The sequence below is a fragment of the Mirounga angustirostris genome, unplaced genomic scaffold (genome assembly GCF_029215605.1).
Source record: "Mirounga angustirostris isolate CCGP_5_RB_7025 unplaced genomic scaffold, mMirAng1.0.hap1 SCAF_11, whole genome shotgun sequence".
In the NCBI taxonomy this organism is placed as follows: Eukaryota; Metazoa; Chordata; class Mammalia; order Carnivora; family Phocidae; genus Mirounga; species Mirounga angustirostris.
In genome coordinates this window covers 67,800,391-67,944,569 of record NW_026991719.1, presented here as the reverse complement: position 1 = coordinate 67,944,569, position 144,179 = coordinate 67,800,391, and the positions used below count along the sequence as shown (strand labels likewise).

At 35.9% G+C, this 144,179-nt stretch overlaps 1 protein-coding gene across 1 annotated transcript; it reads right to left on the bottom strand.

The window, feature by feature from the left end:
- Positions 1-63,722: 63,722 nt before the first annotated feature.
- Positions 63,723-106,064, bottom strand: LOC123838638 (small ribosomal subunit protein uS14m-like). The gene is made up of 2 exons (XM_064573596.1): positions 105,969-106,064; positions 63,723-64,280 (listed from the first exon to the last, which is right to left on the bottom strand). The coding sequence occupies exons 1-2, from the start codon at positions 106,062-106,064 to the stop codon at positions 64,005-64,007; spliced, it is 372 nt and encodes a 123-aa protein (XP_064429666.1). The 3' UTR covers positions 63,723-64,004.
- Between the last annotated feature and the right edge of the window lie 38,115 nt (positions 106,065-144,179).

The window sequence follows — 144,179 nt, the reverse complement described above, 5'->3', positions numbered from 1 at the left end:
GTTGGATAGACCCTTTCAGTATGATATAGTGTCTCTCTTCATCTCTTACTACAGTCTTTGGTTTAATATCTAATTTGTGTGGTATGAGGATTGCCATCCCAGATTTTTTTTTTTTTTTATGTCCACTAGCATGGTAATTTGTTCTTCACCAACTCACTTTCAATCTTCATGTATCTTTATGTCTAAAATGAGTCTCTTGTAGACGGCATATGTTTGGGTCTTGCTTTGTTATCCAATCTAATACCCTGTGCCTTTTGATTGGAGCATTTAACCCATTTACTTTCAGAGTAATTATTGAATGATATGATTTTATTGCCTTTATATTACCTGTAACTTCTCTGTCCTTTCTGGTCTATGTAACTTTTGGGTTCTCTTTTCACATGTAGTATCCCCTTTAATATTTCATGCAGGGCTGGCTCAGTGATTAAAAATTCTTTTAGTTTCTTTTTGTTCTGGAAACTCTTTATTTCTCCTTCCATTCTGAATGTAGCCTTGCTGGATAATAGTTTTTTGTTTTTTTTTGTTTTTTTTTGGCTGCATGTTTTTCTCATTTAGTACCCTGAATGTATCATGATAGCCATTTATGGCCTACCATGTCTCTGTGGATATGTCTGCTGCCAGTCTTATGTTTCAACCCTTTTAGTTTAAGGACCTTTTGTCCTGAGCTGCTTTCAGAATTTTCTCTTTATCTCTGAATTTTGTAAGCTTCATTATTTCAGTGTGTTGATCTATTTTCATTGATTTTGATGGGGGTTCTCTCTACCTCTTGGACTTGAATACCTGTTTCCTTCACCAGATTAGGGAAGTTGTCAACTATGATTTGCTCAAATATACCTCTGTCCTTCTCTCTTTCTTTTTCCTCTGGGACCCCAACAATTTTAATATTGTTTTGCTTTATATTATCACTGACTTCTTGAAGCCACCCCTCATGTTCCATTACTTGTTTTTCTGTCTTTTCCTCAGCTTCCTTCCTTTCCATCATTTTGTCTTCCATGTCATTGACTCTCTCTTCTGCCTCATTTGCCTTAGCTGTTAGAGCATCCATTTTAGACTTCATCTCAGAGCATTTTAATTTTGGCTTTATTAGTTTTTATTTCTGTATTAAGGAATTCTCTAGTGTCTTTTATGCTTTTTTTAAACCCACATAGTAACTTTATAAACATTATCCTGAATTCAAGCTCCGACATTTTACTTATATCCACATCAATTAGATCTGTAGCAGAGAGTATTATTTCTGGTTCTTTCCTTTGTTGTGAATTCCTCTTTCTAGTCATTTTTCCAGAGAACCATGGATGAAGGAGAGAACAAAATCAAAAGTATCAACCACGACCCAAGCAAAATACACACTAGACAAATCCATAGAGATCAGAAACCAAAAAAGAAAAGAAAAAAAATGAAAAGTGTGAAAAAGAGAGAATATTATCTCCCAGGTGGACAAAGCAGAGTGATCAAGTTGGTCCTGGTTGTATTTTGGTCTATTTCTTAGAAGACACTAAATCTCAAAATTGTAAAGAAAGCAAAACTTATATATACATATATACACACACACATATATGTTGTATATATGTTTGTGTATATACATATATATATATATATTTGTATATATATATACAAAACCAAAACTGAATAAAGTGAAAGGAAGCCAAAAATGAAGAATATTTCTAAAAACTCTAAAAGTAAAAATGGAAGTTAAAAACAAATATTTGATAAAATAAGAAACCAGTTGAAAAGGAAAAAAAAGAGAAGGAAATTTTGAACTTTTTTTCATGTGAAAAAAACTCAAATTCTGTATACTATTTTCCCCCATTGCTGTAGATTTTAGTTCTGTGTGCTCCTTAAACTTAGTATTCCCCTGATGTTACAGATGGTCTTCTAGGGGAGGGGACTGTTGTGTTGATTCTCAGGTGTTTTTGCCTGGGTGGAGTTGCTCCACCCCTTTCCAGGGGACCAGGCTCAGTATAAGATGCTTCTGGTTGTTCTATGTGGCTTTTGTTCCCTGAACGTGTTCTGTGCTGCTTTAGAAGATGAAAATAAAAATGGCCATGCTGAAATTCCAGTCCTGGAGCTGAAAGATTGCAGCCCTCTTTCTTCAGTAAGCCCTCAAGGAAAAGCAGTCTTCACTTTTGTGTGCACCAAACTCTGCAGACTCCTGTGGTACCTGCCCCCACTGATCTTCCAGGGGGAGGGAGGATGATCAGTCTGGGCCTGCCACTTGCAAGGCCCCTGCATGCAGAACTGTCACCTGATCATGTGTATACCTGTGCCACCCTTCTGGGGGAAGGAAGAGAGGGTTGCTGCATTTCACACCTTTGCAGGGTCTCACATGAAGAGTGGTCACCAGATCCTGCTGAGGTTCACAGTTTATGGCAAACCAAGCTCAGAGCCCACTCTCGGGCTCACTGACCTTAGATGGTTTCCCCACTCCAATGTTTGAGAACTCTGCCAGCTAAGGCACCCTCATTCTTTCTGTGACCCCGGGAATCCTGAGACCACAGTGTCCTACCTAGCATTCTGCCCTGCTTTGCCACCTGAGTACCTTTCAGGTAGGGAAGTCTCTCATTGGAGCAGACTTCTAAAAGTTCTGATTTTGCACTCTAGGGCTATACCACTTTCTAGTAGCTGGCTTATGGAAGGTCCCTCCCCCTGCCATTTATCTTCTTACATAATCCCTTGGATTCACTTCTCTGCACCTCTGATCTTGCAAAAATGATTGCTTTTCTATTTGTAGAATTCTAACAATTTTTTCTTACATCTCAGTTTTAATTCATAGGTATTCAGAATGATTTGATAATTATCTGGCTAAATTCAGAGTACAAGATGAAACAACATCCCCTAGTCTTCTGCCATCTTGCCTCCCTCTTCTGCCAAACATTTAAAGAATAGTTAATACTTATTCATCTAGAACTATTCCAAAAAATAGAAGAGGATGAAATGATTCCAAATTCCTTCCACAAGGCTGGCATTACTCTGATGTACCAAGCTGAGATTCAAACACTACAGATGAAGAAAAGAAAAAGAAAAAGAAAAAGAAAATTACAGGCCAATATCTCTGCTGAGCATAGATGCAAAAATACTCAACAAAATATTAGCAAATTAAATCCAAAACTATATTTAAAAAATCATTTACCATGTTCAAGTGGGATTTACTAATGGGATACAAGGGTGTTTCAATATTCACAAATCAATCAACATGATTCATTAGCTTAACAAGAGAAATGATAAAAAAATATGATCATTACAATTGATGCAAAATACATCCATTTATGATAAAAACTCTAAACAACTTAGGTTTAGAGCGAATATACCTCAACATAATAATGGCCGTATATGTGGGGTGCCTGGGTGGCTCAATCAGTTAAGTATCTGCCTTGAGCTCAGGTCATGATCCCAGGGTCCTGGGATCGAGCCTTGCATCAGACAGCCTGCTCCACAGGGAGCCTGCTTCTCCCTCTCTCTCTACCTGCCACTGCCCCTATTTGTGCATGTTCTCACTCTGTCAAATAAATAAATAAAATATTTAATAAAAATAATGGCCATATATGAAAAACCCACAGCCAACATTATACTCAATGTTAGAAAACTGAAAACATTTCCTCTAAGACTAGGAAGAGAATAAAAATGTCCAGTCTTACTGCTTTTATTCAACATACTACTGGAAGAACTAGCAAAAGCAGTCAGACAATAAAAAGAAGTAAAATGTCTCCAAATTGGTAAGGAAGAACTAAAGCATTAACTATTTGCAAATGACATAATACTATACATAGAAAACCCTAAAGCTGACTGCAAAAAAAAAAAAAAAAAGCAAGAACTGATATATGAATTCAGTAAAGTCACAAGATATAAAATCAGTATACAGGAATCTGTTGCATTTCTATACACTAGTAATGAAATAGAGAAAAAGAAACTAAGAAAACAATCCAACTTAAAATTCACAAAAAATAATAAAGTACCTGGGAATAAAATTAACCAAGACGGTGAAATACCTGCATACAAAAAGGTATAAAACAATGATGAAAGAAATTTGAGATGACACAAATAAATGGAAAGATATTCCATGCTCACAGACTGAGAAAACAAATATTGTTAAAATGTCCATAATACCTAAATTGAACTACAGATTTAATGCATTCTTTATTAAAATACCAATCAATTTACAGAACTAGAATAAATCATCATAATATTTGTATGAAATCACAAAGCATCTTGAATAGCCAAAGCAAGCTTGAAAGAGAAAAAAAATTAAATTAAAGGTATTACAATACTAGCTTTCAAGATATACTACAAAGTGCTGTGGCTATCATAAATGTTTGGAACTGACACAAATATAAACACATAGATCAATGAAACAAAATAATGCACCCAGAAATAAACCCATGAACACACTGCTTTTTAATATATGACAAAGGAGGCAAGAATATACAATGGGAAAAAGACAGTCTACTCAACAAATGGTGTTGGGCAAACTTTCACAACTATATCAAAAGAATAAAAAATGGTCTTCTTTATTACATCATACACAAAAATAAATTGAAATGGAAAAATCCCTAAAAGGGAACCTGACACCACAAAATTTTAGAATAAAATAGAGGCAGTAATCTCTTTGACATCAGCCACAGAAATATTTTTCAAGATATGTCTCCTTTGGGAAGGCAAACAAAAGCAAATTTAAACTATTGGGACCACACCAAAATAAAAAGCTTTTGAACAGTGAAGGAAAACATTAACAAAACAAAAAGGTACTCACTGCATTGGAGAATATGTTGCAAATGATATATTGAATAAGGGGTTGATATCCAAAATGTAAAAATAGCTTATACAAATAAAAACCAAAACCAAAACCAAAACCAAAACAAGCAAACAAACAACAACAAAAGCAACCCACATGATCCAATTTAAAAAATGGGCAGGGAAATTAAAAGGATAATTACAGAACAATATCCTTGATGAACATGGGTGCAAAAATTCTCAACAGCTTACTGGCTAATTAGATACAACAGTACATTAAAAGGATTATTCACCACAACCAAGTGGGATTTTATTCCTGTGCTACAAGGGTGGTTCAACATCTACAAATCAATCAACATGATACACCATATTAATAATAAAAAAAGATAGGAAACATATGACCCTCTCAATAGATGCAGAAAAATCATTTGACAAAATAAAGTGTCCTTTCTTGATAAAAACTCTCAAGAAGTAGGAATAGAAGGTACATATCTCAAATCAAAAAGGCCATATATGAAAGAACCACAGTTAATTTCATCCTCAATGGGGAAAAACAGGAAGCTTTTCTCCTATGGTTATAACACAACAGAGATGTCCACTCTCACCACTGTTGTTCAACGTAGTACTTAGCAATCAGAAAACAAAAGGAAGTAAAAAACATCCAGATTGGCAAGGAAGAAGTCAAACTTTCACTTATCACAAGCAACATGATACTTTAAGTAGAAAATCCAAAAGACTCTACCAAAAAATTTCTAGAACTGATAAAGAAATTCAGCAAAGTCGCAGGACATAAAATCAATGTACAGAAGTGTGTTGCATTTCTATATACCAATAATGAAGCAGAAGAAAAAATAATCAAGGAATAAATCAAATTTACAATTGCACCAAAAACTGTAAAATATCAAGGAATAAACCTAACCAAAGAGGTAAAAGATCTGTACTCTGAAAACTGTAGAATCCTTATGAATGAAATTGAAGAAGACAGAAAGAGGTGGAAAAATATTCCATGCTCATGGATTGGAAGAAAAAATATTGTTAAAAGGTCTATACTACCCAAAGGAATCTGCACATTCAATGCAATGCTTCTCAAAAGAACACCAGCATTTTTCATAAGGCTAGAATAAACAATGCTAAAATTTTTATGGAACCAGGAAAGACCCAGGATAGCCAAAGTATGTTGAAAAAGAAAAGCAAAGATGGAGGCATCACAATTCCGGACTTCAAGCTGTATTACAAGGCTGTAATCATCAAGATAGTATGGTACTGGCACAAAAGCAGACACATAGATCAATGGAACAGAAAAGAGAACCCAGAAATGGACAAACAACTCTATGGTCAACTAATCTTTGACAATGGCAGGAAAGAATATCCAATAGAAACAAGACAGTCTCTTCAACAAATGGTGTTGGGAAAACTGGACAGCAACATGCAAAAGAATGAAACTAGACCACATTCTTACACCATACACAAAAATACAAAAGGGATGAAAGACCTACATGTGAGGCAGGAATCCATCAAAATCCTGGAAGAGAACACAGACAGCAAACTCTTTGGCTTCAGCCACAGCAACTTTTTACTAGGCATGTCTCTGAAGGAAATCAGAAGCAAAAATTAACTATTTGGAATTCTATACATCAGAGGAAACAATCATCAAAACTAAAAGGGAAACCACAGAATGGGAGAACATATTTGCAAATGACATACCAGATAATGGGCTAGTATCCAAAATCTGTAAAAACTTATCAAACTGACCCTCCCCCCCCAAAAAAAAAATCTAGTCAAGAATTGGGCAGAAGACATGAACAGACATTTCTCTGAAGAAAACATACAAATGGCTAACAGGCACATGAAAAAATACTCAACATTACTCATCATTAGGGAAATACAAATCAAAACCACAATGAGATATCACCTCACACTTGCTAGAATGGCTAAAATTAACTAAGGAAACAATAGATATTGGCACAATAGATATTGGAACTCTCTTACACTGTTGATGGGAATGCAAACTGGTACAGCCACTCTGGAAAATAGTATGGAGTTTCCTCAAGAAGTCAAAAATAGAGCTACCCTACAACCCAACAATCGCACTACTAGGTATTTATGCAAAGGATACACAAATAGTGATACAGGGGCACATGCATCCCAATGTTCATAGCAGTAATGTCCACAATAGCTAAAATATGGAAAAAGCCCAGATGTCCATTGACAGATGAGTGGATAAAGAAGAAGTCATTTATATACAATGGAATATTGCTCAGTCATCAAAAAGAATGAAATCTTGCCATTTGCAATGATGTGGTTGGAACTAGAGAGTATTATGCTAAGCAAAATAAGTCAGTCAGAGAAAGACAAATGCCATATGATTTCACTCATATGTGGAATTTAAGAAACAAAACAGATGAACATAGGGGAAGGGAAGGAAAAATAAAACAAGATAAAAACAGAGAGGGAGGCAAGCCATAAGTCACTCTTAACTATAGGGAAAAAACTGAGGGTTGCGGGACGGGTGATGGATGGGTGAATAGGGTAAATGGGTGGTGGGCATTAAGGAAGGCACTGTTTGGGATGAGCACTGGGTGTTATATGCAACTAATGAATCACTAAATTTTATCCCTGAAACAATTAATGCAACTTTGTTAACTATTTTGGGTTTAAATAAAATCTAAAAAAAAAAAATGGGCAGAGGATGTATGTAGACATTCTCCCAAAGAAGACACATGACAAGATGCTTAACATCATCATCAGGGAAATGTAAATCACAATGAGATATCACCTCACTCTTGTCAGAATAGCTAAAATCAAAAACACAAGAATAGGTGTTGGTAAGAATGTGGAAAAAAAGCAAAACAAAACACCTTAAGCACTTTTTGTGGGAATGCAAGCTGGAGCAGCCACTGTGGAAAACGGTATGGGTATTCCTGAAAAAACATTTTTAAAATTTTGTTTATACATTTATTTGTCGGTGGGGGGGAGAGGAGGTGCAAGTACAGGGAGCTGCATGCAGAAGGAGATGCAGGCTCCCGTTAAGCAAGGACCCTGACGTGGGACTCAGACCCAGGACCCTGGGATCATGACCTGAGCCAAAGGCAGACGCTTAACCAACTGAGCCACCCAGACGTCCCTCCTGAAATATCGAAACTTAGAATTAACATGTGATCCAGAAATTCCACTACTAGGTATTTATCCAATGGAATTGAAAATATTAACTCAAAAAATATGTACACCCTTATGTTTATTTTCAAAATTATTTACAATATCAAAGATATGGAAGCACCCCAAGTGTCCACTCATAGATAAATTTGTAAAGAGGATGTTGTGTATATATATATATATATAATGGAGTATTAGCCATAAAAAATGAGTGAATTCTTGCCAATTGCAACAACATGGATGGATCTAGAGGGTATAATGCTAAACTGAATAAATCAGCCAGAGAAAGACAAATACCATATGATTTCATTCATATGTGGAATTTACAAAAGAAAACATATGAACAAGTAAAAAAAAAGAGACTCTTAAATACAGAGAACAAAATTCTGATTTCAGAGGGTAAATGAGTGGGCATGTAGATGGATAAAATAAGTAAAATGGATTATGAGTACACTTTTCATGATAAGCACTGAGTAATGTATAGAATTGTTGAATCATATTGTACACCTGAAAATAATACAAGCCTGTAGGTTGATTATACTGGAATTAATAAATAAAAGCAAATTTTAAAAATTCTTTGAAAATAACTCTATTTCTGAACTCTCTATTCTTTCCAGTTGAACTAAACCTTTATACTTACACTATTACCTTAATGTCTTGATTATGTAGCTTTGTGGTAAAATTTGAAATCAGGAAGTGAGAGTCCCCTGGTTGTATTCATATTCTCAAGATTCTTTTTCTTGATCCTCTGCATTGAAATATAAATTTTAGGATCACTTTGTCAATTTCTGCAAGGAAACCACCTGGGATGAAGATAAAGAAAACTGAATAATCCTTAGCTAGACTCATCAGGATAAAAAAAAAGGAAAACTCAAATAAATAAAATCAGAAACAAATGAGGAGAGTTACAATGGATGCTACAGAAATACAAAGGATTATAAGAGTTTATACAAAATATATATTAGCAAATTGGACAACCTAGAAGAAACGGATAAATCCTTAGACACATATATCTCCCAAAATTAAATCAGGAAGAAATGGAAAATCTGAACAGACTATTTACTACTAACAAAATTGAATTGGTAATAAAAAAAACTACAAAAAAATAAATAAATAAAGTCCAGGACCAGATGGATTCATAGGTGATTTCTTCCATTTTTACAAGTTTTAATATGTATTTTTCTCAAACTTTTCCAAAAATAAAAGAGGAAGGACAGCGTCCAAACACATTCTACAAAACCATCATTATCCTGATACCAGAACCAGACAAAGACACCACAAAAAAGAAAAAAAAAAAATGCTACAGGCCAATATCCCTGATGAACATAGATGCAAAAATCCTCATTAAAGTATTAACAAGCCACCGTTCAATAAATTAAAAAGAGTATTCACCATGATTAAATGAGATTTATTTCAGGGTTGAAAGGATAGTCCAAAATTGCAAATCAATCAACATGATACATCACATTAATAAAATGAATAGTTCTGGACTAAGATGAGACTTGCTTTGTGAATGTATTCTGAAGAATGTTCCATGTGCACTTGTAAAGAATGTGTAATCTGCTGGGGTTTTTTGTTTGTTTTAGTCTCAATTTCAAAACTTTATTTTTATCTATCCATCAAGGGCATAGGATACCTTCATCAGCTCCAACTTTTGCTTTTCTCTTTACAGAATATGTTCTATCACCTAAACCCAGGGTTATCCTGTGTAAGCAGCTTCCTAGAACAAAATTACTTTTGCCTTCTGGGTTAAGTATCCTCAAGCAATGTGTGGAAACACAAGCTGTCCTATTTAAAGCAGCAGGTTCCAAGCTCTGTTGTTGTTGTTGTTGTTTAATGGAATGTTCTGAATATATCTGTTTGAATCACGTGGTATAATGTGTCATTCAAAGCCACTGTTTCCTTGTTGATTTTTGGTCTGGATGATCAGCCCATTGATGTAAATGGGTTGTTAAAGTCCCCTACTATTATTGTATTACTGTCAATCCCTTTTTAAAACATTTGTCAATACTTGCTTTATGCAGTTGGGTGCTTCCATGTTTGGTGCATAAATATTTAAAATTGTTTTATCTTCTTGTTGGAGTGTTCCCTTTATGACTGTGTAGTGTCCTTCTTTGATCCTTGTTACAGTCTTTGTTTTAAAGTCTATTTTGACCAATATAACTATTGCAATTCCAGATTTATTTTCATTTCCATTTCTGTAATAAATGTTTTTTCCATCCATTCGCTTTCAATCTGTATGTATCTATAGATGTGAGGTGAGTCTCTTCTAGGCAGCATATCAATGGATCTTGTGGTTTTTTCTTTTTAAGATTTATTTATTTATTTGAGGGGAGAGTGTTAGAGGGAGACAGAAAGGGAGAGAGAATCCCCAGCCGTGTCCCCACTGAGTACAAAGCCTGATGCAGGGCTTTATGCCAGGACCCAGAGATCATGACTTGAGCCAAAACTAAGAGTTGGATCTTAAACAACTGAGCCCACAGGTGCCCCTCAATGGGTATTGTTTTTTATTCATTATGTCACACTATGTGCTTAGATTGGATAATTTAACCCATTTACATTGAAAGTAATTGTTTTTTTTTTTGAGGTAGTGATCCATGATTCATTGTTTTCATATAACACCCAGTGCTCCATGCAGTACGTGCCCTCCTTAATACCCATTACCAGGTTAACCCATTCCCCACCCCCCTCCCCTCTAAAACCCTCAGTTTGTGTCTCAGAGTCCTTAGTTTCTCATGGTTCATCTCCCCATCCGATTTCACCCCTTCCTTTTTTCCCTTCCTTCTCCTAATGTCCTCCATGCTATTCCTTATGTTCCACAAATAAGTGACACTATATGATACTTGACTTTCTCCGTTTGACTTATTTCACTTAGCATAATCTCCACCAGTCCCTTCCATGTTGATGTAAAAGTTGGGTATTCATCCTTTCTGATGGCTGAGTAATATTCCATTGTATATATGGACCATATCTTCTTTATCCATTCATCTGTTGAAGGGCATCTCAGCTCTTTCCACAGTTTCACTATTGTGGACATTGCTGCTACGAACATTGGGGTGCATATGGCCCTTCTTTTCACTGTATCTGTGTCTTTGGGGTAAATACCCAGTATTGCAACTGTTGGGTCATAGGGTAGCTCTATTTTTAATTTTTGAGGAAACTCCACACTGTTTTCCAAAGTGGCTGTAACAACACCAACAGTGTAAGAGGGTTCCCCTTTCTCCACAACCTCTCCAAAATTTGTTTCCTGCCTTATCAATTTTTGCCATTCTAACTGAAGTAAGGTGGTATCTCAATGTGGTTTTGATTTGAATATCCCTGATGGCTAATGATGATGAACATTTTTTCATGTGTCTGTTAGCCATTTGTATGTCTTCCTCAGGGAAGTGTCTTTTCATGTCTTCTGCCCATTTTTTGACTTGATTATTTGTTTTTTGGGTGTTGAGTTTGAGAAGCTCTTTATAGAACTTGGAAATCAGACCTTTGTCTGTAGTGTCCTTTGCAAATATCTTCTCCTATTCTGAGGGTTACCTCTTTGTTTTGTTGACTGTTTCCTTTGCTGTGCAGAAGCTTTTTATCTTGATGAAGTCCCAAAAGTTAGTTTTTGCTTTTGCTTCACTGGTTTTCGGAGATGTATCTTGAAAGAAATTGCTGTGGCCGATGTCGAAGAGGTTACTGCCTATGTTCTCCTCTAGGATTTTGATTGATTCCTGTCTCATATTGAGGTCTTTCATCCATTTTGAGTTTATCTTTGTGTATGTTTTAAGAGAATGGTCGAGTTTCATTCTTCTGTACATAGCTGTCCAATTTTCCCAGCACCATTTATTGAAGAGACTATCTTTTTTTCATTGTATATTTTTTCCTGCTTTGTCGAAGATTATTTGACCACAGAGTTGAGGATCCATATCTGCGCTCTCTATTCTGTTCCATTGATCTATGTGTTTTTGTGCCAATACCATGCTATCTTGGTGATCACAGGTTTGTAATATAGCTTGAAATCAGGCAACGTGATGCCCCCAGCTTTGTTTTTCTTTTTCAACATTTCCTTGGCAATTGGGTGTCTTTACTGGTTCCATACAAATTTCAGGATTGTTTGTCCCAGCACTTTGCAAAATGCCATTGGTATTTTGATCATGATGGTGTTGAAAGTATAGATTGCTCTGGGTAGCATAGACATTTTAACAATGTTTATTCTTCCCATCCACGAGCATGGAATATTTTTCCTTTTTGTGCCTTCTTCAGTTTCTTTCCTGAGTGTTCTGTAGTTCCTAGAGTATAGATCCTTTCCCTCTTTGGTTAGGTTTATTCCGAGGTATCTTATTGTTTTTGGTGCTATTATAAATGGAATCATTTATCTAATTGCTCTTTCTACAGTTGCATTGGTAGTGTATAAGAAAGCAACTGATTTCTGTGCATTGATTTTTGTATCCTGCCACATTAATGAACTGCTGTATGAGTTCTAGTAATTTGGGGGTGGAGTCTTTGGATGTTCCACATAAAGTATCATGTCATCTTCGAAGAGAGAGAGTTTGACTTCTTCTTTGCCAATTTGAATACCTTTTATTTCTTTTTGTTGTCTGATTGCTGTTGCTAAGACTTGTAGAACTATAAGAGAGTGGGCATCGTTGTTCTGTTCCTGATCTTAAGAGAAAGGCTCTCAGCTTTTCCCCATTGAGGATGATATTCGCTATGGGTTTTTCATAGATGGATTTTATGAACTTGAATAATGTTCCCTCTATCCCTATACTCTAAAGAGTTTTAATCAGGAAAGAATGCTCTATTTTGTCAAATGCTGTTTCTGCATCAATTGAGAGGACCATGTGGTTCTTCTTTCTCCTCTTATTAATGTGTTCTATCACACTGATTGATTGGCAAAAGTTGAACCACGCTTGCATCCCAGGGATAAATCCCACTTGGTCGTGGGGGATGATCCTTTTAATGTATTCTTGGATCCTATTAGCTAGGATTTTGTTGAGGATTTTGGAGTCCATATTCATCAGGGAAATTGGTCTGAAATGAAAACCCTTTTTTGATGGGGTCTTTGCCTGGTTTGGGGATTAAGGTAATTTTGGCCTCATAGAATGGGTCTGGAAGCTCTCCTGTTTCTATTTTTTGAAACAGCTTCAGGAGAATAGGTATTATTTCTTCTTTGAATATTTGGTAGAATTCCCCATGGAATCCATCAGGCCCTGGACTCTTGTTTTTTGGGAGGTTTTTGATCACTGCTTCAATCTTGTTACTGGTTATTGGCCTATTCAGGTTGTCAATTTCTTCCTGTTTCAGTCTTGGCAGGGTATAGGTTTACAGGAAGGCATCCATTTCTTCCAGGTTGCTTTAATTATTGGCATAAAGTTGTTGATAATAATTTCTAATAATTGTTTCTATTTCCTCAGTGTTAGTCGTGATCTCTCCTCTTTCATTCATAATTTTATTAACTTGGGTCCTTTCTCTTTTCTTTTGGATAAGTCTGGCCAGTGTTTTATCCATCTTATTAATTCTTTCAAAGAACCAGCTTCTAGGTTCGTTGATCTGATCTACCGTGTTTCTGGTTTCTAATTCATTGATCTCTGCTCTAATCTTAACTGTTTGTCTTCTACTGCATGACTTAGGCATCATTTGTTGCTTTTTCTCTAGTTTTTTAAGGTGTAAAGTTAGTTGGTGAATTTGGGATTTTTCTATTTTTTTGAATGAGGCTTGGATGACTATGTATTTCCCCCTTAGGACCGCCTTGGCAGTATCCCATAGGTTTTGGACTGATATGTTTTTGTTCTCATTGATTTCCATGAAATGTTTAAGTTCTTCTTTGATTTCCTGGTTGACCCAAACGTTCTTGAGCAGAGTGGTCTTTAGCTTCCAAATGTTTGAATTTCTTCCAAATATTTTCTTGTGATTGAATTCCAGTTTTGAAGCATTAAGGTTTGAGAATATGCAGGGAATAATCTCAAGCTTTTGGTATCGGTGGAGATCTGATTTGTGACCCGGTATGTGGTCTATTCTGGAGAAAGTTCCATGTGTGCTCTAGAAGAATGAGTATTCTGTTATTTTAGGGTGGAATGTTCTGTACATATCTATGAGGTCCATCTGGTCCAGTGTGTTATTCAAAGCTCTTGTTTCCTTGTTGATTTTCTGCTTACATGATCTGTCTATTGCTGAGAGTGGAGTATTAAGTTCTCCTACAATTAATGTGCTGTTATCAATATGACTATTTTAGTTAACACTTGTAGATCCTGCTCCCATGTTGGGGGTGTAGATATTTACAATTGTTAGATTTTTTTTTTATAGACCCTTTAAGAATGATATAGTGTCCTTCTGTGTCTCTAACTACAGTCTTCAGCTTAAAATCTAATTTGTCTGATATAAGAATTACTAACCCAGCTTTCTTTTAAAGTCCTTTGGTATGGAAGATGGATCTCCATCCCTTCACTTTCAGTCTGGATGTATCTTTAGGTTCCAAATGAGTCTCTTGTAGACAGTCCTGTCTTTTTATACAATCTGCAACCCTGTGCCATTTTATGGGACCCTTTAGGCCATTCATGTTGAGAGTGATCATTGAAAGATTTGAATTTATTGTCATCATGTTGCCTGTGAAGTCCTTGTTTCCATAGATTGTCTCTGTAAAATTCTGTTCTATATCACTCTTGGTGTCTTTCTCCTTTTATAGAACCCCCCCTTAATATTTCTTGCAGGGCTGGTTTAGTGGTCGTATATTCTTTCAGTTTCTGCTGGTCTTTGAAGCTCTGCATCTCTCTATCCATTCTGAATGACAGCCTTACTGGATAAAGTATTCTTGACTGCAGGTTCCTCTCATTTAGTACCCTGAATATGTCTTGCCAGCCCTTTCTGGCTTGTCAGGTCTCTGTGGATAGGTCTAACATTATTCTGGTGTTCTTCCCTCTGTAGGTGAGGAATTTCTTCCCCCTAACTGCCCTTAAGATGGTTTCCTTGGTTCTAAGATTTGCGAATTTTATTATTACATGCCGGGGCATTGGCCTGTTTTCCTTGATCTTGGGAGGGGTCCTCTCTGCCTCTAAGACAAGAATGTTTGTGTCCTTCCACCGATTAGGGAAGTTCTCAGCTATGATTTGCTCAAATATATCTTCTAGTCCTCTCTCTCTCTCTCCACCCCTTCAGTGATCCCAATAATTCCAACATTGGAATGTTTCATTGTGTCACTTGTATTTTTCTGATTCTATTTTCATGGATTTTGAGTTGTTTTTCCCTGGCCTCCTCTGTCTCCTCCTTTTCTATCAATTGGTCTTCTAGATCACTAATTCATTCTTCTGCCTCACTTACCCTAGCTGTTAGATTATATATTTAGATTGGATCTCATTGATAGCATTTTATGTTCTGCCAGTTCAGCTTTCATTTCTGCCCTTAGAGACTCTATGTTGCCATTAATCGATTTCTCCATTCTAGCTATTGTCTTCACAACTGCTACCCTGAATTCCATCTCTGACATCTTGGTTATATCTGTATCCATTTGTAAATCTCTGGCAGAACTCACAGTCTCTGAGTCTTTCCTATTTTGGGGGTTCCTCCTGCTAGTCATTCTGTTGAGGGGTGGTTGAGGGAATGTATAGAGTACAAATTATTGACCACAACCCAAGCAAGATGGTACTCTTTTCTAGGGACCTTAGGGTTGTTGGCCTCTTGTTCTCCCAGCCTGTCTCTTGGGGGAGGGGCTTGCTGCCCTGCTACTCAGGCAACCCTGTTTGGGCAGAGTTGCCCTGCCCTCTGTGTGTGTGGGGGGATGGGCTCAGTGAAAACCAGTTTTGGGAGGCTTTGGTTCTCTGGCGCCTTTCCTTGGTGGCCTGCTGCATCTCTTCCGAGAGTCAGAGCAGAAGAAATCTTTTCCAACCTTCTGCCTTAGAGAAGAGAGATTGCAGTCTGTTCTTCAATGAGCTCTCCAGGCCACACTATGTCCATTTCTGTCTGTGCTGCTATAAACTGCAGCGTCCTGGGTTGTGCGCCCCTGAGCAGCACTCCCATTCCTCACCTTCTGGTCAGGGCACATCTCTGCCCTTTGTGCTTCTAAAACGGCCAGCCGCCCCCAGTTTGCATGTGTGGCCATGCTGCTCCAAGTTTCAGTCTGGGGGACTGCCCTGAAGTCCTTTCCCCATTGTTACCACTGTGCGACTCTGTGACCGGTCCCCAGCACAGGAGGCTTTCACTCTCTTGTGTTATTTCACCTTCTGGGCACCAGCGCTTATGGCAGCTCCCTCCCCTTTCTGTTTATCTTCGGATATGTGCCCACAGAATCATGGCTGCCCACTTCATATCTCGAAACCAACTGCCTGTGGTATTCTATTTGTAGGGATTCGGATCTATCTTCTTACATCTCAGGCTGATTTTGTGGTTGTTTAGAGTGGTCTGGTAGATATGCAGCTAATTCCAGGGACCGGTTGTAATACAGTCCCTACTCCTCTGTCATCTTTTTCCCCCTTTCACATTCAAAGGAAGTATTGATACGTATGTACCTTTTCACATTTTGTTACTTGTTTTGTGGTCATTTTTATAGTTTTCTGTTCCCTCCTTCTCTTGCTCTCTTCTATTATAGTGTGATGGATTTCTTCAGTGAACTGCTTGGATTCCTTTCTCTTTATTTTTTATGTATCTATTACAGGTTTTTATTTTAAGTTACCATTAGGTACATATATATCATCTTATGCATAAAACAGTCTATATTATTTTGATAGTCACTTAAGTTTGAACCCATTCTAAAAGGACTAAATTTTTATTCCTGCACCATGTTTTATGTATATGATGTCATATTTTACATCTTTTTATTTTGTGAATCCCTTGATTGATTTTTCCCTTGACTGATTTCATAGATATAATTAATTTTCCTACACTTATGCTTTAACCTCCATACTGTTTTTATAAGTGATTAATCTACTGCTTTTATTTTTTTATTATTATTTTTTAAGATTTTATTTATTTGACAGAGAGAGACACAGCGAGAGAGGGAACACAGGCAAGGGGAGTGGGAGAGGGAGAAGCAGGCTTCCCGCTGAGCAGGGAACCCAACATGGGGCTCGATCCCAGGAGTCTGGGATCATGACCTGAGCCGAAGGCAGATGCTTAACAACTGAGCCACCCAGGCACCCCTAATCTACTGCTTTTATTATATGTTTGCATTTACCTGTGATTTTTTTTTTCCTTTCCTAATTTTCTTACTCTCAATTATGTCCTTTTCTTTCCATTCAAAAAAATTCCCTTTAACAATTATTGTAAGTTTGATTTAGTAGTGATAAATCCTTTTAACTTTGGTTTGGGAAATTTTTAGCTCTCCTTCAATTCTGAATGATAACCTTGCAGTGTAGAGTATTCTTGTTTGCCACATTTTCCTTTCAGTACTTTGAACATATTATGCCACTTTCTTCTAGCCTGCAATATTTCTGCTTAAAAATTAGCTGATAGCTTTGTGGGGATTCAGTTTTATGTAACTCTTATTTTTTTCTTCCTGCTTTTAAAATTCTCTCTTTATCATTACTTTTTTTTTTCATTTTAATTATTATGTGTCTTGTTATGGATCGTCTTGGGTTGATTTAGTTGGAGACTCTGCCTCCTGGATCCTGATGTCTGTGTCCTTCCCCCAGATTAGGGAAGTTTTCAGCTATTGTTTCTTCAAATAAATATTCTGGCCCCTTCTCTCTCTCTTCTCCTTTTGTAATATTCTGGCCCCTTCTCTCTCTCTTCTCCTTTTGTAATCTCTATAATGCAAATGTTATTATGCTTGATCATGTCTCTGAGTTCCTGTAACCTATTCTTGTTTATTTTATATATATATATATATATTTCTTTTTGTTGTTCATCTTGGTTGCTCTCCATCACCTATTTTACAGATTGCTGATCTGTTCTGTCTTCTGTAGTCTGCTGTTGATTTTACCAAGTGTTATTTTAGGTTCTTCATCTCTGACAGATTTTTTTTTTTAATATTTTCTATCTCTTTATTGAAGGTCACACTGAGATCCTCCACTCTTTTCTGAAGTCCAGTGAATATCTTTATAACCATTACTTGGAATTCTTTATCAGGCTTGTTGCTTATCTATGTTTTATCTAACTCTTTTGCTGTGGTTTTGTCCTGTTCTTTCATATAGGATATATTCCTCCCTCTTTCCTCATTTTATCTAAATCTCTGTGTTATTTTTCAAGTTTTTATTTAAATTCCAGTTAGTAAACATACAGTGAAATATTAGTTTCAGGTGTATAATTTAGTAATTCATCACCCAATTACAACACCCAGTGCTCAAAACAGCAAGTGACCTCCTTGATACCCATGACCTATTTTTTCCTCCCAGGTTTTTATTTAAATTCCACTTAGTTAACATACAGTGTAATATTAGTTTCAGGTGTTGGATTTAGTGATTCATCACTACCATACAACACCCAGTGCTCATCATAACAAATGCAATCCTTAATCCCCATCACCCATTTAACCCATCCCCCTGCCCACCTTCCTTCCAGTAACCCTCAGTTTTTTTTCTATAGTTAAGATTCTGTTTTATGTTTTGCCTTTCTCTTTTTTCTCCTATGTTCATCTGTTACATTTCTTAAATTCTGCATATGAGTGAAATCATATGGTATTTATCTCTCTCTGACTAACTTATTTTGCTTAGCACAGTACTCTCTAGTTCCACTCACATCATTTTAAATAGCAAGATTTCATTATTTTTATGGTTTAGTAATATTACATTATATTCATATACTACAACTTCTTTAACTATTCATCAATCAATGGACATTTGGGCTCTTTCCATAATTTGGCTATTGTTGATAAAGTTGCTATAAACATTGAGGTGCATGTATCCCTTTGAATCAGTATTTTTTTATCCTTCCAGTAAATACCTAGTAGTGCAATTGTTGGGTCTACTATAGTTCTATTTTTAACCTTTTGAGGAGCCTCCATACTGTTTTCCCAAGTGTCTGTACCAATGTGCATTTCCACCAACAGTGTAAGAGTGTTCCTTTTTCTCCACATCCTTGCCAACACCTGTTGCTTCCTGTGTTGCTAATTTTAGCCATTCTGACTGGTGTGAAGTGATATTGTAGTTTTGATTTGTATTTCCCTAATGATGAGTGATGTTGAGCATCTTTTCATGTGTCTGTTAGTCATCTGTATGTCTTGTCTTCTTTGGAAAAATGTTTATTCATGTCTTCTGTCCATTTTTAAACTGGATTAATTTGGGGGGGTTATATCTCTATATTAAGAAAGTCATCTACATCTAATCTTGAAAGTAGTGGTCTTATGAAGAAGATGTCTTGTGTTGTGATGTAACTTAATGCCCCCTGTTAACCAGAACTGGGAGCTTCAGTGGTGTTACATATGTGGGCTGTATGCAGCCTTCTCTTGTGACTTAGCCACATTTGCCTTTAGTCCAGTTTACTTCAATGGCCCATTTTGCCTGTTGTGGATGCTTTTGGTAGGGTTTGTTCTTTTTGCTATTATGGGTCTTATCTGGGGAGGCTGCTGGCTTGTAGTCAGGCAATGTCAGCAGTCATACTAGATACCTTTCATGTCCATCTACAGCTGCTTCAGTTGCATTGAACTAGCACCTTGTGATACTCCCTGAGAGGTTTCAATTGGTGGGCTGGGTTGGCAGTCAGACCTGATACCTGCCCTCAATCTCTCTGTTGGGGCTGCAATTGCACTGAATTGAGGGTTGCTTTCTGTTCTGTCCACTGAGATGCTTTTATGGGGGAGTGGGGCAGTCAGTCACACCAGCTACCTACTCCTAGTCCATCTAATTAGCAGAGTGCTCTCTCTGCACTGCCAGATATGAGGTTCAGCTTCTGGAACTGTGTGCACACTGGTATGTGTGGTTATCTCCCCCTCTACATAGGGCAGGAGTCGTTTTGGAAGGGTGCCAGTCCCTGCTGGGTTTGCTTGCAAGTCTGTCAGGGCAGGAGCTGTTTTTGAGGGATCCTTGATGCATGGGATAGGTTGGGTTGGGTGGGATCCACAGAAGAAGATGCGGGCAGGGCACTGGATGCAAGCAAGATAGAGTGTTTTCACTGGTTCTGGTAAGTATTTGTCTATCTAAGCTGGGCAGTGGGAGTGGTGGGGAGAGAAATTGTGCTTACCAGCTACTTTGTTCTTGGAGAAGTCTTCTAAAGATCCCTGCCTCTATAGCACATATTCTGAGATTAGTAAATAAATTTCTTTCATGTATTCCTCAGGTGCTTTTCAAACTGCTGCTTCTATGCTGTGTCCCTGCTCTGTCTCTGCAGGACTATTTGTTCTACTGGTTCTTTAAGGGTGGGGACTCATTTTCCTATTGCCCCCTGGCTTTCCTGGAGATAAGTCCACTGATGTTTTTTATGATTTTATTTATTTATTTGACAGAGGGAGAGACAGCAAGAGAGAGAACACAAGCAGGGGGAGCAGAAGAGGGAGAAGCAGGCTTCCCGCCTAGCAGAGAGCCCAATGTGGGGCTCGATTCCAGGACCCCGGGACCATGACCTGAGCCAAAGGCAGATGCTTAATGACTAAGCCACCCAGGTGCCCCAAATCCACTGATTTTTAAAGTATTAAAGTTAAGCCCCACTGGTTTTCAAAGTTAATGTTTTGGAGACTTGCCTTCCCCATGCAGGTTTCCCATGCCTGGGGTGCCTGGTGTGGGGTTTAATCCTTTGGCTGCTTCGTTCTTGTGGTGTCCATCCCATTTACAATTAGTCTTGCTGGGATTTGGTTCCTAACTGTGTCTCCACCCCTCTTGCTACTTTCAGCCTGGCCTTCTCACTACATTTAATTGTGGAAAGTCTATTCTGCCAATCTTGGGATCATTTTAAGAGTTAGTTTTTCTAATGTGTCTGTTTTCTCGGTGTGACAGGGGAAGGAGGTGAGCTCAGGATCCTCCTACACTGTCATTTTCCCAGAAGTGGCCTGCCCTTTCATTCTTCAGCAAGACACTTGCCCTTTCTCTGAGTCTGATTGTCAGCCTGGAAAATGAAGAGTGTTAATTACACTACCCATTGTAAGTGACTACAGAAAGTTTTATCAGAGAAAGAAGTGCAGATTTGAAAATAAGACATTTAGTTTTACACAGGAAAGACATTTGTTATTAACTTTGTATTATCCAAGATCTTATTCTATTCATCTTTATTTCTTTGATTATAGACATGTCTTTCTTCTTCCTTCCTTCCTTCCTTCCTTCCTTCCTTCCTTCCTTCCTTCCTTCCTTCCTTCCTTCCTTCCTTCCTTCTTTCTTTCTTTCTTTCTTTCTTTCTTTCTTTCTTTCTTTCTTTCTTTCTTTCTTTCTTTCTTTCTTTCTTTCTTTCTTTCTTTCTTTCTTTCTAGTTTTCCTTTGTTACCTCATCACCTGTACAGGCCAAAATAACAATGAGCGCTTTTTCCTGAAACACTGAAGAAATAGAAACATTGTAAAAATATACCTTCCTTTTTTTTACCTTAAAAAAAGCTTTAAAACTCATTTTCAATTCTTTTCTTCTCACTGTGTGGTTCAGGTTGATTAAATTTTTTAAGTTAAAAATAATGTTATCATTCTCAGGTTCCACTTAAGACATCATAGTCATACACCACCATTTCTCCCATTTAATGCCACTATGGGCCTGGAGGGAATAGGAGAGCAGCTATATAAGACTTAGAAAAGTAAATCATAGAAATACAATTGGGAGAGACACCAGCACTTGAGGTATCATCAAGCCAATAGTGAGTTTCCTATTTTTCCTTCAATTTTTCACTCAAGGCAGTTGGGATCCTTGAAGGGACACCTGCATGAGACAGAAAGAGCTCCAGGAAAATTCCCTTGTTCTGGCTAAAAATGTGATAAAGTGACCCCTAAAGCTCAGAGGAAGATTTCATATTCACATTTAATTTTCATTAATTTTTATATTTTTTCTTATATTCCTTATTCCAGTCTCCAAGAAATAGTACTGTAGTGACAAGAATAATATTGGAGGTTGTGGGGACTTTTTCATTTTAGGCAGTGTTTTCCTAAGAGGGTGGCAATCAATCTCTCTATTTTCTTAATAAACACATTTATCTCTATAAACTTCTCTTTCAGAACTGCTTTTTCCCCTTGAGGTAAAAGTGAGCTTGTTTATTTGAGTTCTTTCTTATTAGTGTAAGCTTTTATCACAAATTTCCTATCTGCTTTTGCAGCTTCCAGTATGTTTTGATATGTTTTGTTTCCATTTTAATTTGTTTCAATGTATTTCTTGAACTTCCTTTTACTTTATTCTTGATCCACTGGTGGTTGAGGAGTGTGTTATTTTCCACATACTTGAGAATTTGCCAGCTTTCCTCTTGATTTCTAGTTTCATACCATTTTGGTCAGAAAAGATATTTGGTATGGTTTCAATCTTTTTAAATTTGCTAAGTCTTGTTTTGTGGCCTATCATAAGATCTATCCTGGAGAAATTTTCAAGTGCACTTGAAGATAATGTGTATTTTAATGCTTTTGAATGGAATGCTCTGTATATATCTATCATGTCAATTTGGTCTAATGTGTTGTTCAAGCCCAATATTCCCTTGTCAATTTTTTTTCTGGATGATCTATCCGTTGCTGAAAGTGGGGCATTGAATTCCCTTATTATTATTGTATGGTTGTATATTTCTCCCTTAAGATCTATTAGTATTTGCTTAATATATTTAGGTACTTCAAATTTGGTTATATATATATATATATATATACATAATTTATTTATTTATATATTTATTATGTCTTCCTGATGAATTAAAACCTTCATCATTATGTAATGACTTTCTTTGTCTCATGTTACTGATTTTGGCTTCATGACTATTTTGTCTGATAGAAGTATAGTTGCCCAAATTTCCTTTTGCTGTCCATTTGCACAGAATATCTTTTTTCATCCCTTCACTTTGAACATATTTGAGTCTTTTGTAGACAGCATATACTTAGATCTTGATTTTTTAAAACATTTTATTTATTTATTTTGACAGATAGAGAGACCACAACCAGAGTGAGTAGCAGGCAGGGGGAGAGGGAGAAGCAGTCTCCCCACTGAGCAAGGAGCCCGATGTGTGGCTCAATCCCATGGTCCCAGGATTATGACCTGAGCTGAAGGCAGATACTTAACCAACTGAGCCAACCAGGTGCCACATGTCTTGATTTGTTTTTAATCTATTCAGACACTCTGTACCTTTTGATTGGTTAATTTAATCCATATCCATTGGGTAATTATTTTTTATTTTTCTTAATTTTTAAAATATATATTTATTTGAGAGAGAGAGTGAAAGCATGGGGGAGAGGCAGAGGGAGACAGGGAGAGTGAATCTCAAGAAGACTCCTCATTGAGTGCAGAGCCTGATGTGGGGCTTGATTTCATGACGCTGAGATCGTGACCTGAGCTGAAATCAAGAGTCCGACGCTTAACTAATTGAGCCACCCAGATGCCCCATTTGAATAATTATTGATACGTAAGGTTTTACTAATGTCATCTTATTAATTGTTTTCTGTTTGTTTTGTAGTTCCATTGCTTCTTTTTTCCTTTGTTTCTGCCTACCTTTGTGAATTGGTCATTTTCCTTGATGATATGATCTGATTCCCCTTTTCACTGTAGGTTTTTGCTTTTTGGTTATCATGGGGCTTAAATAAAACATTTTATACCTAAACCAATTCATTTTTTTTTAAAGATTTTATGTATTTATTTGACAGAGACACAGTGAGAGAGGGATCACAAGCAGGGGGAGAGGGAGAGGGAGAAGGAGGCTTCCCATGGAGCAGGGAGCCCAATGTGGGGCTCGACCCCAGGACCCTGGGACCATGACCTGAGCTGAAGGCAGACGCTTAATGACTGAGCCACCAGGTGCCCCTAAACCAATTCATTTTAAACTGAAAGCAACTTGACTTTGATTACATTCAAAACTCTACAATTTTATTTTCTCTTCTTTTACATTTTTGATATCAAACTTTTTTTTATATTTTGTATTTGCTAACAAATTATAGTATCTGTAGTTATTTATAATACTCTCTACCCTTAAACATCATAGTATAGTTAATTGTTTCACATTGCATCTTATTTTGGATCTAATGTTTTCTATGTGTGTATTTACGTTTACCAGTGTGTTGTATACTTTTGTATGTTTTCATGTTCTTATTTAGCATCTTTCCTTTTCAAGTATGAAGAACTCACTTCAGCATTTATTGCAAGGCGAGTCTTGTGGTGATAAATTTCCTCAATTTTTGTTTGTCTAAGAAAGTCTTTCACCTTCATATATGAAAGATAACTTTAGCAGATAGAGTACTCTTTGCTGACAATTTGTTTTTTCTTTCAACACCGATTATGTCATCTCATTATCTCCTGGCCTGTGGAGTTTCTGCTGAGAAATCTGCTGATATCTTAATGAAGGTTTCTTTGTATGTTACAACGTTTTGTTTTGTTTTTCTCTGGCTGCTTTTGGGATTCTCTATCTTTTAAATTTTTTTGACAGTTTCATTATAGTGTATCTTGGAGAAAGTTTTTTTAGCATTGAGATAATAGGGTAATCAATTAGCCACATAAACTTGGATGTCTAAATTTTTCCCCAGGTTTGGAAAATTCTCAAGTATTACTTATTTAAAAAAATTATTTCCCCTTCTCCTTCTGGAACCCCAATTATTCTATTTGTAAGTTTGATGGTGTCATATATATCATTAGGATATCTTCATTCTTTTTCATTCTTTTTTTCTTTGTTCTCCTATCCTTATTTCAAAGTTCCTATCCTTAAGATAATGTGATCTATTTTCTGTTTGGTCTATCTGTTGTAGATGCTCATTATTGCATTTTCTTTTTCATTTAACTCTGAATTCTTCAGCTCCAGAATTTCTGCTTTTTTTATTATTATTTCTATCTCTTTATTAATTTTCTCATTTTGTTAATCTATGGTTTTCCTGATTTCTTTGAATCATCTTTTTTTGTGTTTCCTTGTAGCTCTTTTATTTTTTAAAGAAAACTCTTTTGAATACTTTACCAGCTAGATAGCTGAATTCTGTGTCTTTGTTTGCTTACTGGAGGATTATTGTTCCTTTTGATGATGACATGTTTCCTTGATTCTTTATGTTTTTTTAGTTTTGCTGTTTCTGTTTTTGCATTTAAAGATGCAGACATCTCTTCAAATATTGGCTAGTTGTTTTGGGGTGGGAAATGTTTTTCAATGATACTACTTACATCTGGGTTGTTCTCCAATCTTGTATGATTCTCCCTACTCCACACTTCTTGTTCTTTCTTCTGGCTGAATTCTTAAGCTTGTATGTCTTCTTTGGTTCTTACAACTCACCAGACTGGCTGCAGAAAATTGCACTTTTGTTTTCCAGAAGGTAGTGCTACAACACAAGTTGGTGATTTCTCCCTTGTGCATAGACCCAGGCCTGATTTATAAGGCCAGTCTCTTTCTTTCTTTTTTTTTTTTAATATTTTATTTATTTGACAGAGAGAGAGATAGCGAGAGCAGGAACACAAGTAGGGGGAGTGGGAGAGAGAGAAGCAGGCTTCCCGCCGAGCAGGGAGCCCGATGTGGGACTCGATCCCGGAACTCCAGGATCATGACCTGAGCCGAAGGCAGACACTTAACGACTGAGCCACCCAGGCGCCCAGGCCAGTCTCTTTCTGATGGAACTTTCTCTCACTGTCACACTTGGAAGCATTCAGAAGGAGCTATAATGTGGGGAGAGTGTGGGTTTAGCACTCAGGGATTTGAGGTTGCCTATGGGCCAGCCAAAGGAATCCTCAGGTGGGATTATCCCAGTGTCTTATGGGTGTCATTCCTGCAGGTATCCTAAACACAGTCAAAGAGGAATCACATCCTTTTATGACTTTTTGATATTCTTATTTTCCTCTATCCCAATATCTTCCCTCCCCTTGGGTCCTGCCTCAATACTTGTGGTGGTGTGGGTGAGAAACGTTTTTTCCAGCAGCATCCCACAGAGCTGGAGAAGCCAGGAACTCACCCAACATTCCCTATTTACCTATAAAGAAACTGGCATTGTCTAGTTCAGCCCTGTGCTGTGTCACCTAGAAGGAGAGGAGATGCTGGTAAAGTTCAACTTACCTTTTCAAAAGCATCCAAACACATGTTTTTGCTCCAGTGGGGTGCTACAATCTCTCCTCAGGAAGGATGGACTCCTAAAAAGTCTCTTTTGTCTGTGGTTGTCTAGCAAAGCCTGAACTCTCCACACTTTTCCCAACCACTGCCAAGAGGGGTTGTGATCAGTTTACTGGCTCATCCTAATTCCACAGCATATACCAAAATATGCCTAGTAGCCAATGCACAGGTGGTTAAGACTCCTTCTGGGTACATTAGCATATGCCGCTGGTTCCCACAACTTCTATAGGGGTACTTTTGTTTGTGGACAGATGTCAACTTTTAGTTGTTAAGGATAGGGGATGTAAAAAGGAGAGATGTGTTACACCTCCATGATACTGACATTACTCTCTTTTCATAAATCTTTAAGTGTACAGTCAGTATTGTTAACCACAAGCACAATGTTGTACAGCTGATCTCTGGAATTTCCCTATCTTAAATGACTTAAACTTTAAACCCATTGAAGAACAATTCACCCTCATACCATTTGCCCCAGCCTGTGACATCCACTTTGCTTTCTGTTTCAATGATTTCAACTGTATTAGATTCCACATGTAAGTGATGCATAACCTATTTGTCTCTCTTTGGTGTATTTCACTTAAGGCAATGCCCTACAGATACATCCTTGTTGTCCCAAATGGCAGGGTTTCTTTCTTTTTTATGGATGAATGATATTCTTTGGTATGTATATATATTTTCTTTATATGTTTATTCATTAACAGATTGTTTCCACCAATTGGCTGTGGTAAATAATGTTGTAATGAACATGGAAGTTTAAATTTTATTTTGAGAAACTGATTTCACTTTTTTAAAATAAATACCCAGAAGTAAGATGTATGCTGTATCATAGCATGGTCTATTTTTTTTTAGTTTTAAAGGAACCTCCATACTGTTTTCCATTATAACTGAATCATTTTACATTTCAACCAAGAGTACACAAAAGTTTTAATTTCTCAACATGCTGCCCAATACTTGTTATTTTCTTTCATTTTTTTAATGTACAATCTCCATCTTAACTGATGTTATGTGATACCTAATTGTGGATTTGACTCTATTTCCTTGATGATTACTAATATTGAACAATTTTCTTTTACCTGTTGGTAAAAGGCGAAAGATTTATGCGATCTGAAGAGAAACCAGAGCGTTCTTTTACCTGTTGGTTATTTGCATGTCTTTTTTTTTTTTTTTTGAGAAATGTCTATTCAATCCATTTGCCCATATTTAAAATATTTTTTTTCTTTCCTAATGACCTGTAGAAGTTCCTTCTATATATTGGAAATTAACCTTTTACCACATGTATGTTTTATATATATTTATCCCATTCTGTAGATTTTCTATTCATTCTGTTATTTTATTTGCTGTGCAGAAGGTTTGTAGTTTGATGTAGTCACACTTGTTTATTTGTGCTTTTGTTTTCTGTGTTATTGGTGTTATACCTAAGAAATCATTGTCAAGAAAAAAAAATGTTATGAATATTTTCCCCTCTGTTTTTGTATAGGAGTTTTATACTTTCAGGTCCTATGTTTAAGTCTCTACTCCATTTTGAGTCAATTTAAAAAATATTCATTGCATTATTTATTATTTATTTCTGTATTCCACAAATATTTATTGATCTGTGCTGTGTACTGCAAATACAATAGTGAACCAGACACAGTAAACTTTCATGAAATGTGAAATTACCTGGAGAGTTGAAAAGTAAGCATAATGCTTAGATAGGTTTCATTTTATTACATTCATGTAATAATTTTAGATTTTTTTAATTTTAATTTTAATTTTTTTAATTTTATTTATTTATTTGACAGAGAGAGAGAGACAGCGAGAGAGGGAACACAAGCAGAGGGAGCGGTAGAAGGAGAAACAGGCTTCCAGCTGAGTAGGGAGTCCCATGCGGGGCTCGATCCCAGGACCCTGGGATCATGACCTGAGCCAAAGGCAGACACTTAACGACTGAGCCACCCAGGTGCCCCTAGAATTTTTTTTTTAAACTTACCCTTTCATACAGAATAGTTGGATTAATTAAAAAAAACAAAAACAAAAACAAAAACAAAAAAACTTTTGTATACCCTGTATTTAGATTCACCAATTTTTAACATTTGGCTACATATGCTTTATATCTATGTTTTTTTCTGAAACATTTGAGAGTGGATTGCAGATGTTACACCCCTTTAAATCTGAATATTTTAGCATGGATCTAGGGGATATAGTGCAAAGTCAGTAAAAGAAAAATAGATACCATATGATTTTATTTATATGTGGAATTTAAGAAACAAAACAAAAGAACAAAGAAAAAATAGAAAAACAAAACCACAACAGACTCTTAAATATAGAGAACAATCTGGTGGTTGCCACAGAGGAGATGAGTGGGCAGATGGATGAGATAGGTGAAGGGGATAAAAGTAAACGCATTGTGATTAGCAGTGAGTGATGTATAGAAGTTTTGAATCATTATATTGTACACCTGAAACTAATATTCACTGTATGTTAATTATACTTGAATTTAAAAATTGTTAGAACAATTGGAAGACTTTCTTTAGTTTTTATCTTAAATTGGCAGACTTTGAATATAGACTGTGTATTAGATGATAGCATTGTATCAAAATTTTCTTGAATTTGATCATTGCATTGTAGTTATATGAGAATGAGAATGTCCTTTTTTTAATACATGCTGTTTTGAGTGGATTTTTGTATATAGTGAATATAAAGGGTCCAGTTTTATTCTTTTTCATGTAGCTGTCTAGTTTTCCCAGCATCATATGTTGAATAGACTACTCATTCCTTATTGTGTAGTCTTAGTACTTTTTTTTGTGAAAATCATTTAGCTATATAAGTATGAGTTAATTTCTGGGCTGCCTCTTTTGTTATATAGGTCTATATGTCTGTCTTTATACCAATATAATACTGTTAAAATTACTGTAGCTTTGTAATGTGTTTTGAAGTCAGGAAGTGTGAGGCCTCTAGTTTTGCTCTTCTTTCTCATGGTTGTTTTGGTTATTCAGGGCCCATTGTGGTTCTGTATGAATTTTGCTGAAAAAATGGTCTCTATAAAACAGCATAGGTGATTTTATGATTTTGGTAGAGATTGCATTGATTGCTTTGTGTATTATCAATATTAAAAAAATATATTTTCTTCTAATCCATTAACATGGACCATCTTTCCATTTATTTGTGTCTTTAATTTCTTTGAGCAATGTTTTTCAGTTTTCACTGTTTAAATCATTCTCCTCCTTTATTAAGTTTTTTCCTAAGTATTTTATTATTTTTACTGCCATTAAAATTTTTCTTAATTTCTTTTTTGGAATTTTCATTGTTAGTTTATTGAAATTCAGATGACTTTATGTTGATTTTTATCCTGAAACGTTATTGCATTTCTTTAATAGTTCTAATAGTTTTTCATTTCATTTTTGAACAGAGGTAGTTTTACTTCTTGTTTTTGATTTGGATGCTTTTTATTTATTTTTCTTGACTAATTTCTCTGGCTAAGACTTCCAGTACTGTATTGAATAAAAGTGAGAGTGTGGGCATCCTTTTCTTGTTCTTGATCTTAGAGTAAATCCTTCAAATTTTCACCATTTAGCTGTAGCCTTCTCCTGTACGGCCTTTATTATGTTGGGGTAATTTCATTCCATTCTTAGTTTGTTAAGTGTGTTTCCTTCATCATGCAAAAAGTGTTGAATTTTGTCAAATGCTTTATTTACATCCATTTAGATCATCTCATGATTTTTTTTATCAATCTATTAATGTTGTGTATCATATTAATTGATTTTTATATTTTGAAACATTTTTGCATCCCATAAATAAACCCCAGTTGTTCATAGCATATAGTCCTTTTAGTGCACTATTGAATTTGATTTGCTAGAATTTGTTGATAATATTTGCATCAATATGCAACAGAAATATGTCCTGTCTTTTTTTTTTTTCTCATAGTATCTTTTTCTTGTTTTAGTTATCAGGCTAGTGTTGTCCTTATAACATGAGTTTGGAAATGTTCTCTTCAATTTTTCACAAGAGTTGAGAAAAATTCATGCAAATTCCTCTTTAAATATTTATTATAATTCACTGGTGATGTCATATGGTTTGGGGCTCTTCCTTGATGCAAGTTTTCTAATTACTATTTTAATCTCCTTGTTAGTGATAAATCTGTTCAGATTTCTATTTCTTCATGATTCAGTCTATTGTTTTAAAGATTTTATTTATTTATTTGACATAGAGAGACACAGCAAGAGAGGGAACACAAGCAGGGGGAGTGGGAGAGTGAGAGGCAGGCTTCCCACTGAGCAGGAAGCTTGATCGCAGGACTCTGGGATTATGACCTGAGTCAACGCAGATGCTTAATGACTGAGCCACCTGGGTGTCCTAATCTCTCTCTCTCTTTTTTTAAAGAATTTATTTTTCATGATTCAGTCTTGGTAGGTTGTGTGTTTTTAGGAATTTATCCATTTTTTCTATGTTATGCAAAATGTTGTCATATAGTTATCCATAGTAGTATTTCATGATCCTTTTTATTTCAGTGGTATTCTTAGTAATATTTCTTCTTTCATTTCTGATTTTATTTTTTTAGTCTCCTTTTTTTCTTAGTTCACCAAGGTGAGCTTTGTAAATTTTGTCAATATTTGCAAAAGACTATCTCCTACTTTTGCTGAGCTTTTCTATTCTCTATTTCATTTGTTTCTGCCACAATCTTTATCATTTTGTTTCTTCTGCTAGTTTTGTGTTTAATTTTTTTTCTTTTTAAAGATTTTATTTATTTATTTGAGAGAGAGAGAATGAGAGAGAGCACATGAGAAGGGGGAGGGTCAGAGGGAGAAGCAGACTCCCTGCCGAGCAGGGAGCCCGATGCGGGACTCGATCCAGGGACTCCAGGATCATGACCTGAGCCGAAGGCAGTCGCTTAACCAACTGAGCCACCCAGGCGCCCCTAATTTTTTTCTTTTTTAATCTAGTCCCGTTAGGTTTAAATTTAGTGTTTATTTTTAATGTGAAATTTAAAAGAAATATTTCAAGTAGATGTTTATTGCTATAAATGTCTCCCTTGGTCCTGCTTTTTCTGTAGACTTTAAATGTTCATATATTTTATATTTCTCTCTGTCTCAAGGAATTTTGTAATTTCCCTCTTGATTATTTGACAAATTGGTTTTTCAGATATATGTTGTTTATTTTCCTCTTATTAGTGAATTTTCCAGTTTTATTCTTGCTATTAATTTTTAGTTCCATTCCATTTTTTTGAAAAATATACTTGGTGTGATTTCAATCTTAAATTTATTAGTATTTGTTTTGTGACCTAGCCTGTGGGGTATAACCATATACACAGTATTAAGTATTCTTATCCATCAAAATCCTGGAGGAGAACATAGGCAGTAACCTCTTTGACATCACCCACAGCAACTTCTTTCAAGATACATCTCCAAAAGCTAGGGAAACAAAAGCAAAAATGAACTTTTGGGACTTCATCAAGATAAAAAGCTTCTGCACAGCAAAGGAAACAGTCAACAAAACAGAGAGGCAAACCCCAGAATGGGAGAAGATATTTGCAAACGACACTACAGATAAAGGGCTGGTATCCAAGATCTATAAAGAACTTCTCAAACTCAACACCCAAAAAACAAATAATCAAGTCCAAAAATGGGCAGAAGATATGAAAAGACACTTCTCCAAAGAAGACATACAAATGACTAACAGACACATGAAAAAATATTCATCATCATTAGCTATCAGGGAAATTCAAATCAAAACCACATTGAGATACCACCTTTCACCAGTTAGAATGGCAAAAATGGACAGGGAAAGAAACAACAAATGTTGAGAGGTTGTGGAGAAAGGGGAACCCTCTTACACTGTTGGTGGGAATGCAAGTTGGTACAGCCACTTTGGAAAACAGTGTGGAGGTGCCTCAAAAAATTAAAAATAGAGCTACCCTATGACCCAGCAATTGCACTCCTGGGTATTTACCCCAAAGACACAGATGTAGTGAAAAGAAGTGCCATATGCACCCCAATGTTCATAGCAGCAATTTCTGCAATAACCAAACTGGAAAGAGCCGAGATGCCCTTCAACAGATGAATGGATAAAGAAGATATGGTCCATATATACAATGGATTATTACTCAGCCATCAGAAAGGATGAATACCCAACTTTTACATCAACATGGATGGAACTGGAGGAGATTATGCTAAGTGAAATAAGTCAAGCAGAGAAAGTCAATTATCATATGGTTTCACTTATTTGTAGAACATAAGGAATAGCATGGAGGACATTAGGAGAAGGAAGGGAAAAATGAAGGGAGGGGAATCAGAGGGAGAGATGAACCATGAGAGACTACAGACTCTAAGAAACAAACAGGGTTTTAGAGGGGAGTGGGGTGGGGGGATGGGTTGGCCCAGTGATGGGTATTAAGGAGGGCACATATTGCATGCACCAGTGGGTGTTATACGAGAACAATGGATCATGGATCACTACATCAAAAGCTAGTGATGTATGGTGACTAACATAACATAATAAAAATTTTTTAAAAATATTCTCATCTATTAACATGTGATATTGTTCCATATTATTTAGGTCCATTTCATTTATTTAGATCTGTTTTATTTTTTTCAACCATATATTGTAGTTTAATTTTGTAAGTTTTGTACTTTTGCTAAATGTATTCAAGTATTTTATTCTTTTTATACTATTTTAAGTTGGATAGTTTTCTTAACTTCATTTATAGATTGTATTGCAAGCATATATATAGAAATACAAATTCTTATTTTGTATTGATAATATATTCTGCAACCTTGTTAAACTCATTTATCTATTCTAATAGCTTTTAGCTGGAAATCTTAAAATTATCTATATATAGAAGCATGTTTTATGGGAATAAATGTAACTTTCTTTTCAACATGGATAGCTTTAATTTCTTCTCCCTAATATCCCTGACAAGAACTTCCAGTGTCATGTTAAATAGAGGTGATGTTGGTGGACTTCTTTGTTTTTTGTTTATTTGTTTGTTTTTTCCTGTTCTTATGAAGAAAGCCTTCACCATTTCACGTTTAGATTCTATATATAAATTTTTCATTGATGTACTATATATGTGGATTCAAGTTATCTTCTATAGTACCATTATTGTTTTTATCATGAGATGGTATTGGAATTTGTTCTGTTTCTGAATCTATTGTGAAGATTATGTGTTCTTTATTCCATTAAATGGCATATTATATTTACTGATTATTATATGTTGAATCAAACTTGCTTTACTGAAATAAATCCATTTGATCATGTTGTATTATCTTTGTTTATATGTTGTTGAATTTAGTTTGCTAATGTTTTGTTGAATTTTACATCTGCATTCAAAAAAGTTATTGGTTTGCATTTTCATTTTCTTGTAAAATGTTAGAAAGTGGTCTCTTATTCTTTTTCTTTCTTTCTTTCTTTCTTTCTTTCTTTCTTTCTTTCTTTCTTTCTTTCTTTCTATCTTTCTTTCTTTCTTTTTTTTCCCCTAAAATGTTGTGAAGTATTGTTGTTAATTTTTCTTTAAATATTTGGCAGAATTTACCAGTGAATCATTTGGGCCTGGGATTTTATATGTGAGAAATTTCTGATTAATCATCATCTATAGATGTCTTTTAAGATTTTTGTTTTCTTCTTGAGTCAGTTTTATTTATGTCTTTCTTAGCATTTGTCCATTTTATGTAGGTTATCTAATTTTTTGGCATAGAATTGTACATACTATTACCTCATAATCTTTTGGCTATATTCTTTCCTATTCCTGATTAAATATTTTGTATCTTACATTTTTCCTTGGCCAGTCTAGTTAAATATTTTTAACTTTTGTGGTTACATTGATATAACTAACTTTTGGTTTTGCTGATTTTCTCTATTGTTCTATTGTTCTCTATTTAATTTACTTTTGCCCTAATCTTTGTTATTTCTTCCCAAATTTGTTTTGGGAAGACACTTTTCCTGTGTCTTTAAGTGGAAAGTTAAGGGGCATCTGGGTGGCTTGGTCATTAAGTATCTGCCTTTGGCTCAGGTCATGATTCCGGGGTCCTGGGATCGAGCCCCACATCAGGCTCCCTGCTCAGTGGGAAGCCTGTTTCTCCCTCTGCCACTCCCCCTGCTTGTGTTCTTTCTCTCGCTGTGTCTTTCTCTGTCAAATAAATAAATAAATAAATAATCTTAAAAAAAGGTGGAAAGTTACTGATATGAGATTTTTTCTTATTTTTAATATAGCTATTAATGTCGCTTTAAGTATTCTCTTTAAGTATTTCTTTCACTGTATCTCATAAATTTTTGTTTATGTTTTGGTTTTGTTTTAATCATTACTAAGCATTTTTAATTTACCTTGTGATTTCTTCTTTGACTCATTGGTTATTTAGACATCTTTTGTCTAATTACAATATATTTGTGAAAATTTCCCAAATTTCTTCTGGTATTGATTTCTAAGTTATTTACATTGTCATCAGAAGATAATTTCTATAATTCGAATCATTTAAAATTTCTGATGATTGTTTAATGGCTTAAAACTTTCTATCCTAAAACATGTTGCATGGGTTTTTGAAGACAATATGCATTCTACTCTTGATGGTTGGAGTGTTCTATGGATGTCTGTCTGGTCTAATTGTCTTATACTATTTTTCAATCTTATATTTTCTTTTTGGTATACTGCCTACTTGTTCTGTATATTACTGAATGTTGAAATTTTAATTATTCTACACTTAGTAATGAATTAGCTGTATATCCCCTCAAATTCTGACAGTTTTTGATTCATGTCTTTTTTTTTTGTAAGCACATATGTGTTTTTAATTGTTATTACTTCCTGATGAACTAACACTTTTATTGTTATAACATATCCTTCCTTATCTCTAGTAACAATTTTCGTCTTAAATTTTATTTAGTCTGATAACATTATACACATTTCACATCTAATTTAGTTACTATTTGCATGATGTATTTTTAAGATTTTATTATTTATTTATTTGAGAGAGAGAGAGCAGAAGAGGGGGGGAGGAGCAGAGGGACAGGGAGAGGGATAAGCACACTCCCCACTGAGTATGAAACTTCACATGGTGCTAGATCCCAGGACCCTGGGGTCATGACATGAGCTGAAGGCAGATGCTTAACTGACTGAACCACTCTGGTGCCCTACCATGATGTACATTTTTTCATCTTTTTACTTTTAACCAATTTATGTCTTTAAATCCAAAGTAAGTGTTATACACAGTGTATGAATGAATCATGTTTTGTGTTTTTTAATCTAGTCTACCAATCTATGCTATTTGATTAGGATGTTCCATCTGTTTATATTTAACCTAATAATTGATAAAGTAGCATTTTTATCTGCCATTTTACTATGGTTTCTTATATATGATTTGTGTCTTTTGTTTCTCTACTTCATTACAATGTTCTTTGGTGTTAAAATACATTTTACTTGTATACTATTTTAATGTCCTTGGTTTGCTTTTGTTTTTGTTTTTTATTTTTTTTTAAGTAGTTGCCTGAAGATAATGATTAATATCTTAAATCTCTTAGTTTGGACTACTATCAACTAAATATCAGTAGTATACAAAAATTTTCTCCAATAACACAATTTCTCCCCCCCGACTTTGTACTATTTTTTTGTTATACCAATTAAATTTTATATATTTAAGAACATCAAAACAGGGTGCCTGGGTGGCTCAGTTGGTTAAGCGACTGCCTTCGGCTCAGGTCATGATCCTGGAGTCCCGGGATCGAGTCCCGCATCGGGCTCCCTGCTCAGTGGGGAGTCTGCTTCTCCCTCTCCCGCTCCCCCCTCTTGTGCTCTCTCACTCTCTCTCTCTCAAATAAATAAATAAAATCTTTAAAAAAAAAGAACATCAAAACAGTTTTAAATACACCTTTTTATAGTTATCATTTAAACCAAATAGAAGAAAATTGTTAAAAAACATAAATACATTTAGATTATCTTTTACATTTACCTCTGTAGTTATCTTTACTAGTACTCTTTATTTTTTTGTGTGGATTTGTGTTAATATCTAGTCCTATCATTTCTGTCTGAATAACACTTCTTAATTTTTCTTATAGGGCAGGTTTGCTAGTTATAGGTTTCCCATATTTGTTTCTGTAGTAATTTTTTAATTATTCCTTCAACTTTGACAGTTTTGCCAGATATAAAATTGTTGCTTGACAGTTTATTTTTCCTTTTGGCACTTAGAAGAAGTCATCTGACTGTCTTCTGGTCCCCATGGTTTCTGATGACAAGTCACCTATTAATCATACTGAGGAAATTTATACTTGATGAGTCACTTATTTCTTACTGCTCTCAAGATTTTTTCTTTGTTTTTGACATTCAATAACTTTTGAAGGATATATATATATATATATATATATATATATATATATATATATATATATATATCTGAGTTTAATGCATATATTGTTTTTCATCAAATTTGGGAAAAATTTGGCCATTATTTTTTTAACATTTATTATTCTTCTTTCTTCTCTTCTTCTGGGACTCCCATTGTGCAATTTTGTAGACTTAATGGTGTCCCAAGGGTCTTTGAGCTCTATTTATGTTTCTTCAATATTTTTCTTTTTTGTTCCTCAAATTGTTATTGATAATCTCATCTGACCTAATTTTGAGTTTACTGATGCTGTCTTTGCCTGTTCCAATATGTTGTTGGGCCTATTTAACTATTTTTAAATTTTTAATTATTGTATGCTTCAACTTCAATATTCCTATTTGGGTCTGTGTTATAATATTAATGCCTCTTTGACCTTGGCCACAACAACTTCTTGCTAGACACATCTTCAAAGTCAAAGGAAACAAAATGAATTATTGGGACTTCATCAAGATAAAAAGCTTTTGCACAGCAAAGGGAACAGTCTACAAAACTAAAAGACAACCTACAGAATAGGAGAAGAAATTTGCAAATGTCTTATCAGATAAAGGGATAGTATCCAAAATCTATAAAGAATTTATCAAACTCAACACCCAAAAAAACAAATAATCCAGTCAAGAAGTGGACAGAAGACATGAACAGACATTTCTCCAAAGAAGACATACAAATGGCTAACAGACACATGAAAAAATTCTCCACATCACTTTTCATCAGGGCAATACAAATTAAAACCACAATGAGATACCACATCACACCAGTCAGAATGACTAAAATTAATAAGTGAGGAAACAACAGATGTTGGTGAGGATGCAGAGAAAGGGGAACCCACTTCCACTGGTGGGAATGTAAGCTGGTACAGCCACTCTGGAAAATACTATGGAGGTTCCTCAAAAAGTTAAAAATAGGGCCACCCTATACATTTGCAACTGCACTACCAGGTATTTATCCAAAGGATATAAACATAATGATTCAAAGGGGCACATGCACCTCAATGTCTATAGCAGCAACATGCACAATAGCCAAAATATGGAAAGAGCCCAGATGTCCATTGACAGATGAATGGATAAAGAAGATGTGATGTATATATACAATGGAATATTACTCAGCCATCAAAAATTGAAATATTGCCATTTTTAATGATGTGGATGAAACTAGAGGGTTATTATGCTTAGCAAAAAAATCAGAGAAAGACAAATATATGATTTCACTCATATGTGGAATTTAAGAAACAAAACAGATGAATATAAGGGAAGGGAGGGGAAATAAAATAAAATGAAATCAGAGAGGGAAATAAACCATAAGAGACTCTTAACTATAGGAAACAAACTGTGGGTTGCTGCTGCAGAAGTGGGTAGGGAGATAACTGGGTAACTGGGTGATAGGCATTAAGGAGGGCACTTGATGTAATGAGCACTGGATGTTATATGCAACTGATGAATTACTAAACTCTACCTCCAAAAATAATAATTCACTATATGTTAACTGATTTTAAATTAAAAAAAAGAGGTGAAAATAAAAAAAATAACATTTTTATTGGTATTTTTTAATTTGAGACATCTTTCTTATACTTTCCTTTAGTTCTTTAGACATGGCTAAATATATTTATAATTTATTTATACTATTTACACATTTTTAATGGCTAATTTAAAGTCTTTATCTAGTAAGTGCAGCATGTAGGCTTCCTCAATGATAGATTTTGTTTATTGATTATCTTTCTATGTATGGGTCATAATTTCATATTTTTAAAATGTATTATTTTTTGTTCAAAAGTGGAAAATTAAAATATGGTAATGTTGCAAATCTGGAAATTGGATATCCCCACACTAAATTTTGTTTCGTTTCTATTTGTTTTTGTCCTTACTTAATGATTATCCTGGCCTAGTTCTGGAATGCATTTTTTTTCCCACATTTCTCTATTGAACTCCCTACCTTGTTAGTGGATAGCTAATGGTTAGACAGCTATTTCCTTACATGTTTTGAACTAATAAGTCTCTCACCCTTTGGCAGTATTGGGGAATACCTTCTAAGCTCCTACAGACATAATTACCACTCTGCCTTAGCCTTTACTTCCTTCTGTGCACAGCATCATGGAAAGCCAAAAGAGAGAGCTTATTGCCTTCTTAGGTCTTTTGAGACATGTTTACAACCCTGTGAATATGAATTTCTCAATAATATATTGAAGTTTTCCACTGCCTTTTGTAGACATCTAATTTCCTAGTTTTTACTTTTCTCACAGCCTATTGTTAATGTCAGGTAGAATTACCACTTCAGGAAGCTGCAATTTTAAACAATTACCACTGATTCTTTCCAACTAATAACCTGGGAATGGGGTGGTTTGCATAAAGTCTGACTTAGGTCAAATAAAGATAAATCCTAATAATTGAGATTTTAGTGAAGTTTCAAGGTCAAATATTAACAATTTCCAGGGAATTGTGGCATTAGTGGAATTCTAAACCCATTCCTCTCCCTCCAGTTACTGCTAGTTTTCAGTACATTTACTACTGTTTTTCACTACTCTAATAGTTACAAGGCTCTTATTTTTTAATGCTACCGTATAGCTGAAAAAAAAGGAATGAAATTATGTTAAGTTAAAGTGCCACAAAATTTATTGTTCTTACTAAGATTTAGCTGCTTTTCTTGAATAAATGCTTCTCAGATTGTTTTAATTTTTTGGTGAACTTCCAGAGTTCAAAAAATTATTTTGACATTTTTTTGCCATGTTTTTGTTTTTCATATAGAGGAGATCATTTTCAGGAACTCTTATTCCACAAATCTAAAACTGCCTTTTAACTAGGTTCTCTTAACTCAATAATTCTGGTGCCAGTAGGGGCACCAGACTTCCCCCTTTTTAGGTCTTTCAAAAATTTCAACAGTGTGTCCTTTCCTGCATTAAATTAATTTATTTTTAAATACCTAGAATAGTTTGTTTCTTGCACTAAATTCTGATTTTTTAAAAGACTTTATTTCTTTATTCGACAGAGAGAGACAGTGAGAGAGGGAACACAAGCAGGGGGAGTGGAAGAGGGAGAAGCAGGCTTCCCACTGAGCAGGGAGCCTGATGAGTGGCTCAATCTCAGGACACTAGGATCATGACCTGAGCCGAAGGCAGATGCTTAACGACTGAGCCACCCAGGCGCCCCTAAATTCTGATTTTTATATCTTCCTTAAATAACAATCAAAGTAACATTAGCTTTATGTGCCATCACACACCTTGCTTGTTTCTTAATCCTAGTTGTAAGTTTTGACATTTATTTATTTTTATTTTTTTAAGGATTTATTTATTTATTTGACACAGAGAGAGAGAGAGAGAGTGCACACAAACAGGGAGAGAAGCAGGCAGGGAGAGAAGGAGACACAGGTTCCCCGCTGAGCAGGGAGTCTAATGTGGGGCTCATCCCAGGACCCTGGAATCATGACCTGAGCCGAAGGCAGACGCTTAACCAACTGAGCCCCCAGGTGCCCCAACATTTATTTCTTTGTTCATTCTTTGGCTGTACCATTAAACTATAAGCTATGTGAGGGCAGAAACCACATCTTACTTGTTTGCTATTATACCTCATTAATTAGCCCAATGATTGGCACAGAGTAGATGATCATTAAACATTTGTGGAAAATGAATGAATGAGTGAACAAATGGAAAAATATGGAGATGTATGGAAGAATGAAAGACAATGCTTAGTTTGGTGCATGTGTTATGTGTATTTTACTTTCAAATACTGTTACTTCCTTGCAATTGGGAGTTAAGATTCTTTAACATTCAGATTATGAGAAAAATTAGAATAAAGAAACTTAATTTTGTTGTGTATTTATTCAACTGGCTAATGGAATATAAACAGTATAGTTTAAAAAAAAATCTATCAGAAGGACTCTATGTTGTAATTTTTTTCCAGAGTTGTGTCTTTCATGTCTAAAGCAATAGTTAATACATTGTAGGTACTCTGAAAAAATTTGTTAAATAAGTAAAAACATATATATACTTTGTTTCCTTCTTTTTTTATTTTTTCCAGCTTTATTAAAGTATAATTGACAAACAAAATTGTATATATTTAAAGTGTACAAGTGATTTATGTATACATTGTGAAATAATTACTAAAATCTAGTTAATTAACATATCAATCACCTCACATAGTCACATTTATTTTGTGTTGAGAAAAATTACCTTTTATTCTATTATCAAATTCAAGTACACAATATAGTATTTTTAATCATAGTCACTAGGCTCTATGTTAGAACCACAGAACTTATTTATCTTATTAATGAAAGTTTGATCCCTTTGCCTAATGTGTCTCCATTACCCCCATTTCCCTGCTTTGTGCAGTCACTGTTTTTTTCTGTTTCTATGAGGCTGACTTTTTTTTAAGGATTTTGCACATAAGTGAAAACACAGCATTAGTCTTTCTTTGGCTTATTTTGCTCACTGTAATTCATTTTAGGTTCATCCAATTTGTTTCAAATAGCAGGACTGTCTTCTTTTTTAAGACCAAATAGTAGTCTATTGTTGGTGTGTGTACCACATTTTCTTAACCTATTAGTTGCTTATTTGTCAAATATGAGAAATAATAATGTTTACCTTATGAGGTTATAATGAAGATAACATGAGGCCATTTCTTAAGTTCTTAACACAGTGCTCAGGATTTAATAATTTCTCCATTTAATGTTATTTATTATTGAGGTTATTACTGTCAAGTAAACATGGGCTTTAGACTGCAGTCTAAAAATGGTTTTGCAGGTTAAGTGTCCTTGATCAAGGTAAATTTCTTGTCTGGAAAATGGGGCTAATAATGTTATTTTATTTTTTCAAGTTTTACTTAAATTCCAGATAGTTACCAACAGTGTAATATTAGTTTCAGGTGTTAAATTTAGTGATTTGTCACGTACACACAAAACCCAGTGTTCATCACAAGTGTCTTCATAATACCCATCACATGTTTAACACAGACACCCACCCATCTCAACTCCAGTAACCCTCAGTTTGTTCTTTATACTTGAGTCAATTTTCTGGTTTGCCTCTCTCATTTCCCCCCCATCGTCATCTGTTTTGTTTCTTAAATTCCACATACGAGTGAAATCATGATATTTGTCTTTCTCTGACTTATTTTGCATAGCATAATACTCTCTAGCTCCATCCACATCATTGCAAATGGCAAGATTTCACTTTTTATGGCTGAGTAATATTCCATTGTATATGTATACACCACTACTTTATTCATCAGTTGGTGGACATTTGGGCTCTTTCCATTATTTGGCTACTGCTGCTATAAAGATCAGATGCATGTACACCTTCAAATAATTATTTCTGTATCCTTTGGGTAAATACTTAGTAGTGAAATTGCTGAATCATAGGGTAGTTTTATTTTTTCAACTTTTTGAGGAAACTTCATAGTATTTTCCAGACTGGTTGCACCAGTTTTCTTTCCCACAACTAGTTTAAGACAGTTCCCCTTTCTTCACATCCTGGCCAACACCTGGTACTTCCTGTGTTGTTAAGTTTAGTCATTTCTACTGGTGTGTGGTGATATCTCATTATAGATTTGATTTGTATTTCCTGATGGTGAGTGATGTTGAGCATTTTTCCTGTGTCTCTTAGCCATTCGTTTGTCTTCTTTGGAAAAATTATTCATGTCTTCTGCCCGTTTTGTAACTGGATTATTTGTTTTTTGGGTGTTGAGTTTTATAAATTCTTTATGTATTTTGGATGTTAACCCTTTATCAGATACATCATTTGCAAGTTATCTTCTCCCACTCCATGTGTTGCCTTTTAGTTTTGTTAATTGTTTCCTTCACAGTGCAGATTTTTTATCTTGATGAGGTCCCAATAATTTATTTTTGCTTTTGTCTCCATTGCTTCAGGAGACATAACTAGTAAAAAGTTGCTACAGCTGATGTCAAAGAGGTTAATGACTGTGTTCTCCTCTAGGATTTTGATGGATTCCTGTCTGAAATTAAGATAGTTCATCCATTTTGAATTTATTTTTGTGCATGGTGTAAGGAAGTGGTCCAGTTGCATTCTTTTGCATGCTGCTCTCTGCTTTTCCCAACACCATTTGTTGAAGAGACTGTCTTTCTTCCATTGGATATTCTTTTCTACATCTTTTGAAGGATAGTTGAACATATAGTGGTGGGTCCATTTCTGGGTTTTCTATTCTGTTCTATTGATCTATGTCTATTTTTGTGCCAGTACCATACTATCATGATCACACAGCTTTGTAATTTTTTTTAAATATAATTTGAAACCCAGAATTGTGATGCCTCCAACTTTGCTTTTTTTTTTTTTTTTTCTTCCCCAAAATTGCTTTCACTATTCAGGGTTTTTGTGGTTCCATGCAAATTTTAGCACTGTTTTTTCTACCTATATGAAAAATGTTGGTGGCATTTTGATAGGGATTGCATTAAATGTGTAGATTGCTATGGGTAGTATAGACATTTTAAAAACATTCATTATTCCAATCCATAAGCATGGAATGTTTTTCCATTTCTTTGTGTCATCTTCAATTTATTTCATCAGCTTTTTGTTGTTGTTCTTTTCAGAGGACAGATGTTTACTGCTTTGGTTAGGTTTATTCCTAGATATCTAATGGTTTCTGGTGCAATTGTAAATGGGTTTGATACCTTGATTTCTCTTTCTGCTGTTTCATTATTGGTGTATAGAAATGTAACAGATTTCTGTATGATTTTTTTTATCCTGTGACTTTACTCAACTTTTGTATCAGGTCTAGCAAATTTTGGTGGCATTTTTGGGTTTTCTATACAGAATATCATGTCATCTGCAAATAGTGAATGTTTTACTTCTGCCTTGCTGATTTGGATGCCTTTTATTTCTTTTTGTTTTCTCATCATTGAGGCTAGGACTTCCAGTATTTTGTTAAACAACAGTGGTGAGAGTGGACATCCCTTTCTTGTTCCTGACCAGAAGAAAAGCTCTCAGTTTTTGCCTACTGAGGATGATTTTAGCTGTGGATCTTTCATATATAGCCTTTATTATGTTGAGATACGTTCTCTCTACCCTTACTTTGTTGAGGGTTTTTATTGTGAATGGATGTTGTACTTTGCCAAAAGCTATTTTTGCTTCTATTGAGAGGACCATATGTTTCTTATTCTTTCTTTGATTAATTTGATGTGTCACGTTCATTGATTTGTGAGTATTGAACCACCCTTGAAACCCAGGAAAAAAATCCCACTGATTGTGGTAAATATTTATTTTAATATATTTTTTTAATTAGATTTGCTAGTGTTTTGTAGAGAATTTTTGCAGGCATGTTCATCAGGGATATTTGCCTGTAATTCTCTTTTTTAGTAGAGTCTTTACTTGGTTTTGTAGTCAGGGTAATGCTGGCCTCATAGAATGAATTAAGAAGTTTGCCTTCTGAGTCTATTTTTCTGACTAGTTTCAGAATAATAGGTATTAATTTTGTTGTTGTTTTCTTTGAAGATTTTATTTAAATTGTAGTTAGTTAACATATAGTGTAATAGTTTTATGGTAGAATTTAGTGATTCATCACTTGCATATAACACCCAGTGTTCATTAAAATAAGTGCCTCCTTAATAGCTATCACCCAGCTAGCCCATCCCCCACCCACTTCCCCTCTGGCAACCTACAGTTTATTCCTTATTGTTAAGAGTCTTATGGTTTGCTTACCTCTCTGTTTTTATCTTATTTTATTTTTCCCTCCCTTCCTCTTTGTTCATCTGTTTTGTTATTGAAATTGCTCAAGTGAATGAAATCATATGGTATTTGTCATTCTCTGATTGTTTCGCTTAGCATAATACCCTCTAGTTCCATCCACATTGTTGCAAATGGCAAGATTTCATTTTTTTGATGGCTGAATAATTTTCCATTATGTGTGTGTGTGTGTGTGTGTGTATACCACTTCTTCTTTATCCATGGATATTTGGACTCCTTCCATATTTTGGCTATTATGGACATTGCTACTATCAATATTGGGATTCATGTTCCCCTTTGAATCACTATTTTTTTTATCCTGTGGATGAATACCTAGTAGTTCAATTGCTGGTTCATAGGGTAGTTCTATTTTTAACTCTTTGAGGAACCTCCATACTGTTTTCCAGAGTGGCTGCACCAGTTTGCATTTCCATCAACAGTGTAAGAATGTTCCACTTTCTCCGAATCCTGGCCAATATCTGTTGTTTCATTAGTTGTTAATTTTAGCCATTCTGGAAGATGTGAGGTGGTATCTCATTGTGGTTTTGATTTAAATTTCCCTAATGATGAATGATGTTGAGCACCTTATCATGTGTCTGTTGGCCATTTGTCTTCTTTGGAGAAATGTCTGTTCATATTTTCTGCCCATTTAACTGGATTTTTTTTTTTTTTATTCCTCATGTGTTGTGTTTGATAAGTTCTTTATAGATTTAGGATACTAGTCTTTATCTGATATGTCATTTGCAAATATCTTCCCATTTGTTAGTTTGTTTTGTTTTTTTTTTAGTTTTGTTGATTGTTTCCTTTCCTGTGCAGAAGATTTTTATCTTGATGAACTCCCAATAGTTCATTTTTGCTTTTGCTTCCCTTGCCTCCAGGGACATGTGTAGTAAGAAGTTGCTGTGGCTGAAGTCAAAGAGGTTGCTGCCTGTGTTCTCCTCTAGGATTTTTATAAATTTCTGTCTCACATATAGGTCTTTCATACCTTTTGGATTTAATTTTATGCATGGTGTAAGAGAATGGTACAGTTTCATTCTTCTGTGTGTGGCTTTCCAATTCTCCCAAAACCATTTGTTGAAGATATTGTCTTTTTTTCATTTGATATTCTTTCAGTTTTGTTAAAGAGTCATTGACCATATAGTTGCAGATCCATTTCTTGGCTCTTTATTCTGTCCATTTATCTAAGTGTCAGTTTTTGTGCTAGTATCATACTATCTTGATGATTACATACTTGTCATAAAGTTTGAATTCCGGAATTGTGATGCCTCCAACTTAGCTTTCCTTTTTCAACATTACTTTGGCTATTCTGGGTGTTTTCTGGTTCCATACAAATTTTATTTTATTTATTTATTTATTTATTTATTTATTTATTTATTTATTTATTTATTTATTTATTGTTATGTTATGTTAATCACCATACATTACATCATTAGTTTTTGATATAGTGTTCCATGATTCATTGTTTGCATATAACACCCAGTGCTCCATTCAATATGTGCCCTCTTTAATACCCATCACCAGGCTAACCCTCAGTTTGTTTCTCAGAGTCCATAGTCTCTCATGGGTTGTCTCCCCCTCCGATTTCCCCCCCTTCATTCTTCCCTTCCTGCTATCTTCTTTTTTTTTTTTTTAACATATAATGTAGTATTTGTTTCAGAGGAACAGATCTGTGATTCAACATCTTACACAATTCACAGCGCTCACCATAGCACATACCCTCCTCAATGTCTATCACCCAGCAACCCCAACCCTCCCACCACCCACCACTCCAGCAACCCTCAGTTTGTTTCCTGAGATTAAGAATCTGAGGTTATATGGTACATGGCTTTCTTTGATTGACTTATTTTGCGTAGCATAATACCCTCCAGTTCCATCCACGTTGATGCAAATGGCAAGATTTCATTCCTTTTGATGGCTGCAAAATATTCATATATATATGAATATAATATCCATAATATTCCATTGTATACCACATCTTCTTTACCCATTCATCTGTCAGTGGACATCATGGCTCTTCCCATAGCGTGGCTATTGTGGACATTGCTGCTATAAACATCAGGGTGCATGTACCCCTTCAGATCCCTACATTTGTATCTTTGGGGTAAATACCCAGTAGTGCAATTACTGGGTCATATGGTAGCTTTATTTTCATCTTTTTGAGGAACCTCCATACTGTTTCCCAGAGTGGCTGCACCAGTTTGCATTCCCACCGACAGCATAGGAGGTTTCTCCTTTCTCTGCATCCTCACCAACATCTGTCATTTCCTGACTTGTTAATTTTAGCCATTCTGACTGGTGTGAGGTGGTATCTCATTGAGGTTTTGATTTGGATTTCCCTGATGCTGAGTGATGTTGAGCACTTTTTCATGTGTCTGTTGGCCATTTGGATATCTTCTTTGGAAAAATATCTGTTCATGTCTTCTGCCCATTTCTTGATTGGATTATTTGCTCTTTGGGTGTTGAGTTTAATAAGTTCTCTATAGATTTTGGATACTAGCACTTTATCTGATATGTCTTTTGCAAATATCTTCTCCCATTCTGTCGGATGTCTTTTGGTTTTGTGGACTGTTTCTTTTGCTGTGCAAAAGCTTTTTAACTTGATGAAGTTCCAATAGTTCATTTTTGCCCTTGCTTCCCTTGCCTTTGGCGATGTTTCTAGGAAGGAGTTGCTGTGGCTGAGGTCGAAGAGGTTGCTGCCTGTGTTCTCCTTTAGGATTTTGACAGACTCTTGTCTCCCATTTAGGTCTTTCAACCATTTGGAGTCTATTTTTGTGTGTGGTGTAAGGAAATGGTCCAGTTTCATTCTTCTGCATGTGGCCGTCCAATTTTCCCAACACCATTTGTTGAAGAGGCTGTCTTTTTCCCATTGGACATTCTTTCTTGCTTTGTCAAAGATTAGTTGACCACAGAGTTGAGGGTCCATTTCTGGGCTCTCTATTCTGTTCCACTGATGTATGTGTCTGTTTTTGTGCCAGTACCATACTGTCTTGATGATGACAGCTTTGTAATAGAGCTTGAAGTCTGGAATTGTGATGCCACCAGCTTTGCTTTTCTTTTTCAACATTCCTCTGGCTATTCGGGGTCTTTTCTCATTCCATACAAATTTTAGGATTATTTGTTCCATTTTTTTGAAAAAAGTGGATGGTATTTTGATAAGAATTGTATTAAATGTGTAGATTGCTTTAGGTAACATTGACATCTTCACAATATTTTTTCTTCTAATCCATAAGTATGGAACATTTTTCCATTTCTTTGTGTCTTCCTCAATTTCTTTCATGAGTATTTTATAGTTTTCTGAGTACAGATTCTTTGCCTCTTTGGTTAGATTTATTCTTAGGTATCTTATGGTTTTGGGTGCAATTGTAAATGGGATTGACTCCTTAATTTTTCTTTCTGTCTTGTTGGTGTATAGAAATGCCACTGATGTCTGTGCATTGATTTTATATCCTGCCACTTTACTGAATTCCTGTATGAGTTCTAGCAGTTTTGGGGTGGAGTCTTTTGGGTTTTCTACATAAAGTATCATATCTGCAAAGAGTGAGAGTTTGACTTCTTCTTTGCCAATTTGGATGCCTTTTATTTCTTTTTGTTGTCTGATTGCTGTGGCTAGGACTTCTAATACTATGTTGAATAGCCGTGGTGATAGGTTCCATACAAATTTTATCAGTTTTTTCCAGTTCTGTGAAAAATACTGATGTTCTTTTGATAGGATTGCATTGAATGTGTGCGTTGTTTGGGGTAGTATATACATTTTCACAATATTTGTTCTGCCAGTTAATGTGCAAGGACTGTTTTCCTTTTTTTTTAAAGATTTTATTTATTTATTCATGAGAGACAGAGAGAGAGAGAGAGAGAGAGAGAGAAGCAGGCTCCCAAGGAGCAGGGAGCTCGATGCGGGACTCAATCCCAGGACCCTGGGACCATGACCTGAGCCGAAGGCAGACGCTTAACCATCTGAGCCACCCAGGGGCCCGAATGTTTTCCATTTCTTTCTGCCTTCCTTAATTTCTTTCATAAGTGTTCTCTGGTTTTCAGAGTACATATCTTTTTCCTCTATGGTTAGGTTTATTCCTAGATATCTTATCATTTTTGGTGCAAATGTAAATGGGATCAATTCCTTGATTTATCTTTGTGCTGCTTCATTATTGATGCACAGAAATGCAAGAGACTGGGACACCAGGGTACTCAGTCATTTAAGCATCTGTTTTCGGCTCAGGTCATGATCCCAGGGTCTTGGGATCAAGTCTCACATCAGGCTCCTTGCTCAGTGGGGATCCTGCTTCTCCCTCTACCTGATGCTCCCTCTGCTTGTGGTCTCTCTCTCTTTCTCTCTCTGACAAATAAATAAATAAAATCTTCAAAAAAAGAAATGCAACAGACTTCTGTCCCTTGGTTTTATATCCTGCAACTATGCTGAATTCCTGTATCTCTTTTAGCAATTTTTTGGTGGAGTCTTTCAGGTTTTCTCTATGGAGTAACACATCATCTACAAATAGTGAAATGTTGATTTCTTCTTTGCCAATTTGGATGCCTTTTTTTTTTTTTTTGTCTGATTGTTGAGGCTAGGACTTCCAGTACTATGTTGAACAACAGTGGTGAGAGTGAGTATCCCTGTCATCTCCCTGACCTTAGGGGAGCAGCTCTTAGTTTTTCCCCGTTGAGGATGATATTAGCTGTGGGTCTTTCATATATGGCCTTATGATGTTTAGGCATACTCTCTATCCCTACTTTCTTAAGGGTTTTTATCAAGAAAAGTTTCTGTATTTTGATCAATGCTTTTTCTGCATCTATTGAGAGGAATGTATGGTTCTCATCCTTTCTTTTATTAATGTGGAGTATCACAATGATTGATTTCTGGATATTAAAACCCCTTGCAACACAGCAATACATCCCACTTGGTCGTGGTGAATAATCTTTTCAATGTACTGTTGCATTTGATTAGCTAATATTTTGTTCAGAGTTTTTGCATCCATGTTCATCAGGGATATTGATATGTAATTCTCCTTTTTATTGGGGTCTTTCTCTGGTTTGGGAATCAAGGTAATGCTGGCCTCATAGAATGAGTTTGAAAGTTTTCCTTCCTTTTTTATTCTTTGGAATAATTTGAGGAGAATAGGCATTAACTCTTCTTTAAAATTTTGGTAGAATTCCCCTGGGAAGCTATTTGGCCCTTTAGTTTTACTTGTTGGGAAATTTTTGATTACTGATTCAATTTATTTTGTAGTTATCAGTCTGTTCAAGTTTTCTATTTCTTCGTGTTTTAGTTTTGGTATTTTATATGTTTGTAGGAATTTTTCTCTTCCCCCTGGTTTTCCACATTTTTGGCATATAGTTTTTCATAATATTCAGTTATAATTGTATTTCTGTGGTGTTGGTTTGTATTTCTCCTCTCTAATTTGTGACTTTATTTATTTGGTTCCTTTCTCTTCTTTTTTTTTTAAAGATTTTATTTATTTATTTGAGAGAGAGAGAGTGAATGCACAAGTAGACAGAGAGGCAGGCAGAGGGAGAGGGGAAAGTAGGCTCCCCACTTTGCAGAGACCTTGATGAGTGGCTTGATCCCAGAACCTTGGGATCATGATCTGACCTAAGGCAGATGTTTAACCGACTGAGCCCCTCAGTGCCCCATCTCTTTTCTTTTTGATAATTTTGACTAGTTTATCAATTTTATTAATGTTTTTGAAGAACCAGCTCCTGGTTTCATTGATAAGTTCTGCTGTTTCTATTTGCTTCTTTCTATACCATTTATTCCTGCTCTAATCTTTATTATTTTCTTATTTTGCTGACTTTAGGCTTCATTTGTTGTTCTTCTTCTATCTGCTTTAGGTGTAAGTTTAGGTTGTTTATTTGAGATTTTTCTTTTTTGTTGTTGTTTTTTTGTGTGTGTGTTGTTGTTGTTGCTATTTTTAAGTAAGCCTGTATTGCTATATACTTCTCCTTTATAACTCTTTTTTCTGCATCCCAATGGTTTTACACCATCGTGTTTTCATTTTCATTTGTTTCCAGGTAGTTTTTTTTTTCTCTTTGATTTCCTGGTTGACACATCCATTCTTTAGTAGCATGTTGTTTAACCTACATGTATTTGTTGTCTTTCCAAATTTTATCTTTTGGTTGCCTTCAAGTTTCATAGCACTGTGATCACAAAATACATATGGAATGATCTCAATCTTACTGTACTTGTCGAGGCCTGGTTTGTGACCTAGTATTGTGATCTATTCTGGAGAATGTCCCATGTGCATTTGAAAAGCATATGTATTCTGCTCTTTTAGAATGGAATGTTATGTATATATGTGTTAAGTCCATCTGGTCCAGTGTCATTCAAAGCCATTGTTTCCTTGCTGATTTTATGCTGAGATGATTTGTCCATTGATGTAAGAGGAGTGTTAAATCCCCTACTATTATTGCATTATTATCAATGAGTTCCTTTATGTTTTTTATTAATTATTTTATATATTTGGGTGCTCCCATGTTGGGGGCATAAATATTTACAAGTGTTAGCTCTTGTTGGATTGCCCTCTTTATTATAATATAGCACCCTTCTTCATCTGCTGTTGCAGTCTTTGAAGTCTAGTTTGTCTAAGTATGGCCACTCTGGCTTTCTTTTGACATCCATTTGCATGATAAATATTTTTTTCATCTCCTCAGTTTCATTCTGCAGGTCTCTTTAGATCTAAAATGAATCTCTTAGGGGCACCTGGGTGGCTCAGTCTGTTAAGCATCTCACTTCAGTTCAGGTCATGATCTCAGGGTCCTGGGATTGAGTCCTGTGTCAGACTCCATGCTCATTAGAGAGTCTGCTTGTCCTTCTCCTCTCCCTCTGCCCCTCCCCCTGCTCTCTCTCTAATAAATAAAATCCTTTAAAAATGAGGAAATAAAATTAATCTCTTGTAGATAGCATATATGTGGGACTTTTTTTTTAATCCAGTCTCGTACCCTCTGTCTTTTGATTGGAGCATTTAGTCTATTTACATTCAGAGTAATTATTAATAGATATGTATCGTGCTATTTTATTACTTCTTTTGTTGTTTCTGGACATTTTCTCTGTTCCTTTCTTGTCTTTGTCACTTTTAGTCTTTCCTTTCCACTCAAAGTGCCCCCTTTAATATTTCTTGCAGAGCTGGTTTAGTGGTCACAAACTCCTTTAATTTTTGTTTGTCTGGGAAACTTTTTATCTCTCCTTCTATTCTGAATGATAGCCTTATTAGATAGGCTATTTCTTAGCTGCTGATTTTTCCCATTCAGCACTTTGAATATATTACACTACTTTTTTCTGTCTTGCCACGTTTCTGTGGAGAGATCTGCTGCTAACTGTATTGGTCTTCCCTTGTAAATTAGGGACTTGTTTTGTCTTACTGTTTGTAAGAGTTTTTTCTTTATCACTGTATTTTGCAAACTTTACAATAGATCTTGGTATTGGCCTGTTTTTGTTGATTTTGATAGGAGTTCTCTGTGCCTCCTGGATTTGGGTGTCTCTTTCTTTCCCCAGATTAGGGAAGTTTTCAGCTATAATTTCAAGGCTTCTCCACCCCCCTTTTTTCTCTCTTCTTCTTCTGAGGTTCTTATGATACGAATGTTATTGTGTTTGATCAAGTCCCTGAGTTCCCTAAGTCTATTTTTGTGATTCAATGTTTTTCTTTTTTTTTTTTGCAGATTTATCATTTTCCATAATCTTGTCTTTTTAATAATTTTTTAAAGATTTTATTTACTTGTCAGAGAAACAGAGAGAGATTGAATGCAAAAGCAGGGGAGAGCAGCAGGCAGAGGGAGAAGCAGGCAGAAGGAAAAGTAGGCTCCCCGCTGAGCAAGGATCTTGATGGGGGACTTGATCCCAGGACTCTGGGATCATGACCTGAGCTGAACGCAGACACGTAACTGATTGGCCTACCCAGGCATCCCGATAATCCTTTTATATCACTTATTCATTCCTCTGTTTCTTGCATCCTTGTAGTCATTATATGCAGTTGGTTTCAAATCTCAGTTGCATTTTTCATTTTGGCCTGATGGTTTTTTAGCTCTTTTATCTTTGCAGAAAGGGTCTCCCTGATGTCTTCCATGATGTTCTCAAGCCTAGGTAATATCCTTATGATTGTTCCTTTAAATTCTGGACCAGGCATATTACTTATATCTGCTTCAGTTAGATCCCTGGCTATGACCTTTTCTTGTTGTTTCATTTGGGATGAATTCCTCCATATTGGAATTTTGTCTAGGTCTCTGCCTTCTCTGTTGGAAAGTCCTTTTATATTTCCTGCTCCTGAGAGTAATGGCTTGATGAAAAAGGGGTCATATAATGTTCAGGGCCTAAAACTTAGGAAGTCTCTCTGGTGTGTGCTACATGCACTCTGTTGTTGTTTTGGCTGTTCTATCCCTCATGTCTGTCTTCTGCAGAGTTTCTCCTTGACTGCAATGGGAAGTGTTAGGACCTTGTCCAGAGTATGGTTAGTTTTAATAAGATGTGCTCTGGTCTGCTTGAAAAAAGAGACCTGATGGTATTTCAAATAACACTGAAATTTTGCAGAACTTTGTGGTCAGTAGACGTGATGTGTATGGGGTTTTGTGCTGGTTTTCTGGTGGAGAGGCCCACTGTGCTGGTCATTAGTCACACTTGCCTGAGAAAAAACAGAACCAGCAGAGTGTGAGGAGGGGTGGGAAAGACTCACTGTAGGCAGGTTACTGTTGGCACTTTGCTGTTTACTGAGGTTGGTTTATGCTGAGGAACAAGGGAGGGAAGTGGCACCAGCCTCCTCCTTTGTCTCTGGAGAGGGGAGTCTGTGCTTCTTATTCTCAGGGAATCACTTTCAGGGGATTGAATGATTTCCCTTCATGCATCATAAGCATTTTTCAGATTGCTGATTTCACACTGTTTCTGGGTCACTTGCTTGCCTGAAACATAGCAGCACACATTGGTTTCTACCTTAACCAAACCTAGTAACTTAAAATTCCAAACTTCAGGTACCTGGTGTAGCAAGGACCTGTGCTGGTCCTCTGGGAATAGGTCTCACTGTCCTCAGACTGATGCAGGTTTGACCCAGAAGGGAGTTGTGCCAGAGCACAGGGGCATGGATTTGAAGCAAAGCAGGCTAAACAGTCAGTGTCTGGGTTAGCTGTCCTCAGTATGTGTCTCTGTGCCTATGCTGAAGGGTTAGGGATTGAAATGGTGCCCACAGTTTCTTTTGTCCTTCATTGGTAATGCCACCTCTCACAGATATTCCCCCAAGAAGAAGGAGCAGTCTCTCCCTATGCATCTTAGGTAATCCTCAAATCATGCTATCTGCCCCCAGGTTACCTGTCTTCCTTCTCTCCAGGAGTAAGACAGCATCCCCAGGTCTCTATCACAGCCAAGCCTGGGGACTTCAAAAACTCCAGTCTTTGAGCCCAGCTGGTTGCAAAAACTTTCAAAATTCAGTTCCTCTCATTTCCTCAATGTCTTTGTGGAAATGTTCTCCTTGTGCAATACCCTATGTGCTCCTCTCTCTTTCTTGCCTTTCTCTGTGACTGTAGCAGCCTTGATCCTTTTCTTACTCAAACCACTTCTTCTCACTTCTTATCTTCTACAAAGTAGCCTCTTCTCTCCCTCTAGTTGTCCAGTTTGTTCTATCAGTCCTCAGGTTCATTTCTTGAGTGTTCAGAATGATTTGATAGCTATCTAGTGGTGTTCAAGGCAGGAGGCAAGCCTAGGGTCTTCCTACTACACCACCATTCTAACTCCCCTGACAATGAAATTTTAAAAATAAAGCCATATACTTTTTCCCCAGAGCTGCTGTCAGGAATTAATGAGGTGATATATGTGAAAACATTTTGTAGGCTATATAATGCAAATATTATGTGTATAGTAATATGTTTATATAATTTTAGGTGACTGGCCAATTTATATAATGAGCTAATATAAACTAAGAGAGTTTAATTGGGGATCGTTCCAAGACAAAGTGTTTGTACTTTACATGTCCAGAATGTTGGAATTTAAAGTAATATTAAGGATTGCCTGGGATTACTCTCCACGTATTTAGAAGAAACTGAGGTTTAGAACTAAGTGTGTTTTCCAAGTAAATAATGAATTCATGGTATAGATAAATTTAAAACTCAGATTTCTGCATATCCCATCTATTGTAGTTTTCAAAGAAATTATGATACTACTATGATACTACTCATAGGAAAATCAAGAACTAAAAAAAGTATGTTGAAACATTTGAGCTCATGTATTATAGTGGTCTTCAAATCAGATTTTATTGGTGATTAATTCACTAATACCTATGGCAGACTTATTCTGTATAAGTAAACGTGGGCTTCCTAATAAGTGGGACAAAAGTGGTGCATCCAGACACCTCCCACTGGCTTCTACAAGCATATTACATGCATTTATCTAAAATCCTTATGAGTATATGTTTCTGTTTCACATTGAAAAAGTACTTATTGCTTTTAAAAATTAGAGGTTTTTGGTTTTTTGGTGGGTTGTTTTTACAGTTTCTAGAAGGCTTAATTAATGAAATTTTAAGTAAACCAAAAAAATTATTAGGAGAAAAAGACTGATAGATATGAATCCCTGCTTCATATTTCCAATGAAATAGAGCTAAAAGAGTCATAAAAACTTATAATAAGATTTTTCCTCTGCTAGTGTAAAGTTTACCATGGTTAAAAAACTCAACATGCCAGAAGTTTATCAAAGATGTACAGAAAGTTTTTTCTCAGTGGTTGTGTGCTTTGTGGTTAAAATGGGCATACTGTATAATGGTTACTAGTTTTTCTTTGGTGTAAGAGACACAAGTTTAAATTCCTGCTCTGCTACTTACTAGCTGTATAACCTTTGGACCAGTTTTTAACCTAAGAAAATATTTCCTTGTCAAACCATGTTTTATACTACTACTTACTTTACATGATTGTTATGAGTATTAAATTATATGATAATCCATTTAAGCACTTAATACAACGCCTGTATAAAGTAAGAATTCAATAAATGGGAACTGTTAATATGATCTGTGTTTGTGGCTGAAGTAACACACAATAAAGCCTGAAAGTATAAGTAATAGAAAATCCCCCCCAGTCAATAAGTAATGCTACAATTTAGCTCTGCTAGATGGATAGAGTTTATAGATTATTTAACAGCTATTCTCCTTGGTTTTCACTTTAATTTTCACATGGAACTGCATTTAGCTTTTTCCCTTTATCTATAATATCTAAACAATTAAAATAAATTTTATACCCCATATGAGTGACTCATTTTTTAATACATACAATTTTCCAGTCCCATGGGAAACTTATGTAATGTAATGCTTGAAGCTGTCAATTAGACAGTTCTGAATGTTAAAAAGACCTTTCTTACATTATGGTTTTATCTGTCCTTATGTATGTATGTATTTATTTATTTTTGCTTTCCCTTTTTTAGATATCACCATTGGTACTAGGTAAATAATCCTTTAAGACCTTGTTAAATTGAGATCACTTCTTGGTTGCAGACCAAACTAGTTCTATATATTTTATACACAATAACTTTTCACATATTTGGAGAGGGCTCTCATGTCTTCCAGTGAACTATTTTTTTCTCAAGATATATAAACAAAGGTAATTTAAACATTTATCATATGACAATCTGTCTAATTTCATTACTATCCTCACCAGTATGAGTAAAAAAACTATGATTCCTTGTTAGAAAATCAATATTCTAGGTATTGTTTGACTTCAGAAAGTAGAACAGGAATATCTTTTCCCTTATTTCAAATATTGTACTTCTGTTAATGCTGTATAATATCACATTGACTTTTTTTGGCTGTCATATATATATATATATATATATATATATATATATATATATATATATATATATTAAGTAACTCACACTCAGCTCATTGTCAGTGAAAAGTAATTGAATCTTTATTATGTAGGCTGTGGGAAAGGCTTCCTTAGGCATTACATAGACACATTCCCCTTTTCAAGTGTAGAAATATTTCTTTCTTTCTTCCCATCATTTTTTTTTTTTTGATGCTGATGACAACAACTACATATTCTGTTTCAAGATGTGCCACTGGGAATAATGTCAGCAAAATTGCAAACTAACTTTCTCCAAGCTCTTATTTTCCCAAAGATACTTTTAAAAAGTTAGAAACTATCTGATCCACTATATCAATGCTCTGGAAAACATTCAAAAACTTAAAGCAACCAAATAAACACCCAATTTTAAAAATATCAATTTTGAACATGTTAGTAAAATTTTTTGGTGTTTTTATTTCCCTTTGATTCACCCCACCTTCTTTGTGTTGTGGCCAGTCTTAGTCTTGAAGTAGAAACTGCCTGTTTCCCAATTACTTGTCTCAATCCAGAGGAAGCTGAACAGACCTAATTTGCAAATTATTGTGTAAACATTTTCTAATCGAACTGGGGGCTTCCAGAAGTCATGATGAAAGGTGCACATCTCTGTTTTCTTTGATGTAGATCTCATGGAGAAAAAGCAGTGAGCACTTATTGTGAAAGCTTCAAGATGGACTTAAAACCCATAGACATTTGGAACAAGAGATTATGGGTCTCTTCAGACATAACAATAGATGATCTAAGAAAGGGAGAAGAATCTGGGATGAAAATCTTTGGTAAAAGTGTTGAAGTGTTCAAGCACAGAGAAAATCAGTAAAACCTGGGAATGGTCATTTTTTTCTACTTTCCCTGTTTAAAATTTTTGTGGTTTTGTTTGTTTTCAGTTCTTTGCATTCAAGGAAATTTCTGAACATGAAGTGAAGGAAGGGAAACACCAGTAACAAATGGCAAGGAATAATCTTTGCAAAAACAGTTTGGAAAAATACAAAAACAATATTTAACAACTAAAAAAACAGCAAACACTGTGGGAAGGAGGAAAATCTGATTTCTAGAGTTACAGCATCATACAGGTTAAAAACAAAATTTTCCATAAAAAATCATAAAGTAGATGAAAAAAAATGAAAACATGACCCATTCAAAGGAATAGAATAAATATACTATTGTTTTTGAATAAGACCAGACATCAGACATATCACACAATGACTTTAAAACAGCTATGTTAAATATACTCAAACTGTTAAAGGAGAACATAGGCAAATAGCTAAAGAAAATCAGGAAAATAACATGAGAAAAAAATGAGAATGTCAACAAAGAAGTAGAAATTATACAAAGAAATAAAATAGAAATTTTGGAAATAAAAAGTATAATAACTAAAATATAGAATTCACCTGAAGAATTCAACAGCAAATTTTAGTAGGCAAAAGGAATAATTGGAGAAATTGAAGGTAGGGAAATTGAAATTAGTATATGGAGCAAGAAGAAAAAAAGAAGGGGGAAAAGTAAACAGAATCTAAAAGACTTGTGGTAAACCCTCAAGTGGAGCAATATATGCATTATGGGAGTCCCATAAGGGGAAGACAGAAAATAAAGCAGAGAGGTTATTTGAAGAAATAATGCCAAAAAAATGCCAATTTAATAAAAAAATTAATCTACAAAGTCCAAAGTTCAACAAACTCCAAGTAGGATAATCCCAAAAAGGACTGAGACACATAATACTCAAACTGTTGAGTGCCCAAGACAGAGAGGATCTTGTGAGAAGGAAGAGAAAAGTGAATCATCACATTTAAAAGATTCTTCATAGGATTATCAGCTAATTTCTCATTCAAACTTTGGGAACCAAAAAGCAGTGGGATGGCATATTTAAAGTAACTGAATACAATCTGTCAACCAAAAATTCTACATCTGACAAAACTGACCTTTAAAAATGAGGGAAAAATTGAGACCCCTGGGTGGCTCAGTCAGTTAAGCATCTGCCTTCAGCTCTGGTCATGATCTCAGGGTCCTGGGATCAAGTCCCACACTGGGCTCCCTGCTCAGCAAGGAGCATGATTCTCCCTCTGCCTGCCACTCCCCCTGCTTGCATGCTTTCTCTCTCTCTCTGATAAATAAATAAATAAAATCTTTTTAAAAAATGAGGGAAAAATTAAAACATCCCCAGGAGAAAAATGAAAACCCAAAAGAGTTATTACCACTAGACCTGTCTTATAAGAAATGGTAAATGGAGTCTTTTGGGTTCAAATAAACTGATGCACGACAATAATTTGAAGACATATGAATAAATAAATAACTTTCATAAAGATAAATACATGGACAAATATAAAAACCAGAATTAATGTAATTTTATTTTATTATTTTTTGAATTAGTGTAATTTTATTTTATTTTATTTTATTTTTAAAGATTTTATTTATTTGAGAGAGAGAATGACATAGAGAGAGCATGAGAGGGGGGAGGGTCAGAGGGCGAAGCAGGCTCCCCGCTGAGCAAGCAGGGAGCCCGATGTGGGACTCGATCCCGGGACTCCAGGATCATGACCTGAGCTGAAGGCACTGGCTTAACCAACTGAGCCACCCAGGCGCCCCTGAATTAGTGTAATTTTAGTTTGCAACTTTACTTTTTATATTTTGCATAATTTAAAAGACAAATGTTTAAACATAATTATAAATCTGTTATAAGTAACACAATGTAATAACAAATACATTGTGACAACAATGATATACAAGTGGATGAAGCTCTACAGGAGTTGCTTTGTATGAAATTACAGTTTAAGTTATTATCAATTCAACTTATATTGTTATAACTTTAAGATGTTATATGTAATCCCAATGGTAATCAAAAAGATAATAACTATAAAATATACACAAAGGAAATGAAAAGGAAACAAAGTACATCACTATAAAAGTCAACTAAACACAAAAGTAGGCAGTAATAGAGAAAATGAGAGGGGGAAATGTATAAGACATACAGGAAACATATGGTCCTTTGTTATCAGGAACTACATTAAGTGTAAGTAGATTAAACTCTCTAAAAGACAGAAGTTGGTAGAATGGATGAAAACACATGATCTAACACTATGCTGTCTATAAGAGACCCACTTTAGATCTAAAGGAACAAATACCTTGAAAGTGTACAGAAAAAGGCATTCATTCCAATAGGAATCAAATGAGAGGTGAGATAACTATGTTAATATCAAACAAAGTAGACTTACTTCAAAAACTATAACAAGAGACAAGGTAAAATATCATTATTGATAAGAAGGTCACTTCATCAAGAAGATATAATAACTGAAAGCACATACGCATCAAACAAAAGGACTCCAAAATATATGATGCAAACACTGACAAAATTGATGACAAACATAGAAAGTTTTTCAATAATATTTGGAAACTTCAATATCTCACTTTCAATTTTTGGTAGAACACCCACAGAGAAGATAAACAATAAAATAGAAGATATGAAGCATCACTATAAATCATTTATATCTAGTAGATATAGAACATGACATGAAAGGACAGCAAAATGTAAATTTTCCTCAAGTGCATGTGAAATATTCTCCAGGATTCATCCTATATAGGCCACAAAATTAGTTTTAGTAAAATTTTTAAAATATTGGAAGCATGATTTTTTATCATAATGTATTAAAACTAGAAAATAAAATAAGGCAAACTGAAATATTTACAAATATGTGGAAATTAAAGAACATAATATTAAACAACCACTGGGTCAATGAAAAAAATCATAAGAGAAATTAAAAAATATCTGGAGATAAATGAACAAAAATGAACATAACAAAATTTATGAAATGCAGTTAAAACAGAGCTAAGAAGGAAATTTATAGCAGAAAATACATACTTTGAAAAAGAAGAAAGATATCAAATCAAAAACCTATTGTTACACCTTAAAGGAACTAGAAGAAATTTGCGCAAAATCCCAAGCGAGAGGACAGAAGAAATTAATTAAACTGAAAGTGGAGATAAACAAATTACAAGAACATTAAAAAAAGAGAAAAACAAGAAAATCAATGTAGATAAATGTTGGATCTTAGAAAAGATGAAAAGAATCAATAAAACTTAATCTTCCAGGAAAGATGGTGCAGTAGGAGGACCCTAGGCTCACCTTGTCCCAGGGATCCAACTAGATAACAGTCACATCAGTGTAAATAACCCTGAAAATGACCCAAAGCCTGGCAGAACAAACTCCACAACTAAAAGTAGAGAAGAGGCCACATCGAGGATGGTAAGAAGGGCAGAGATGCAGTCAGGAACTAAAAGGACTCATGGGACTGTCTGTGGGAGAGAGGAAACCCAAGAACATGAAGAAATGAGAAACAGACCCCCACATCAGGGAGCTTGCCCAGGGAAAACTAATCCCCATAATATTTGGCTTTGAAAACCAGAGAGGCCAAATTTCATGAGGTCTCACAACCAGCAGGACTTAAAATCTGGAATTAAAAAACAACAACAACAACAAAAAACAGTGGGTTCAGCTCTGAGAGAGCAGGTGGTGTGGTCAAGAAGAAACTAAGTTCTTGCCCTTAAAGAGACAGCACAACATACAGCCTTTGGACATATAGTATAGAATTAGCAGTTTGAAAGGGTGGTGGAGCATACAGGAGGGAGAGTTATTTACAAATTTCAGATAATGTCCTGGAGGGACAGAAATCACTAGGGAACTCCTTCAAGAACAAAGGAACTGGCAAACGCCATTTCCTTCACCCTCGCCCCAACATAAACACACAGCCACCTGAAAGAAACTTGCTAGCATTGCCACCCCACCCCTACACTCTGCTTTTCCCAATCCACCCATTCAGACACCCTATTTAAGTCCAGGCACTGCAGAACCTCTCCTGCACAGAAATGGTACTACACAAAGTTTGCTAGCACCACCACCTTACCACAACACCCACTGTACTGTGCTTACAGGGATCTACCCCTCTGGACAGCACTTCAGTCCCAGCATGGCAGGGTCCCTCCCACAGAGGAATGGTGGTACATAGAACTTGCTAGCAATTCCACCCTGCCTTCCCCCCCCCCCCCCGCCATGCTGTGCTTTGGTAGATCTGCCTTTTTCAATATATTCTTGGCCAGTGCCCCTTCAGGGTGGTGTCAAAGTCGGGCAGTGTGCAAGCAGCTGCTACAGTGGCCAACACCACTCCAAAGTGACTCTTGCTCAGAGAAATGGAAAGGTAACCACACACAGCAGTGAGATGGAGGTTCCAGCAATTGGTTGGAGGAAGAAAACTAGTCTGACTGCAGCCCCACCCACCAGTGAAAGCTTCTGAAAAATCAAAGTAGGGAAAGTGTCCTGCATTTCGGTGTTACTGGATCATTGACAAATGCCTGGTTTGACTCAATTCAAGTCAAAGTGTCCACAGGCTGGCCCGCTAATATCACAGGGACCAAACACTACCCAAAACAGTCAAAGAGAGCCATTGCAGATGACTGGACTGAAGGAAAAGGTGGCTCAAACATAACAGCAGGGCATGCACATCACACATTGAAGATATTTCTGAAGTGTCAGGTTCTGGTGAACAGGGGAAACTGCAAGACAGGGTACTACAGGACCTCTTCTTCATAAGGCCATTACTTTCAAGTGCAAAACACATAGCTATCATTCCTAACACATAGAAACAGACACAGAGAGTGAAAAAAAAAATGAGGAGACTGAGGAATATAACCCAAATGAAAGAACAGGACAAAATCACAGAGAGAGACCTAAGTGAAATGAACATAAATAACATGCTGATAGAGAATTTCAAGTAATGAACATAAAAGTACTCACTGGACTAGAGAGAGGAGTGGAAGACATCAGTGAGAACCTTAACATTGAGATAAAGGAAAAAAACAATCAGAGATGAAGAATACAATAAATGAAATTAATAATACACTAGATAAAAAAAAAATAGTAGACTAGTTAAAACAAAAGAATGAATCAGTGACCTGGGGGACAGAGTAGTGGAAAGTAATCAAGCTGAGCAGGTGAGATTAAAAAAAAAAATGCGAAATGAGAATAGACTTAGGGAACTCAGTAACACCATCAAGTGTAATAACATTAACATTACAGGATTCCCAGAAGGAGAACAGAAAGAAAAGGGGGCAGAAAAATTATTTGAAGAAATAATAGCTGCAAACTTCCCAAATCTGGGCAAGGAAATAGAAATCCAGATCCAGGAGGTACAGAGAACCTTCAACAGAATCAACCCAAAGAGGTCCACAACAAGACACATAGTAATTAAAATGGCAAAAAGTAGCAATAAAGAAAGAATTTTAAAAGCAGCAAGAGAAAAGAAAGCAGTTACATGCTAGGGAAACTCCATAAGGATAACAGACGATTTTGCAACAGAAACTTCAGAGGCCTGAAGGACGTGGCATGATATATTCAAAGTGCTGAAAGGGAGAAATCTGCAGCCAAGAATATTCTATATAGAAAGCCTATCATTCAGAATAGGAGAGATAAAGAGTTTCCCAGACAAACGAAAGTTAAAAGAGTTCATGATAACTAAACTACCCTATAAGAAATGTAAAAGGATAATCTTTGAGTGGAAAGGAAAGACCATAAGCAAGAGTGAGGAAAGTAAAAATCACAAAAGCAGGAGTGCCTGGGTAGATCAGTTAAGCATTGCCCTCGGCTCAGGTTATAATCCCAGGATCCTGGGATCAGGTTTCCTGCTCAGTAGGGAGTCTGCTTCTCCATCTCCTTCTGCCCCTCCCCCTGCTTGTGCTCTCTCTCTTGTGCATACATTCTCTCTCTCAAATAAATAAGTAAAAATTTTTTAAAGCAGTAAAAAATAAGTATATCTGAGAAAATCAGTTAAGGAACTCACAAAATAAAAGAATGCAAAGTATGACACCATAAACCTAAAATGTGGTGAAGAGAGGAGCAAAGCATGTGTTCAAACTTAAGCAGCCATCCACTTAATATGGAGTACTATATGCAGAAGATGTTATATGCAATCTGAATGTTAATGAAAAATCAAAAACCAGTAATAGATATGCAAAGAACAAAGAGAAAGGAATCCAAGCATATCACATAAGTAAGCCAACTAATCATGAGAGAAGAGAGCAAGAGAAGAAAGGAATGGAGAAAAACTACAAAAAAACCCCCATATAACAAGTAACAAAATGACAATAAATACATACTTATCAATAATTGTTTCAAATGTAAATGGAGCCATCTATATGCTGCCTACAAGAGACTCATTTTAGACCTAAAGACACCTGCAGATTGAAAATGAAGGGATGGAAAAACATTTATCATGCAAATGGATGTGAAAAGAAAGCCAAGATAGTAATACTTATATGGGACAAAATAGACTTTAAAATATAGGCTGTAAAAGGAGATAAAAAAGGATACTATGTAATCATTAAGGGAACAATCCAAGAAGAAGATGTATAATAGTAAATATTTATGCATCCAACATGGGAACACCCAAATACTTAAATCAGTTAATAACAAACATACAAGAAGTAATCAACAGTAATCAAGGAGAGCCTGGGTGGCTCAGTTTCTTAAGCATCCAACTCCTGATTTCAGCTCAGGTCATGATCTCAGGGTCATGGGATCAGCCCCACATTGGGCTCTGTGCTCAGCAAGGAGTCTGGTTGGGATTCTCTCTCTCCCTCTCCATCTTCCCCTCTTAGCCCCACCCCACTCTCTCATTATCTTTCTCTCTAAAATAAATAAATCCTTTAAAAATAGTAATAAAATAATGGTAGGGGACATTAGGACCTCACTTACCTTGATGGACAGATCATCCAAACAGAAAATCAACAAGGTAACAGTGGCTTTGAATAACATACTGGAACAATGGATTTAACAGATATTTTCAGAACATTCCATCCTAAAACAGCAGAATACCATTATTTCCAAGTGCATATGTAACTTTGTTCTTAATAGATAACATATTAGGCCATAAAACAAGGCTTAACAAATTCAAAAAGACTGAAGTTGTTCCATGCATCTTTTCTTTTCTTTTTTTTTTTTTATTTTCACAGAATATTTTTTATTACTCTACTCCTTGTAGTATGTATGGAAACAGTATGGTTAATTTTTAAGTCCAAGAGAAGAGATAATTCACAGAGAGCCAGAATTCACTGACTGAAACATCCACCAAATTTCTTAATTTAAAATTAAAAGGTAATTTAACCGTAGGCAGCATCAGGTAGACTATACTCCCATACTGGACCCCTACAAAACTAGGTTTTTGTCTATTAGAGAAGCCTCTTCTTGCCAGAACTGGCTTCCCTGCTCAGTAGGTTCTGGAGCGGGTCACCATGTTGCTCGCTGGACCCCCAACAGCTGCCCATGGTCTGCTAAGTGACGGAAGACAATACGACTAAGCCTCCAGCGCCGCTTTACACCACGTGGACGGGACGTCATAACACACCGATTTCGGATTCGAACAGGGCAGCTATCCCGGGGAAGGGCAGCAATTTCTCCATCGGCCACTTCCTGAAGATCTTTTGGCAAAATGGTATTCTTCCTGAGTGAATTGATCCGTAGCCTCTCATCCCATGCATCTTTTCTAACCAAACTGTTATGAAACTAAAAATTAACCACAAGAAAAAATCTGGAAAGAGCAAACACATGGAAGTTAAATAACATGCTACTGAACATTGAATGGGTCAACAAATAAATCAAAGAGGAAATTTTAAAAAATACATGGAGGCAATAAAAATGAATGTCCCAATGACCCAAATTTTGGGGATGCCTTAAATCTATTCTAAGAGGAAAGATTAGAGTAATAAAGGCCTACCTCAAGAAGCAAGGGAAATCTCAAACAACCTAAAATTAAAGCAGAAATAAATAGAAACTAAAACACAAAAACAAAAAGAATAGAACAGATCAGTGAAACAAGGAGCTGATTCATTGAAAAAGTCAACAAAATTTTTAAACCTTTAGTGAGATTCATCAAAGGGAGAGAGAGAAAGAGAGAGAGAGAGAACTCAAATAATTAAAGTCAGAAATGAAAGAGGAGAAATAACAACTGAAATGACAGAAATACAAAGGATTATAAGAAAATATTATGAAAAATTATATGCCAACAAATTTGATAACCTAGAAGAAATAGACAAATTCCTAGAAACATATAGCCTCCCAAAATGGAAGAAATAAAAAATTTGAACAAACTGATTACCAGCAATGAAATTAAATCAGTAATCAAAAAGTAACAACAAAAAATGATCCGGCGCCAGATGGCTTCACAGGTGAATTCTAGCAAACATTTACAGGAGAGTTAATACCTATTCTCAAACTACTCCAAAAATGGAAAAGAAAGATTCCAAATTCATTCTATGAGGCTAACATTACCCTGTTGCCAAAACTATGTAAAGACACTATGAAAAAAAAAAAAATAAATGTCAACATCTCCAATGAACATAGATGTAGCAATCCTCAATAAAATTTTAGCAAACCGAATCCAACAAGATACTTAAAAAATATTCAACACAGTCACGTGGTATTTATTCCCTGGATGTAAGGGTGGCTCAGTATTCACAAATCAATTAACGTGATACATCACACTGATAAGAGAAAGGATAAAAACAATATGATCATTTCAATAGATACAGAAAAAGCATTTGATGAAGTATGGCACTTGTCCATGATAAAAAAAAAAAAAAAACCCTCAACAAAGTAGGTTTAGAGGGAAAATACCTCAACATAATAAAGTTCATAAATGAAAACCCAGAGCTAACATCATACTCAATGGTGAAAAACTGAAAGTTTCACCCTAAGATCAGGAATAAGGCAAGGATATCCACTCTATCCACTTTTATTCAACATAATACCGGAAGTCCTCACCACAGCAATCAGACAACAACAACAGGAATCCACATTAGTAAGGAAGAAGTAAAGCTTTCACCATTTGCAATTGATGTAATGCTATATATAGAAAATCCTAAAAACCACCAAAAAAACTACTAAAACTGATAAATGAGTTCAGTATGGTTATAGGATACAAAACCAATGTGCAGTATTCACTGAATTTCTATACACTAATAATGAAGCAACAGAAAGAGAAATTAAGAAATTCCATTTACAGTTGCGCCAAAAATATTAAAAATAGGTAAGAATAAACTTAACCAAGGAGGTAAAAGACCTATACTCTATAAAGCATTGATTTAAAAAATTGAAGACAACTGAAAAAAAAAAAAAAGGAACAAATATTCCCTGTTCATGGATTGAAAGAACAAATTTTGTTATAATGTCCATACTATCCAAAGTAATTGACAGATTTAATGCAATCCATACCAAAATACCAAGAGCATTTTTCACAGAACTAGAAAAAATGATCCTAATATTTCTGTGGAATCACAAAAGATCCCAATAACCAAAGTAACCTTGAAAAAGGTGAGCAAAACTGGAAATATCACAATTCCAGACTTAAAGTTATATTACGAAGCTGTAGTATTCAAAATAGTAGGGTAGCAACACAAAAATAGACACATAGATCAATGAAAAGGATAGAAAGCCCAGAAATAGACCTACAATTATATTGACTCAATTTATATCTGACAAAAGAGGCAAGAACATGCAATGGGAAAAAGAAAGTCTATTCAACAAATGTATTGGGAAAAGTGAACAGTTACATGCAAATAAATGAAACTGGACCAGTTACTTACATCATACACAAAATAAATTCAAAATGGATTAAAGACCTAACTGAGAGAACTGAAGCCATAAGAATCCTAGAAGAGAGTATCAGCAGTAATTTCTCTGACATGTGCCATAACAATATTTTTCTAGACATCTCCTGAAGCCAGGAAAATAAAAGCAGAGATTAAACTATTGGGAGAACAACAAAATACAAAGCTCTGCAAAACAAAGGAAGCAATCAACAAAACTGAAAGACAACCTATGGAATGGGAGAAAACATGTGCAAATGACATACCCAATAACAGGTCAGTACCTAAAATATATTTTAAAAAACTTAAAAAAATCAACATACTAAAAAACAAATAAGCCAATTAAAAAATGGGCAGAAGACATGAACAGACATTTCCCCAAAGAAGACATCCAGATGGATAACAGACACATGAATGGATGCTCAACATCACTCATCATCAGGTAAATGTAAATCAAAACCACAATGAGATATCACTTCACATCTGTCAGAATGGCTAAAATAAGAAATGGTTAGAACATGGAGAATAAGGAACCCTCTTATACTGTTGTTGGTGAAACAACAAACTGGTGCAGCCACTCTGGAAGACAGTATGTAGGTTCCTCAAAAAATTAAAAAATAGAACTACCCTATGATCCAGTAATCACACTTCTATTTACCCCAAGAAATATAAAAACACTAATTGGAAGGGATACATGTACTCTTATGTTCATTGCAGCACTATTTACAATAACCAAATCATGGAAGCAGCCAAAATTTCCACTGATAGATGAATGGATAAAGAAGAAGTATTATGTGGCCATAAAAATAATGAAATCTTGCTATTTACAACAACATGAATGAGGCTAGAGAGTATAATCCTAAGTGAAATAAGAGTCAGAGAAAGACAGCATCTGATTACACTCATATGTGGAATTTAAGAAATAAAAAAAGCAAGCAACAAATGAGCAAAGCAAAAAGAAAAGAGAGAAAGCCACAAACCACGAGACAGACTCAATTTTGGAGAACAAATTGATGGTTACCAGAGGGGAGGTGGGTGGGATGCTGGAAGATATAGATGATGGGGATTAAAGAGTGTACTTATTGTGATGACCACTGGGTGATGTATGAAATAGTTGAATCACTATTTTTTTTATAAATTCTTTTTTTTTAAGATTTTTATTTATTTGACAGAGAGACACAGCAAGAGAGGGAACACAAGCAGGGGGAGTGGGAGAGGGAGAAGCAGGCTTCCCACCGAGTAGGGAACCTGATGCAGGGCTCGATCCCAGGAGCCTGGGATCATGATCTGAGCCCAAGGCAGATGCTTAATGACTGAGCCACCTAGGCGCCCCACTATATTTTATACCTGACATAATATAACACCATATTTTAACTATATTGCAACTGAAATAAAACAATTTAAAAAAAGAATTATATAAATATGAGCTATTGTATGCCTATAAATAAGATAAGCTACACTAAATGGAAAAAGTCCTAGAAACAAGCTACCAGGACTGAATCATGAAGAAATAGAGAAGTTAAATAGACATAAACAGTAAGTATATTAAAACAGCAATAAAAAAAATGCTCAACAGGGCACCTGGGTGGCTCAGTTGGTTAAGCGACTGCCTTCGGCTCAGGTCATGATCCTGGAGTCCTGGGATCGAGTCCCGCATCGGGCTCCCTGCTCCGCAGGGAGTCTGCTTCATCCTCTGACCCTATCCCCTCTCATGTGTTCTCTCTCTCTCAAAATAAATAAATAAAATCTTTAAAAAAAAAAATGCTCAACAAAGATTTGTCCTGGACCTGACAGCTTCACTGGTGAATTCTACCAAATATTTAAGAAGAATTAACATCATTCTCAAATTCTTCCAAAAAAATTAAAGGGAGAGAATATCTCCTAATTCAGTCTATGAATTCAGCATTACCTTGATAGCAAGGCCAGACAAAGACGCAGCAAGGAAAGCAAACCAGTATCCCTAATCAATATTAATGGTAAATTCCTCAACAAAATACTAGCAAACTGAATTCACCGACATATTAAAAGGATTATACACCATGGTCAAATGGAGTTTATTCACAAAATGCAAGGACTGTTGAATATATAAAAATAAATGTAATATGCCACATTAAAAGGATGAAGGGAAAAAATCACATGATCACCTAAATAGTTGCAGAAAGAATATTTGACAAAATTTAACACCATTTATGGTTAAAGATATTAAATTAGAATTGGAGGTATGTTTGCTGAGACCAATGTTACAAAATACTACAAACTAGGTTGCTTTACAGCAGTAATTAATTTTCCCACAGTTATGAAGCCTAGAAATACAGAAGCAAGGTGTCATCAGGGTTGGTTATTTCTGGGAGCTTTGAGGGAGAATCTGTTCTATAATTCTTCCCTAGCTCCTGGTGTTTTGGTGGCATTTTTGTCATTCCTTGAGTTGTAGAAGCATGAATACATTCTCTGTCTTCATCTTCTCATAGCATTCTCCCTGTGTTTGCTTATCTGTCTCCAAATTTTTCATTTTTTTATCACTGCTGCTAAACATATTGGATATGAGCCCAACAATAATAAATTCATTTTAATTTGATTAATTTTATACAGAGCCTATCTACAAATAGAATAGCTTTCTGATACAGTGGGAGTTATGACCTCAAAAGACAAATTTTTGGAAGACATTTCAGTCCATAAGTGAAAGCAACTTCCTTAAAATTATAAACCCATGGCTAATATCATTATCAGTGGTGAAAGATGAAAACCCTGCCTCTAAAACCAGTAACAAACCAAGGGTGCCTAGTTCCATCACTTCTAGCCACAAAGTATTGGATGTTCTACCCAGATAAATTAGTCAATAAAAAGAAAAATTATACAAATTTGAAAATAAAAGGATGTAAAATTAGATATGTTCACAAATGACATGAGATTAATAAACCCCTAAAGATTCCACCATAAAACTGCCAAAGTTAAAGACAAATTTAGCAAAAAGACAACACACAAAATCAACACTTAAAAATCAACTGCATTTCTAAACTTAAAATGAACAATGCAAAATGGAAATTAAGAAACAGTTCCATTTACAATAAACTCAAAAGAATAAAATAGCTTAGGAATAAACCAAGGAGACAAGAACTTGTACACTGGAAAGTACAAAACATTGCTGGAAGAAATAAAAGAAGACAAATTAATAGAAAGGCATTCCTTGATCATGGATTGGAAGACTTGATATTGTTGTGATGACAAGACTACCCAAAGTGATCTAGATGTTTACTGCAATCTCTATCAAAATCCCAATGGTATTTTATGCACAAATTTAAAAAAAATCATCCAAAAATTCATATGGACTTCAAGGGACCCCAAATAACCAAATTTGAAAAAGAAAATCAAAGCATGGGGCACCTGGGTGACTCGGTAAGTTAAGCCTCCACCTTCGGCTCAGGTCATGATCCCAGGGTCCTGGGATCAAGCCCCATTTTGGGCTCCCTGCTCAGCAGGGAGCCTGCTTCTCCCTTTCCCTATGTTGCTCCCCCTGCTTGTGCTCTTTCTCTCTCTGTCAAATAATTTTTTTTAAAAAAAGAAAATAAAAGCATAAAGACTCCCAATTCCTGAACTCAAAACTTACTACAGTCCACAGTAACCAAAACTGTGTTGCACAAGAATAAGGACAGACATATAGATCGAAGAAATAGAATAGGAGATAAAAAAAAAAAGAACTCTAACATATATGTTTTTAATCAAGAAAGTGAAAAGGCAACCTACTGAATAAAATCAAATACTTAGAAATCATGCATCTGATGAGAAGTAAATATTCATAATATAAAGAAGACACTGAATTAGGATCCTCCAGAAAAATAGAATGTATATATTTATATATATAAAATATTAAAAATAAGACTATATGTAATAACATATATAATAACATAACTATATATTATATATAGTACATTGGATATAAGTGTATGTGTATACATACACTTATATATACACATATACACTTAAAAGTGTATACAAGTGTACATATATATGTAATATTATTTTTTTATATATGACTTATTTAGAAATTGGCACACATGGGGCACCTGGGTGGCTCAGTTGGTTAAGCATGGGACTCCTGATTTCAGTCCAGGTCATAATCTCAGGGTTATGGGATCAAGCACTACGTGGACTCTGCACTCAGCAAGGAGTGTGCTTGTCTTTCTCCCTCTGTTCCTTCCCCACTCCCTCACATGCTGTCTCTCTCAAAAAAATAAATAAAATATTAAAAAAAAGAAATAGGTACACATTATTATGAAGGTCAAGAAGTCCCATGATCTGACATCTGTAAGCTGGAGAACCAAGAAAGCCAGTGGTGTATTTTAACATGAATCTGAAGGCTTGAAAACTGTGGAAGCCAGTGATATACCCCTCCAAGTCCAAAAGCCTGAGAATGAGGGTACTGATAGGATAAGCCCTAGTCTATGTCCAAAGGTTGAGAACTAGTAGTGCTGATGATGTCCAAGGGCAAAAGATGGATGTCTCAGCTCAAGCAAAGAGAACAAATTTGCCCTTTTTCTGCCTTTCTGTTCTATTCAGGCCCTCAGTAGATCAGATGATGCCTACTGGCAGTGGTACAGGTAATCTTTAGTCTACCATTTCAAGCACACATTGGTTCCATAAACATCCTCACAGACACTCCTAGAAATAATGTTTTACCAGATATCTTGTTACCCATAGCTCAATCAAGTTGACACATAAAATTACTCATCACAAGTCCACCCATTGTCATCTTGCACCCACATAGTCCAATGTTGCTGGAAAAACTGGAGAGTTATATTAAAAAAGAATGAAACTGGACCACATTTTTACAACATAGACAACAATAACTTCAAAGTGAATTAAAGACCTAAATGTGAAACCTGAAACCATAAAAACATACCAGAAGAGAACACAAGCAGTTATTTCTTTGACATCAGCTGCAACAGCATTTTTCTAGATACGTCTCTTCAAGCAAGGGAAACAAAAGCAAAAGTAAACTATTGGGACTACATCAAAATAAAAAGTTTTTGTACTGTGAAAAAAGAACATCAACAAAAGAAAAAGGCAACCTAGTGAATGGGAGATTATACTTGCAAATCATGTATCTGATAAGGTGTTAGTATCCAAAATATATAAATAACATATACCACTTACCATCAAAAGAATAAACAATCTAATTAAAAAATGGACAGAGGATCTCAATAGACATTTTTCTGAAGAACACATTCAGGTGGCCAAATGATACATGAAAAGATGGTCAGCATCACTAATCATCAGGTAAATGTAAATCAAAACCACAATGAGATATTATTTTACATCTGTCAGAATGGCTAAAATCAAAGAGACAAGAAATAAGTGTTGGCAAAGATGTGAAGACAAAAGAATCTTAGTGCACTGTTGGTGAGAATGTAAATTGGAGACAGCCACTGTGGATAACAGTATGAAAGTTCCTCAAAAAAAAAAAAAAAAGAAAAAGAAAAAAAAGAAATATCGTATCATTCAATAACTCCATTACTGGGTATTTACACAAAGAAAACAAAAACACTAATTCAAAAATATACATGTACCCCTATGTTTATTGCAGCATTATTTACAAGAGCCCAGATATGGAAGTAACCTAAGTGTCCACTGATAGACAAACAGATAAAAAAAAGTGTGAGATACACACACATGGTGGAATATTACACAGCCACAGAACAGATGGGATATTGCCATTTGCAAGAACATAGATGGACCTAGGAGGTGTTATATAAGTGAAATAAGTGTGGCCATGAAAGACAAAAGCTAGGGTACCCTAGGAGGTTCAGTTGGTTAAGTGTCTGCCTTCGGCTCAGTTCATGATTGAGCCCCACGTTGAGCCCCACTCAGCTCCCCGCTGAGCAGGGAGCCTGCTTCTCCCTTTCCCTCTGCTGTTCCCCTTGCTTGTACTCTCTCTCTCTGTCAAATAAATAATAAAATCTTAAAAAAAATAAGAAAGACAAAAACTATATGGTTTCCCTTACACATGATCTTAAAAAAAAAAAAAAAAAAAGAATAAAAAACAAAAAGCAGGGCGCCTGGGTGGTTCAGTTGGTTCAGCGACTGCCTTCGGCTCAGGTCATGATCCTGGAGTCCCGGAATCGAGTCCCACATCAGGCTCCCTGCTCGGCAGGGAGTCTGCTTCTCCCTCTGACCCTCCTCCCTCTCATGCTCTCTGTCTCTCATTCTCTCTCTAGCAAATTAAAACAAAACAAAACAAAAAACAAAAAGCAGAAGCAGCCTTATAAATACAGAGAACACACTGATGTTTGCCAGAGAGAAGGGATGGGGGATGGGCAAAATGGATGAGGTGGAGTGTGATATACAAGCTTCCAGGTATGGAATAAGTAATCATGGGAATAAAAGTTACACCATGAGGAATATAATCAATGATATTGTCATAGCATTGTATGGTGACAGATGGTAGGTAGCTTGTATGTTAGGAGCGTCTTTAGCAACTTTCAAAATTCTGTCTTTTTCTTTGATTTTGACTTAGGTTATGTGTCTGGGTGAAGTCTTTATGTTGAACTCTTTGGGGAATTTTGAGCTTCATGTACTGGGACGTTCATATTTCTCCTCATATTTGGAAAGTATTCTGCCCTTATTTCTTTCAGTAAAATTTCTGCATCTGTCTCTCTCTCTTCTACTTCTAGGATTCCCATAATGTTTATATTAATTCTTGTTTTCTAATATTCCATAAATCCCATAGTCTTTCTTTGCTTTCTAATTTTTCTTTTTTTCCCTCTGATTGTTTATTTTCAGATAACTTGTCATTTACTTCATAGATTCTCTTTTCTGCTTGATCAAGTCTGATGTTGACATTCTCTAGTGTGTGTGTGTATGTGTGTGTGTGTGTGTGTGTTTTAGTTGTGACTTTAGTTTTTTTAGAGCACTTGAAGTTCAAGGCAAAATTGATAGTGAGGGACAGATTTCCCATATGTTCCCTGCCCCCCACATGCATAGCCTCCCTATTATCAACATCCCCCATCAAAATGGTACATTTGTTACAATTGATGAGCATATGTTGACACACTATAAACACCCCAAATCCACAGATTACATTACAGTTCACTCTTGGTGTTGTACATTCTAAGTGTTTGGACAAATGTATAATACTATATATCCATTATTATGATATTAAACAGTGTATTTACACTTCCTTAAAAATCTTCTGTGTCCCACCTATTCATTTTCCTGACCCTACCAGACCCTTGCAAGTACTGCCCTTCTTATTTTCTTCATGGTTTTGCTTTCCCCGGAATGTCATATTGTTGGAATTATATACATTATGTAGACTTTTCAGATTGGCTTCTTTCGTTTAATAAGAATTTAAGGTTCTTCCATGTCTTTTCATGGTGTGATAGCTCATTTCATTTTAGTGATGAATATTCCAATATCTGAATGTGCCACAGTTTATTTATCCATTTACCTTCTGAAAGACATTGTAGTTCTATCCACGCTTTGGCATTTTGTATAAAATTTTTATGAACATCCTTGTGCAAATTTTTAGGTGGACATAAGTTTTCAACTCCTTTGGATAAATACCAAGGGGTATGATTTCATTTATTATATTTTTCATCTTTCTCTTTCTTTGTTAAATTTCTCATTTTGTTCATGTATTGTTTTCCTGCTCATTGAGTTGTCTATATGTGTTCTTCTATAGCTCATGGGCTGCTTTAAGAGAGTTATTTTGATTTCTTTGTCAGGCAATTTATAGATCTCCATTTTGGTCTAGGTTACTGAAAAATTATTGTGTTCCTTTTATGGTGTCATGTTTCCTTGATTGTGTTTCTTGTAGTTTTGCATTATTGTCTTCACATTTGTAGATGCAGTCACCTACTCCAGTCTTTATTAACTGGCTTTGGGAGAGAAATATCTTAATCATATGGTATTTGCCTTTCCATGATCAGTCTGCCCAGTAGGCATTCTGAGGATCTTTCAGACCTCTTCTATGGATGCAACCACTCCACACATCTTGTTTCCTCCTGGGGGGAACCTTAAAATTGTATTTTTTCTCTCAATCTTGCAAAGTCACTCTGGGTGCTGAGAGGCTCTCATTTGTTTTCTCTGGAGGGAAGTATCCTAAAATGCTCAAGTTTGCATGTCTTCTCCCCAATTCCACTGAGTTGAGCTGGCTTCCTGTGTGTGCTTGTGATTCCTCTCTAAAAACTTGCGCTTGCTGTCAGGGACCTGACAATGGGATATGATGAGGTGTGTGGAGCATCAGGGGTGCCCATGCACCAGTTGAAGGAGTCAGTAGGGAGGGCACCCATAGGCAGCTCATGGACAGACTTCCTGATGAGGTCCACAAAATACTTTAGTAGTATCTGTGTCACTTTCATGAGTTCTGAATCCTGGTTACTATGCTGCCAGACTCTCCAAGCCCTACAGCTTTGCCAATCACCTCAGCATTATAAGTGAGGCATGAAAAAAGTGAGCTTTTGGGCAGTATCTCACTTGGCTGGGGAAAACAGGCATTCACTAACTACACTCTCACTTTCCCCTGTGGGAGAAATCACAGGTCAAGTTTGTCTCTCTTGAAATTGAGCTTTGTCTTATGGGAGAAATAATGTGGATAACTTGAAACTATTTTTATATTCTTCAATGTATCTATCCTTGGGTTTTTTACTTCAATGATGTTCTTGGATTTCTCTGCTGGACTCTTGGACTTCCACAAAGTACTCTTGTCCATGGGTGGTTGTCAAAATAAATGTTCTGTGGAGGGATGAAAATAGAAAATCCTTATTCTTCCCCAGAACTCATTGTCACCAATTAACCAATCATGTTCCTTCTGAATCCCTGACCATCTAGCTAAACTATTGGAAATGGCCCATAAATTGTTATATAATCATACCTCTGGCCATTTCTCCTCCCAAGCAAAGTGAACAAGTGGATGCACTGCTAAAAGTTTCACCCCCTGGAAGGATTTCCCTTCACCAATGTCCTTAAGGTTGTTCTACAGAGAGCCTGGGGAGCTGTAGCTGTCCACTTTCAGGTGGTGACTGCATATCATGCAGCATTATTTGTAAACCAGACCCAAGTCTTCTTCTTCCTCTGTCAACTGATAACAGGGACTCTCCATGAAGTCATAGGTGCATGCTGGGATACAGAATGCTGTGTAGCAAAAGTGGAGATCATGGACATTTGGGCCACTTCCTCATGTAACTTAATTGTGCTGTTAAAGCCTACTCTGGCCCAATCATGTATATACTACTTCCATTTGATGATGGAGTGCTGCTGTGCACACTCAACATTATGGTTTCCTGGGTCAGATAACATCCAGTTTATTATGGGCAACTCATTTTGCATGGTAACTTTGTGGTCTTTCGTTAAGTGTTCTATCTTTACTAAACCCAGTAGCAGGCTAGGGCCTGTTTCTCAAAAGGAGAGTAGATATCTTCATATTATGAAAGTGATTTGCTCCAAAATTATAAAGGCTTGTTCTGTGATTCACCTGCATAATTATGTCATGACTGACATGTAAGTATCTTACCAATAAATGTACAGCAGTTTCTACTCTGTTACTAGGTTCAACTAGCATATATAATCACACTCACCTTGCCTTTGACAGTTGAGTGCTGTCATGTGGCTCTGGCCACCCCAAGATCCAATTTTTCTTGTTGTATTTAGGTTTTCCAGTTGAGTGGCTATAATTCCCACTGTAATATCTGTCTTGCAGAATAGAGCTACCATCAAGCTCTTTAAGGATACCAGGGCTCCCCTCAGAAATTTATTTCTCAAAGTATTGATGAAGTTATGTCTTCTGGGCCCTCCCAATGTGGGTAAATAGATCTTAAATGACAAATTCACTCTAACATTCCACCCCCCCCAACCTCTGAATACTTTTCTCTACATTAAACCAAGGAATACCAGGCATTTCCAATTTACTCTCAGTGGGCTATTTTTTTGATCAACATTTCAGCCAATCAACGAATGTGTTGGAGTCCCTTTTAACTCCCAAAGCTGCAACACTAAATTCAGATTGTCTGCTTAGTAGAACCGTATTGATAAATACACCCTCATCCAGCTTTATATTACTTCTACCATTATCTTACATCCTTAATGTCCATTCTTATACATGTTCCTCAGAGTTCTGCTTTTATAAATTGGAAAGATCAAGTAGTTCTTTTGAAGTATACTGTACCTCACCTTTAAAGACCTGCTGGGACTTAAGTCTAGTTATAGGTCTAGAAGCAAAGATGGGTAGTAGGTGTGGATCCAAAAGAGAGTTAACATTCTCTTCCATGACAGCTGCATCAGGGGAAGCAATTACTATTTCTTCAGGCAATGTGGGGTTAATCGCCCCAGATGGAGGTGGAAAGGCAATACTACTGTGGGTGAGGCTGCCCCTAGGAGTGGGGAGGTCACCTCTGCTGAGATTGGGGAAACAACTCTTGCTGGGGATTGGGAGGTTATTTCAATGGGGATGGGAAAACCTCTTCCACTGGCAAAGATGAACAATCAGAATTTAAGAGGTCAATGTCCCCAGCTTCATCAGCATCTTCCCAAGAGTCTTCATCCAATTATACATGATTTCATCATTTTACTATCAATCCCCTCACTTTAACAGTAGATACCATGTGATTCTGAGAGTTTAACTTGCTGTAAAATTTAACTAAAAACAGGATGAGTTTCTACATTTTACTTTCAACAATTTTAGCCTTACGGCTACAGGGAATAAGGCTATCCTTCATGACACACATAGTAGATCTTAGACATTTATGTAGTTCTTGCATAAAGTAGCATTTTCTTGTGTATTCGACTCTGTTATACATTTTTTCTAATTGGGTTGCTTTTTTGTGTGTTGTTGAATTGTAGGAGATTTCTCTAAAGAAGACATGCAAATGTCTAAATAAGCACATGTATCTATGTTCAACGTTAGTAGCAATTGGGAACTGCAAATAGAAATGACAAGAAGATACTACTTCATACTCATTAAGGTGACTATTAAAAATAGTGTTACTGAGGGTGTGAAATCTGAAACCTTAGTGTATTGCCTGGTGGGAATGTAAAATGGTGCAGTTGCCGTGGACAATATTTTGGCAGTTTCCTAAAAAATAGACATAACCTTACCATATGATCTAGCATTCCAGTTCTAGATACATATCCCAAAGAATTCAAAGAAAGACTCAACAGACACTCATATATACATGTTCATAGCAGCATTATTCACAAGAGCCAAAAGGTGGAAGCAACCCAAGTGTCCATCAATGGGAGAATGGATAAAAAAATGTGGCATATACCTACAACAGGATGTTATTAAGCCTTAAAAAATAATGAGATTGTGACACATGCCACAACATAGATGAACCTTGAGAATATTATGCTTAGAAGGATAAGTTGTTATAAAAAGATGAGTAACATGGTTAAGTTTAAAAAGAGTAAGTATCAGGTAGGATAGGCTTAATTAACATGTTTTCATTACCACCTTTTACCATTCTCTGCTCTCAATTGTCAAAAATAACTTTGTCCCTCCTTGTTTGGCATCTAATTATTTCCTACAATGAAGAATAGCGGCTGAAGATATAACTAGGTTTAAGAAGTACTTAGGAAGGGGCGCCTGGGTGGCTAAGTTGGTTAAGCGACTGCCTTCGGCTCAGGTCATGATCCTGGAGTCCCTGGATCGAGTCCCGCATCAGGCTCCCTGCTCGGCAGGGAGTCTGCTTCTCCCTCTGCTCCCCCCCTCTCATGTGCTCTCTCTCATTCTCTCTCTCAAATAAATAAATAAAATCTTTAAAAAAAAAAAAGAAGTACTTAGGAAGGGGGGTGGAGCAAGATGGCAGAGGAGTAGGAGACCTGGATTTCGTCTCCTCTCAGGAATTCCGCTGGATAGGGATCAAACCATTCTGAACACCTACAAACTCAACAGGAGATCGAAGAAAAGAAGAGCAACAACTCTCTCATCAGAAAAGCGACCACTTTCTGGAAGGTAGGACGTGCGGAAAAGTGAATCCGAGGCGATATTCGGGAGGATAGACGGCGGGGGAGGGGCCTCCGTCAGCCGCTTCTGGCAAGTGATAGAACCATGGAGCACACAATCGGAACTTTTAAAAGTCTGCTCCGCTGAGGGACGTCACTCTGGTGGCTAAGCGGGGGTTGGAACCCTCCGGGACAGTGTGGTCTCAGGACCCTCGGGGTCACAGAAAGACCGGGGGTGCCTGAGTGAGGCAGAGCTCCCAGGTAACGGAGCAGGGAAGCCGGCTGCAGAGGCGGAGCCCAGGCGCGGGCTCTCAGCTCGGGGTTGCCATAAACCGTGATCCGCGGCACAGTCGGGCCCCTGCTCCTCCAGCAGGGACCCAACAAGCAGCAGATCCGGGGAGACTCACCTTCCTCCCCCGGGAGGAGCCGCACGGGAGTGCACCACAGGGATCTGCTGGGTTTGGAGACTCCACACGGGGTCAGGTGCCAGAGATAGAAACACGCGGTCACAGGCTGGGTGAGCACGGAGTGCGGCCTGAGACCTGGGAGACGGGAGTGACTGACGGCTTTTCTCTGGGGGCTCACTGAGGAGCAGGGCCCCGAGTTCTCGGGTCCTCTGGGGCAGAGATTGGGATGCCGCCATTTTCACTCTCTGCCTCCAAAGCTGTACGGAAAGCTCGCAGGGAACAAAAGCTCTGGAGAGCAAACCCGAGCAGATTACTTAGCCCGGACTGGGCAAGGGTGGGGCAATTCTGCCTCCGGCAAAGACATTTGGGAACCACGGCAACAGGTCCCTGCCCCAAAAGATCAGCAAGAACAGCCAGCCAAGACCAAGTTTACCAATCAATGAGAACGGCAGCACTCCAGCGCTAGGGGAATATTGCACATAGAATTCACGGCTTTTTTACCATGATTCTTTAGTCTTTCAAAGTTAATCGTTTTTTAACTGTTTTTGTTTTTTGTTTTTTGAATTTTTCTTTTTCCCTTTTTCAACTAACATCTTATCAATCCCTTTTTAAAAAAAAAACATTTTTATTTTTCATTTTTAAAGTCATATTCTATCCCTTCATAGTAGTTACCCATATTTTTGGCATATATATATAAGTTGTTCTCTCTTTAAAATTTTGAGATAGTTTCTTCTAACAGATTAAAATATACCCTAAATCTCTAGTATATGGTTTTTTCTACTCCCCTGCCTGATCACATTCCGTCCCTTTTTTTTTTCTTTTTTCTTTCTTTAAATCCTCTTCTATCTTTTTTCAAACAACTTCTTATCAACTCCTTTTATAAAATTTTTTATAATTTCCATCTTTACATTCATATTCCATCCCTCCATCATATAAACCCTTATTTTTGTACATATATAAGTTTTCCTTTCTTTAAAATTTTGGGAGGCACTTTCTTCTAACGGACCAAAATACACCCAAAATCTAGTGTGTGGCACAGATCTATATACCAGCCTGATCATATTTGATCACATTCTGTTTTTTTTTTATTGATGTTGTTTTGTTTTGTTTGTTTTTGTTTGTTTTTATCTTTTTCTTTTTTTTCTTTTTCTTTTTTCTCTCTTTCCATTTATTTATCCACTGCTTCAGGTCTTTTCTGATTTGTTTAGAGTATATTTTCTGGGGACATGGTTACTCTGCTAGCATTTTGTTCTCTCATTAATCTATTCTCCTCTGCACAAAATGACAAGATGGAAAAAATCACCTCAACAAAAAGAACAAGAGGTAGTACCGACTGCCAGGGACCTACTGAATATGGACATTACTACGATGTAAGATCTAGAGTTCAGAATCATCACTTTAAAGATACTAGCTGGGCTTGAAAAAATATGGAAGTTATTAGAGAAACCCTTTCTGGAGAAGTAAAAGAGCTAAAATCTAACGAAGTAGAAATCAAAAAGGCTATTAATGAGGTGCAATTAAAAATGGGGGCGCTAACTGCTAGGATAAATGAGGCAGAAGAGAAAATCAGTAATATAGGAGACCAAATGATGGAAAATAAAGAAGCTCAGAAAAAGAGAGATAAGCAACTACTGGATCACGAAGGCAGAATCCAAGAGATAAGCGATACCATAAGACGAAACAACATTAGAATAATTGGAATCCCAGAAGAAGAAGAAAGAGAGAGAGGGGCAGAAGGTATAATGGAGCAAATTATAGCAGAGAACTTCCCTAATTTGGGGAAGGAAACAGGCAACAAAATCCAGGAAGCACTGAGAACCCCTCTCAAAATCAATAAAAATAGGTCAACACCCCGGCATCTAACAGTAAAACTTACGAGTCTCATAGACAAAGAAAATCCTGAGAGCAGCTCGGGAGAAGAGATATGTAACCTATAATGGTAGAAACATTAGATTGGCAACAGACCTATCCACAGAGACCTGGCAGGCCAGAAAGGACTGGCAGGATATATTCAGAGCACTAAATGAGAAAAATATGCAGCCAAGAATACTCTATCCAGCTAGGCTGTCATTGAAAATTGAAGGAGAGATAAAAAGCTTCCAGGACAAACAAAAACTAAAGGAATTTGCAAACACAAAACCAGCCCTACAAGAAATCTTGAAAGGGGTCCTCTAAGCAAAGAGAGAGCCTAAAAGCAACATAGACCAGAAAGGAACACAGACAATATACGGTAACAGTCACCCTACAGGCAATACAATGGCACTAAATTCCTATCTTTCAATAGTTACCCTGAATGTAAATGGGCTAAGTGCCCCAATCAAAAGACATAGGCTATCAGACTGGATTAAAAAACAAGACCCATCGATATGCTGTCTGCAAGAGACTTATTTTAGAACCAAAGACACCCCCAGATTGAAAGTGAGGGGGTGGAAAACCATTTACCATGCTAACGGACACCAAAAGAAAGCTGGGGTGGCAATCCTTATATCAGACAAATTAGATTTTAAACCAAAGACTGTAATAAGAGATGAGGAAGGACATTATATCCTACTTAAAGAGTCTATCCAACAAGAAGATCTAACAATTGTAAATATCTATGCCCCTAACATGGGAGCAGCCAATTATATAAGGAAATTAATAAAAAAAAAAGCAAAGAAACACATTGACAACAATACAATAATAGTGGGGGACTTTAACACCCCCCTCACTGAAATGCACAGATCGTCTAAGCAAAAGATCAACAAGGAAATAAAGACTTTAAATGACACACTGGACCAAATGGACTTCACAGACATATTCAGAGCATTCCACCCCAAAGCAACGGAATACACATTCTTCTCTAGTGCCCATGGAACATTCTCCAGAATAGATCACATCCTAGGTCATAAATCAGGTCTCAACCAGTACCAAAATATTAGGATCATTCCCTGCCTATTTTCAGACCACAATGCTTTGAAAGTAGAACTCAATCACAAGAGGAAACTCAGAAAGAACTCAAATACATGGAGGCTAAAGAGCATCCTACTGACGAATGAATGGGTCAACCAGGAAACTAAAGAAGAATTAAAAAAAATACATGGAAACCAATGAAAATGAAAACACAACTATTCAAAATCTTTGGGATGCAGCAAAGGCAGTCCTAAGAGGAAAGTATATAGCAATACAAGCCTTTCTCAAGAAACAAGAAAGGTCTCAAGTACACAACCGAACCCTCCACCTAAAGGAGCTGGAGAAAGAACAGCAAATAAAGCCAAAACCCAGCAGGAGAAGAGAAATAATAAAGATCAGAGAAGAAATCAATGAAATAGAAACCAAAAGAACAGTAGAACAGATCAACAAAACTAGGAGCTGGATCTTTGAAAGAATTAACAAGATTGATAAACCCCTGGCCAGGCTTATCGAAAAGAAAAGAGAAATGACCCAAATCAACAAAATCATGAATGAAAGAGGAGAGATCACAACCAACACCAAAGAAATACAAACAATTATAAGAACATATTATGAGCAACTCTAAGCCAGCAAATTAGATAACCTGGAAGAAATGGATGCATTCCTAGAGATGTATCAACTACCAAAACTGAACCAGGAAGAAATAGAAAACCTGAACAGACCTATAACCACTAAGGAAATTGAAGCAGTCATCAAAAATCTCCCAAAAATCAAAAGCCCAGGGCCAGATGGCTTCCCAGGGGAATTCTACCAAACATTTCAAGAAGAATTAATACCTATTCTTCTGAAACTGTTCCAAAAAATAGAAATGGAAGGAAAACTTCCAAACTCATTTTATGAGGCCACCATTACCTTGATCCCCAAACCAGACAAAGACCCCATCCAAAAGGAGAATTACAGACCAATATCCCTGATGAACATGGATGCAAAAATTCTCACCAAAATATTAGCCAATAGGATCCAACAGTACGTTAAAAGGATTATTCACCACCACCAAGTGGGATTTATCCCTGGGCTGCAAGGTTGGTTCAACATCCGCAAATCAATCAACGTGATAGAATACATTAACAAAAGAAAGAACAAGAATCATATGATCCTCTCAATAGATGCAGAAAAAGCATTTGACAAAGTACAGCATCCTTTCTTGATCAAAACTCTTCAGAGTATAGGCATAGAGGGTACATACCTCAATATCATAAAAACCATCTATGAAAAACCTACAGTGAATATCATTCTCAATGGGGAAAAACTGAGAGCTTTCCCCCTAAGGTCAGGAACGCGGCAAGGATGTCCACTATCACCACTGCTCTTCAACATAGTATTGGAAGTCCTAGCCACAGCAATCAGACAACAAAAAGAAATAAAAGGCATCCAAATTTGCAAAGAAGAAGTCAAACTCTCACTCTTTGCAGATGATATGATACTTTATGTGGAAGACATCAAAGACTCCACCCCAAAACTGCTAGAACTCATAGAGGAATTCAGTAAAGTGGCAGGATATAAAATGAATGCACAGAAGTCAGTGGCATTCCTATATACCAACAAGAAGACAAAAGAAAGAGAAATTCAGGAGTCAATCCCATTTACAATTGCACCCAAAACCATAAGATACCTAGGAATAAATCTAACCAAATAGACAAAGGATCTGTACTCAGAAAACTATAAAATACTCATGAAAGAAATTGAGGAAGACACAAAGAAATGGAAAAATGTTCCATGCTTATGGATTGGAAGAACAAATATCGTGAAGATGTCAATGTTACCTAGAGCAATCTACACATTCAATGCAATCCCCAACAAAATACCATCCACTTTTTTCAAAGAAATGGAACAAATAATCCTAAAATTTGTATGGAACCAGAAAAGACCCCACATAGCCAGAGGAATGTTGAAAAAGAAGGGCAAAGCTGGCGACATCACAATTCCGGACTTCCAGCTCTATTACAAAGCTGTCACCATCAAGACAGCATGGTACTGGCACAAAAGCAAACACATAGATCAATGGAACAGAATAGAGAGCCCAGAAATGGACCCTCAACTCTATGGTCAACTCATGTTCGACAAAGCAGGAAAGAATGTCCAATGGCAAAAAGACAGTCTCTTCAACAAATGGTGTTGGGAAAACTGGACGGCCACATGCGGAAGAATGAAACTGGACCATTTCCTTACACCACACACAAAAATAGACTCCAAATGTTTGAAAGACCTCAATGTGAGACAGGAGTCCATCCAAATCCTAAAGGAGAACACAGGCAGCAACCTCTTTGACCTCAGCCGAAGCAACTTCTTCCTAGAAACATTGCCAAAGGCAAGGGAAGCAAGGGCAAGAATGAACTATTGGGACTTCATCAAGATAAAAAGCTTTTGCAAAGCAAAGGAAACAGTCAACAAAACCAAAAGACAACTGACAGAATGGGAGAAGATATTTGCAAATGACATATCAGATTAAGGGCTAGTATCCAAAATCTATAAAGAACTTATCAAACTCAACACCCAAAGAACAAAGAATCCAATCAAGAAATGGGCAGAAGACATGAACAGACATTTTTCCAAAGAAGACATCCAAATGGCCAACAGACACCTGAAAAAGTGCTCAATATTGCTGGGCATCAGGGAAATCCAAATCAAAACCTCAATGAGATACCACCTCACACCAGTCAGAATGGCTAAAATTAACAAGTCAGGAAATGACAGATGTTGCCGGGGATGTGGAGAAAGGGGAACCCTCCTACGCTGTTGGTGGGAATGCAAGCTGGTGCAGCCACTCTGGAAAACGGTATGGAGGTTCCTCAAAAAGTTGAAAATAGAGCTACCATATGATCCTGCAATTGCACTACTGGGTATTTACCCCAAAGATACAAAAGTAGGGACCAGAAAGGGTACGTGCACCCTGATGTTTATAGCAGCAATGTCCACAATAGCCAAACTGTGGAAAGAGCCAAGATGTCCATCGACAGATGAATGGATAAAGAAGAAGTGATATATATATACAACGGAATATTATGCAGCCATCAAAAGGAATGAGATCTTGCCATTTGCAACGACGTGGATGGAACTGGAGGGTATTATGTTGAGCAAAATAAGTCAAAAAGAGAAAGACATGTATCATATGACCTCACTGATATGAGGAATTCTTAATCACAGGAAAGAAACTGAGGGTTGCTGGAGTGCGGGGTGGGGTGTGAGGGATGGGGTGACTCGGTGATAGACACTGGGGAGGGTATGTGCTCTGGTAAGCGCTGTGAATTGTGCAAGACTGTTGAATCTCAGATCTCTACCTCTGAAACAATTAATGCAATATATGTTAAGAAAAAAAAAGAAGAAGAAGGTAGCAGGAGGGGAAGAATGAAGCAGGGGAAATCGGAGGGTAGACAAACCATGAGAGTCGATGGACTCTGAAAAACAAACTGAGGCTTCTAGACGGGAGGGGGGTGGGAGGATGGGTTAGCCTGGTAATGGGTATTGAGGAGGGCACATTGTGCATGGAGCACTGGGTGTTATGCACAAACAATGAATCATGGAACACTACATCTAAAACTAATGATGTAATGTATGGGGATTAACATAAGACTGAAAAAAAAAGTACTTAGGAAAACCTGTGAATGACAGAGGCATAAAAGGATATTGAGATAGATTTATGGGGATTGATACATATCTCTGAATATTGAGGTTGTTATGATAAGGGAAAACTATGACTTTAGATTCATTATTTTTTAAAGATTTTATTTATTTATTTGACAGAGAAAGAGAGTGTGTTTGTGTGCACAAACAGGGAGAGCAGCAGGCAGGGGGAGAGGGAGAAGCAGGCTCCCCACTGAACAGGGAGCCTGATGCAGGGCTCCATCCCAGGACTGATACCAGGACAGATCCCAGGACCCAGGACCCTGGGACCATGACCTAAGCTGAAGGCAGATGGTTAACCAACTGAGACACCCAGGTGCCCTGATCTTAGATTCATTCTTAGTGATAGAGTCCTGGATATGATTAATCATGGGTCTGTGTTTATTCTTATAAAAATGTAGAATACCCATAGTGATTAGGTGTTCAAATTCCTGAGGTTCAGCTCCTAGAAACTATATTAAGTCCTAATTTAGAAGAGGTAAGTTGATACCTAATGTTGAGGTGAATTTAAACTACAACCAATTAAGAGAAATGTGAAATGAGCTGAAATGAGGGCTGATCCTTTGTAATTTAATCATATGTCACTTTTGTTTTCTTCTTCCTGTTAGATGAAGCTGATTAGGATGGAAAAGTACAAATTGATTTTAGTAACTCTTATTCAGCAAGAGAGCCTCATAAATCAATTCTCAATTGTGTCATTTTGTTGCAATAAAATCACAGTAAGCATTAACTCTGGAACATATAAGTAATACATTTAAGTTGATTTTCACAAATGCTATTGAAAAAGGTGAAAAGTAACATCTGATAACTTTCCTGCTTTTCATAAACTCTAAAAATCTAAAAAGAAACAGATTCCTCTTGTACCACAGAGGTTCAATTTTTAATAGCTCAGCACTTATCAGTAGGCCACACATTACTTATTACTGTCTGTAAATTCAAGAATAAGTTGATCTCTTTAAAGTCTTAATCACAAACCTTTGCAGAATTATAAAACATCAGAAATTAATGAAACTATAGAGACCATTGATTCTAAGGATTTCATGTATTATCACCAAATAGAATTATTGAAACACAGGGAAGGAAAATGATCTATATAAGATCATATTGCAAATTAATAATAGGTCTGGACAAAAAAAAAAAAAAAAGAGGTTTTGGCTTTTGATTATGCACTCTTTTAACTTTGGGCCTGGAATAATTTTCTTAGTTGGCCAGCAAGACCTACTGTATGCATGGATATGCAACTCCTTAAGTGGTATAATAAAGGGCACCAGTCAAAACTCCATGAACCATGACCCAAATATTTCTCCCACTGCCAAGTATATTAATGTGCTTAGACAACTAAAACATCCTTTGGGGAAGGAGAATACTCACTCTGACTTTCCTGTATAAAAATACAAATCTCTCTACCAACTCACATAACCAGGGTTAAGGGAGGATGTTAAGCAGTTTTCTGTTACTAAATTTTTAAGTGCAGCTTATTATTTTACCCTAATTGTCCTCTTAACAGATGGTTAAAGGTTGGGTTAAAATTGTGAGTGATAATGAGGTCTAGGCTTTATTTTATTCATCTGCTCTTTAACTCTTTGGTGAGTTAAAGGATGGACAAACACACAATATCGACACTGGGAAGATGAAATCTATAACAGTATATTAGTCACATATACTCACAGTTTAGTGGAGGAGACAATATGCCATGAATGGACAGCCACACGAGGTTGTCTTCAGGAACAGAGTAAACCAGGAATGTGGGAAGCGGACATTGTAGTATTAAGAAGCTGAGGTGATACCTGGTTCCTACGGGATGGTATAAATGGCTTGTTTGAATACATCCATGGCCTAGCAAAGAACTGAAGCTTTATACTTAGGGATGAGTGGGCATTTTATCTTCCCTTTGGTAATAAGGGAAGTTTGGATAGGGTACCTTTCTTCAGGATCACAATAAGGAGAGAAACTTGCAACTAGGCCATTCAAGTCTTCCCAGTTTTTTCTAGATGTCAAGGCACATGTAACACTGGGCCTTAATTTTAAGTCCTATGCCACAGATTTTAAGCATGGGGGCTTTTCTAAATAAGAATTTTCAATGGATTCTTTATGTTTTTAGGAGAAAGATCTACATTTTTAACAAAGCACAAAGGGGCAAAAATAATATGGTTGCTGTTCACTTCTCCAGCCCATTACATTACCCCCTCCATTTCCTACATTGATGCAGCAATGCTTGTTTTATTTATTATTGTAAATAAAATCTATTTCATCTTCAGCATTTTCAGTATCTCTAGGCTTGTACACCTACTTTTCCCTGTTTATGAAACTTTCTTCTTCTGCAATCTTATTTTTCTGGCTAACCCCTACTCTCTTTAGATATCAGCTTATAAATTACTTACTTAGAAAGATATTTCCTGAATCTCTGGTTATATCCTCCTTGTAACATTTTCAATTTTCAATTTTTTTTTAATTTTTAATTTTTAAGATATTTATTTATTTAAGGGGGGGAGAGAGACAGAGAGACAGAGGAGAGAAAGCGTGGGATGGAGGTGGAGAGAAAGAGAGAGGGAGAGAGAAGCAGACTCCCTACTGAGCAGGAAGGTGGAGAAAGGGCTTGATCCAACAACCCCGAGATCATGACCTGAGCCGAAGACAGTTGCTTAATCAACTGAGCCACGCAAGCACCCATCTTTGTAACATTTTCAAAATAGCATTCTGTAATTCTTTTATAAATTATTAAACTTTTAAACATTTTATTTACCCAATGAAGTTGACAGACTAATTGCTTCCCCTATATGTGCATGACCTAATTCCCAAATCCTGTGAATATAGTTAACATAGATGACAAAAGTATTTGCAGATGTTATTAAGTTTATGGAACTGAGATGAGAAGGTGAGCCAGGTGGGCCAATCAAGTCATATGTCTCCTTAAAAGTAGAAGCTTTTGGCGATGTGTCTAGGAAGAAGATGCTGGGGTTGAAGTCGAAGAGGTTGTTGCCTGTGTTCTCCTCAAGGATTTTGGTGGATTCATGTCTCATATTTAGGTCTTTCAACCATTTTGAGTCTATTTTTGTGTGTGGTGTAAGGAAGTGGTCCAATTCCATTCTTTTGCATGAGGCTGTCCAATTTCCCAAACACCATTTGTTGAAGAGACTGTCTTTTTTCCATCGGACATTGTTTCTTGCTTTGTCAAAGATTAGTTGACCATAGAGTTGAGGGCCCATTTCTGGGTTCTCTATTCTGTTCCATGGATCTGTGTGTCTGTTTTTGTGCCAGTACCATACTTTCTTGATGATTATCACTTTGTAAAAGAGCTTGAAGTCTGGAATTGTGATGCCACCAGCTTTGCTTTTCTTTTTCCACATTCCTCTGGCTATTCAGGTTCTTTTCTGGTTCCATACAAATTTTAGGATTATTTGTTCCATTTATTTGAAAAAAGTTGATGGTATTTTAATAGGGATTACATTGAATGTGTAGATTGCTCTAGGTAGCATAGACATTTTCACAATATTTGTTCTTCCAATCCATGAGCATGGAATATTTTTCCGTTTCTTTGTGTCTTCCTCAATTTCTTTCATGAGTATTCTATAGTTTTCTGATACAGATTTTTTGCATCTTTGGTTAGATTTATTCCTAGGTATCTTATGGTTTGGGGTGCAATTGTAAATGGGATTGAGTCCTTAATTTCTCTTTCTTCTGTCTCGTTGGTGTATAGAAATGCAACTGATTTCTGTGCACTGGTTTTACATCCTGCCACTTTACTGAATTCCTGTATGTGTTCTAGCTGTTTTGGGGTGAACTGTTTTGGGTTTTCCACATAAATATCATATCTGCAAAGAGTGAGAGCTTGACTTCTTCTTTGCCAATTCGGATCCATTTTATTTCTTTTTGTTGTCTGATTGCTGTGGCTAGGACTTCTAGTACTATGTTGAATAGCAGTGGTGATAGTGGACATCCCTGCCATGTTCCTGACCTTAGGGGAAAAGCTCTGTTTTTCCCCACTGAGAATGATATTTGCTGTGGGTTTTTCATAGATGGCTTTGATGATATTGAGTTATGAACCCTCTATCCCTACATTGTGAAGAGTTTTAATCAAGAAAGGATGCTGTACTTTGTCAAATGCTTTTTCTGCATCTGTTGAGAGTATCATACCATTCTTGTTCTTTCTTTTATTAATGTACAGTATCACAGTGATTGATTTGCATATGTTGAACCAACCTTGCAGCCCAGGAATAAATCCCACTTGGTCGTGGTGAATAATATTTTTAATGTACTGTTGAATCCTGTTGGCTAGTATTTTAGTGAGAAATTTTGCATCCATGTTCATCAGAGATATTGGTTTGTAGTTCTCTTTTTCGATGGGGTCTTTGTTTTTGGGATCAAGGTAATGCTGTCTTCATAAAATGAGTTTTGAAGTTTTCCTTCCATTTCTACTTTTTGGAGCAGTTTCAGAAGAGTAGGTGTTAATTCTTTAAATGTTTGGTAGAATTCCCCTGGGAAACCATCTGGCTCTGGGCTCTTGTTTGTTGGGAGATTTCCTTACTGGCAAAGGCAAGAGAAGCAAGGCAAAAATGAACTATTAGGATTTCAAGTTAAAAAAGCTTTTGCACAGCAAAGGAAACACTCAACAAAACCAAAAGACAACTGACAGAATGGGAGAAGATATTTGCAAATGACATATCAGATAAAGGGCTAGTATCCAAAATCTATAAAGAACTTATCAAACTCAACACCCAAAGAACAAATAACCCAATCAAGAAATGGGCCAAAGACATGAACAGACATTTCTGCAGAGAAAACTTCCAAATGCCCAACAGACACATGAAAAAGTGCTCAACATCGCCCAGCATCAGGGAAATGCAAATCAAAACCATGATGAGATACCACCTCACACCAGTCAGAATGGCTAAAATTAACAAGTCAGGAAATGACAGATGTTGGTGAGGATGTGGAGAAAGGGGAACCCTCCTACACTCTTGGTGGGAATGCAGGCTGGTGCAGCCACTCTGGAAAACAGTATGGAGGTTCCTCAGAAAGTTGAAAATAGAGCTACCCTACGACTCAGTATTTGCCCTACTGGGTATTTACCCCAAAGATACAAATGTAGTGATCTGAAGGGGCACATGCACCCAATGTTTATAGCAGTAATGTCCACAATAACCAAACTATGGAAAGAGCCTAGATGTCCATCAACAGATGAATGGATAAAGAAGATGTGATACACACACACACACACACAGAGAAGAATATTATGCAGCCATCAAAAAAGGAAATCTTGCCATTTTCAATGATGTGGATGGAACTAGAGTGTATGATGCTAAGTGAAATAAGTCAATCAGAGAAAGACAATTATCATATGATCTCACTGATATGAGGAATTTGAGAGACAAGGCAGAGGATCATACGGGAAGGGAGGGAAAGATGAAACAAGATGAAACCAGAGAGGGAGACAAACCATAAGAGACTCCTAATCTGAGGAAACAAACTGAAGGCTGCTGGAGAGGAGGGGGGTGGGACGGATGGGGTGGCTGGGTGATAGACATTGGTGAGGGTATGTGCTATAGTGAGCACTGTGAATTGTGTAAGACTGATGAATCACAGACCTGTACCTCTGAAACAAATAATACATTATATATTAATGTAAAATATAAAATACTATAAATAAAATAAAATTCAAAAAATTAGAAGCCTCTTCCCTGATAAAGTCAGAGAGAGGTGGTAGAAGAAAAGGAAAGAAACAAAACATGTGAGGGACTTGATTTATCATTGCTGGCTAAAAAGATATAGAAAAAAAGGCCAAGAGCCAAGAAACGCAGGTGGCCTCTGAAAGCTAGAAACGACCTTCGGTTGACAGCTAGCAATAAAATGGGAACTCAGCGCTACAGTGACAAGGAATTAAATTCTACCAATTACCATTGTGATCAAGGAAACATACTCTCCCTTACAGTCTCCAGAAAGGACTACAGCACTGCTGATACCTTGATTTCAGCGTTGTGAAACTCTAAGCAGAGGAACTAACTCAGCAAATTATGTTCAGGCTTCCCTGATTTAACAGAACTATGGGATAACAAACTTGTGCTGTTTTAAACTGTTAAGTTTATGATAATTTGCTATGGCAGTCATAGAAAATTAATTCTGTAATAGACTAAAAACTCAATGAAGGCAGGGGTTATATCTGCTTTTATTTTCCCCCAGTATCCCCATGTGCAGCTCAGTGACTGGCATAAAGTACTTCAATCAAGGGGTGCCTGGGTGTCTCAGTTGTTTAAGCATAGGACTTCAGCTCAGGTCATGATTTCAGCTTTCAGACAAGCTCAATCTGCTTGTCTCTCTCCTTCTGCCCTTCCCCCTGCTGTGCTTTCTCTTTCTCTCTCTCTCAAATAAAATAAAAATAAAAATCTTAAAAAAAGAAAATACTCCAATCAAAATGTTTTGATCTCAAGAGAATCAAACAGGAAGCAGGTAGGCAGAACCAAATTACTAGGTTCTTACTTAGAGGCAGGCAAACTTTAGAAAAGTATAAAGGATAGCCATGAAAGTACCATAGACCAGTCTTGTCATTAGGTTTATGATTACACCCAAGGCCACCTCTTATAGCTAGATTTATTTAGAGAAATGGTATGCAAACACTCTGCAATGGAAAAATTTAGCTTATGATGCCATCAGCTGTTGTATTAGCAAGCACTTTAACTCTGTTGCTTGAATCCACAGAGAACTCTAATAAATTTAGACAGCGTAACTCAAGTGCTTATTCTACACATTTCTCAATTTCCACTGTTTCTTTTCAGTAATTTCTTTAACTTCATTTAATTTTTTTAGTTTTATATTAGCATATTTCAGGTACAAATCAAAACACCCTGAAAAACACCTTGAATCATCAGCTTCAGTAGCTCTATACACCATATATGCATATAAATAATATCCCAAGCTTATTCAGATTACTCAGAAAAAAATTAATGTGCTCTAAATGCATTTAATGCTCTTGTATTCAAATAGTTAATTCACACTATGTTCTGTTCAGGAAAAAGAAAACTGTCACCCTGTCATTTTAGAGTCTGACACTAAGCTTGTCAAAAGAGGCAGCTGTTAAATTGAATTACTGTTGACATGCAGAGAAATGGCCCTTGCCAGATGTAAAAGACATCTGCGGCAATAAAGTGGTACAGAGTGGCTTTTCAAATATGGTCACACTGGTATTTGAATGGCATGTCTATGGCATGAAAACATGGTCTTGACTCAATCCATTTAAGGCAGTAAACTGAAGCCAATGAGAAACATAAAAAAACTCTACCATATCCATAACTTATTCCTGGGTATAAAAACAGTATAGTAATAAAGCCCTCATATTCTTATCTTGTGACCAGAAGCAGGTATGCTTAAAGCACAGCAAGAAATAATTTGAGTTTCCAGGTCCTTGAGTATGTGGTTGGGTGAGGTAGTACATTTACAAAGTAGATTGTACAGAGAATAAATAAAAGCATCTTCCAGAAACAAATACTACTATGATAATTTTTCCTGTGACATTGGTGAAAAAGTTGCTGTTTGAGATATGCTGACACTATTGTTCAGTAATTCGAAGGACTGAATAATTATAGACAACACAGATAAATCTGTAGTGCACATGAGTTATATGGATAACCAAACAATAGAGGCAGTTCAAAAATATTTACTAATTGACTAATATGTCCCAGGTTCTGTGTTAGGTATTACCCAGAATGCATGAAATATTGAAAGCAGAGGTCATTCTCTCTCAAAAAGCTCTTATATAATGGGAAGACAGACACAAACACACACAAAAAAGTCTGTTCTAAGAAAGGTTATGCTAAGAGCTTGAACTGAAGCACAAAAAAACGCTTTTCAAATACAAATAAGACAGCAAGATCAGCAAAGTTATCATGGAGGAAGTAAAAAAGGAGCAGAATCTTAAATAACAGATATATATTTATACAAAGGTATTAAGAAAAATTAGAGTAGAAACACAATTTCTAAGGGTGGTGGTTTCACAACTCATGATTTAAGGTATTGAGCTAGACAGTGCATTCTAATATTAACTATTGCGTCCCTTGACCATTTCTAGTTGTACCTCCAAAAGAATTATATTCACTCTCAGACAAGACCAAAAAGTCTGAGATTATTTATCCCTAGAGGCCAGGTTTATCCCAGCAGTTAAGCTAGAGTCAGCTCTGATCTTTCTTTTCCATGTCTGCTAAGAGCAAAAATCTCCTAGCTTTGTGTTGTTATATAGACAAAAAAAAATATATATATATATAAAGGAGGATGATTTTACTACTATGTTAGATATTATCAGTCATCATTTATTGGGCTAGTTGCTCTACATCATATCTCAATTAATAGGTGCATTACTGTGGGGAGACATTTATTATTATCATATTTCAGATAAGATAACTGAGGCTAAAAGAGCCAGAATCCCTTGCACAGACTATTTAGCTAGAAAGTGGTGGATTCCTTGGAATGTCTGAGTCCAAAACCTTTTATCCTTTGTTACTTACAACTGTTTTTTTCATATTCTGGAGTAGATGCTGGATGGCTTTACTCAATGAGAAAGGAAGGTCAAATTAAAAGAAATATCTGTGGGGCGCCTGGGTGGCTCAGTCAGTTGAGCGACTGCCTTCGGCTCAAGTCATGATCCCAGGGTCCTGGGATCAAGTACCGCATCGGGCTCCCTGCTCTGCGGGGAGTCTGCTTCTCCCTCTCCCACTCCCCCTGCTTGTGTTCCCTCTCTCGCTGTGTCTCTCTCTGTCAAATAAATAAATAAAATCTTAAAAAAAAAAAAAGAAATATCTGTGACTTCACTTTAATGTTTGCCTTTCTAGTTTACTACTCCCTGAGATACCATATATCCTCATGTTGAGAATTCTTTCTTGTACTTATTGGCCATTTTTATGTCTTCTTTGGAGAAATATCCATTCAGGTTCTCTGTCCATTTCCTAATCGGGTACTGTTTCTTCTTGATATTAAGTTGTAAATATTGTTGAATTGTTCTTAATATTTTCAGAATATTAATCTCTCAGAAGATATATGATTTTCAAATATTTTATTTTGTGCAGTCTTTTCACTTTCCTGAGAGTGTTATTTTATGCACAAAAGTTATTTTAATTTTAATGAAGCTTTTCCTTTTGTTCTTTTTCTTCTTCATTTCATACTAAAGAAACATTGCCAAATTCAACATAATTCAAGTTTGCCTCTATAAATTTTATAGTTGTAGCTTCTAAATTTAGGGTTTTGATCCATTTTTTTTGTTAATTTTTGTATTTGGTATAAGAAAAAAAGTCAAAGTCCACTCTTTTCACTTATATTTTGGTATACCCAGTTTTCCTATCATTTCTTGTTCTTTCCCCATTAAATAAACTTGGGACTCTTGTTGAAAATCAATGGACCTTATATGTGTGGATTTATTTCTAGAATCCCCATTCAATTCCATTGGTCTTTATGTCTGTCCTTATGCTAGTTTTACATTCTTCTGAGTACTATCAATTTGCGGTAATTTTTGAAATCTGGAAGTTTGAGTTCCCCAACTTTGGTCTTTTTCAAAATTGTTTTGGCTATTTGAGGTCTCTCGAAATTCCCTGAACTTTAGGATGTTTTTGTTTTCCATTTTTTTAAATAAACACCATTGAGATTTTGATGGGGACTGCCTTGAATCTACAGATCACTTTGAATAATATACACATCTTAACAATATTAAATATTCTAATTCATAAACACAGGATGACTGTATTTACTTATGTCTTCATCTTTAAGCAATATTTTGTACTTTTCAGTACACAAGTCTTTTGATGTCTTAATTAAATTTATTTCTTTTTTTAATTTTTTTTTTTAAGATTTTATTTATTTGAGAGAGAGAGAATGAGAGACAGAGAGCATGAGAGGGAGGAGGGTCAGAGGGAGAAGCAGACTCTCCACTGAGCAGGGAGCCCGATGCAGGACTCGATCCCGGGACTCCAGGATCATGACCTGAGCCGAAGGCAGTCGCTTAACCGACTGAGCCACCCAGGCACCCCAAATTTATTTCTGATAAATTTTGATATTATTGTAAATAATTATTTTCTCAATTTCCTTTAGAGGTTGTTTATGCTAGTATGTGGTAGTATAGCTGATTTTTTGCATGTTGATTCTGCATACTGCAATTTTGCTGAATTTATGAGTTATAACAGGATGTGTGTGTGTGTGTGTGTGTGTGTATTCTTTAGGGTGTACTAGAAATAAAATCATATCATCTGAGAATATAGTTTTATGACTTCCTTCCCAAATTGAAAGCATTTTATTTCCTTTTTCTTGTCTAATTGCTCTAACTGGAATTTCCAGTAATATGTTGAATACAAGTGGCAAAAGCAGGCATCTTGTCTTATTCCTGATCTTAAGGGAAAATATTCAGTCTTTCACCTTTGAGTATGGTGTAAGCTGTGGGTTTTTCCTATATGGCTTTTATCATATTGAGAAAATTCCCTCATATTACTTGTTTACTGAATGTTTTTATCAAGAAAGGGTGCCTGGTTTTGTCAAATGTATATTCTGCAACAATTGGTAGGGTCATTTTTTTTTCCTTCAATCTATTTCTGTGGTGCATTACATTGATTATTTTTCATATGTTAAAGCACCCTTACACTCCTGAGATAAATCCTAATTGGTCACTGTGTAGTTATTTTAATATGTTGTTGAATTAGATTTGCTAGTATTTTTTTTTTTTTTTAGATTTGCTAGTGTTTTGTTGAGGATTTCTCTTTTTTTACCCATTAAAAAAATTATTAAATTCAAGGGCGCCTGGGTGGCTCAGTTGGTTAAGCGACTGCCTTCGGCTCAGGTCATGATCTCGGAGTCCTGGGATCGAGTCTCACATCAGGCTCCCGGCTCAGCGGGAAGCCTGCTTCTCCCTCTGACCCTCTTCCCTCTCATGCTGTTTCTCTCTCGCTCACTCTCTAATAAATAAATAAATAAAATATTTAAAAAATATATTAAATTCAAATAGCCAACATATAGTACATCATTAGTTTCAGATATTGAGGATTTCTGAATCTATGTTTATAAGGGATATTGATCTTCAGTTTTCTCTTCTTGCAGTGTCTTTTTCTGACTTTGATACTGGGGCAATGCTGGCCTCAGAGAATGAGTTTGAAAATGTTCTTTCCTGGTACATTTTTGGGGAAACATTTGAGAAAAATTCATGTTCATTCTTTTTTCTTTTTTTTTTTTTTTTTTAATTTTTGGTAGAATTTACCAATGAAACCACTTGGTACTGGGTTTTTATTTTGGGGAGGTTTTTATTAGGGATTTGATCTTCTTACTTGTTATAGGTCTACTAAGATTTTCTATTTCTTCCTGAATTCATTTTGGTAGTGTGTGTGGTTTTCAGAATTGATCCACTTAATCTAGATATTCAAATTAGTGTCATATGGATGTTCATAGTATTCTCATAATCCTTTTTATTTATGAAAGCATTAATAGTAACATCCCTCTTTTGTGACTGAATTTAATAACTTGAGCCTTCTCTATTTTTTGTTTAATCTAACTAAATGGTTGCCAGTTTGTTGATTTAAAAAATACACAAATTTGGTTGTGTTGATTTTCTCTATTATTCTTTTTCTATTTCATTTAGCTCCACTTTAATAGCAGTATTTTCTTCCCTGTGCTACTTTTGAGTTTGGTTTGCTTTTCATTGTCTAATTCTTTAAGATGTACTGTTGGGTTATTTATTTAAGATCTTTTTAATAAATTCCTTTGTGACCTTAAATTTCTACCTTATCCCTGTTTTTGCTGCATCCCAAGAGTTTTTTTACCTTGTGTTTTTATCATTTATTCATTTGCATTGAGGTATTTTCTAATTCATCTTGCAATTTGTCTTTTGACATGTTAGTTATTTAAGTGGTTGTTATTTATTTTCACATACTTGTAAATTTTCTAATTTTATTTCTGTCATTAATTTCTAGGTATTTTTTTAGTTTTTATTTAAATTCCAGTTAGTTAACATACAATGTAATTTTAGTTTCAGGTGTACAACTTAGTGATTCAACACTTACGTATAACACTCAGTGCTCATCACAAGTACACTCCTTAATCCCTGTCAACTGTTTAACCAATCCCTCCACCCATCTCCCCTCTGATAGTCATCATTTTGTTCTCTATAGCTAAGAATTTGTTTCTTGGCTTGCCTATTTTTGCTACTATGATCACTTGTTTCATTTCTTTAATTCCACATAAAAGTGAAATCATATGGTGTTTGTCTTTCTCCAATTGACTTATTTCACTTAGCATAATACTCTCTAGCTCCATCCATGTCCTTGCAAATGGCAATATTTCATTCATTTTCATTGCTGAGTGATATTCAATTGTATATATACCACATCTTCATCCACTCATCAGTTGATGGACATTTGGGCTTTTTCCATAATTTGGCTCTTGTTGAAAATGTTGCTATAAACATCAGGGTTCATGTATTCCTTCAAATTAATTTTTTTTGTAACACCTTTGGGTAAGTACCTAGTAGTGTAACTGTTGGATGGTAGGGTAGTTCTATTTTTAACTTTTTCAGGAAACTCCATACTATTTTCCAGAGTGACTGTACCAGTTTGCATCCCCACCGATGGTATAAAAGGGTTCCTCTTTCTCCACATCATCACCAACACCTGTTATTTCCTTTTTTGTTAATTTTAGCCATTCTGACAAGTTTGAGGTGATATCTCATTGTAGTTTTGATTTGTATTTCCCTGATGAGTGATATTGAGCATTTTTCATGTGTCTGTTTGCCATATGGATGATTTCTTTAGAAAAAAATGTTTCTTCATGTTGTCTGCTCACTTTTTAACTGGATTATTTGTTTTCTGGATCTTGAGATTTATAAGTTCTTTACAGATTTCGGATACTAACCCTTTATCAGCTATGTCACTTGCAAATATCTTCTTTCCCATTCTGAAGGTTGCTTTTTAGTTTTGTTGATTTTTTGTTCTGTGCAGAAGCTTTTTATCTTGAAGAAGTCCCAATAGTTCATTTTTGCCTTTGTTTCCCTTGCCTCAGGAGACATATGTAATAAGAAGTTTCTATACCCAGGGCACCTGGGTGGCTCAGTAAGTTGATCATCTGACTCTTGATTTCAGCTCAGGTCATGATCTCAGTGTCATGAGATTGAGCCCCATGTAGGGTTCTGTGCTCAGTGGGGAGTCTGCTTCTCTCTCTCTCTCCCCCTCTCACTCTGTCCCTCCCCCTCTCTAAAATAAGTAAATCTTAAAAAAAAAAAAAAGAAGTTGCTATAGTCAACGTCAAAGAGTTTACTGCTTGTGTTCTCCTCTAGGATTTTAATGGTTTCCTGTCTCACATTTAGGTCTTCAATCTATTTTGAATTAATTTTTGTGTACGGTGTAGGAAAGTGGTCCAGTTTCATTCTTTTGCATGTTTCTGTCCTCTCTTCCTAACACCATTTGTTGAAGACACTATCTTTTTCCCATTGGACATTCTTTCCTGCTTTGTCAAAAATTAATTTACCATGGAGTTGTGGGTTCATTTTTGGGTTTTCTATTCTGTTCTATTGATCTATGCATCCATTTCTGTGTGTGCCAGTACCATACCGTCTAGATCACTACAGCTTTGAAATACAACTTGAAGTTCAGCTTTGCTTTGCTTTTTCAAGATTGCTTTGGCTATTTGGGGTCTTTTGTGGTTCCATACAAATTTTAGGATTGTTTGTTCTAGCTCTGTGAAAAATGCTGTTGGTATTTAGATAAGGATTGTTACATGTGCAGATTGCTTTGGGTAGTACAGACATTTTAAGAATATTTGTTCTAATCCATGAGCATGGAATGTGATTCCATTTCTTTGTGTCATCTCCAATATCTTTCATTAATGTTTTATAGTTTTCAGAGTACAGGCCTTTTACTTCTTTGGTTAGGTTTATTCCTAGTTATCTTATGGCTTTTGGTGTCTTTGTTTCTAGTTTTATTCCACTGTGGTCAGAAGGGTACTTTATATGACCTCAAACTTTTTAAATTTGTTAAGACTTATTTTGTGGCTCAACATTTGGTCTATTCTGGAGAATGGTCTATATGCACTTGGAAATAATTAGTATTCTGCTGTTATTAGGTAGAGTGTTCCTTATATTTCTGGTAAGTCTAATTGTTTTATAGTGTTGTCTTTTATTTCATTATTTTACCCCTGTCTTGTTTATTCCATTTATGAGAATGAGATGTTGAAGTCTCCATTTATTATTCTAGATCTCTATTTTTTTTTTCCTTCTTAATTTTGTCAATTTTTGCTTCTTTTATTTTGGGGCTTTATTTTTACATATGTGTATATTTATGCTTGTTATATCTTCTTGATGAATTGAGCCTTAATCAACATATAATATCCTTCTTGGTTTCTTGTAAACTTTTATTATTAATATCTATTTAGGTAATTACTCCAGCTCTTGTTTGGTTAATCTTTTCTTGGAATAACTTTTTCTATCCATTTACTTTCCACCACTGGATTTTTTTGCATCTAAAATTAGTCTCTTGCAGATGGTATATAAACGGGTCATGTCATTTTACATATTCTTCCATTATGTGCTTTTTAATTGGAAAATTTTACCCATTTGCATTTAAATTAGTGGTAAGGAAAGTCTTACTATTGCCATTTACCTACTTTATGTGTCTCATATGTGTTTTGTTTCTCATTTTCACGTTGATTTTTTCTTGATTGAGCATGTCCTTGGTTGTTGTATACCTCAGACTATTTTTCATAGATCTGACATAGTTGAGTTTGACAGTTTCTGGTTGTTTTTTGATGTTTCTGTGAAGGAATGGGAGTTTAGAATTTCTTACTCCATTATTTTTTCATGTTTCTCTATCTAATGATTATTTATTGGCCTCTATTTCTTTTTACATTCTGTCTAGGATACTTATGATCATCTATCATACACATTGTTTATGTCTGCTTACTTACAGGTAGTTGGTATGAATTCTATTTGCTTCTTTGTGTATAAATCTGTTTGTGGTTGCTTTCTTTCATTAAAGTGAAGTTTGGAAGTGGGATCTGTGTATATGGGTAAGATGTGTCAATTTACAAGATTTCATTTAAGGTACAAGTATGTGGAGTCTGCCAATACAACATGGGGTAGAGTGTGGGAACCCCCTTTAAGTGACAAAATGAGGAGATCTTTAGTCAGGTATATTATCCCACACTGGGAGCCCTAGTTATGTGCAGGTATTTTATTTATTTTGTTAGAAAATAATCTTATGTATTTTGCCTGCATGTAAGTACCAAGTTGGAAATCACTCAACAAGGGGTGTGTGTGTTTCTGTGTGCATGTATGGAAGGCTGCTAAGTAGTGGTGCTGCCCTGTTTTCAGCCCCATATTATTCACAAGTTCTGTCCTTTGTAGAGCCTCTCTGCTGTTCCCCTGGGAAGAATGGATCTTATATCAACACTTGTACACACACTTTGTTCTATTTTGTCAATATGCTCTCATTATCTCATGATTCTGTTCCTTCTCTCACTTATGCAATTAAAAAATACTCATCATTCTATAAAGGTTTGAGAAAGAGTGGCAGTGGAAAATGTGCTTAGTTCACTGTTGAAATGGCAACATACTGAAATGTTTTGAGTTTTGTGTTATAATGTTTCTGGCCCAAAAATTCTGTTGAAAGGAATTTTGGGGTACTAGAGTACTTAAAAAATGAAGGAGTGAGTGGTATTATAGAGGGAAAGTGTATGTGCTCTGTTATAGGCTGCTTAGACAGATGTAAGAAATGAAAGAAAAAATGTGAAAGAAAAAATCAGAAAAAAATCAGAAGCTTTAAACTGTGAGGTACACAAGGCTAAATTTCTCCTATAGGCAGGATTTAAAATGGGAAAAAGGCAATCTGAAAAGAATATCCATTGAACAATTTTACTTATAATGTAACACATGGAAAATTATGAACCAAACCTTTACTCACTGTTATGAAAATTTATTACTGCTCTAAGTTAATACAGTTGAGACCAAGTGTCATTTTAATATATTAAAAGATCATGCTTCTATACTTTCTTTATAAATCTTTACCGTAAAATAACTGAAGACTGATCATTTGTGAACAGCTAGAAAATCATTTCTTTTGAAAGTTTGAAAACTATGTATCACTTGGGTAGAGGACTGTCTTAATGGAATTAGCTTTAACAAGATCAAAAGTGTTAATATAAGGGAACAAATTACACAACCTAGAAATTACCTCATCATGTCATAACAGGAATGGTAATTATTTATTTTCTTTGGGTTTCAAAGAATGTAGAGGTTTAGAGTAGAATAACATTTTCTTAGGCCTCCTGTCTTAGAATATCCTTTCATTCACTGATTCAATATGCACTAAGTACCTACTATGTCCCAAAGACATAGATAAGTATTGTGAAAACAGTGGTGAAGAAAATACAAGCTCCCAACATTCATGGAGCCTGTGGGGGAGTCAGAAAATTTTTTTAAAAAGTAAATAAACACATAAAATAATGTAACAAACAATGTAAGAAGGATAAAGAAAAATAATATGTTGAATTAGAGGATAAGAAAGTGGCAGTATTTTAAGATTTTATTTCTTTATTCATTTGAGAGAGAGAGAGAGAGAGATAGCGAGAGAAAGCAGGAGCAGGGGGAAGAGTAGAGGGAGAAGCAGACTCCTCACTGAGCAGAGAGCCCCATGTGGGACTAGATCTCAGGACTCTGGGATCATGACCTGAGCTGAAGGCAGTTGCTTAGCTGACTGAGCCACCCAGGTGTCCCAAGAAAGTGACAGTATTTTAGATAGGATGAACAGAGAAGACTTCTCTGATGAGATGACATTTAAAGCTAAAATCTGAAGGATTAGAAGAATCATCATAAGAAATATAGTGGAAACATAGAAGAATATTCCTGGCAGAAGTAACAGCAAGAGATAGACTTTGAGGCTAACGTTCCTGAGTTGTTTTTTTTTTTTTTTAAGATTTTATTTATTTATTTTGACAGAGAGAGAGAGACACAGCGAGAGAGGGAACACAAGCAGGGGGAGTGGGAGAGTGAGAAGCAGGCTTCCTTGCGGAGCAGGGGGCCCCATGCAGGGCTCGATCCAAGGACACTGGGATCATGACCTGAGCCAAAGGCAGACGCTTAGGAGCCAAAAGCAGACGCTTAGCGACTGAGCCACCCAGGCGCCCTAAAGTTCCTGAAGTATTTACAAATTAATCACATTAAGAGTAAACAAACAGTTGTTATTCAAATCACAAATTTACCACTACTTCTAAATTGTCACACTAGACCTCACCTGGACAAATAACTTAATCTCTGAGCTAAGCCTATAATAAGAACTTAATAAATTCCAGTTATGTTTATTGTTTTCTCCAACTTATTGAGATAAAATTGACAAATTGACATAGAACATTGAATAAGTTTAAGGTATATAATGTGTTGTTTAATACTTACATACACTTACATACTGCAGTATGATCACCACCATAATGTTGTTTTTAATATTACTTATCAGACTATGAACTACTTGAGTTCACAAACTATATATAAATAATTATTTATTTCAAGAGCCTAACAAAATGTTTGACACATAGTAGGATCTATCTAATGTTTAATGAGCAGATGAAAGGATGAAAAGTCTGGATATAAATGCTGATGTTTTATTTGGAGTCATTGAAGTATGTTTATCTAGGGATATGTGAAGTACATAAGAGTGTGTGTGGGAGTACTTTTTGGAATGTTTCTGGGAAATGCTAATTGTACAACCACGGAGGAGCAGATCAAGCTGCCTGATTAAGGTTAAGGCCAGTAGATAGTAACACACGTGGAATTATTTTCATCATGTTGCCAACATCTTTGCCAGCCACTTTTGATACTTAATTAGACCATAAAAATCATTAGAAGTATCAATTATCTAACATTTCATTGTATTTGTGATATTCTTAATTTTCACAATGATCTATGAAGTAGATGATACCATATCTCTGTTTTGTAGGTGAAGAAATGGAAACGCAGAGAAAATATACAATTTATATCTAAGGTCACACAAGTAATAAATGACAGACCTGGATCTTGAATTAGACCTGCCTGTTGACTTAGCTCCCTTAACCACTGTTATATATAAGACATGAGAATCACAGCTGACTCAGGTCGCTTATGAGAAGATAATTCGAAGGAGGATAGATAATGACTTTCTTTCCTTTTTAAGCATATGGGATTATTGCCAAAAGGATAGAAGTATGGGAAGCTTAACAAGTACAAAGAAAGCCAAATTAATCCAAAACTGGAGTACTTAAAAGTCAAAACATGCTTTGCTCTGACTGTATTTATCTTGCTTCTAATTTACTCAAGATCATTTAGGCTGAATGTAACTGCCTCATTTAATTCACTGAACATTATATTTCAGTAGGCATTGAATTATTGTGATGATACTATTTAATATTTGTTAAATACCAACAATGAATTATGCATTATAGAGACATTGGGAGACACAACTTTATTCTACTGCCTTGGGAAAAAGTAGCTCCTGGCCTGCCTTTGAGGGAAAGAAATATAAGACAAGGAGAAGTAAAAGGCAAAAGATTTATACAGTCTGAAGAGAAACCAGAATATAATGCTAGGCAAAAGCAGTCAGTCAGAGGAAGATAAATACCATATGATTTCACTCATATATGGGATTTGAGAAACAAAATAAATGAGTGAAGGAATAAAAAGAGAGACAAACCAAGAAACAGACTCTTAACTATAGAGAAAAAATGGATGGTTGACAGAGGGGAGGTGGGTAGAATGAATGAAATGGATAATGGGGATTAAAGAGTGCACTTATCATGATGAGCACTGATTAATGTATAGAATTGTTGAATCACTGTATCACACACCTAAAACTATATGTTAGCTATACTGGAATTAAAATTAAAACTTAATTTAAAAAAAAAGGACAAGGAAGCTAAAGAGAAAATATAACAATAACCATAAAGCAAAACAAAACAAAATAAATATCTTTTCGTATGGGGCTAGAACTATGGGAAACAGTTCTTGCTGAAATTTGTCTTTAGTACAAATGATATATCTGATAAAGGGTTAGAATCCAAAATAAAGAACTTATACAACTGAACAACCAAAAAACAAATAATTCAGTTAAAAATGGACAGAAGACATGAAGAGACATTTTTCCAAAGAAATCATCCATATGACAAACAGACACATGAAAAGATGCTCAATAGCACACATCATCAGGGAAATACAAATCAAAACTACAATGAGATATCACCTCAAATCTGTCAGAATGGCTAAAATCAACAACACAAGAAATAACAAGTGTTGGTGAGGATATGGAGAAAGGGGAACCCTCATGCACTGCTGGTGGGAATGCAAACTGGTGCAGCCACTCTGGAAAACAGTATGGAGATTCTTCAAAAAGTTAAAAATAGAACTACCCTATGATCCAGCAATTGCACTGCTATGTATTTACCCCAAAGAATACAAAAATATTAATTGAAAGGAATACATGCACATAATGTTTATAGCAGCATTATCTACAATAGCCAAATTATGGAAACAACCCAAGAGTCCATCAACTGATGAATGGATAAAGAAGATGTGGTACAAGTATAAAATGGAATATCACATGGGCATAAAAAAGAATGAAATCTTCCCATTTGCAAGGACCTGGATGGAGCTAGAGAGTATTATGGTAAGTGAAATAAGTCAGTCAGAGAAAGACAAATACCATGTGACTTCAGTCATATGTGGAATTTAAGAAACAAGACAAATGAGCAAAGAGGAAAAAAAGAGAGAAAGGCAAAACAAGAAGCAGATTTTTTTTTTTACTTTTTACAGGCATTTTTAATACTTTGTTTTTAATGCATTATGTTACATTTTCTGATTCCTAAATTAGGATGTATCAGACAATACTTAGATATTCTGCTTAAAAACTAAAAAAAAAAAAAAAAAAAGAGGTAAAGCAGACTAATAAGGGCTGTATTATTAATCATCTAAAATAGGGACTCTTAACTATAGAGAACAAACTGATGGTTGCCAGAATTGAGGTGAGTGGGGAGATGGGTTAAATAGGTGATTAGGATTAAGGAGTGCACTTGATGTGATGAGTACTTAGTGTGGTAATGAAGGGTTGAATCACTATAGCTACATTATTTACAAGAGCCAAAATGTGTCTGTGTCTACTAATGTATAAATGGATAAAGAAACAAAATATATCATTTCACTCAGCACAGATTTTGATTAGCATGAATTCATGTATTTGATAGATATCAGGAATGATCCTTATTTAGTAAATGTCTTTGGGGAAAGAGAAAGAGAAGCAAAGAAAATGAAATCTTGGAAAAGATAAAGGGCACTAAAGATTTGGTTTCTGATTGTTCAGTTGTATAAGTTCTTTATTTGTTTTGGATACTAACCCTTTATCAGATACATCATTTGCAAATATCTTCTCCCATTTCATAAGTTGCTGTTTAGTTTTGTTGAGTGTTATTTTTAAAGATTTTATTTACTTATGAGAAAGAATGGGGGAGGGGCAGAGGGAGAGGGACCAAGAAAATCTCAAGCTAACTCTGCACTGAGCACAGAGCCTGATGTGGGGCTCGATCTCATAATGCTGAGATCATGACGTGAGTCAAAATCAAGAGTTGGACGCTCAACTAACTGAGCTACCCAGGCACCCCCACTTTTTTTTGGCTGTGCAGAAGCTTTTTATTTTGATGAAGTCTCAATAGTTTATTTATGTTTTTGTTTCCCTTGCCTGAAGAGATTTATCCACAAAGAAGTTGCTACTGCTGATATCAAAGAAGTTACTCCCTGTATTCTCTTCTAGGATTCTTATGGTTTCAGGTCTCATGTTTAGGTCTTTGATCTATTTTGAATTTATTTTTGTGAATGGTATAAGAAGGCGATCAAGCTTCATTCTTTTGCATGTTGTTGTCCAGTTTTCCCAACACTATTTGTTGAGGAGACTGTCCTTTTCTGATTGGATATTCTTTCCTGCTTTGTCAAAGATTAATTGACCATAAAGTTGTAGGTTTATTTCTAGGTTTTCTGTTTGGTTCCACTGATCTATGTGTCTACTTTTGTGGCATTACTACACTGTCTTGATCACTACAACTTTGCAATGTAACTTGAAATCAGGAATTGTGATGCCTTCAGCTTTGCTTTTATTTTTCAAGGTTGCTTTATCTATTCTGGGTATTTTTTGGTTCCATACAAATTTATGATTGTTTAGTCTAGCCCTGTGAAAATGCTGGTGGTATTTTGAGAGGGATTGCACTAAGTGTGTAAATTACTTTGGATAGTATAGACATTATAGCAATATTTGTTTTTCCAATCAATGAGTATGGAATGTGTTTGCATTTCTTTGTGTTGTCTTCAATTTCTCTTATCCATGTTTTACAGTTTTCAGAGTACAGTCTTTCACCTCTTTGGTTATGTTTATTTCTAGGTATTGTATGGCTTTTGGTGCAATTGTAAATGGAAGTGATTCCTTAATTTCTCTTTCTGCTGCTTCATTATTGGTGTATAGAAATGCAAGAGATTTCTGTCCATTGATTTTTTATCCTGTGACTTTAATGATTTCATTTACCAATTCCAGCAGATTTTTTGGTGTAGTGTTTTGGGTTTTCTATATAGAGTATCATGTCATGTGCAAATAGTGAAAGTTTGACTTCTTTATTGATTTCAATGCCTTTTATTTCTTTTTGTTGTCTGATTGCTGTGGTTAGGACTTTCAGTATTATGTTAAATAACAGTGGAGAGAATGGATATCTCTGTCTTATTCCCGACCATAAAGGAAAAGATCTCAGTTGTTCCCCATTTAGGATAATGTTAGCTGTGGCTATTTCACATATGGCCTTTATTAAGTTGAGGTATAGTCCCTCTAACACTACTTTGTTGAGCATTTTTATCATGAATGTATGTTGTTTTTTTGTCAAATGCTTTTTCTGCCTCTATTGAAATGATCATATGGTTCTTATCTTTTATTTATGTGGTGCGTCATGTTGATTGATTTGCAAATATTGAGCCACACTTGCAACCCAGGAATGAATCCCACTTTATTGTGGTGAATGATACTTTTAATGTATTGTTGGATTTGGTTTGCTAGTATTTTATTGATAAATTTTCCATCTGTGTGTATCTGGGATATTGGGCTGTAGTTCTCATTTTTAGTGGTGTCTTTATCTGGTTTTGGTATCAGGGTACTGCTTGCCTAATATTTATATTATTATTATCATTATTTAATTTTTTATTGCTATTGAGTTGTATTAGTTCTTTATATACTCTGTGTATTAGCCTCTTATTATATATATGATTTGCAAATACTTCTTCCCATTCCATAGGTTGTCTATTCACTTTGTTGATGGTTTCTTTTGCTGGACACAGCTTTTTAGTTTGATATAGTCCCACTTGTTTATTTTTTTATTTTGTTGATTGTGCTTTAGGTGTGATTTCAAAAAAAAAAAAATCATCACTAACACCTATGTCCAAAAGCTTTTTTCATATGTTTTCTTTTAGGCGTTTCATGGTTTCAGGTCTTATATTTAACTGTTTAATATGTTAGTGTTCATCGATAAATGAATGGATAAAGAAAATGTGGTATACAATAAAATGGAATACTACTCAGGCATAAAATATATAATATTATATTTGTGAGAATATGGATGGATATAGGAAGTATTATGTTAAGTGAAATAAGTCAGAAAAAACAAATACCATATAATTTCACGTATGTGTAGAATCTAAAAAATAATGTGTAAATAAAACAAACTAAAAACAGCCTCATAGGTAAAGGAAACAAAGTGTTAGTTACCAAATGGGGAAGGGTTGTGTGGCAGGAAAAATAGGTAAAGGGGATTAGTGCTGCAAAAAACATAGATGTATCTACATCTCTTCAAACTGATATTTTCCTTTCTTGATATATACCCATAAGTGGAATTCCTGGATCATATGGTAGTTCTTTTTTTTTTTTTTGAAGATTTTTATTTATTTGAGAGAGAGAGAATGAGAGACAGAGAGCATGAGAGAGGGGAGGGTCAGAGGGAGAGGCAGACTCCTTGCTGAGCAGGAAGCCCGATGTGGGACTCGATCCCGGGACTCCAGGATCATGACCTGAGCCGAAGGCAGTCGCTTAACCAACTGAGCCACCCAGGCGCCCCTCATATGGTAGTTCTAATTTTAAAATTTATAGGAATCTCCATACTATTTTCCAAAGTGGCTGCACCAATTTACACTCCCATCAACAGAAAATGAGTGTTCTCTTTTTTCACAACCTCACCAACACTTGTTATTTTTTATATTTTTGAAAACAGCCATTTTGTCAAGTGTGAGGAGATATCCCTTTTTGTTTTGATTTTCATTTCCCTGATGATTAGTGATGCGGAACATCTTTTCATGTGCCTGTTTATCATATGTCTTCTTTGGAAACTGTTATGGAAGCCCTCTGTCCATTCATTTTTAAAATTAAAATATAATGTATTATTTGTTTCAGGGGTACAGGTCTGTGATTCATCAGTTTTACACAATTCACAGTGCTCACCATAGCATATACCCCCCCAATGCCCATCACCCAGCCACCTTATCCCTCCCACACCCATCTACTCCAGCAATGCTCAGTTTGTTTCCTGAGATTAGGAGTCTCTTAGGGTTTGTCTCCCTCTCTGGTCTCGTCTTCTTTCATTTTTCCCTTGCTTCCCCTATGATCCTCTGTCTTGTTTCTCAAATTCCTCATATCAGTGAGATCATATGATAATTGTCTTTCTCAGATTGACTTATTTCGCTTAGTATAATGCCCTCTAGTTCCATCCTTGTCATTGCAAATAGCAAGATTTCATTTCTTTGATGGCTGCATAATATTCCAGTGTGTGTGTGTGTGTGTGTGTGTATCAATCACATCTTTATCCATTCATCTGTTGATGGACATCTAGGCTCTTCCATAGTTTGGCTATTGTGGACATTGCTGCTATAAACACTAGGGTTCACATGCCCCTTACGATCACTACATTTGTATATTTGGGGTAAATATCCAGTACAGCAATTCCCGAGTCATGGGATAGCTCTATTTTCAACTTTTTGAGGAACCTCCATACTGTTTTCCAGAGTGGCTGCACCAGCTTGCATTCCCACCAACAGTGGAGGAGGGTTCCCCTTTCTCCACATCTCCACCAATATCTGTCCTTTCCTGACTTGTTAATTTTAGCCATTCTGACTGGTGTGAGGTGATATTTCATTCAGGATTTTATTTGAATTTCCCTGATGCCGAGTGATGTTAAACACATTTTCATGTGTCTGTTGGACATTTGAATGCCTTCTTGGCAGAAATGTCTGTTCATGTCTTCTGCCCATTTCTTGATTGGATTCTTTGTTCTTTGGGTGTTGAGTTTGATAAGTTCTTTATAGATTTTGGATACTAGCCCTTTAACTGATATGCCATTTGCAAATATCTTCTCCCATTTTGTCAGTTGTCTTTTGGTTTTGTGGACTGTTTCCTTTGCTGTGCAAAAGCTTTTTAACTTGATGAAGTCCCAATAGTTCATTTTTGCCCTTGCTTCCCTTGCCTTTGGCAATGTGTCTAGGAAGAAGTTGCTGCGGCTGAGGGGGAAGAGGTTGGTGCCTGTGTTTTCCTCGAGGATTTTGATGGATTCCTGTCTTACATTGAGGTCTTTCATCCATTTTGAGTCTATTTTTGTGTGTGGTGTGAGGAAATGGTCCAGTTTCATTCTTCTGCATGTGGCGGTCCAATTTCCCCAATACCATTTGTTGAAGAGACTGTTTTCCATTGGACATTCTTTCCTGCTTTGTCAAAGATTAGTTGACCATAGAGTTGAGGGTCCATTTCTGGGCTCTCTATTCTGTTCCATTGATCTATGTGTCTGATTTTGTGCCAGTGCCATACTTTCTTGATGATTACAGCTTTGTAATACAGCTTGAAGTACGGAATTGCAATGCCAGCAGCTTTGCTTTTTTTTTTTTTTTTCAACATTCCTCTGGCTATTCGGGGTCACTTCTGGTTCCATATAAACTTCAGGATTATTTGTTCCATTTCTTTGTAAAAATTTAATGGTATTTGATAGGAATTGCATTACAACTGTAGATTGCTCTAGGTGGTATAGACATGTTCACAATATTTTTCTTGCAATCCATGAGAATGAAACATTTTCCATTTCTTTGTGCCCTCCTCAATTTCTTTCATGAGTATTCTATAGTTTTCTGAGTACAGATTTTTTTGCATCTTTGGTTAGATTTATTCCTAGGTATCTTATGGTTTGGGGTGCAATTGTAAATGGGATTGAGTCCTTAATTTCTCTTTCTTCTGTCTCATTGTTGGTGTATAGAAATGCAACTGATTTTTGTGCATTGATTTTATATCCTGCCACTTTACTGAATTCCTGTATGTGTTCTAGCTGTTTTGGGGTGAACTGTTTTGGGTTTTCCACATAAATATCATATCTGCAAAGAGTGAGAGTTTGACTTCGTCTTTGCCAATTCGGATGCATTTTATTTCTTTTTGTTGTCTGATTGCTGAGGCTACGACTTCTAGTACTATGTTGAGTAGCCATGGTGATAGTGGACATCCCTGCTGTGTTCCTGACCTTAGGGGAAAAGGTCTCAGTTTTTCCCCATTGAGAATGATATTTGCTGTGGATTTTTTCATAAATGGCTTTTATGATGTTGAGGTATACACCTTCTATCCCTACACTGTGAAGAGTTTGAATCAAGAAAGGATGCTGTACTTTGTCAAATGCTTTCTGCATCTATTGAGAGTATCATACCATTCTTGTTCTTTCTTTTATTAATGTACTGTATCACATTGATTGATTTGCAGATGTTGAACCAACCTTGCAGCCTAGGGATAAATCCCAATTGGTCATGGTGAATAATCCTTTTAATGTACTGTTGGATCCTCTTGGCTAGGATTTTGGTGAGAATTTTTGCATCTATGTCCATCAGTGATATTGGTCTGTTGTTCTCCTTTTTGATGGGGTCTTTGTCTGGTTTGGGGATGAAGGTAATGCTGGCCTCATAAAATGAGTTTGGAAGTTATCCTTCCATTTCTATTTTTTGGAACAGTTTCAGAAGAGTAGGCATTAATTCTTCTTTAAATGTTTGGTAGAATTCCCCTGGGAAGCCATCTGGCCCTGTGCTCTTGATTTTTGGGAGATTTTTGATGACTGCTTCAATTTCCTTCGTGGTTATAGGTCTGTTCAGGTTTTTTTATTTCTTCCTGGTTGAGTTTTGGTAGTTTTTACGTCTCTAGGAATGCATCCATTTCTTCCAGATTGTCTAATTTGCTGGCACAGATTTGCTCATAATATGTTTTTATAATTGTTTGTATTTCTTTGATGTTGGTTGTTATCTCTCCTCTTTCATTCATTATTTTATTTATTTTAGTCCTTTCTCTTTTCTTTTTGATAAGTCTGGCCAAGGATTTCTCAATTTTATTAATTTTTTCAAAGAACCAGCTCCTAGTTTTGTTGATCTGTTCAACTGTTCTTTTGGTTTCTATTTCATTAATTTCCCCTCTGATCTTTATTATTTCTCTTCTGCTGCTGAGTTTAGGCTTTATTTGCTGTTCTTTCTCTAGCTCCTTTGGGTGTAGGGTTAGGTTGTATATTTGAGAGCTTTTTTGCTTCTTGAGAAAGGCTTGTATTGTTATATACTTTCCTCTTAAGACCACCTTTGCTGCATCCCAAAGATTTTGAACAGTTGTGTTTTCATTTTCATTTGTTTCCACAAATTTTTTTTAATTCTTTAATTTCCTGGTTGGCCCATTCATTCTTTAGTAGGATGCTCTTAACCTCCATGTATTTGAGTTCTTTCCAACTTTCCTCTTGTGACTGAGTTCTAGTTTCAAAGCACTGTGGTCTGAAAATATGCAGGGAGCGATCCCAAACTTTTGGTACTGATTGAGACCTGATCTGTCACCCAGAATGTGATCTATTCTGGAGAATGGTCTATGGGAACTTGAGAAGAATGAGTATTCTGTTGCTTTGGGATGGAATGTTCTGAATATATCTGTGAAATCCTTCTGGTCCAATGTATCATTTAAAGATCTTCTTTCCTTGTTGAACTTCTGCTTAGATGATCTGTCCATTGCAATGAGGTAGGTATTAAAGTCCCCTATTATTATTGTATTGTTGTCAATGTGTTTCCTTGCTTTTATTATTAATTGGCTTATATAATTGGCTGCTCCCATGTTAGGGGCATAAATATTTACAATTGTTAGATCTTCTTCTTGGATAGACCCTTTAAGTATGATATAGTGTCCTCCCTTATCTCTTATTATAGTCTTTGGTTTAAAATGTAATTTGTCTGATATAAGGACTTCCACCCCAGCTTTTTTTTTTTTTAAGGCCATTATCATGGTAAATTGTTTTCCACCCCCTCACTTTAAACCTGGGGGAGTCTTTGTGTCTAAAATGAGTGCCTTGTAGACAGCATATCTATGGGTCTTGTTTTTTTTTTTTTTTTTTTTAATCCAATCTGATATCCTGTGTCTTTTGATTGGGGCATCTAGCCCATTTACTATCAGGGTAAGTTTTGAAAGATATGAATTTAGTGCTATTGTATTGCCTGTAAGGTGACTGTTACTCTATATTCTCTCTGTTCCTTTCTTTTCTATGTTACTTTGAGGCTCTTTCTTTGCTTAGAGGACCCCTTTCAATATTTCTTGTAGTGCTGGTTTGGTGTTCACAAATTCTTTTAGTCTTTGTTTGTCCTGGAAGATTTTTATCTCTCCTTCTATTTTCAATGACAGTGTATTTGGATATAGTATTTTTGGCTGCATATTTTTCTCGTTTAGTGCCCTGAATATATCATGCCAGTCCTTTCTGACCGGCCAGGTCTCTGTGGATAGGTCTACTGCCAAACTAATGTTTCTACCATTGTAGGTTACAGACCTCTTGTCTTGAGCTGCTTTCAGGATTTTCTCTTTGTGTCTGAGACTTGTAAGTTTTACTATTAGATTCAGGGTATTGACCAATTTTTATTGATCTTGAGGGGAGTTCTCTGTGCTTCCTGATCTTGAATGCTTGTTTCCTTCCCCAGACTAGGGAAGTTCTCCAGTATAAAAAAAGAAGAAGAAGAAGAAGAATATGATCAGGCTGGTGAAGAAACTGCCTCCCGAAATTTTTAAAGAAAGAATAATTTATACATATACAAAACTAAGGGTAAATATGATGAAGGGATGGAATAGGAATATAAAGATGAAAACTAAAAAAAAGATTTTAAAAAAGAATTGATAAGAAGTTGGTTGAAAAAAGAAAGAAGAAATATTTAAAAAGAGAGAGAGAGAGAGAGAGAGAGAGAATGTGATGAGGCGGGTGACTAAAACAAAGTCATACACCAGATTTAGGGTATATTTTGGTCTGATAGAAGAAACTGTATCCCAAAATTCTAAAGAAAGAAAATCTTATATATATATATATATACAAAAAATAAGGTTAAGTACAATGAAGAGATAGAATATGATTGTAAAAATGAAAATTAAAAAAGATTTTTAAAAAGGGATTGGTAAGATGTTGGTTGAAAAAGGAAAGAAGAATAATTTTTTAAAAAGTAATAGAAAAAGAAAAAAAATAGAGAAAATTGAAAAAAAAATAATTTGAAAGACTAAAGAATCAAGGAAAAAAAGCCATGCAGTTCTCATTGATCGATAAACTTGGTCTTGGCTGGATGTTCTTGCTTATCTTCTGGGGGAGGGGCCTGTTGCTCTGATTCTCAAGTGTCTTGGCCCTAGGTGGAATTGCATGGCCCTTGCCTGGGGCCAGACTAAGTAATCTGTTTTTGTTTGCTCTAGGTAGCTTTTGTTCCATGAAAGCTTTCTGTACAGCTTTGGAGGATGAGAAAGAAATTGCAGCCTCCCAATCTCTGGCCCCAGAGGAGCCAAGAGCTCGGGGCCCCACTCCTCAGTGAACACTCAGAGAAAAGCAGTTTGTCACTCCTGTCTCCCTCGTCTCTGGCTGCAATCCATGCTCACTTGGCCTATGACTGATCATTTCTATCTCTGGCACACGACCCCTTTTTGAGTCTCCAAACCCAGTAGATTCCTGTGGTGTGCCCCGGTGCTGATCCTCCCAGGGGAGGAAGGGGAGTCTCCCTGGATCTGCTGCTTGTTGGGTCCCTGCTCAAAGAGTAGTGGCCCAACTGTACCATGGATCATGGCTTATGGCAACCCCAAGCTGAGAGCCCACTCCTCATCTCCATCTTTGCAGCTGGCTTCCCTGCTCCAATACCTGGGAGCTCTGCCACACTCAGGCACCTCTGATCTTTCTGTGACCCCGAGGGTCCTGAGACCACACTGTCCCAGCAAAGGTTCCACCCCCCACTTAGCCACTGGAGTGATGTCCCTCAGCAGAGCAGACTTCTAAAAGTTCCAATTTTGTGTTCTGCTGCTCTATCACTTGCTGGTAGCCAACTGATGGAGGTTCCCTTCCTCCATGGTCTATCTTCCCAAATATCACCTTGGATTCATTTCTCTCCACATCCTCCCTTCCAGAAAGTGGTCACTTTTCTGTTCATAAAATTGCTGCTATTCTTTTCTTCCATCTCTTGTTGAGTTCATAGGTGTTCAGAATGGTTTGATAACTAGCTGAATTCCTGGGACCAGATGAAATTTAGGTCTCTTAGCTGCTCCTCCCCTCTTTCCATTCTTTAATTATGTTCTTATTAGTTGACATTATGTTGTGTAATTTCTTTATATATTTGGATATTAACCCATTATTGAATGCATGATCTGCATTCAGTTGGTTGTCTTTCTTAAAGAAGGATAAACCTTTTTAGCTTGATGAAATCCGATTTGTTTTAGTTTTTATTGTGTTTGGCTGAGAAGAGTGGTCCAAAAAATATTGCTAAGAACAATCTCAATGAGTTTACTGCCTACGTTTTCTTCTAGGAATGTTATTGTTTCAGTTCTTATATTTAAGTAATTAGTTCATTTTGAATTTATTTTTGTATAACGTGTAAGATGACACTCCACTTTCATTCTTTTGCATGTAGCTGTCCAGCTTTTGCAATAACATTTATTAGAGAGATTTTCTTTTCCTCATTGTATGTTCTTCCCTATTTTTCATTAATTAATTCACCATATATGCATGGGTTTACTTCTGTACTTTCTATTCTATTCCCTTGATTTATGTATTTTTTCCATGTCAGGATCATATTATTTTAATACTATAACTTAGTAATATAGTTTGAAATCTGTGACCATTATATACCTCCAACTTTTTTCTCTTTTCAAGATTGCTTTGGCTATTTGGGGTGATTTGTGTTCCCACACAAATTTTAAGATTTTTCGTTGCAGTTTTGTGAAAAATACCTTTGGCATTTTGGTGGATATAACATTGAAATTATTGATTGCTTTGGGTAGAATAGACATTTTAATAATATTAATTCTTCTAGTTCATGAGCATGGAATATATTTCAATTTATTTGTGTTGCCTTTAATTTATCAATGTCTTATAGTTTTTAGAGCACAGGTCTTTTACCTCCTTGGTTAAATTTATTTCTAAGTATTTTATTCATTTTGGTGCAATTGTAAATGAGATTGTTTTCTTCATTTCTCTATCTGATAGTTTTTAATTAGTGTATAAAAAATGGAACAGATTTTTGCATATTGGTTTTGTATTCTGCATGTTTGTTAAATTTGTTTATTAGTTCTAACAGTTTTTTAGTGGCGTCTTCAGGATTTTCTCTATATAAAATTATATTGCCCACAAATAATAAAATTTCTACTTCCTCTTGAAATTTGGATGCCTTTTATTATTTTTCTTCTTACCTAATTTCTCTGGCTGGGACTTCCAAATCTGTGTTGAATAAAATTGGTGATGGTGGGTTCTTTTTCTTGATCTTAGATGAAAAGCTTTCAGGTTTTCACATTTGAGAATGATAATAGTTGTGACCTTATCAAAAATGGCTTCTATTATTTTGAAGTATGTTCTTTCTAAACTGATTTTGTTGAGTTTTTTTTCATAATGGATGTTGAATTTTGTCAAATATTTTTTTCCACATCTATTGAAGTGATCATATCATTTTTACCCTTCATTTTGTTAATGCGGTGTATCATGTTGATTAACTTGTTAATGATGGACCATCCTTGTATCCCTGGAATTAATTTCACTAGGTTGTCATGTATGATACTTTTAATGTACTGTTAATTCGGTTTAGTAATATTTCGATAAGGATTTTGTATCTATGCTTACCAGAGATATTGCCCTATAATATTCTTTCTTTCTTTTTTGTGGTGTTATTACCTGGTTTAATTATCAGTTTAATGATAGCTACATAACAGGAGTTTGGAAGGGATCCATACTCTTTAATGTTTTAGAAGAATCTGAGGAAAATAGGTATTACATCTTCAATGAATGTTTGTTAAATTTACCTGTAAAGCCCTCTGATCCTTCGATTTTTTGGGGGGTGGTAGTTTGTGGATGACAGATTCAAATTATTTTGTAGTAATCAGTCTACTCAGATTTACTATTTATTCATGATGTAGTCTGGGAAGATTGTATGTTTTTAGGTTTTTATCCATTTTTTCTAACTTTCTAATTTGTTGGTGTATAATTGTTCATAGTGGCCTGTTATAATCTTTGGTATTTTTAAGGTGTCAATTGTAATTTCTCTTTCATTTTTGATTTTGTTTATTTGAACTCTATTTTTTTCTTGGTTAGTCTAGCTAAAAGTTTGTCCATTTTATTGATTTTTTTTAAAGAACCGGGTCTCACTTTCATTTGTTTTTTTAATCTGTAATTAATTTCTACTGTGATCTGTGATATTTCCTTCCTTCTACTAACTTTGGGATTCATTTGTTCTTCTTTCTCTAGTTCCTTTAGGTGTAAAGTTAGATTTTTTTAATTTGAACATTTACTTGGTTATTGAGGTAGGCTTATATTTCTATGAGCTTCCTTTTTAGAAGTGGTTTTCTTGCATTTCATAGAATTTGGTAAGTTGTATTTCTATTTTCATTTTTTCTCAAAGTATTTTTTCATTTCTTCTTAGATTTCTTTATTGACAGTTTAGTTATTCAGTAGCATGTTAATTAATCTCCACATATTTGTGATTTTTCCAGTTTTACTCTTGTAATTGATTTCCAGCTTCATATTAGTGTAGTCAGAAAAGATGTTAGATATAATTTCAATCATCTTAAATTTACTGAAACTTTTTTACAGCCTAACACATGATATATACTGGAAAATATTCCATGTGCACTTGAGAAGAATGTGTATTTTGCTGCTTTTGGATGGAATGTTTTGTATGTATCCATTAAGTCAATTTGGCCTACTGTGTCATTTAAAGTTGGTGTTTCCTTATTGATTTTCTGTCTGGATGATCTATTCACTGATGTATGTGGGGAATTAAGGACGCCTACTATTATTGTATAATTGCATATTTTTCTCTCTAATTCTATTGATATTTGCTCCATATATTTGGGTGACTCAATGTTGAGGGCATAAATATTTACAAATATTATATCCTAGTATTGAGCTGCCCCTTTTATCATTATATAATGTCCTTGCTTCTCTCTTTTTAAAAATATTTTATTTATTTATTTATTTATTTATTTATTTATTTATTTATTATTTATTTATTTAAGAGAGAAAGATAGTGAGAGAAAGCATGAGCAAGAGGAGGGGCAGAGGGAGAGGGAGAAGCACTCTCCCTGCTCAGTCAGAGGCTCAATACCAGGACCCTGGGATCATGACCTGAGCCCAAGGCAGACACTTAACTGAGTGAGCCACCCAGACACCCCCCTTGTTTGTCTTTTATTACAGTATTTTTAAAACTTTATTTTGTTCAATAAAAATATTTCTTCTCTAGCTATTTTTTTTAGTTCCATTTTCATGAACATCTTTCTACATCCCTTCACTTTTAGTCTGTGTATATTTCCATCTGAAGTGTGTTTCTTATAAGCAGCATAGAAATAGATCTTGTTTCTTTATTCAGTTCAGTCACCCTATGTCTTTTGATTGAAGAATTTAGTCCATTTATACTTATAGTAATTGTTGATAAATATACTTATGGCTATTTTGTTAATGGTTTTCTGGTTGATTTGTAGTTCTCTTCTGTTTCTTTCTTCTTCTTTTGCTTTTTTCCCTTGAAGTTTATGACTTTCCTTAGTGTTATTTTTAGTTTCCTCTGTCATTATCTTTTGTGTATCTACTATAGGTTTTTGCTTTATGGTTACCAGGGGGGTCACAAATAACTTCCTGTATGTATGCATGCACGTACATTTTACATACAATCTATTTTAAGATGTTAGTAATTTAAATCTAAACACATTCTAAAACTACATTTCCTCTGCTACACATGTTTATATTTTTGTTACATTTTAACTTTTTTATTTTTTAAAGATTTTATTTATTTATTTGAAAGAGATGGAGCTAGAGAGAGAAAACACATGAGTGGGGAGAGTCAGAGGGAGAAGCAAGACTCCCCACTGAGCAGGGAGCCTGATGTGGGACTCCATCCCAGGACTCCTGGATCACGACCTGAGCCGAAGGCAGACACTTAACTGATTGAGCCACCCAGGCATGCTTTTGTTGTCACATTTTAAGTCTTTTGTTGTGTGTATGTCTTAACTAATATTTGCAGTTGCTATTTTTTACTGTTTATCTTTTAACCTTTATAGTAGCTTTATAGGTGTTTAATTTACTACATTTAGTGTATATTTTTACTAGTCATGTGTATACTTTTACATATTTTCTTGTTACTCATTAGTGCTCTTTCTTTTCAACTTAAAGAAATCCCTTTAAGATTTATTGTAAGGTCAGTTTAGTGGTAATGCACTCCTTTAACTTTTGATTTTCTGAAACAGTTTATCTATCTTTCAATTATAAATGATAACCTTTCCTGGTAGAACATTCTTGATTGGAAGTTTTTGTTTTTGTTTTCACTTCAAACTTTGAATATATCACACCACTCCCTCCCTTCTAACCTGCAAAGTTCCTGTTATAAAATCTGATAGTCTTGCGAGGGTTCCTTTATAGTAGCAAGTTGTTTTTCTTTTGATGCTATGAAGATTCTCTCTTATCTTTAACTTTTGACATATTAATTATAATACATCTTGGCATGAATATCTTTGGTTTTATCTTATTGGGAACTCTGGGCTTCTTGGATCTGGATGTTTGTTTCCTTCTTCAGATTACAAATATTTTTCAGCCTTTATTTCTTTATTTTATTTATTTATTTTTTTTTTAAGATTTTATTTATTTATTCATGAGAGACAGAGAGAGAGAGAGGCAGAGGGAGAAGCAGGCTCCCAAGGAGCAGGGAGCCCGATGCGGGACTCAATCCCAGGACCCTGGGTTCATGACCTGAGCCGAAGGCAGACGCTTAACCATCTGAGCCACCCAGGCGCCCTATTTCTTTAAATAAATTTTCTACCTCTTTCTCTATCTCTTCTCCTGTGGGACCCTTATAATGAAAATGTTTTTCCATTTGATGTTGTCCCATTAGTCCCTTAAGCTATCTTCACTTTTTAAAATTCTTGTTCTTTTTTGTTGTTCTGTATGGGTGAGTTCCACTGCCCTGTTTCTAGCCCACTAATCTTTCCCTCTACTTTATCTAGTCTCCTATGTAAACTTCTAGTGCATTTTCAGTGCAGTCATTGCATTATTCAGCTTCTTCCTGATACTTTCTTATATTTTCTATCATTTTGTTGTTCTTTCATTTGTTGACATTCTCACTATGTTCATCCATTCTTTATAAAGTTCTGTGAGCATCTTTATAACCATTACCTTTATTTATCAGGTAAATTATTATTTTATTAAGATTTTATTTTCCTAAAGTTTATCTTGCTTTTGATTTTGGAACATATTCCTCAGTTTCTTCAGTTTGCTTTTCTCTGTGTGTTTGTTCACACATATTAGGTGAAATGGCTACCTTCCCAATTTTGATGGTTTGGCCTTATGTAGATGATGAAACTTGTTATTCAACCTTCCCCTAGCTCTTGCTTGTCTCTTGAGACTTTGTGATTCTCTAAGCAGTCTAATTTGTTCTTGATATATCCTAAAATTCGTGGGTATGCCAAGACCTGTCAATCTTCCAAAGGAAGGACTCTTAGTCAGCTCCTAGTTTCAAGGTGATTAGGAGCAAGGCTCTAAGGTCTCAGCTCTTAAAGTATGTAAAAATATACAGTCGCATGGATCAACAGCCATATAACCTGCTAGCCTCCAGGTCAGGCAATCTGAAGGTTTCTTCTTGGCAACAGATGCAAAAATTGAGGTTTCAGGCTAGGGCATAAATCCCCCTGGGAGGTACCAGCAAGGCCTAGGGGGAGCACAAATAAAGCATCCCCCAGCCAACATGGAGATGTGCTAGTCTGGTGTCTGTGCAATGTCTTGGTCATGGTAGCCTACCAAGAACTGTGTTCCTGATTGTTATAGCCTTTAGGACTCAAGAATGCAAGCCTCTTTGCCGCTATAGCCAGAGGATCAAGGGAAGTTCCCTATTTGGCCTGAGTGTGTTCCCTGGCTTTAGCAAGACAGCTGGAGAATGCAGGGGCAGTGTATGCTCACTGGGTTTAACAGGTTGTGGGAGACTGCAAGAACTGTGTTCACGTGCTCATCTTACCAGGACAGTGGGAAAGTGGAGTTATTGTGTGTCCCTGTCAACTTTAGCAGGGCACTGTGAAATCACAGGAACCCTGCCTGCCTGACAACATTAACTGAGCAATAGAAGAGTGCAGGGATGACATGCATCATTCCCCTGACTTTCACAGGACAGAGGGAGAGTCCAGGAATCATGTGCACCCACTAGCTTTAGCAAAGCAGAAATAGAGTGCAAAAACTATATACACTTGGGGCGCCTGGGTGGCTTAGTTGGTTAAGCGACTGCTTTCAGCTCAGGTCATGGTCCTGGAGTCCCAGGATTGAGTCCCGCATCAGGCTCCCTGCTAGGCGGGGAGTCTGCTTCTCCCTCTGACCCTCCTCCCTCTCATGCTCTCTGTATCTCATTCTCTCTGTCTCAAATAAATAAATAAAATCTTTAAAAAAAAACTATATACACTTGCTAGCTTTGGCAGGACAGCTGGAGAGTGCAGGAACTAAATGTATTTAGTGGCTTTAACAGAGATGCTGAAGAGTACAGTTAGGGTGTTCCCACAAGCTTTAGCAGTGGAAGAGTGGAAAACTGCATAAACTGCATACATTTGCAGCCTTTTGCAGGACAGCTAGAGTGCAAAACTGCATATCCCTGCTGGCATTAGCAGGACAGCTGAAAAGTGCAGCAGTGGGGCCTGCCTGCTGACTTTAGCAGGGCAATGGGAGTTTGCAGGAATTGTGCCATCCCTGCCTGCACTAGCCAGGTAGAGATAGAATGCAAAAATGGTGTCCACCAGAGCCTCCATCTGAGAGTCCCAGTAGGTCCCTGCCCTCTGGCTGACTCTATAGGATTAGCAAATGGATCTCCTTCACAAAGAGTTGAGGCACTTACAAACTACTGATTTTGCACTGGACCACAGGGAAATTGAGTTTGCATGTGAGCTTTTTAAGAGTGTATCTCAGTTTCCTACAACCTTTGGGTCTCTTGAAAATAAGCCAAAAGCAGACATTTCAAACATAGATATTTGGGGTTTTACTTCTCTAGTACAGGTTTCAAGGGTTGAGATGCTGGCTGTGTCTCAAAACCCTCACTCCTCAGTGTAAAGATCCTGCTTTGTGAGATCTCTATTGGGTTTGGGTCACCAAGCCCAGAGTGGGGCTTTTGGGAAGACTGTGTCTCTGCCTGTCTTATCCATTTATCTTTTGTTGTGGAAGAACTAGTCAGGCAGTTTTCAGGTCTTTAATTTTTTTTATAGGGGTTATTCCATATATAGCTGTATATTCAGTGTGTCTGTGGGAAGAGGTAAGTTTGGGACCATCCTATGCCAGGTTTAAATATCTAAGGCAGAAGAAAAATTTTTGCTGGAGAAAACAAAAAAACAAAAACTGCTCCTGAGGAAAGGTCTACAGATACAGATACCTAGGTACTTCTATAGTGAAAAAACAAACAAACAACAACAACACAAACTTTCTTGGTCCCTGGTCAACTTAGAGTAAAACATACAGTCATCAACATCCATTCATGCACAGAGTTCCCAATCAATATTTAGAACATCATTCACAAGAATGAATGAATATCCAAAAATATTCAGACATATAGAGGAAACCTTCAATATGAAAGATTGATTAAAAAATAAACAAAATAAAATGTTGATTGGTTTACTTAAAAAGAGTCAAGAAGATGTAACCTTAAAACATGAATATGAGGTTATGAAAAAAAATCAAAGATCAGCAAAGGTTATAGTTTATGCATGAACATGTACTCCCCTCTCAAATTCAATAAAATACTTAAAAAAAAAACCCTTTCAAAGATGTAGATATGAAGCAGAAAGGTTGAGGTGATATGAAAAAAAATGCATAGAAGACTAATTTAAGATATTCAACTAAATGGAGTTCCAGAAGGAAAAAAGAGAATGAAATAAAGACAAAAAGTAAAAATAATAGAATAAAAATTTCAAGAACTGAAGTACACATAATTTCATAATGAAGGGGTCCCTCAAGTGTTTTTTTTTTTAAAATGAATTAAAAATATCCTTATTTGAAATATTAAGAATAAAGAAATCTCAAAAACAGAAAAAAAATTCAGAGGAGGAAAGGCAGGCCATAACTAAAGAAATAATTATCATAAGGACATCAAACCTTTCTTTCATAAGCTACTCTGATGTAGAAAAAACAGAATATTGATTCAAAATCCTGAAGGAAAATGATTTTGAGCCCAGATATGGCAAAATGTTAAAATGGTGGTGTGTGTCCTGATTTTCAACTATGCAAGCATGCATTTTCTAAAGTTTTAACTGCAGTCTCTACTTCAGTAAAAATAAGAGAGAGAGAGATCTGAAGAAAAGACTTGAAATTGAGGAAAAGTGGACATAACTCAAAAGAATAGTAATGAAAAGTGTCAGAATGGGATCTGGGGAGAGATCTAGAGAGATACTGATTCCAACTGCAACAGTAGAAGGCAGGGTCCCAAGAAGGATGTCTCTGGGGAAAATAGTCTCCAAGGAACAGATAGTATAATTAAGAAGATTAGAAAAAAAAAAAAAACTGAAAATAAGATAATAGCATTTTCTTTCCTAACAGATACTTTTACTAAGGCTGTTAGAAAATCTTTAATTAATTAAAAAAAAAAATACAAGAAGCCAAAGTCCAGATAAGAAGTAAAGTAAAATGTTGCATGATTTTAAGCAATTGATGGAATACATGAAAAGATAATTCATTGGTCTGTAATGTTCTAAATATTTAACTCTGAATGGCTTAAGGAAGGGAGCATGGTCAAGAGTTGGATATGCTTCAGAGTAGATAATTAGATATGGGAAAATACAGTACACAGAATTTACCAAGAAAAAAAATAGGATTTTCTTGAGAGGAGAAACTTGGGAAGATGGTAGAGTAGGAGGACCATAAGCTCACCTTGCCCATGTTTACAACTTGATGTTATCCACATCCAAGTCAAAAAACCAGAGAGAAATCCAAAGACTGGCCAAACAAACTCCACAACTAAATATGGAGAAGAAACTGCATCTAAAGGTTAAAGAAGTCAGAAAAGCAGAGGAGCTGAATTCCATGAGTTTGTATAACCAGGGGTCTTGGATCCAGGAGCTTTAAAAGCTATCTTAGCACTGGAAGAGTCAGGAGAGTGAGTGATAGCTGGGTTGCCTCCTTAAAAAGACAGCAGCTTGCATGGAGAGACAACATAAAAATAACAGTTTGCATAACACCAGAGGTAAATGGGAGACGTTTGTTCATGCTGATTTCAGAGTGTGTTGGGGGACTTTTCCAAAAACTAGGGAGATGGAAGGTGTCATTTTCCTTTCCCACTTCCCAGCATAACAGAGGGCCATCAGTGGGAGGTGGGGCTGCACAGGCACTTGCTCCCTAAACTGCTAGCAGTACGCCATGCCCAGGAGTTCTTCTGAGAACCTGCCCACTTCAAGCCTGTTATCCTCAACCCTGGGCTCTGAGCATATTTTGTTAAAACCATGCTTATGTCGCACCCACCTGCTGGGCCCACCATTGCCACCATAAAAGACACCCAGTTGAAAGGCCATCCCCAAACATATGCCCCAGCTACCTTCACACTCTGGGCCAGATGTGTCCAGCCATCACCACATGACCTATCCAGCTTTGCACCTCAGGCTGCCCCAGCACACAGGCCCCAATCACCCCAGTGCTTCCAAGGACCTGGTATAGGACTAGTGTCCCCGGACAAATTTTCCTAACACTGCTACTTCCCTCCCAAGTTTCCTAGTGGGCATGCCCTCACAGGGTGGCCTGACTGGGTCCCACTAACACCAAACAGAACAAGCATAGCCCACAAAATGCAGAGAGTCACTACAAATGACTATACTAAAAGGAAAAGTAGCTCAGGCACATAAGGAACAGGGAATATGCAACACACATAGGATGCTCTCCTGAAGTTTCAGGTTCTAGTGAACAGGAGACTCTGCACTGGAGAACACTCCAGGACCTCTTCTTCATAAAGTCAGTATGTTCAAGACCAGAAGACATACCTGACCTTACTAACACAGAGAAACAGACACAGAGAGACAATGAGGAGACAGAGAAATTCGTCCCAAATGAAAGAACAGGACAAGGCCATGGACAAAGACCCGAGCAACATTCCTGATAGAGAATTTTCTAAAGCAGTTATCATAAGATCATAAGGATACTCACTGGACTAAAGAAAAGAGTGGAAGACATGAGTGAGACCTTTAACACAAAGATAAGGAATAACATAGCATTAAAAAAATAAGCAGAGATAAAGAGCTCAATAATCTAAATGAGAAAAACACTTGATGGAATGAATTAATGACCTTGAAGACAAAGTGAAGGAAAATAATCAAGCTGAAAAAAATAATTATGTAAAATGAGAACAACCATAGGGAAATCAGTGACTCCATCAAATGTAAAAACATTCATATTATAAAAGTACCAGAAGAAGAAGAGAAAGAAAAGGGGGCACAAATTTTATTTCAAAAACATAATATCCAAAACCTTCCCTAATCTGGGGAAGGAAACAGATATCCAGATTCAGGAGGCACAGAGAAATGCCACCAAAATCAACAAAAGCAGACACACACCAAGACATACTGTAATGAAATTTGCAAAATATAGTAAAGAAGAAAAATTCTTAATATCAGCAAATACAAAGAAGAAGGTAACTTACAAGAGAAAACCCATAAGGCTAACTGGAAATTTTCAACAGAAACTTTGCAAGCCAGAAGTGAAAGCATGATATATTCAAAGTATATAATGGGAAAAATATGTAGCCAAAAATACTCTATTGAACAAGGCTGTCATTCAGAATAGGACAGATAGTTTCTGAGACAAACAAAACCTAAAGGAGATCATGACCTCTAAACTAGCTCTGTGAGAAATATTAAAGAGAACCTTTTGAGTGGAGAGACCAATAGTGACAGTATAAAGTCAGGGAACAATAAAGCAGTAAAAATGAATACTTCTGTAAAAATTCTCTCAAGGAACTCACAAAATAGAAGGATGTAAAGTATACCTAAAGTGTGGGGAAGAGAGAAGTAAAGAATAGGTTCAAACTTAAACTGCCATCAACTTATTACAGATGGTTATATACAGAAAAGTTTATATATAAACCTAGTGGTAACCATGTATCAAAAACCACAAATAAATAAGCAACAGTAAAGAGAACAAAATCCAAATATATCACTAAAGAAAATAAGCAAACCATGAAAGAAAAAGGATGAAAGAAAATCTTCAGAAACAACCACAAAACGGATAATGAAATGTCAATAAATACAATTCTATCAATGATTACTTTGAATAAAAATGGATTAAAGGCTCTAATCAAAAGATTTAGGGTGATGGAATGGTTATAAAAGAATGAGACTTATTATATGCTGCCAACAAGACTCATTTTAGATTTAATGACACCTGCAGATTGAAAGTGAGGGGATGGAGAAACATCTATCATGAAATGGGTTTCAAAAGAAAGCCAGAGTAGCAATACCTCTATCAGACAAACTAAACTTTAAAACATAGACTAAGAAGAGACCAAAAAATGACACTATATAATAATAAAGGGGACAATCCAACAAGAAAATATGACAATTGCAAATATTTATGTACCCAAAATAGGAGCATCTAAATACATAAAACAATAACAAATATAAAGTAACTAATGAATAATAACATAATAGAATGGGACTTTAGAACTCCACTTACATCAACAGATATAACATCTAAACAGAAAACATCAAAGAAACAATGTCATGAATGACATACTGGAACAGATGGATTTAACGGATATATACAGAACATTCCATCCTAAAACAGCAGAATACATATTTTTTGCAAGCACACATGGGACATTCTCCAAAATAGATCACATATTAGCCCCCAAAATAAATCTCAACATATTCAAGAAGATCAAAGTCAGGAGGAGAAAAGATGGCAGAGGATTAGGGGACCCTATTCCAACTGGTCCCCAGAATTGAGCTGGATATCTACCAGACCACTCTGAGCACCCATGAAATCAGCCTGAGATATAACAAAATAGATCTGGATCTCTACAAACAGAATATCCCGGGTGGTGGTTTTCGAGGTAGGAAGCAGGGAGCCGTGATTCCGTGGGCAGATATCAGAGGATAAATGGCAGCGGGAGAGAGCCTGGCCATGGGGATCCTACATCACTGGTGAGCAAGAACTCACGTGCTGGGGACGGGGCACAGACTCGCAGTCCAGTAGCAGTGGGGAAAGGACTTTAGGGCAGCTCCTGGAGGGAAACCCAGAGCAGGGAGGTTGCACGTGTGAACTGGGAGTGGCTGGCGGTTTTAGAAGCACAAAGGGCAGAGACATGCCCTGACCTGGAGGCAGGACTGGAAGTGCTGCGGAGAGGTGCACAATGCAGGACACTGCAGTTTATAGCAGCACAGACAGAAATGGAGAGACTGTGGCCTGGAAAGCTCACTAAAGAACAGACTGCAATCTCTCTGCTCTGAGGCAGAGGGTTGGAAATGGTCTCTTCTGCTCAGACTCTCGGAAAAGATGCAGAAAGCCACCAGGGAAAGCCGCCAGAGAACAAAAGCCCCAGTAAACTGATTCCCACTGAGCCCATTCCATGCCACAGAGGGGCAGGGCAACTCTGCCCAAAAGAGGTTGCCTGAGTAACAGTGCTGCAGGACGCTCCCCCAGAAGACAGGTTGGAAAAACAAGAAGCCAGCAACCCTAAGGTCCCTAGAAAACAGGGGCATCTTGCTTGGGTTCTGGTCAATAATTTGGACTCTATACATTCCCTCACCCAGCCATCAACAGAATGACTAGGAGGAGGAACCCCCAAGATAGAAAAGACTCAGAGATTCTGATTTATGCAGCAGATTTACAAATGGATGAAGCTATAACCAAGATGTCAGAGATGGAATTCAGGCTAGCAATTGTGAAGGCAATAGCTAGAATGGAGAAATCACTTAATGACAACATAGAGTCTCTAAGGGCAAAAATGAAGCTGAATTGGCAGAATTTAAAAATGCTATCAATGAGATCCAATCTAATCTAGATAATCTAACAGTTAGGGTAAGTGAGGCAGAAGAACAAATCAGTGACAGGGAAGACAATTTAACAGATAAAAAGGGAAAAGAGGAGGTCAGGGAAAAACACCTCAGAATCCATGAAAATAGAATCAGAGAAATAAGTGACACCATGAAGCATTGCAATGTCAGAATTATTGGAATCCCAGAGAGAGTGGATAGAGAGAGAAGACTAGAAGATATATTTGAGCAAATCGTAGCTGAGAACTTCCATAATCTGGGGAATGAAACAAACATTCTTGTCCTAGAGTCAGAGAGGACCCCTCCCAAGATCAAGGAAAACAGGCCAACACCCTGGCATGTAAGAGTAAAACTCACAAATCTTAGAACCAAGGAAATCATCTTAAGGGCAGTTAGGGGGAAGAGATTCCTTACATACAGAGGGAGGAACATCAGGATAACGTCACACCTATCCACAGAGACCTGGTAAACCAGAAAGGGCTAGCAAGACATATTCAGGGTACTAAATGAGAAGAACATGAGCCAAGAATACTTTATCCGGCAAGACTGTCATTTAGAATGGATGGAGAGATGCAAAGTTTCCAAGACTGGCAGAAACTGAAAGAATATGTGACCATTAAGCCAGCCAGGCAAGAAATATTAAGGGGGTTCTATAAAAGGAGAAAGACCCCAAGAGTGATATACAACAGATATTTACAGGGAAAATCTATAAAAACAAAGTCTTCACAGGCAAAATGATGACAATTAATTCATATCTTTCACTAATCACTTTCAAAGTGAATGGCCTAAATGCTTTCATAAAATGGCACAGGGTTGCAGGTTGGATAAAAAGACAAGACCCACCCTTATGCTGTCTACAAGAGAATCATTTGGAAGCTAAAGATACATCCAGACTGAAAGTGAAGGGATGGAGATCCACCTTTTAAGCCAGCAGACCTCAAAAGAAAGCTGGGGTAGCAATTCCTATATCAGACAAATTAGATTTTAAATTAAAGACTGTAGTTAGGGACACAAAAGGACACTACATTATTCTTAAAGGGTCTATCCAACAAGAAGATCTAACAGTTGTAAATATCTATGCCCCCAACATGGGAGCAGCCAACTATATACGCCAACTGTTAACCAAAATAAAGAGTCATATTGATAACAATATGTTAATTGTACGAGACCTCAATACTCCACTCTCAGCAAGGGACAGATCATCTAAGCAGAAAATCAACAAGGAAACAAGAGCTTTGAATGATACATTGGACCAGATGGACCTCATAGATATTTACAGAACATTCCACCCTAAAACAACAGAATTCTCATTCTTCTCGAGCACACATGGAACTTTCTCCAGAACAGACCACATACTGGGTCACAAATCAGGTCTCAACAGATACCAAAAGATTGAGATTATTCCCTGCATATTCTCAAACCATAATGCTTTAAAACTGGAATTCAATCACAAGAAAAAATTTGGAAGAAATTCAAACACTTGGAAGCTAATGACCACTCTGCTCAAGAATGTTTGGGTCAACCAGGAAATCAAAAAACTTAAACAATTCATGGAAATCAATGAGAACGAAGGGGCACCTGGGTGGCTCAGTCGTTAGGTGTCTGCCTTCGGCTCAGATCATGATCCCAGGGTCCTGGGATCGAGCCCCGCATTGGGCTCCCTGCTCCGCGGGAGGCCTGCTTCTCCCTCTCCCACTCCCCCTGCTTGTGTTCCCTCTCTCGCTGTGTCTCTCTCTGTCAAATAAATAAAGAAAATCTTAAAAAAAAAAAAAAAAAGGAAATCAATGAGAACAAAAACATATTAGTCCAAAACCTATGGGATACTGCAAAGGCAGTCCTAAGGGGGGAAATACATAGCCATACAATCCTCACTCAAAAAAATAGAAAAATACCAAATTCACCAACTAACTTTACACCTTAAAGAACTAGAGAAAAAACATCAAACGATGCCTAAGCCACGCATTTGAAGACAAATAATTAAGATTAGAGCAGAGATCAATGAATTAGAAACCAGAAACACAGTAGATCAGATCAATGAAACTAGAAGCTTTTTCTTTGAAAGAATTAATAAGATTGATAAACCACTGGCCAGACTTATCCAAAAGAAAAGAGAAAGGACCCAAATTAATAAACTTATGAATGAAAGGGGAAAGATCATGACTAACACCAAGGAAATAGAAACAATTATTAGAAATTATTATCAACAACTATATACCAATAAACTGAGCAATCTGGATGAAATGGAGGCCTTCCTGGAAACCTATAAGCTGCCAAGACTGAAACAGGAAGAAATTGACAACCTGAATAGGCCAATAACCAGAAACGAGATTGAAACAGTGATCAAAAACCTCCCCCAAAACAAGAGTCCAGGGCCTGATGGATTCCCTGGGGAATTCTACCAAACATTCAAAGAAGAAATAATACCTATTCTACTGAAGCTGTTACAAAAAAAATAGAAACAGAAGGAAAACATCCAAACTCATTCTATGAGGCCAGCATTACCTTAATCCCCAAACCAGGCAAATACCCCATCAAAAAGGAGAATTTCAGACCGATATCCCTGATGAATATGGATTCCAAAATCCTCAACAAAATCCTAGCAAATAGCATCCAACAATACATTAAAGGCTCATCCACCACGACCAAGTGGGATTTATGCCCGGGATGCAAGGGTGGTTCAACATTCGCAAATCAATCAGTGTGATAGAACACATTAATAAGAGGAGGGAGAAGAACCATATGGTCCTCTCAACTGATGCAGAAAAAGCATTTGACAAAATACAACATCCTTTCCTGATTAAAACTTTTCAGAGTATAGGGATAGAAGGAACATTCCTCAAGTTCATAAAAGCCATCTATGAAAAACTCATGGCAATTATCATCCTTAATGGGAAAAGCATAGAGCCTTTCCCTTAAGATCAGGAACACAACAAGGATGCCCACTCTCACCACTATTGTGCAAAATAGTACTAAAATTCCTAGCAAAAGCAATCAGACAACAAAAAGAAATTAAAGGTATTCAAATTGGCAAAGAAGAAGTCAAACTCTCTCTTTTTGCAGACGACATGATACTTTATGTGGAAAACCCCAAAGACTCCACCCCAAAATTACTAGAACTCATACAGCAATTCAGTAATGTGGCAAGATACAAAATCAATGCACAGAAATCAGTTGCTTTCTTATACACTAACAATGCAACTGTAGAAAAAGAAATTAGAGAATCGATTCCATTTACAATAGCACCAAAAACCATAAGATACCTTGGAATAAACCCAACCAAAGAGGTAAAGAATCTATACTCTAGGAACTACAAAACACTCATGAAAGAAATTGAAGAAGACACAAAAAGATGGAAAAACATTCCATGCTCATGGATCGGAAGAATAAACATTGTTAAAATGTCTATGCTACCCAGAGCAGTCTATACCTTCAATGCCATCCCAATCAAAATTCCAATTACATTTTTCAAATTGCTGGATCAAACAATCCTAAAATTTGTATGGAATCAGAAAAGAGCCCGATTTGCCAAGGAAATGTTGAAAAAGAAAAACAAAGCTGGGGTCATCATGTTGCCTGAATTTAAGCTATATTACAAAGCTGTGATCACCAAGACAGCATGGTACTGGCAAAAAAACAAACATATAGAGCAATGGAAAAGAATAGGGAGCCCAGATATGGACCCTCAACTCTATGGTCAAATAATCTTTGTCAATGCAGGAAAAAATATGCAATGGAAAAAGACAGTCTCTTCAATAAATGATGCTGGGAAAATTGGACAGCCACATGCAGAAGAATGAAACTCGACCATTCTCTAACACCATACACAAAGATAAACTCAAAATGGATGAAAGACCTCAATGCGAGACAGGAATCCATCAAAATCCTAGAGGAGAATAGGCAGTAACCCCTTTGACATTGGCCACAGCAACTTCTTTCAAAATACATCTCCAAAAGCTAGTGAAACTGAAGCAAAAATGAACTTTTGGGACTTCATCAAGATAAAAATCTTCTGTACAACAAAGGACACAGACAACAAAACAAAGAGGTAACCCACAGAATGGGAGAAGATATTTGCAAATGGCACTAGAGATAAAGGGCTGGTATCCAAGATCTATAAAGAACTTCTCCAACTCAACACCCAAAAAACAAATAATAAGTCAAAAAATGGGCAGAAGACATGAAAAGACACTTCTCTGAGGAAGACATACAAATGGCTAACAGACACATGAAAAAATGTTCATCATTATTAGCCATCAGGGAAATTCAAATCAAAACCACACTGACATACCACCTTAAACTAGTTAGAATGGCAAAAATTGACAAGGCAAGAAACAACAAATGTTGGAGAGGTTGTGGAGAAAGGGGAACCCTCTTACACTGTTGGTGGGAATGCAAGTTGGTACAGCCACTTTGGAAAACAGTGTGGAGGTTCCTCAAAAGACTAAAAATACACCTACGCAATGACCCAGCAATTGCACTCCTGGGTATTTACCCCAAAGACACAGATGTAGTGAAAAAAAGGGCCATATGCACTCCAATGTTCATAGCAGCAATGTCCGCAATAGCCAAACTGTGGAAAGAGCCGACATGCCCTTCAATAGATGAATGGATAAAGATGTGTTCCATATATACAATGGAATATTACTCAACCATCGGAAAGGATGATTACCCAACTTTTACATCAACATGGATGGGACTGGAGGAGATTATGCTAAGTGAAATAAGTCAAGCAGAGAAAGTCAATTATCATATGGTTTCACTTATTTGTGGAACATAAGGAATAGCATGGAGGACATTAGGAGAAGGAAGGGCAAAAGGAAGGGGGAGGGAATAAGAGGGAGAGATGAACCATGAGTGACTATGGACTCTGAGAAACAAACACGGTTTTAGGGGAGGGGATTGGTTAGCCCGGTGATGGTTATTAAGGAGGACACGTACTGCATGGAGCTCTGGGTGTTATAGAAAACCAATGGATCGTGGATCACCACATCAAAAACTAATGATGTATTGTATGGTGACTAACATAACATAATAATATGAAAAAAATAACTCAAATTATGTATAGCAAACGTTAAGAAATTTTTGACATTGAAAAAAAAAAGAAAATCAAAATCATAACATGCATCTTTTTTGACCACAGTACTATGAAACTAGAATTCACTCAGAAGGAAAAAAATATATATATATGGAAAGACCACAAATACATGGAGCCTAAATAACATGTTACTAAACAATGAATGGGTAAACCAGCAAATAAAAGAAGAAAGAAGAAATTAAAAAGTACCTGAGAACAACTGAAAATAAAAGTACAACAGTAAGACCTTTGGGATAAACAAAAGCTGTTTTAAGAAGAAAGTTTATAACAATAATGCCGTACCTCAAGAAGCAAGAAAAATCTCAAAGAACCTAAGCTTACACCTAATGGAGTCAGAAAAAGAACAAAAAAGAACACTTAATCCAGCAGAAGGAAGGAAATATTAAAGATTAAAGCAGAAATAAATGTTATATAAACTAAAAAAACAAAACAAAAAAACCCACAAAAAACAAAAAACATTAGAATAGACTGATGACATCAAGATCTTGTTCTTTGAGAAAATCAATAAAATTGATAAATTTCTGGGCAGACTTCTCAAGATAAAAAAGAAAGGACTCAAATAAATAAAATCACAAGGATTAACCAAATTGATAAATCACTCTGCAGACTCATCAAAAAGAGAGAGGTGACTCAAATAAACAAAAACAAATGAAAGAGGAGAAATAACAACCAACACCACAGAAATACAAACAATTATAAGAGAATATTATGAAAAACCATATGCTAACAAATTGGAAGACCTGCAAGAAATGGATAAATTCCTAGAAACATATAAACTACCAAAACTGAAACAGGAAGAAATAGAAATTTAGTACAGACCAACAACCAGCAAAGAAATTAAATCAATAATCAAAAAATTCCCAAAAAACAAAAGTCCAGGATCAGATGAATTCGCAGGCAAATTCTACCAAACATTTTAAAAAGAGCTAATACCTATTTTTCTCACACTATTTCAAAAAATAGAAAAGGGAGGAAAACCAAAATTCATTCTTTGAGTTCAACATTAATATAAAAACCAGATAACAACACCACAAAGGCCACAAAGAAGAGAACTGTAGGTCAGTATCCCTGATGAACATAGATGCAAAAATCTCAACAAAATACTAGCAAACCAAATTCAACAATACATTAAAATTATCATTCACTGTGATCAAGTGGGATTAATTCCTCAGTTATAAGAGTGGTTTAATTTGCAAATCGATCATTGTGATAAATCACATCAATAAGAGAAACAATAAGGACCATTTGATCATTTCAATAGAAGCAGAGAAACATTTGACAAAGTACAACATTCATTCATTTTAAAACCTCCAACAAAGCAGGTTCAGAGGGAACATACATGAAAGTAATAAAGGCCATATATTAAAAACCCACAGCTAAGATCAGGAACAAGATAAGTATGTCCACTCTCATCACTTTCATTCAACATAGTACTGGAAGACTTAGCCTCACTCTAAAAATAAATAAAATGCATTCAAATTGATAAGGCAGAAGTAAAACTTTCACTGTTTACAAATGATATGATAGTATATATAGAAAACTCAACCAGAATATGCTAGAACTGATAAATGGATTTAGTAAAGTCTTGAGATACAAAATGAATGTACATAAATCTGTTACATTTATACACCAGTAATGAAACACAGAAAAAGTAAGAAAACAATCCCCCTTACAATTGTACCAAAAGCCATAAGATACCCAGGAATAAACTTAACCAAAGAGGTAGAATATCTATATTCTGAAAACTTTGATGAAAGAAATTGAAGACAACACAAAGAAAAGGAAAGACATTCCATACTCATGAAATGGAAGAAGTATTGTTAAAATGTCTCTATCACCCAAAGAAATCTACATATTTAATGCAATTCCTAGCAAAATGCCACCAGCATTTCTCACAGAACTAGAATAAATAATACTAAAATTTGTATGGAACCACAAAAGACCCAAATAGCCAAATAGCCAAAGCAATCTAGGAAAAGCAAAGCTGGAGGCATCACAAATACCAGACTTCAAATTACATTACAAAGCTGTATTAATCAAAACAATATGGTACTGTGACAAAAAATAGACATAGGTCAATAGAACAGAATAGAAAAATGAAGGGGGGGAATTGGAGGGGGAGATGAACCATGAAAGACTATGGACTCTGAGAAACAAACTGAGGGTTTTAGAGGGGGAGGGGGTGGGGGATGGGTTAGCCTGGTGATGGGTGTTAAAGAGGGCACGTACTGAGTGGAGCACTGAGTGTTATAGGCAAACACTACATCAAAAACTAAAAACTAAAAAAAAAAAAAAAAAGAACAGAATAGAAAACCCAGAAATGAACCAACAACTCTATGGTCAATTAATCATTGACAAAGCAGGAAAGAATATCCAACTGGAAAAGGACAGTCTGTTCAACAAACGGTGTTGGGAAAACAGCACAGCAATATGCAAAAGAAAGAAACTGGACCACTTTCTTACACTATACACCGAAGTAAATTCAAAATAGATCAAAAACATAAATGTGAGACTTGAAACCATGAAAATTCTAGAAAATAAAGGCAGTAACTTCTTTGACATCAGCTGTAGGAACTTTTTTCTAGGTATGTATCCTGAGGCAAAGGAAATGAAAGCAAAAATAAACTATTGAGACTTCATCAAAATAAAACAAAAACAAAAGCACAAAACTTCTGCAGAGTGAAGGAAACCATCAACAAACTAAAAGATAATCTACAGATTGGGAGAAGATATTTGCAAATGACATGTGATAAGGGGTTCATATCCAAATGTGTAAAGAACTTGTAAAACTCAACTCCCAAGAAACAAATAATTCAAAGGTAGGCAGACAACATAAACAGACATTTCTCCAAAGAAAACATACAGATGGCCAACAGACACATGAAAACCTTCGCATCATCACTTATCATCAGGGAAATGCACATCAAAACTACAATAAAGTTTCACCTCACACCTGTCAGAATAGCTAAAATCAACAACAAAAGAAACAACCGGTATTGGCAAGGGTGTGGAGAAAAAGGAATACTTGTGCACGTTTGGTGGGAATACAAACTAGTGCAGCCACTGTTGTAAATGGTATAGAAGTTCTTCAAAAAGTTAAAAGTAGAACTACCTTATGATGCAGCAATCACACTACTGGTTATTTATGTAAATAATACAAAAACATTAACTCAAAGGGATATATGCATCCCTACATTTATAGCACCATTATTTACACTAGCCAAGATATTGGAAGCAGTCCAAGCATTCATCAGTTGATGAATAGATAAAGAAGAGGTGGTGTGTGTGTGTGTGTGTGTGTAATGGAATATTATTCAGCCATATAAAACAATGAAATTTTACCATTTGCAATGACGTGGATGGAGCTAGAAGGTACAATAAAAAAGGGAATAAGTCACTCATAGAAAGACAAATACCATATGATTTCACTCATATGTTGAATTTAAGAAACAAAACAAAAGAGCAAAGGGGAAAAACAAGAAAGGGAGAGAGAGAAAAAGAAAGAGAGAGACAGAGATTAAGAAATAGAGTCTTAACTGTAGAGAACAAACTGATGGTTACCAGAGGAGAGGGTGGGGGAGTTAAGTAAATAATGGGGTTTCAAGAGTGCACTTGTCATGATCAGCACAGGGTGATATATAGATTGTTGAATCACTGTATTTTACACCTGAAACTAATATAGCACTGTATGTTATATGGAACTAAAATAAAAACTTTAAAAATATTTGTAAACATGCAAATAATTTTTAAAAAAGCTTTCACATTGGGTTGTCAAGATGAGAAAGCTTTTTCATTTGGATGTGAGGAAGAGAAGTCAATAAGTATAGGCAACTGTGCTAAGAACATAACTGTGAAGAGGAGGGAAAGATAAGAGAAAAGCAAGAGCTCTGTATGAGGCTTGATTTTTCTCTTTTCATTTGTTCTTGTCTGTAAGTTCCTTATGTTCTTCTTTAACAACTTAAAAAAAAACAACTATGATATAATTTAGTGTGTTTATATGTTTATGGCAATAGAATACAAGCCACAAAATTCTGATACATGTGATCAGGGCTGGTATTGTGTCTCCAGTTATCATAGATACAGCTTTTTTAATCTTTTTTCCTCCATTTCCTAGTACACGGCTTCTATTATCAAGATCACATCATAGTTTAAATGGCAGTTCAGGAGGCACCTGTGTGGCGCAGTCAGTTGGAGATTTTTATCCAATCTCACAATTTCCACTTTTTAATGGAGTATTTTTTTTTACTTTTTTGCATAATATAATTATCAATTTGGTTTGGATTAAGTCTACTATCTTGCTACTTTTTTTTTTTTAAATTTCCAATCTGTTCACTGTTTCTTTGCTGACTCTTGGTTTTGTCTCAGGTCATGATCTCAGGGTCATGAGATGGAGCCCCGCATGGGGCTCTGCACTCAGCAAGGAGTCTGCTTGAGATTCTCTCTCCCCCTCTCCTTGCCACACCCAAGCTCTCTCTCTCTCTAAAATAAATAAATAAATATTTAAAGAAAAAAATGGCAGTTTGGCCTATGTATTAGATCCATTTTATCATGATTAGGAAGGAGACAAGAACAGATGGCAAAACATTAACCCACCTGGCTGAGTTCACCTCTTATAATTACACCTTCCAGATGCAGTGGGAAAAGTGCAACAAAGGATGCCTAACAGAGAATATTACATTTACCTCACAGGCTGAAGCGATCTTCTTAGTTTCTTATCGAAGAAAGACTAGGGCCTAATATCAGAACCTCATTTTTACTTTCCATATTTTGCAGTCTATAATCATATGCAGTAAAATTACATATATTCTGACTTTGAGGGTGGACTTAGTAATTTTCAAGAATTCATTTGTGGGTTAAATAAAGCAGCCACTCAGGAGCTATATCAGGACTATTACAATCAAGAGTGTGATATTATGGACTACTTGGTAAGCAGGAAGTCTTATGGAATACTAACTCCATTAAACTCATTTCCTTTTTTGTTGCTATTCATTACACAGTATCTTGGATACTCAAATTCCAGAAATTTAATTGAATTATTGACATAAAAGTAATTGACCAATCCATTATGAACAAGGTATCTCTATTGCTCAGTTCATTTGACCATAGGACAAAAATGCAAAAGTTGCAGTTTTCTAGCCCCACATTACTCTGGCATTGCTTCTTCTCCACTTTGAATTTAAGTTGTTAAATATCTGCAAAATAATAAGACCTTATACCTACAGAAATGCTAAGCCCTTTACATACATTATCTTATTTAGTATTTATAAAAATCTGGCCAAAAATTTGTTATTGCCTACAATCTGTAGTAAAGAAGCTGAGGTTTAGAAAGATTCAATAACTTATCTATACATAACTTTGTGGTGGAAAGTACACCATCTTATAAACTATGCTCCTTAAGAGTTTTTTATAATGTATGGTTTTGACGATCACATGCCTGTGATTTGGAGTGGTACATGTTCAAATGATTATAAAAATTGTAGTAGGTTTTTATTCATTTTAATATATTTGAAAAATAAAACAGGTACTTTGCTGATATTAAGTGGAGGGTTACATAAATGTCAATTAGATCAACCTGGTTGACAGTGTTGTTCAAGTCTTCTATATACTTACTGATTGTGTAAATGTTCTATCAATTATTGAGATGGAAACTGAAGACTCAAGCTATAATTGTGGCTCTGTCTCCTGTATTTTGAAGCTATATTTTAAATGCATACACTTTCAGGATTGTTATGTTTTTTAATAATTTAATACTTTTATTGATATAAAAACCTTTCTTTCATGTTCTGAAGTCTATTTTATCTGATATTAATATAGTTATTTCAGCTTCATATTGATTAATGTTTTGATGGTATATGTTTCTATATCCTTTAATTTTTAATAAACCTAAATAATTTTATGTATATTAAGATTCCTTCATACAGCATATAATTGGGATTTACATTTTTAAAAAAATTTATTGACATATAATTCACATACAAACACTGTAGAAGTTTAAGGTGTACAGCATAATGACTTGATTCATATATATTACAAAATGAGTAATAAGTTCAAAAATAAAGAAAGAAAGAAAACACTTCCATTTACAACAATATGTATTGACCCTGAGGTCATTGTATTAAGTGAAATAAGTCAGACAGGGAAAGACAAATACTTTATGTTCTCACTTATGAATGGAATAATAAAAAAAAAAAGCAGAGAAAAGAAGACCAGATTTGTGTGTTTACCAGAGGCAGGGGGTGGAAAACTGGATGGACATGGTCAAAAGATAGAAACATCCAGTTATAAGAAAAATAGGTACTAGGGTTCTATATTTTTATCCAATCTCACAATTTCTACTTTTTAATGGAGTATTTTTTTTTTTACTTTTTTGCATAATATAATTATCAATTTGGTTTGGATTAAGTCTACTATCTTGCTACTTTTTTTTTTTTTAATTTCCAATCTGTTCACTGTTTCTTTGCTGTCCTCCTTCCCTCCCTCATCTTGAATTAATGAATATTTTTGGCAATCCCATTATATCATTACTATGGGCTTAATTACTACTTTAAAAAGTATTATTGGTATGTATTTTTATATCCAAGCAGTTAACAACTGGAAATTGATATTAAAAACAATATTCATTTTTCAACATTATCAAATTATAAAATAATTATATATATAATATTATATATGCATATATATCACAGTGTCAGTCAAAACCCAGTAAACATTTTGTAGAAATTTACAAATTGGGGCACCTGGGTGGCTCAGTTGGTTAGGTGACTGCCTTCAGCTCAGGTCGTGATCCCAGAGTCCTGGGATTGAACCCCACATTGGACTCCTGGCTCAGTGAGGAGACTGCTTCTTCCTCTGACCCTCTCCCCCCCATGCTGTTTCTCTCTCTCTCAAATGAATAAATAAAATCTTTAAAAAAAAAAGAAATTGACAAATTGATGGTAAAATGTACACTGAAATGACAAAGCCCTAGTATAACCAATATAAGTTTGAAAAAATATAAGCTATTTAAGGATCTTAGACAACCTTATATCAAGAATTAGTATAAAGTGGGCACCTGGGTGGCTCAGTTGGTTAAGCCACTGCCTTCGGCTCAGGTCATGATCCTGGAGTCCCAGGATTGAGTCCTGCATCGGGCTCCCTGCTCAGCAGGGAGTCTGCTTCTCCCTCTGACCCTCCCCCTTCTCATGCTCTCTCTCTCTCTATCTCATTCTCTCTCTCAAATAAATAAATAAAATCTTAAAAAAAAAGAATTAGTATAAAGCTATAGTAACCAAGACAGCGTGATAATGGTGAAAGCAGATCCATAGACCAATGGAACAGAATAGACACACTGAAAATAGATCCTTATACATATAACCAACTCATTGTAAATAAAAGCAAAAAGCAATTCAGGGGTGAAAGGACACTTTTTTCAAGAAATGGTTCTGGAGCAATTGTATATACATCCAAAAAAAATTAACATAGACACAAACTTCACATTTTACACAAAAATTAACTCAGAATGGGTTATACAAATAAATGTAAAATACAGAAATATAAAATATATAAAAGAAAAATTAGAAAATCTGTATGACTTTGGTTTTGGTAATGAATTTTTAGATACAACATCCAAAGGATTATCCATGAAATACAAAAAAGAAAAAGAGAGAGAAAAAGGTAAGTTGGATTTTAATAAATGAAAAACTTCTGGTCTGCAAAAGATACTGTTAAGAGAATGGAAATGCAAACAACAGGTTGTAAGTAAATATTTGTACAATATACATCTGATAAAGTACTTGTATCCAAAATATACAAAAAAATTCTTAAAATAAAAAAAAGAAACAACCCAATTAAAAATGAGGAAAATAGCTAAACAGACATGTCTCCAAAGAAAAATTATATATGGCAAGTAAACATAGGAAAGGATGCTCAAAATAAATTATTATTATGAAAATGCAAATTAAAATAACAAAAAGATACCACAACACACTTATTAAAATGGATAAAATCCAAAAATATGATAATACCAGTTGCTGATGAGGATGCAAAGAACAGAAAACCCATTCATTGCTTCTGGGAATTCAAAATGGTTCAGCAACTTCAGAGAACAGTTTATTAGTTTCCAATAAATTAAAGATAGTCTTACCATATGATCTAGCAATCATATTCCTCTAAGTATTTACTCAACACATTAGAAGACTTATGTGTATGCAAAGACCTGTGTGCAAAAGTTAATTACAACTTCATTTATAATTACCAGTGACTGAAAGCAACCAAGAATGCTTTTGATAAGTGAATAATAAAACATACTGTGGGTACAATTTAAAACTGCATATTATTTGTTGATAGGAAGGAACTATTGATATGCTTAGCAACTCAGATGAAATTTAAATATATATGTTTAAATAAATAAATAAATAAATAAATAAATAAATAAATAAAGATATTTTCTATACCACTATAGTGTTGGATAGGTAGAGCTATAGCTTTATCAAAACCCAAATAATTTCGGGGTGCATGGGTAGCTCAGTTGGCTAAGTGTCTGACTCTTAATTTTGGCTCAAATCATGATCTCATGGTTGTGAGGCCAAGCCCCATGTCAGGCTCTTTACTCCACATGGAATCTGCTTGAGATTCTCTCTCTTTCTCCCTTTGCCCCTCACCCCAGTTGCACTCTCTCTCTCAAAAGAAATAAAATCTTAAAAAAAAGAATTTTACAACACATAGCATGAACCGTAATGTACCCAAATTAAATATAACAAGTCCAGGTGTTGGAGGAATCTCAGAATAGAATCTTGACTGTGATGAACAAATCTAATTGGATGATATAATCTCACTGAAGAGGCATATGGAAAAGGTGTTTACCTAAGCAGGTTTAAAACTGAAGACAAACGGAACTCTACCATAAATACTGAGTTGTTTTTCACAGGAGCATGGGTCGGTAATTCTGACACCTATGTTTTTACTGGGGTTGAGCAATTAAGACCAGAAACAAGATTATCTAGTGATGAGACACCAAATTACTATATTCTACTGATTGGGGACAGTTTTTTGTTTGCTTGTTTGTTTGTTTTTAATTAATTAATTAATTTTGTGGAATGGGTAAGGCTACCTGTGGGTAGGAATGATATGAGCTGTTCCTAGGTTTGAAAAAATGGGAAAGTATATATCCAGGCTGGTCATAATATAATTTTCTCTAGATACCATGGCAGTAACACCATGAAAGATAGTTGCAAGTCTGATACACAGATTATTCTTGCCACTTGTTAAAAACAATTCTGTTGACTTTGATAAAGAAACTTCATGATGATAATCACTAAGATCTGATAATTGGTTTTCTTATTTGCATGACTGTTTGCTTCTCTTTTGTTTTTTTAATGTGTATAATTCTGGCTGTGTAGAATTGCATTGAAATGTTAAAAAATAAGACATTTTATTTCTTCTACTAGGGTGTGAGTTTCTTTTTTTTTTTTAAGATTTTATTTATTTGAGAAAGAGAGACACAGCAAGAGAGGGAGCACAATCAGGGGTAGTGGGAGAGGGAGAAGCAGGCTTCCCGTGGAGCAGGGAGCCTGATGCGGGGCTCGATCCCAGGACCCTGGGATCATGACCTGAGCCAAAGGCAGATGCCTAATGACTGAGCCACCCAGGCACCCCAGCTGTGAGTTTCTTGATGACAGAGTGTATTTCTTATATAATTTATAATACTGCACACTACTGCACATACTCTAGGTACTATTCAGTAAACATTGGACGATAAATAAAATTTCAAAAGATCACATCTTCCAACATGTGAAGGAGATATTTTACATTCAAACAAAGATTTCAAAATAAGAGAATGATTTGCTTTAAGATTTGCACAATTCCTGGTTAAGATATTAGTTACCTTTACAGTCATAATATTTATCACCATTTCTTATAAGTTAACATAAAAATACCGTATGACATTTGTACTGTGGACTGGGAATGGAGACAGAGAGAAACATATCAAAGCGAGAATTAAAGAAAAGGTGAGAAACAGGAGAAAACTAAACAGAGGTAGAGAAAAATAAAGAAAAAAATGTGGGGCCACAGAAAGAGACAAAAATAAAAAGATACAACCATGGAAAGTGAGACTGGGAGGAAAGATAGAAAATAGAAAGAATGAGAAAGGGTAAAAAAATAGGATAAAAAATATATACAAATATAGAGGAACTATGAGAAGAAGTAGAGAAAGTCTGGGAAAAGGTAGATAAGTGAGATGATTTTGGATCAGAGCAAGCATACTCCACCCCTTCTCTCTCACTGAATGCAAATATAAAACACTTTCACAATGAATAAGTCAGCTATCTGTGAATATGAAAAGTAAATTATACCAGGCAGATTGGGGAAGAAGATCAGAATTCAATAGACCACAAAACCAGGGTTGAATTGTCTGTTCCCATCCTCCCACATTAGTATTGCCTCAATAGACTCAAAGAAAGCCCACAGTTCAGAGGTTCACTCTCAGTGCAGACAGAAAGATCTTCAGGAGAAGGCCTTGCACTCTTGCTTAATGAAAAAGAAAGATAATACCAAAAATCAGAGAAACTAAGATAAATACCTTTATTTTCATCTGCCCAATTCCACTCCAAAATCTAGTTAACACTGTAGTATCACAGCTGGTGCCCAGCACTCTGAGAGAAGATATTCTTTTTTCCCTGACTAGAAAACTTGTGTTCCCAAGAAATTGTGATAAATACCCACTGCATTGTTCTTGTTCCTTTAATTGGCCTGTGCTATACACATCCCTCATAGGACTGCTTTTGCTCTATCTCAAAAGTTTTGGACAGTTGTGCTTTCCTTTTCCTTTTTTCCATTTTTTATTTCTTCTTTGAATTCCTGCTTGACCCATTCTTGTTTAGTAGCCTGTTGTATAACATCCATGTATTTGTGGTCTTTCAAATTTTTTCTTGTGGTTAACTTCAAATTTCATACTATTGTAGTCAGAAAATATGCATGGTATAATATCAATCTTTTTGTACTTGTTGAGGCTTGATTTGTGACCTAATATGCGATCTATTCTGGAGGATGTACTATATGCACTTGAAAAGAATGTGTATTATGCCACATTATTCTTTATATTTTATTAGTATTTTTCATTTATTTTATTATTTTTTAATTCCTTTTTAAACTTCTTTTATTATTTTTTAAATCTGTATTTATATTTTTTACATATTTTTATTTTTGTTTATTTTCATTATTTATATTTAATATTATTAGTACTATTAGATTTAGATTCTTTTAACAAACAAACCAAAGCACACCTAAGATGTATTTGTTTGTTTGTTTGTTTGTTTGTTTTTCTTTTTCTTTGTTTC

Bases quoted from the DNA above. Each gene is read 5' to 3' on its own strand.
- LOC123838638 (XM_064573596.1), bottom strand. From the start codon at position 106,064: ATGAGACCTGAAACCATAAGAATCCTAGAAGAGAATACAGGGAGTAAC. The intron at 64,281-105,968 runs GCAAGGGAAACA...GTTAATTTTTAG, and splicing joins TTGTGGATAAATCTCTTCAG to TTTCATAACAGTTTGGTTAG.